This window comes from Convolutriloba macropyga, chromosome 14, assembly GCF_964194025.1.
Source record: "Convolutriloba macropyga chromosome 14, txConMacr16.3, whole genome shotgun sequence".
NCBI lineage: Eukaryota > Metazoa > Xenacoelomorpha > Acoela > Convolutidae > Convolutriloba > Convolutriloba macropyga.
In genome coordinates this window covers 42,741,084-42,862,979 of record NC_134481.1, presented here as the reverse complement: position 1 = coordinate 42,862,979, position 121,896 = coordinate 42,741,084, and the positions used below count along the sequence as shown (strand labels likewise).

The 121,896-nt window shown below is 34.5% G+C and overlaps 2 protein-coding genes across 6 annotated transcripts; both read right to left on the bottom strand.

Moving 5' to 3' along the window:
• Positions 1-7,681: 7,681 nt before the first annotated feature.
• LOC142352810 (uncharacterized) lies at positions 7,682-45,879 on the bottom strand. Of its 2 annotated transcripts, XM_075404944.1 has the most exons (9): positions 45,834-45,879; positions 44,972-45,150; positions 26,682-30,030; positions 26,047-26,283; positions 22,540-23,304; positions 20,488-21,435; positions 19,838-19,941; positions 8,796-8,990; positions 7,682-8,031 (listed from the first exon to the last, which is right to left on the bottom strand). In XM_075404944.1, the coding sequence occupies exons 3-9, from the start codon at positions 29,242-29,244 to the stop codon at positions 7,822-7,824; spliced, it is 5,022 nt and encodes a 1,673-aa protein (XP_075261059.1). In that variant the 5' UTR covers positions 29,245-30,030; positions 44,972-45,150; positions 45,834-45,879; the 3' UTR covers positions 7,682-7,821. The 2 variants fall into 2 exon arrangements, with proteins under 2 accessions (XP_075261059.1, XP_075261058.1); XM_075404943.1 differs by lacking the exon at positions 45,834-45,879 and having other exon boundaries at positions 44,972-45,475.
• Positions 45,880-48,012: 2,133 nt separating this feature from the next.
• Positions 48,013-64,499, bottom strand: LOC142353478 (trimethylamine monooxygenase-like). Of its 4 annotated transcripts, none has more exons than XM_075405733.1 (7): positions 64,140-64,499; positions 58,745-58,922; positions 55,712-56,169; positions 54,931-55,108; positions 49,026-49,267; positions 48,451-48,492; positions 48,245-48,375 (listed from the first exon to the last, which is right to left on the bottom strand). In XM_075405733.1, the coding sequence occupies exons 1-6, from the start codon at positions 64,231-64,233 to the stop codon at positions 48,473-48,475; spliced, it is 1,170 nt and encodes a 389-aa protein (XP_075261848.1). In that variant the 5' UTR covers positions 64,234-64,499; the 3' UTR covers positions 48,245-48,375; positions 48,451-48,472. The 4 variants fall into 4 exon arrangements, with proteins under 4 accessions (XP_075261846.1, XP_075261847.1, XP_075261848.1 ...); XM_075405730.1 differs by having other exon boundaries at positions 48,361-48,375; positions 48,446-48,492; XM_075405731.1 differs by lacking the exon at positions 48,451-48,492 and having other exon boundaries at positions 48,013-48,375; positions 64,140-64,497.
• Between the last annotated feature and the right edge of the window lie 57,397 nt (positions 64,500-121,896).

Here is a 121,896-nt window from a genome sequence, read left to right as displayed (position 1 = left end):
CTGGAGATAGCATTAGGCCTGGTGGATGTCATTGCGATCAGTATCCTGCAATCAGAGGAGTTATGATAGCTACAACTTGACGAAAGAAGATGCAAAATGTATGCAATGATTAATGGTATTTTTGCTATGAACTGTATTTATGCGGAAATCGGAAAAATTGCTTTCAAAAGGTTTGGCAACAAAAACTTTTTTTTGCTCACTTGACTTCATTGCTCAGGTTAAAGATGGAATATTATTGCCTTGGTTCTTGGATATTTTGCTAGCATTGATATTATCAATGATAAATTTTTAATTGCAATGGGATTCCATTTCTGTTCAGCAAATCAGGAGTTTTCGACCGGTTGCATGATTGCAATAACGCAGCCGATATACACCGCGTACTAATATTGGGATAATTACTGTTGAAAATGTAGTTCCATTAGTCAACGCTGGTATACTACAAGATTTCACCAACACTATGAAATAAAGATGGGTCTTTTCCAGTTGAGCTCAGTTGCTCTACATAGTAATGTGTTACACATAACTTTTAACAATATTCTATCTGAGTTTCAAGAGATAATGGTTCAAAGTGATTAACAACTGTAATAATCATTTTACAAGGACTTATAATAGTTGTTTCATAATGCAATTTTAGCGGATATCATTAGCTAGTAATAGCCTTTATTTGAGCTGCTCGAATGCGTGATATATCGTACCAGTTTCGTACCACAAATTGTAATTGTCCTTCATAAATTTTTACTGATCTTTAAGTTGAGCAATTTGAGGCCTTTGTACGTTTCCCATATACATTTCCGTGTTAGCACCTACTTTATCAGCATAATTACTTCACCAAGTACACAATTTCTCTTAACGGTATTTACAATTATTCATAACTATCCTCATCGAATTTAAAAAGGTAAATAAGGTTTTTGGGTACGTAATATTTTCATTAGTAATCTCTCATTCTGCGGCTGTTTTCAATAAACAAAAACAAATTGGGAGTCACAGTCCTACATGGAAATACGGACCAAATATGGTCCTGAGAACTATTTAATTACGAACCAAAATAAAGCAATTTAAGGATATTTAGGACTTTATTTAAGGAAAACATGACGTAACTATGAGGCACGAAGTAGGGGCGTGACATAATGCAATCTGACCACACGTAAACTTTTGTCAAAACTACTGCAAAGGCTCGGTAGATCTTCATTTTCAATCAGCAACTCATGTAATCTGCAGACCTTAGCATCTACCAAAGTCCTGAAATTGTTAGTAGTGATCGGGGTCAAATTAAGAATTATTGGGAATTTTAAAAAAACACGTCTGTCACGCATCGCGCAACGTGTTAGCTCAAAGGGCAGCTCAGACAATGACGAAAAGTTCAGGCGCGGAGTTTCAACCTCGACGTTTCATTTGGAGCACAGATAGTATCCTCAAGACTAGAGAAAAAGCATGTCGAGATGAAGAATGCGAGTATTTACTGTCGCAGATTTTAATTTATGCGAATCAAATGTATTGAAATATACAAAGCTTACAAAAGAGACAGCAAATCAAGTGTTTTTGTATGTCAGAAATTTGAGCGAAAACATTCTAAAGACTCGTTTACTTTTAGAAATACAAAACGTTTTTTAAACTTTATTAAATTTACAGGGAAAAATGCATTTTATTTACCAACGTTAACATTCAACGACTGCAGGTCAGATAGTTTTTCTATAGCGTTCCAGCTCACAAAAAAATTCTAAGCAAAACCAGAACCTCAGAAAACTTTACACAAGTTCATCTACACACTATCCATTCATCATGTTTGCCAATTTTCATTATTTAAACTAAGCTGCTAAGTTTTATTGTTGTCAAAAGAAAAAACGTGAGAATCATATTTGCACAAATGAAGGTTTAAATTCGGAAGATAAATTTTCAGCGTTTCGAATCATACATAAAAAATGGGCTCTTTTCTGTTATTGCCCCCCCCCCCCCCCGGCCTTATACACCCAGTCTATTTGCACCCTCCAAATATGTACTTTTTTGTCCTTAGAGATCCCTTATGTTAGTCATAATAAAATGCCGGTACCGGTAGACGAATATATAAATTTTTGTTTCCATTTGTCAAAAAAATTTGTGTCATTAAGCTATTTCCGTGAAAGAAAAGCGCAAAAACATTAAAAACACGCATTAATTTTTGTGCGCTTACATAATAAGCAAAGTTCAATTACCGTATACGTTTTAATTTCAAAACATCGCCGCATAATTAAATTTTAAATGCCGTTTGTGTATAATTGTATATGTAAGTGTATGAAATGCAACCAAAAAGCTATAACATGTATAAGTTGGGGGTGCAAATGGACGTGGGGGGGCAATAACAGAAAAGAGCCAAAAAATGAGATAGGAGCTGTTTTTTTTGCTTGTTACATGAAATCGATCGTCCCAATTCTCAACAGTTCACATAAGCCATATGAGCAAAACCCGCAAATTAAAACATTCTCGGCAGATTGCCGGAAAATAGCCGCCGTTTACTCCCATAACTCTATTGGGATTGAAAGAAAAGAAAATATCAACAAACATTGACTTTTGTATAAAAACAATTTTAAGTGCACTTTATTTTGATGTCATTTCGTAATTGAACATACTCCTGTCTCTCAGTGAGAGGCTACAGGGTCTAGTATCAACACTAATAAGCATTATAGATATTAACTAAAACTTATGAGAACAAAGTTAAAGTACCGGGCATCTAAAAATGGGCTTTATGGGTTTATCCCGTTTCTCTTTCTGATTTTGATATTTTTATACTGACTCTCTTCATTTTGAATTGCTTAGCGGAGCAGCTGCTGTTTAAAAGGACTTTGAGCAGGATGACAGAAGAGTGAAACTAGCCTAGAGAAGTCAAAAAGATTTCACGCAAAATGTCGAAAAAACGGCAAAATGGGTAAAAAAGTTCGACAAAAAAAAGTTCGACGAAGTAAAATACATAGCAGGACAAGTCCTGAAATACAATCCAAAGAACTGAAAGAAATACTGAGAACTAATAAGAACCTGACAAGCAGATCAATTTAACAATCCCAGCAAAAAGACAATCTCAAAGTTGAGAAACTAAAATAATCAAACAAATTAAATAAGAAAATAATCATGGATAAAACTCTTGAAGCTTTCATCATGAAGGCCAAATATGATACAATTCAATATACTCATTTACTCACGCACAAGACATGAAAGAGACTCCACTAAAGGTAGATAAACTCGAGAAATTTGACGAATGCTTCAAAAAAACTGACAAGTGCAAAAATTAAAGAAAGTTTCTAAATTTTGCGGCAATAAGATGTTAAAAACCATTTTTTGCTCTGTAGTGTCCTGCCAAATAACCCACCTGCAAGACCTAAAAAGTTTTGTTGGCCAGTAAAGATAGTTAAAATCAGAAATGGCAAAAAAAAATTTAGAATTAAAAAACAATTAAAAATTTTAACAAATTTTTTAATGCTAAAATTCGTAATATTAACATCTTCAGAACTGTTTCTTTTTCTCCAGAAACTATAAAGTATTTTTATTTCAAACCTTAAATAGTTTCACTGGCTCAAAAAGGTCAATAAATTTGGAACATAACATTTTTCAGAAATATTATAAAAAAAAAACAATTAATTTTTATCAAAATATTACAAAAACTCATGTTATTAAAAAATTGATAACCAATCCATTACCTCTAGAAAAATGTGCAGTTACCTGTTCATTACCACTAAAAACTATGCAGTAACCATTTATTAAACCGTAGAGGAAATTCCGTGGCCTTTGATGATTGAGAAACCTAAAAAATGACAAAAAATTTCAAAAAAACTTGCAAGTCTTATCAAAAAATTGCAAAAACTCGTGATGTGAAAATGTTCAAAAACCATTCCATTAACACTAGAAACCATGCAGTAACTTATTATCAAACCCTGAAGCAGGTTTCCTGAAACCTAGGGCTGAAAAGGCTCAAAAAATGACAAAAAAATTTAAAAAACTTATGAAACTTTTTAAATTGTAAAAATTAGTATAAAATTGCGTGTTTATATTTGGAGTACCAAAACATATAGCTCTTAAAACGTTCATACAAAATAATTATGTCTTGGAAAAGACCTTTATCAACTTTTACAAACCTCAATTTTAAACTGCTCCAACAAAAAATTCGAAAAATGGCGAAAAAACGCAAAAAATTGGAACATTTTGGGCTCTAAAACTCCTAAAAATTACTTTTTAACCTTGAATTACGGCCTCCCCAGTAGCTTCGCCACTCTAAAAAATTGAAGACTAATAAACGCGTCTAAGGGCTTCTAATGGAAGTTGATGCTCGCTGAGCTGTACCTGTTTATCCCGTTCTGAAAGCTCAAAGTCATGAAAAGTGTGAAAACATCTTACAAAAATAAAAAAAATAGCAGGACAAGTCCTGAAATACAATTCAAAGAATTGAATGAGAAACTCAGAGGTACTCTACCTGATCCGCAGATCAATTGAACGATACCAGCCAGAACACAAACAAAATCATCTCAAAAATTGAGAAACTAAAAGAATCAAAACTAAACAAAAATACACTCATTGCTAAAATTCACGAAGCTTTTAACCAAAAGGCAGAATATTTTCCCTTTAAAATTACCTATTTCAAAAATATGTTCAAAACTATTTTTTATTTCTGAAATCGGTCCATTATTATATTCGCAAGACCTGAAAAATACTCACTGGCCCTTAAAGATCGATTAACTCGAATATGAACAAAAAATTTAAAAAAAAAAGAAATCAATTGCAAACTATCAGAAAATGTTGCTAAAAATTGCAATCAAAATATCTCCAGAATCAATTCTGAGTCTCTAGAGGCTATACAGTAACCCAATTCCAAGCTTTAAAAAACTCATGGGCTCATAGATCGATAGGCAATAATTTTTAGAAAAAATTTCAAACTCCAAAAAAAAAAAGAAATTCATTCTATTATTATGTTGAAAGCCATTCAATTGCCCCCTAGCAACTATCTAATAACAAACTGTCAAACCCTGGATGAGATTACCTGGCTACTGAGGCAAGAAAAAAATGAATAAAATACAAATGTTTTGAAAAACACTTAAAAAATTGCAAATTTTATAGAAAAACTTCTAAGAATCGAAAGAATAAACTGTTGAAAACAAATTCACTGAACCTAAAAGTCCTGCCGTAACTTTTTATCAGAAAGTGGAATATGTTTTCTCGCACTTGAGAATGTACGAATATCATAAACTGACAAAAACTTTAGAAAGCCTCAAAAAAATTGCAGATTTTATCAGAAAAATGCTTAAATTCGAGACATTCAAATTTTCCATTGTTACTAGAAACTACGCAGTGCCCTATTAAAAAAAACGTCAAAGGAGATTGCCTGGTCCCTGAAGCTGAAAAAACTGAAAAAATGACAAAAATTTTCAAAAACCTGAAAAAAATGAGAATTTTGTCAAAAAATTGCTAAAATTTGTGATATTCAAAAGTTGAAACCTATTCCACGGCAACTAACAAATTTTCAGTAACTTAATATTCCAACCCTAATGAGATTTTCTGGCTCCTGGGACTCAAATAACTAGAAAAACGACAAAAAATAAAAAATACGAAAAAAATTGTAAAAAATGGTAAAATTCATGATGGCAAAAAGTTGAAAGCTATTCTGTTACCACTAGAAACTATGCAGAAATTTATCATCAAGCCCTTTATCAAACCCTAGAGGAGGTTTCTTGACAACTAGGACTAAAAAATTTCAAAAAATGACAAAAAATTCAAAAAACTTGAAAAAAAATGCAAAAGTTAGTCTCATTTTGCGTGTTTGTGTTTGTAGTACCAAAACATATAGCTCATAAAATGGTCATAACAAGCAATTTTGTCTTGCAGAAAGGCCTTTTTCAACTTTTAAAAACTTCAACCTAAGACTAATCAAAACAAAAAATCACAAAAAGCATGCAAAACTTACCTTTTTGAGACCAAAAACTCCTAAAATCGACCTTTTAACCTTAAATTAAGGCCATCCCAGCAGCTGCACCACTAGAAACACTTGAAGGACTACTGAAGCCCGCTTTGGGTCTCTAATGAAACTTGATGCCCACTGGGCTTTACCTGTTTATCCCGTTTTGAAAGACCAACGTCATTGAAAAATGTGTGGACTCATCTTAAAAAAAACACAGCAGGACAAGTCCTGACGTACAATTCAAAGAATTTTCAATGACTAAACAGAAAAACTAGACTTAGAATGGACTGAGAGTGAAATCAGAAAACCATTTTTTAAAAAAAAATCACGATGAAAAAATAAGAAAAAAAAACAGAAAATCAATGTCAAAATGCCGCATGTGAACAAAAAGCCACTACCGAGAAACCGAATTTTTGTTCAAACACAGTTTTCTCACTCTACTTTAAAATTAGAGCGAGGAGAAATCACCCCGCAAAACCACTCGCTTTTTCGCTTCATTTCCTGTTTCGGCGAGACCAAAAACACTAATCCAATTTGACTTCAAAAATCATGAAAATGTTTGAACAGATCTTAAAAAAAACGTAGCCGGAAGAATTCCGAAAACAACTCGAAGTGAAAATACATTTAACGCCATCCAAATACTCATCAAACAATACCTGCATTCACTAATTTATGATTATCTTGAAACAAAACCATGAAACAAAAAACCAAATCTGTTAAAATATGATAAAAAATTTGATCAAATTTTGTTATAAATTGAGATCCCGAAAAACTATCTCTGCCAAAATAACTTCATCAAAACAACTAGTACTTACAAAAACCACTTATGTGAATTTTGAAAAACTACTTTAGACTAGATTATGAAAAAAAGCTCTTAAAAACAACTTTCACTGAAAAACTGGAAAAAGTGACTAAATTTCTTAATATTTCAAAAGCATATAAATCCAAAGAAAAACCCCCTTCAGTCAATAGGGTATGCAAAACAATAGGCAAGTCATAATAGGCTAAGAAACTTTGCTAAAAACAGAAAAAAAGCGAAAAACTGCAAAAAATTAAGAAAAATATTTCCAATTTTCGCCATTTTTTGTCATATTTCTTAACAAAAAACTGATTCTTACCCACAAAACTGTAACCAATTGTTATCTTAAATTTGTTCAAGTAGAAGGGGTTTATTCAATACCCATTTGAGCCAGTAAAACAAAATAATCGTAAAAAAACGCAAAAATTAGCCTGAAAATCAGCAAAATACATTAAAAACCTCCGAACTATCATAAAATTCATATGAATTTCCAAATACCTTCAAACCACTACCGAAACCAGTCTAAAATTTTAAAAAAATCATAACGAAACCTCTTATTCAAAATGAATGAAAAAACTGCTTCAAAATGCCGCACGTGTACAAAAAAATTTCGCTCGCTTAGAGAAAATTTTTTCACGCATTAATTTCTCGCGCTCTCAAAAACAGCGGTATGAACACAAACCACTCTTTTTTCGCTCCGCTCTTCACTTTTATTCAGCACCAAAATCACACCAAATTTTTTCACGCGTTTCATTTCCCGCTTCAAAAATCACTCCAATAAAATTGATCAAAAAAAGGACTTCTCCAATACTCCTCTTCGAGTCGTTAAAAGACAGCGCCCCAATACAATTCAAATTCTTTCAATTGTAAAAAACACAGCGCACCAATGCAATTCAAATTCTTTGAATTGAAAAAAGACAGAGCACCAATACAATCCAATTCTTGGATTGTAAAAAAAATAGGTCCGCTATAATAGCCGGCTGAGATGAGGGCGGCTATTAATTAACACAATTTTTTTTCTTTAAATCAAAATCAGAACTAATTTATTTATGAATCCAACATTTAAATTCTTTAAATTTTTTGTTCAGTGGTTAAACTGCCTGTTAGGTTAGTGAAAAGTGAGAACAAGCTGTGCAGTGGTGTTGCTGCTGACATAGTACAACCCGTCGTAATGGACAGCGAATGGACAGTACTGTTGTTGGGTACTACTCTGAGCTGAATAGTGTTCGTTTATCATGTCCAGTACTGTTTGATCTCTGTCCAGTGCTGGTTCTATTTTCTCATACTCGATCAGCCCCGAACCAGCCAAACGCCAAGTCTAAAATGGAGTACAACTTGGTTTAAATACGATGCCGAATTAATTGCATTGTTGATTCATCAATTCATTAATCAAAAGTTATTGACGAGTTTTGTTGCATTGTTGCATCGGATTGATAAAATTTATTCAAACTTTATTTGTGCTTCAAGTTATTATCACAAATAAATTTTATGAAACAATGCAACAAAACTCAACAGCTTTCGATTAATTAATAAACAGACCTATTTTTGGAACTTTCTGTACTTTTGAGGTACAAAACGCGTAACAGAAAAATGCGACACGGAGACAAAAACATCACAATATTTTTAAGCAAGCCCTTTTTGATGACTAGATATGGAAAAGAGATGACCCATATTGTCAACTTCAGAACTTTTGGACCGATTTTCAGCAGAATGTTGGACCGGGAATGAAAGTTTGGTCAAAAATCTCCTGGCCAGGAAGCCTGCAAAACTTCTTGCTTAAACCTGCCTATGCGAGGTGCCAGACCGAAGTGACCTCTGATCAGATATCTTTGATCGCAAACCAGCCTGGACTGGTCTGGTCTGAAACTGGTCTTGCCAATGGTCACACGAAAGTCTGGAAAACGGTCTGGAACTTGTCTGACAAGAGGTCACATTGTTTTGGGACCTCAACCTGGGTTATATTGTGCGACCGTTTGCAGGAACATACGTTATTTTTTTAAAATATCACTTGTATTATCAATGCAAAATCCCCGCGGTTTTTCACAAATCAAAGCTACATTGCATTAATTTAGTTACACTGACCTTGGGTGAAATAGCACTCCAAAAGGCACCCTGGTCCTGGCTGGTGACGTAAGCAGTGCCTGATCTGGACACTCCATATAGGGTATTAGATGCATGTTGGTATGCAATCACATTGCGAACATTTGACAACTGTTTCCACGAAATGCCTTTTGAAGGGAAGTTTGAGTAGTCGCCTTTGTAACACGAATAAAACTCCTGGCAGAAAAAAATCTGGGTCAAATAGTTCTTGAACATGCAGCTCCGGATGGGGGTGGGGAGTGATTTCTTCATGATTTTTTTCGTTTTTTTTCAAGAGTCGCGGACATTTTTGGCTTAAATGTTAACCAAATCAGACAGACATAGGAAAAGGTCAAAACAGTAAAGAGTAGACCAGACTTTGTAATAAAAAACTTGATGTATTCTGAAAATAGGGCAGACATATATACCAGTATTGTTATTTTTTCTTTAACTAGAGAAGAACCAAATTTACACTGAGAATCAAATTTTACAATTAGATGAAAAAAGAAAGCAACATCAATGCAATTTCTCGAGCAGAAGAAAAACAATTTGGTCAAGTAAATACCTAATTTTGTCGCAAAATAAAACTGATATTCTGAATTCAACTTCAATCCCATTTTCAAAAGAAACTTCAATACTTAAGGTCTTCAAGAAACAGAACTTGATGACTATCCAGCTTGATTAAAACCTATTTTGTTAATTTAGTTTATGCACTCTCGAATAAAATTTATTAAGTATGCTTAAAAATAAATCAATCGATCAGGTAGAAAGACATACAACATGCGGCAACAAATGACATCAGAAAAGTAGCAGCAGAGTGTTAGAGTTCAGCGAAAAAAATCGATCTTTCAAATCTTGAGGAGCGATCTGATGGTAGTAAATAAAAATGTGGAAGAAAATTGATTAAAAATACATGCGAAAAATATCCATTTGAAAAATCCAAAAAGGAGAAGCTAATAGCCCGACTTCGAATAGAAAATAGAAACAGAAAAAAGCTCTCAGCAAAGGAAAATTCCATTATATTTCAAATACAATGATGTAAAAACTGTTAAATAAATCATATTATGTTGAGGCAATAATTAGGCGAAAAATATTAATTTTGCTCACAACCGGCGAAAAAAAATAAAAGGAACAAAAACGGACAGTTCTCAGACGATTTCGAAAATCTCTGAAGTCGTCGAAAAATATTGACCTAAAAGTTAAAACAGGCAATCACAATTCAAAATCAGTAACCACTTCACAGTATTCAGAATTTGAAAACGGCGAGAATTTAAAAACGGAAAAATTAAAGCAGTTAGCGACAAAGTGCCAAAAAATAACAAGGAAAAGAAACACAACAAAGGAAGGCAAGATTCAAAAAAATCACTAACATATATCACAAGTCTTAATCACTAAATTAAGCTAAAGAATAAAACCACTAAGTCGCTAAATTGCATTAAAAATCAGAGGAGACCTGTTATTATTTTAAACGAATGATTGTAGTTTTTGAAAAAATAGTTAGATCTCACCATTTTTGTGAAATTGCACGGCATAGCACTATTACTTTTCAATGCCCAGCAGTAATCACCTTTAATAAAAGCACTGGCCTTCATGACGCAATAATTTTTTCTTACTTTTAATTCTAATTCAGCTCAAAAATTGTCAATTAGCGACTTGCAGATTTGGTGTACTGTTTCTTGAGGTAGCCACTCAAAGCAGGCAGCGGTATAATTTTACTGCTCTATAAACAATTATTAGCAACTTCAACTAACATAAATTGTTGAACAAAAATCGAGCTACATCAAAGTACTTTTTGCAATGTGAAATAGTGTGTCAACGTAACTACAAAGACACTTAACTACCCACTTTAAGAAACAAAAAAAAATACAGACAGAACTAAAAAATTCAATCAGAAAAACTATATAAGTCAGAAAAATGAGATGAAAAATCATTTCACTAAGGCGAACCAGTTGATGTCAAGGTCCCCAGTTGATGTCAAGGTCCCTCCATTAATGAATTTAGTAAGAATACGACAAAACAACAAAAACATGCTGAACAACAAACAGGCAAAACAAAAATACTTTGTGTCGACAAACAATCTAATAATTATGGACTGAAAACATTTAAACAAATTTACTTCAATTTCATTAAAGAGCGCAACGGTAGCTATTATTACTGAGATCGGATGATGAAAAACAAAAAAGCGACTATTAGAAGCAAAAACCATAAATTACCAAATTTTAAAAAAATACACAGTTTCGTAGCCAAAACTAGAAACTGTTTACTAAAAACGCTAGAAATTTTCAATTATGCATATTTAGAGAGACCAATTGTCCCCTAAAATATTAGCCTTTAGATCTGACCCTAAGAAGAAAACTATAGTCAGAACTGAAAAAATTCAATGATTTTTCAGGGGATTTCAATGCCCAAATGTTAATAACAAATAAACTGTTCAAGGAAAACATTATATAAGTTCGCTCATGCTTTTCAAAACTGTCGTTGAAAAAACTGTCTTTAAAACCGTTTTGACAAATGACAACAAATAAGAGTAGGAAACGATATAGGGTCGCAGCCGTAAACATCATTCGCTGTTCATTGATCTATAATAACAGAAACAAACATGGGATATTAGAACACATGTATCAGCTTTTCAAGAATTTGCAAAATATCGAAGAGAAAAAAAACGGCCAACTCAGCGATCAAATTGCTCTACGTGGAACAAAAATTGCTGAAATACAGAGTTGATCAAACAGTTTGAAAAAATTGTACGCTTTGAAACTACCCATTTTTGGTTTTTTTACTATTCTAGCGTTACCGAAAACTCAGCTCAAATTTTGCAAAAACCTTTCCATTCGAAATAAATCCAGGAAAAGAAGAAACAGAAACCAGCGAGTATAACAACTAAAGTTCTCTTCTATAACACAAATATTGCTCAGACGTTTCGAATTTGCACTGCAAAAAAGAAACTAGAAAATAATTTATTCATAATGTGTTTGAAGATGCATAATAACATCGATCTCTAATAAATTTTAATAACGCATAATTAAAAAAATATTTACAGTTTAAGTGACATTATACAAAAAATAAGTCAAAAGAAAAAAATGAAATAGTTTCAGTTACTGCTAAGATAAAAAACAAAGCCAATGGTTATCTGCGACTTTAGTATGAGTGCATTTTGAATCCCTTTTTTTTGTTTCCACTATGAAATGCAGAAAAGGAAGGAAAAAATAGGAAACTTCTCTTCAAACTTTAAAGATGATCATCGGTTTGTCGTATGCGGCAAAACGTACATTTTGTTCAAGTGTAGCGAGTTCCATAAAGTTCAAATAAGGAAAAGTTCCAAAAACCACCTAACAGAGTTCAAATATCAAAGTTCAATTTCTATATATGCAGATAAGATCACATCAAATGGACTGTTGCCATTCAAATTACCACGATAATGCTTGTTTTGGAGTTTCTTAAACGTTCAATTATTTCCACTTTATGGGAACATATTTTTCACGACGGCCGAACTACAAATTATTTAACTCCAATCTCTTTACCCCCAACTCCACAACCCTACGTTATTCAACCCTGTCACTTATTGATACGAAAAAATTTCAACTCGTAATCAATTATCTACTTCGGCATCTTAATGAAAAGTTGACCGGACTGAAAAACATGAGCAATGCTGATCTCCTGTTTGTGGCTGCCGTACGTGAAGGATGTTAAAACACTCACGGTCACGTGCAAATCTTTAAAATGTCGAAAATCTGCAGTTCCAGCAGGTAAAATGCCAAAAGTTCCTATATACCTGGCCAGAAGTTTCACTTCCATGAACTTTCGTCATTTTAAATTGTGCACGTTTTCTGTTTTAAGTAATCGTTATGTGACTCTTCTTGAAGTTCCCGGGAACTTCTGGCTGGCATTTAAACTTCTGGCACTGCAGACTTTAGCTAATTTAAAAAAAATGCGTTTCATGAAAGCCGTTTGCTTAGGCTAATACTGTTGAATCTGTATTCGTTGCTACAGTTATTTTCCCCTTTTTCTCTTATCACGTGACTGTTATTGTGCCAGTTACTGTAACTAAAACTGGGACCGCTACGATGAATAATGAACAACTAATACAAAAGTTTTCCCTATCTAAGTTTTATGCTGATTTATTTTCCTACGCATGCTCTGAACGCTCAGCTTCAACATTGCCGGCACTGTTTTACTTGGTGAAAACATCTTTGTCGATTGATAGTACTAGAGCGGGCTTCATAACAAGCCTCCAGTAAACTCCGTCTTTCTCTAGAATCGTTAATGATCAAACTGCTCCGTCAGGCCCTAAGATGGTTTCTGTAACTCGACCAAGTTTGTTTTACCCTCGTATGGCACTAACTCCGGTCAACCAACCAAACAAGATTACCTTGGTCGAGTTTTCTGTCTGATTCGCATTTCCATTTTTTTCGAGTGTTCAAAGTTGGCATATACTTCTTTTGGAATCTGTCCCCAATGAGATTCGAATAAGTTTGAGTTTATCGAAAAAGTTTGATGATCGACGAATCCCTCTGACTACTTTTCGGAATGTCCTTTTCAACTTTGAAAGATTTCATCTCCTCAGCAAATTGTTCTTGCTGTAGTAAGATGATGATGGTTGCCTTGGCGTTTCTCTTTTCTTCAATGCCAATTATCTTAGCTGATGATTTTGTTTTGATCAATGCTCGCTGCACGTATGCCAATGTTTTTACTAGCCGGTTGCTAATTATTCCCCACTAAATCATGGTTTTCTTCTCTTTAGCGTGCGTTATGAAGGCTGAAGTGGGCATGTTCTCATTTTATGAGGCAAAAACAAGTTTGACTAGCAATGGCCATTTATTTTCTGGTCGCTTCAACCAGGCCAGCCCAGTAAGCCACTCGCTTCCCTTGAGTTCAACATTAATTTCTCTAGTGCCAAAATCTGCTGGGCTGTGAATACCACTCACAAGTTTCCACCGTGAATCAATTGTATCCAGTATCTCAACCATTCGATTGGCCACAAACATTTGTTAATTGCGATCCCTTGTACTACCGTACTTGAATCCCACCAGAAGCTGCAACTGTTTTTCTATCTCATGTTTCTTGACGATCTGATCCTTCAATCTTACTGCCATGACAGCTGATTGCAATTCCAACCTAGAGATTGAAAGATGCCACATCGGTGCCACTCTGCATTTTCCAATGACAAATGCTGAGTCGGCCGAGTATTCCTTTGGCTGAGAACGTACATAAGCCAATACACATAGTGTCTTCAGATGCGTCAGCAAGCAAGCAAAGTTCAACTTTTTCCTTCACTGTAAGGAAGTATCTTCTATCGATGCTGGTTTCAGCTACAATAGGTAACTGTTCCTTAGACTTTAAGAAATGTGCTACTTCACCGGGTTCTACTGCGTTGTCCAAATGTTTTGTCCATATTTTTGCCCAGATATTTTTTAGTAGTAGTCTCAAGTGAACGCTGAATGGAGCATATAATGCAATGGGATCAAACACTGAAAATACCAGAAACAAGATCTGCCTTTGAGTTATGGGAGCTTCAACTTCTTTGTTAGTACCTCTGCAAACCTGAAGACTATCGTCAGTAACATTCCATTGGAGCCCAAGTACAAATGATACCTCTGTATTTGGCTGGAAGTCAGCTTGCTTGGTTTTGCAGGTTGATTGTAAGTCTTGCAGAATCTTGGGTTCAATTTCTCGTTGTTGTTTAACCGTTTCTTCAACTCAAATTCGTGTTTCGAGAGAAGAGTTGGTAGCTGTTGAACAATTCGGTAGCTTCTTCAAGTGTTTCTACTGGTTTGATACAGTCATCCATGTAGAAGTTAATGTGGATTGCTTTTGCCGCTATAGGGAACTCACTAATTATTGGTGCCGACTCGTTTGAGGACGCATTCGCATGTTGGTGAACTTTTCGCACCAAAAAAGTGGCGTTGGTATATCTGCACCGGTTCATTAGTTTTTGTTCTCCACAGAAACGAGTTTCGAGAGAAGAGTTGGTAGCTGTTGAACACTTCGGTAGCTTCTTCAAGTGTTTCTACTGGTTTGATACAGTCATCCATGTAGAAGTTAATGTTGATTGCTTTTGCCGCTATAGGGAACTCACTAATTATTGGTGCCGACTCGTTTGAGGACGCATTCGCATGTTGGTGAACTTTTCGCACCAAAAAAGTGGCGTTGGTATATCTGCACCGGTTCATTAGTTTTTGTTCTCCACAGAACCTCAAGCAGCTCCTGTCTTGTTTAGAAACTTGCATTAGCAGGAACAATAATTGGATATTTGCTGTCAGGGTTATTGGTCCTTACAGAATCTGAAAATTGTTCTTGTCACTTCATGCAGTAAATCAGGTCCGGCTAGTAGTTTGTCATTCAGACATACTTCTTTATATTTTGATGCAGCATTGCAAACACGGCCGATTTTGCCAGTTGTTTTGGGCTCAACATTGAATTGTGAGGCAAATATTATTCTTTCTCAAAGATGCCTTTGACTTCTGGTTTATTCAATATTTTCAAGAATCCTTTGTTAACATCTGTATCTACTGACTGTGGTTACAAACTTTTAAGGTTTGGGTTTCTTGGATTCTTCGCTTCAATGACTAAAGCTGACCAAAGGCTGAGCTGTAAATGTTTGGTAGGTTAGGTTCACTCCACAGCACTCCCACTTCATACCACTCGCCTGTAAACTTGTCGTACTCTCCAACAAATTTCGTGCTTGTAGCTCTTTCTTTGACGTTGATTTTGAAAGACGTTGATTTTGAAGGCATCCGTTTCTATGTCCCCACCAGGATTGAACAATTTCTTTCTACCATTTTCACCTTTTCTATGCCGGCGAAATGACAAACTTTTTTCTTCCTTCGCCCTACATGGATCCACTGACTTCCCATCCTGATTCAATTAGGGCAGTAACAGGTTCACTTGAAGTTCCTATCTTGTAGTCTAATGCCTTTTGTAGTCCATAGGCAAATTGAACCAGAATGATGCCAACTTCCATCAAATTGAAATTGCGGTTTGGGACAACACTCAAGTGTTGGCAACTTTGCCTCAGTTTTTGTAGACACAGTTTTTGTTTCCCAAAGAAATTGAAGGGTCTGCAACTTCTTTATTATGCTTGGATCAATGAATGACACCGTTGAACCACTATCGAGAAAAGCAAATATAATTAGCCTTTTGCCAATGCTCTGTATTGAGACTGGAACTATCTGAAGAAAGCTCGTAACTTCGTCAATTTGATTTATCGTTGTTGCGCTTTCGTTGAGTGCATAATTTTCGTCGTCTATTTGGTTTTCTGAGTGTAGCAATCTGTTGTGTCTTTCGGTACACCCATTTATACCACATTGGTGGACTTTAAAGTCGTTGATTGCATGTTCTTTTCTCAGGCATCCATAACATAAGAGTTGCTTCCTCACTGCATTGCAATATATCGATCATTGATGTTCATGAAAAACGGGAAGTTCCAAATGCGACGGATGACATCAGCTAGCGGACATTGATCGATTTGCATTGGCTTCGTTTCTCATACGTTGGAAATGGCGCTGAATGATGTCTTCGAGAATCGTTTGTGTCCTCTTGTACTGCGCCTGTGTTCCTCTTTGCGTTCACCTTTAAACACTGAGAATCCTTCATGCACGAATGCCAATCTTGACAGCATTTTTCAAACATGATCAGATCAGGCCTGTCCTCGTCCTTGTCATCAACGGAGAGCCACCATTTCTCTTTGAGTATCTGTCGTAGCTTATCAACTACCATATGCAAAGTTGAACCTCATCAATTTTACTGTACTCCTTGAGCACGTTCACAAAGTTATTTACAATAACAGAAAACTGTATCAACCTTGTTGAGTAATGAGGCTTCACTTGATTTGCTTTTCGTAGACTTCCAAACTTTCTTTCTAGAATGCTCCAGGCAGCACTGTAAAACTGTCCAGAACATCAAATTGCCAAGATTGCGGATTTCGTTTTGCCTGTTAGTAGCGTCTAACAGTGGCTCATTCTCACATGCGTTTATCCACTGTTGCGACAAACACATTAAGCCATTCGGGCCACTCTAGCGGGTTTCTGTCAAAACTGTTAAATTTCAATTTTGTCAAACTGCTACTGCTTAAATGTCCAATTTTTGTCCGCATACCCACTTTGCAAAAAACATCTCTGCCTTCAACACTTGATGAACAACAATCCCGAAAGTTTAGATAGCGTGAATAATTCCTATCGTCGTTCTGTTCAAGGCTGACGTCAAAGCGAGTTTTTGGGAGTTTGTGTTTCGCTCATCGTATCGGCCGACTTCGAGACTTCTCTCTCTTTTGGGATCCAATTGAAAAGAGATTTGACACGAGCTTGATTAAGAAATTACATCATCCTTCTCGAATGCTGCAATCTGATATTTGCTCTCTAGCTATCAATCTCTATCCATCGAAGCTGATGCGGCATCGCCCATTCTTTCATCCGCATTTCCAGCTCCAGCTTTTTTAAATCAAATTGTGTGCATTCGAGTTGCAATTTTGTTTCGATTTCAATTTCTGAATCTTTCATTTTTTCCACAGTCTTTCGCTTGGCTGAGGTGATGTTACCGAAACGTTCTCTATATCTCAATTGTTTGTTTGTCCGGTTCATGTAACCATGTTTGCTGTTGCGTGGCTTGTGTTGACATTTCCTTCTGAGAGACAGCGCTTTTGATCTGTCGACAGTGAATCTATTACTAGCAGTTCTGCTTCAGACGCGAGAAGAGTTGAATGACTGTGTTGATTTGACATACTTTTCTGTCCGTTAAAATACAGTCCCCAAACGGCCTTTAAGTTGTTGAAGAATCTTCGCTGTTCTGCTTCATGATTGCAAAACAAATGCAAATCACTTTGGTTTTTACGGAGTTGTTGAAGTTGGTTGTCAATTGCTTGTATCTGTTGATAGGTTGTTTTGAGTTTGCGTTTTTGCAGCTTTAAATTTGCTGCTTTTTACAAAATGCTGCCACTCCGTGATCAAGTGACATGGTTCCGTAACTTAGTCAGCAGCTTGGTTCTTTACTGATAGTCACGGGACAAAGAGTTTAACTTTGTAATCTCTTCGATAAATTGGACAGCAGCTCGTATTCTACTGTCGGCCTCGGCGGACCAAATGTAACGCCTACTCTCCCAACGTGTTGCAATGAAGAAAGCTTTACACCGCGCAGTTCGTTTCAGCGGTTCAAGATCTTACCGTATATTTTGTTTTTGCAGTTCGCTTGGCAACTGTATATCTGACATATTCTTACCGTCGCGTTACATTTTCGACTGATAACTATTTGCTAATCTTAGTTTCTTCAGCACCAAATCGGACTGGATTGTTACAGTTCACAAAGACGTCATTTCTATGTATTCCAGTTCCGTCCGATAGGGAAACAATTCGAAGACAAACATATGTATAATACCTGTTTAAACAAAAATACTTAATTTTAGGTTAAGTTGTGTTTGTCTCTTGTACTCACGTGTTAAAATACCACAAGCTGGGGTTCTTAACAGTTGAAATGCAGCTCAGATATTTCGTGGATGTCGGACACCGTAACAAAAAATTTACTGCTCAAGAACAACTTTTAAAACAACATACAGTAACAATTTACTACTCTAGAATATTTACAACGCAAGACACAGTAACACGTTATTTAATGCTCAGGACAGTTTTTTTTGCAATATTTTGCTGAGTTATATGAGGAATGCCGTTTGCTAAGGCGAATACTCTTGAGTCTGTATATGTTGCTAGCTTTAATTCCCCCCTTTGTCTCATATCACGTGACTAATTGTACTAGTAACTCTAACTAAAACTGGGACTATTACGATGACTATAGAACAACTAGTTCAAAAGAGTTTTCGCCATCTCAGTTTTTATACTGATGTATTTTTTTCCTACGCTTGCTGTGAAATCTCAGCTTCAACAGACTGTTCAGTTTTTGTTTGTTTTCAATAATTTGGAGAAGTTGCCGGTCTTGGGTAGCAAAAAATCTCAGTTTTTTTTAGGTAACCATAAACTAAAAGTAATCAGATATCATGTTAACTAGAGAGGGGGAGAATTCTGTTTTCATTGAGAGAGGAAACATGTTATTGACCAGGTATCGACTAGTTTTTGTGAAATATCATAACAGACATTATTAACCCAATTAATTAACTGAGGAAAATTGTATGTCCTAAATTCAGTAGTTTAGAATTGGGGTTAAATGGCTGAGATTTTTGAAATTAATTATTTTTGGCTTCTTAATTATGCCTAATTTTGGTTGTTAATTGACCAGATTATGCTGATTATATTATCGGATGATGTCAGACAGGTTTAAAACAAAACAGTCCCAGAGAAAATAGTCCTAAATTGCAAATTAGTCCCATACAAAGTAGTACCCAAAAAAACAGACAAAACAGTTACAGAAAAAAGTCCCAAATTTTAAAGATTGTGACTCAATGCATTAAGTAACGAGTTTAAGAACAACGCTAAAAGCGATTGGAATATGTCGATCATGAGCTATCTTTCCATTTTCCCTTCTTTCACGACAACTCATGGCCGGGTTCTCCAGATTCTAGCACTTTTCCAATTTTTCAATCTGTTTTTTTTTCAATTTTCCTCAAGTTCCGATCTGATTTACTTTCAATTTTTGATGTTTGCATTTTTTTGCCCAGTGACCCCCGAACGTGCGTCCAGTGCATTAACCACAGCGACACGGTGATTTCGTAATTGCGGCTTCAAAGCTTGGGACTGTGTTGTCTGGGACTATTTTGCAATTTAGGGTGTTGTCTGGGACTATTTTGAAATTTAGAACTGTTTTGTCTGGGACTGTTTAACAACAAATATCGATAAGATGGCTCATTAAATCGAAATTGAAAAAGTTGAAAATCAATTTGAGTCCAATCGAAGCGATCATTATTGTTGTCCACAAAAATCACGTTTTGCGAAAAAAAAGTACGTTTTGTAGTGTAATGTCTTGTCCTACTATGATGTAGATATACAACAACAAATATATTTTTTATTAACTTCAAATAATCAATAAAACTTCCGAACCTCTGTAAACTGCTCCCGATATAACTCTCTTATCATGTACTTCAAAAAGGTGTGAAATAATTTGTTCACCTTGAGCGGGTCGACCCTGCAGACATAGAGGTGTTTGTTGTGGTAGTCACACAAAGTGGAGCCTAGAGTTGATTCCTTCATTATCCGCTTAGTGCCACAGATGTCTGAACAAATTCACAAAAGTTCTATAATTTTTAAGTTAAATTACAATTTAACAACATCAAATAGGCCAACTTAGGTTGATATAAGCAGAGTGGGCCGTTGATAACTTCTGCTGAATAAAATTCAAAAGGGTATTGTTTACACTGCTGTGAAATTCAAAACAATCGGACGCTTGCAAGCTTCTTTACTCTAACGTATTATCGAGATAAAATCAATTTTAGAGGTAAAGATATTGAGCAAAACTTTTTTCTGCAAGCAGCTGTTATAAAAATTAAGACTTTTGAATAGTCTCAATTGACACGCAATTCTTGAGGTACAATGTCCTGATAACAATAATAGGACTATTTAATTTCCATGAAATCAAACGGAGATCAAAGATACTTTCTTAGGTTTCATACAAGGATCTTACAAGATTTGCATGAGATCATAGAAGGTCCTTGTATGACTACAAAAATTTACAGTAAATACACAAAGGTTCTCTTCGCAGGACTTGAAAAATGGTTGAGAGTTTATGTGGGGAAAATATATTTCTAATTATCAACACAAACCTTCTAAATTGAAAGATTTCGATTCACCACAGGCCAAAAAATCAAGCCTCATTGTAACCGCATTCGCATCGCCAGTGTATTCAACCACATATACTCCGATATATCGTGTTTGCAGCTCCACGAACTGGAAATAATAAGCCGAGAACTCGCCGACTTGGACGATTTTTGATTGGTTGATACAGAAAACGGATTCGCCTTTTCGGTCTTGGTACAAAGTCCAAACTGACCCCTCGACACTATGTTTCACATAGAAGCAATTGACATTATCGTCAGTTCGGATCCGAAGTCCTGTTATTTTATACTCGGCATTCAGACCCACCCGAATGTACTGAACTCCTCCCCAGGAATTACTGAGCCATCCGGGTTGCTTGTTGGTGAAAAATGCGGTTTTGCCCGAACGTCCCGCAAGCATATCCGAGGACGTCGTGATCTGGCATTCCTCGTAAGTTGAGAGATCTATGACGTCACCGCATTCTTCGGGTGAACGACTGATTAGAAACGAGATCGATTCGCATTCGGAGTAAAAGCGATGATCGCTTGGGTAGTTTGACCGGACACTGGAATCGCTTCGGGTTAGTTGGTTAAACTCAAGGCAGTAAAGAGTTTCGGATAAGTACTCGCGTGACTGGACCGGCATGTTATCAGCTATCACTTCTAGCCGGAAGATCATTTTCATCTCATCTAGCAGATTGAAATCTCCGGTGCAGTTAACCGAAGCAGTGACGTTGTTCAATTGGCAGAAAGTTGCGTTAGGATCTGGTCTTGAATAGTCAAAATCAGGGAGGAGTTTTAGGTAGAACGGGATGATTAGTTGCATGCCGAAATCTTTGGCACCTGAACGGGAATCGGAACAGTGTTTGAGGTCTACTAGGAGGGTGACGTTTGCATCTTCAGCTACTGGATCCGTTTCAGATATCAATTTGGGTTCGGAACATATTTTTGGCGATGCTGAAATAATGAACGAATATCAAGTTGAATAAACAAAATCATAAAGTAACCTGTTCATTACCTTTATTGCAGCGCATTAATAAAAATGCGGTTATGTTCAAATCTTACATGAAAATGTTCAACTTATCGGCATTTAAAAAAAGCGTGGTTTAAAACGTTTGAGGACAACAAGGTTTAAATTTTGGATTGAAATATTATTCCCGGTTCATTTAAAAGTATAAAATATTTCTAAAATAGTCTTCAAAATATTTCTAATACAGGATAGTTAGGTAAATTCAGCTAGCGTCCCGTACTTAACGCCAAGTCAATATCAGTACTGGGCAAGTCTAATTGCAAGTCTAGGTATCAGTACTGATTCAGAGCTATGATCATAACACATTTAAGACTTGTCAGACTTGGCCAAGACTTGGCAAGTCTTAATCCAAGTCTTGGCCAAGACTTGGCAAGTCTTAATCCAAGTCTTGGCCAAGACTTGGCAAGTCTTAATCCAAGTCTTGGCCAAGACTTGGCAAGTCTTAATCCAAGTCTTGCCAAGTCTTAATCCAAGTCTTGGCCAAGTCTTGCCAAGTCTTAATCCAAGTCTTGGCCAAGACTTGGCAAGTCTTAATCCAAGTCTTGGCCAAGACTTGGCAAGTCTTAATCCAAGTCTTGGCCAAGACTTGGCAAGTCTTAATCCAAGTCTTTGCCAAGACTTGCCAAGTCTTAATCCAGTCTCAAATGGCCGAAAAAAAGGTCAAAAATAGCCGAAAAAAAGGTCAAAACTGATAGAAAAAACGTCAAAAATGGCCGAAAAAAAGGTCAAAAATAGCCGAAAAAAAGGTCAAAACTGATCGAAAAAACGTCAAAAATGGCCGAAAAAAAGGTCAAAAATAGCCGAAAAAAAGGTCAAAACTGATCGAAAAAACGTCAAAAATGGCCGAAAAAAAGGTCTGATATAGACTTGGAGTTCGGTACGGGGTATATTCAGTCAAAATTCGACCATTTTAAATCAAAGAATTCAATGCAATGATATTAGTCACTGCATCTCACAATAAATTCAAAAATGTAACAAGAACTTCCGAAGTTCAAAATACCCGTGCACTCAATGCTTGATTTTCCACTTACCCCACGGGTTAAATTCAAACCGAACACTCCCTTTTTCCTCTTTGAAAACCGAATCACCGACAAATTCGAGAGTGAAATTGTACTTTTGCCCGTTTTGCAGACCAGAATTGTCCATGAACTTAGCTGAAATTGTCAACTCAATTTCGTTTTCAACATCTGAACACATAAATGGTTTCCCACTGCAGTAAGCATTGGTGTTAAAAATGCCCCCGAAATCAATTTGCCCAACGTCTGGGGTTCGATCGTCGCCATGCGAAGCTGTGAATGTCACCGAGTCGTTTTTGGTCCGAACAAGATTCCTTCCAAATTTGGAAATGACGATTCTACTGATCATTAGAATGTTGGACGATTCGTGCAACGTTAACTGCGCAGTGAAATTTTTCACAAAGCAATTGGGTATTAGAATTGTTGTTTTTATATCAGAATTTTCGTTAATATAGCCCACTTTTTCAAGTTCGAGGGTGTTGATAGTAACATGGTCCGAATATTGCGGGCAAAGGTCAGACGCTTCATCATACGAGTTCAGGACATCAATCGACATTGATTTTGTAATTCCGGCAGCTGAAATTTCAAGTTGATGCGATCCGATTTGAGCAGAGTCCAGAATATACCAGACAGAATTTATGTCCAGTCTATTTGCGTCCAGCTGAAGGTCCAAATTTCCACTCGCAAAATTTGACACAATTTCCAGGTTTAATGTCAGGGTTTGAGTGGGTTCCTCGAAAAACTGATCGTTCACATCTTTTTCTATTGCGACGTGTCGACCTGGAAAAAAATTGATAAGATACTACTATTGCTATTGTGGCCGTTTTCTTCCCAATAAGTTGTGTAAAACCATCTATAACAACTATACAATGGAATAGTATACATTACACCTTTATTACACAAGGAAATACTGACTAGAAACTGTTGACTCTAACCCTGTTGAACAAAAGCTTCAGTGACGGGATAACTTTGAAGAACTGGAACAAATTTTCTGCAAAAGCGACGCAAAAAGTACAAGCGACTGCTTATCTCTTGTGCTACAATTTGATCAAATTCGCGCAAATTGCTTGACAGCTGCCCAAACAAGCTTAAAAAAAATCTTTTCCAAACAGTGTTTGTTTAAGCAAACAAAAGTTTCACTGGGAAACTTAATAAATTGTTGGAAATTTGAACAAAATTGACTCCAACGTTCTGTAATTGAATCAAGTTATCTGTATCAACATATCTTATAATACCAGCCGTCCAATAGACGTTTAAAACTCTCATAATGATACGTTACTGGTCAATTGATTTGACCTCATCGCAAACTTTTACTTAAATAGAGGTTCTTAGCAGCGCGCAAGCCGAAAAAAATAGCAGCTATAATCTAAAAAAGAATAGCAAGTTGAAAAACTTTTAAAAGCAGAAAATTTTTGTCTGTACACATTTATGAAAAACACGATAGCGCAGAGTGTGCAATTGAAAAGCGTTTTCAAAATTTTATCTTTCAAGAGGAGTTCTTGGGTTTTAAAATTTTGTGAACATTTTACTTTTCACACTGATTTCGTTCACATTTTTGGCATCTTTTTCAATATTTATTATTTTTTGTCCAATTATGTTACGATTCTCAGTATTTATGAGTTTAAGGAACCCTGAAGCGATATCGAGGCTAATTTTTGTCTCTTTGTGGTTCTTTAGAATTAAACAGATTTGGATTTGAATCTAGATTTTTCGTTTTGCAGCCCATTTTTTTTTATTTCATTTTTTGGGCCGATTCGACTAGTTTTGGATTTTTGTCGTGATTTTTTGGTGAAGTATATTAAATTCCGTACATTTGATTAATGGTGAATATATGTTGTTGTTGTCTGAAACGGTATGCGGGGAGCTAATGATTTTGTTGACTTTGATACTGAAAGTTTCCAATAAAATTCTGTAAATTTTGTCCAATTTTTGTTTGCCATGTTGTTTTGTTACTGAGTTTTACAGAGAGGTCTGACTGAAATTCAAACGATATCTGAAGGAATCGAAAGGATTTTCTCAGATTATAAATAATTTACGGCGTTGATTACTTTTAAACTAATTATTTTTTTTAACTTGTAGTAAACATTTAAGTTTTGACTATAGATGATTTTTCTGTAGTTTTCTCAGTGTAAGAGTAATGAACTGTCTCATTGACTTCAGTAGTCGAATTAAGGAAGCTTATCATTAGATTGAGTTCATAGCTACTGATTTTTAAGACTAGACACTAAGTGAGTTCAACATTATCATTGAAGTCATTTAGTGTCTAGTCACTTAGTTCTGACCATTCTCATTTTTGTTCTTGCTCTTTAATCTAATGTTTTAAAGCCGTCATAAGTCAAAAATGAGCCTTGTTTGAATGAACTTTTCGTTTTTAGTTGAAAGCTAGTCTTAGATAAAAAAATATTGTCCATTTTAATTTTGGGAAGAGTTTTGTCCTTTTGGTTTTCTCCCACCTGATTTTTTGGTAAAACTTTGTCCTTTTTTAGGAAAATATCAAAATTTAAATGGCAAAATATCAACTACTTCTTTAAAGGCAGTCGATCTCTTCGTCAATTGGCAGAGAATTCAAACAAGATTGTAGATCAGAGGGATGGGAACATTATGTGTCATAACAAATCAGCGAGCCTGCTTGTTCGACTCTATCGCTCCTTTTCAAAACCCTCGCTAAAGTTGGCAAAATTTCAGCTCAAAACCCCCAATAAAGTTCAGCTTTTCATTGTCAAAGGCTAGTTTCCATTTAAAAAAGTTTAAAAATCAAGCCCTTATTGTAGCCGATAACACCAAAAATGATCTAATACAGAAATTTTTATTGATGCTTACGTTATATGCAACAGATTTTGGTTGAATACGTAATACTTCCAAACCATAGCGGTGCTAGCTTTTAGTAAATGCATATTGCTAATTTATGATCACTGAGATTACTTAGCTTTAACAATATGTTTAAAAATTTATAAATGGGGGTGCCTAACTAAGCGGCGGCGGAAAGATTCCAGAAACAATTTAAAGATACAAATTCAATATTTTTGAGACTAAAAGAACTGCTGCTGCTGAAACCATAACACAATACAAAGCAACATTATACACCTAAAACAAAAACAACGTCGAACAACAAACACCCAAGCATACACACACATACACACACACACACACAAACACACACACACACACACACACACACACACACACACAAACACACACACACAAACACACACAAGAACGCCCAAGAAAACCATTTAAGCACACACAGAATGAGCAAAACGTCAATCTAAATTTGAAAGTTGAGGATTTGATTGGATGCGACCCAAAGTCCGATCTCGTCATATTTCGGTGGAGCACGGTCTTTGCACTTGTCAAATTTTGAACCTTCGTATTGTTTGTATTGAAGACACTTATACCGTTTTCTAATCTTGCCGTCAGACATTTGGTTAAAAAATGCTCGAAAAAACTGCTTCACGAAGAAGCCAAGCCCCTTTTTTTGAACTCATAAAATACATGCAAAAGAAAAAATAAACTTCTGTTCACCCATAGTGAAGTAAACAGCAACCGGATACACATCCTCAGTGCCCGTCAGCTCCAGGTCAATTTGCCCACTTTTCTGCGGAGGTACAAACAGCCTGGAGTTGATCGCGTGATATGACCCAGGTATATGGGGCAGGCTGGGGTTGATTTCCTCTGCAGCGGCCACAAGCTCAGGCGAGTGAGTGGGTGTGACGTCAGTGAGAACGAAGAGACGTCCCGAAGTCTCGTAGATAGTACTACCTGAACAAAACCAGAACCAAAGTAATAACTAGATGAAAAACATTTCTATGGGACAGTTTTAAACAAAATAAAACAAACTGGGAATAATGATTAACACTGCTCTGTCTTCATTGAAAATTTTGATATTGTGGAAAATTTTGGTTGCAAAACTGATAAATTAATTTGTCAGCTACATTTTTATCACCAGAAAACTTTCATTTTTTATTTTGGCACAAATTAAATTTTAACTGCAACGCCTAAGATCAACATCTATCCAAGATTTCTTTTAAAAACATACTTTTAGTCCATTAATAATCTAAGTGTTTTTTTTTGAAAAATCTTGAAGATGTGGATAGAATTTACGGATGTTTACAAGAACATCAATCGACAATTTGATTTAACCGAGGTTTTAACCTGACCTGCATTAAAGACGGAAAACAAAAGGTTGACAACTTCTCCGAGAACTCGAAACTCGTCCACACAAACAAACAGCCGAATAGATATCACATTATCAGAAATACTGGGAAACACATAAAATATTTCCCCAGTAAATACCACTGAAAAGTCGTACGTATTTGATTGGCTATGAAATGCCATACTATCAAACCAATCAGCGACCGAGTTATGATCCAATAGGTTTCGCCCAATGTGAGAAATTTCGGCCAATTTGAAATGGCAAATGTCGCAAGTTAAATTTGCCGAGAGCTGAAGAATTTCCGAAGGAGGTAAAAACACTCGGAGTTCGGTAGTCGCACAAGTTCCGGGCAAAAGCGATTCTTGGAACAGAATAAGTTGATTCATAGATTCAAAGTAATCATGATCGATTAAATTTTGAACATTTTCATTAGTTTCGAAAAGTATTGAAAGTTCTACAACATCGACCAATGTGTAATGACACGTTACGTATATATTCTCATTATTATTTGAGACAAATTGATCTCCGTAAGAATTATCCCAGATTAGTTCGATAGCAATGGACAATAACCAATTTGATTTTTGACCTAGTAATTCATAATCAAAAGGGTATAACCCGAACACAGACGAAATCGAAAATTGAGCAAATTTTCCGTCATCACTTACATAAAAGTCCATCAAATCGTCGGAAGCGGATATGAAATTTCCGATTTCGATTACGCTGATATTAGAGATTAGCATTGCCTCGTGGTTAAGATCTACATTGCAAGTTACTGGACCAAAACTTGCTTGACCAGAAAGATCCGAGTTCAAATACAAAACTTCCAAAATGACTGAAGTTATACTTTCGTCCGTCTTTAAAATGGTCACGTGATCATTTTCGTCATCGTTCTGAAGAGAAAGTGTCGGCCATGAAACGAGATCTTCGGACGTCGTGATATTAACATCTGAAATGACCTTCACGAAAGTTTGATCTTCAAAGTCCACAGTGACCGAAAGTCCTTCAAGTTCTGTCAGAATCATTTTCGCGCCCAGTACAATTCTTAAAGGTTCGAACGTTTTGGCATCTAGGTTCCAAACTTTCAAGCCCGAAGCACGAATCTCAAAAGAGTTTTCGGCTAAATTATCAATTTTCTCGATGACCGTTTCTGAAATACATTGAATTTGTTCAGAATAGGAAACAATTTTTGTGTAACTATATACAACTTCAGCGTCTAGTGTAACTTTAAGCAGAAGATCTTGCAACCGAATTCCTGATGTATAATCAGGACAAAGAATTTCGACAAAGGCCACCAAAACTTTTCCAGAACTTCCGAAATCGGCAGGATTGACTTTGAGTTCATAAGTGCAGCCTAAATCTGAAAGCGAGTAAAGACTCGCATCATTTCTCGGAATTTCGCCAATTTGCGCTGAAATTGATGCTATCGGCGCATCGTCTTCGTTCAAGGTTGCACGAAAATCGCTGAAATCGGACGAATACGCGTTTCTATCGGCGCTCACCAAAATTTTAAAACTTTCAGTTAAAGTTTTCTGACATAAAATTGAGAAATTACCCTCATTAGAGCAACTAGTATGCTCAACTTGATCAGATTCGGGGGAGTAATAAAAACATTGATCTTTCCCGATGGGCCCGCTTTCAAAGTATGACGTCACAAATCTCGTTGCGTCACAGCTAGGCATGAAATTTTGACCGTTCATACTTGTTTTGCCGCATATAATAACATTTTCAGTAATATTGTTCAAGAGATGCGATTTGAAGAATGTTAAATGATCTTCAAGATCAAGATCAACAGATTGGAAATGATCATTGCATGTTACGTTTCCGATTGGGACTGAGTTGAAATGGATCAATTGGTAGCATGTGGGTTTTTGGGTAACTGGATCGGCGTGAACAAACGAACCAGGTGTGTCACAATCCAAAACCATTTGATTGATTGTTTTGTGACCACTTTGGCAAACATAGTTGTCGAAAATTGGATCATTCAAAGATTTCAGGTCAAAACACAGATTGCTCATTTCATTTTCAAATACTAAAATAGTCGCGCCGTTTTTATAGTGTTCAAACATCTTTTCATTTATTTCCTCGGAACAGTTGAAAAATTCGTTCAAAGATGTCAGATCGACTGTTAAAATTGCTGGAGTTTTACCAGAGGCTAAAATTCCCAAAGCAGTTCGGTTTCCGTAAGAGTATTTCAAAATTGTTTCAATTTGGAGCTGATTTTCAGGCATCGCCAGCATAGCTCCTTTTTCTCTGCAAAACTCGTTTGCTTCCAGCCAAGAAATATTTACTGTCAGATTCGAAAAATAAAAGCAGGATTGTGATTGGTCCAGATCAGGAGCGCTGGTTGGTCCCGAAGCTGAACTCTCCGAATTTGATTGGTTTAAAGGTTCGAACAAATCGGCGCTCAAACAAGATTGCGAAACATTAACGTAAAAATTTTGAATGTCTTCAGATAACGAAACGTAGCTTTCATTGTCATTCGTGGCGTCATTTTGATGGAAAATTGTTTCGTTAACCGTCAGAACTTGCCGACAAAATCCGAGGAAAAAGCTTTCTTTCAAGTCCATTTCAAAAGTACCGGGGTCTTGCAAACAAAAAGTTTCCGAGGAATTGACGAAGTAAGAAAAGTCCGCAGTACGGAAATCTGCCAGTTCTATAAATTCCGACCAATTTGAGTCGTTTAAACAGCCAGAAGTTTCATTCAAATCCGAAGAAGTTTCATTGAAATCAGAGCAGTTGACCAAATTGCTAATATTAAACAATTCGCAATATAGAAAGTCTTGGAAAACAACTGAATAGTTGACGTAAGCTTCGATTTCGTCTTCTTGTTCTGTCGTGAAATTATACCACCCGAACCCCAATTCGGTCGGACACGTTTTCGAGGCAATTTGTTCGTTCACGTCTCGAAAAAATAAAGTAGACTCAATTTCAATCGAACGGGGCTGAAATTCACTAGGAATTTTGTCGCTCGAGGACCTGACAACGTCGAAAAAATTTCCCGTTTGATTCCAACTCGTTGGAAAAACATCTGTGATTGTTCTTATCGAGGTTAGGGAACAAGTTTTGGCTCCGTAAGCCGTGGGTTCTATGGTTAAGGCCGTTTTCTGACCGTATAAGGAAGTTTCGTCGAGTTCTATTACGTAATTGATCGATTGAATGTTCTGGTCGTAAGTGGGAGCGTGAATTGCCGATGATGTTGCATACTTAGGGTCACGTTCCTGGCAAAAAGTATCGAAAGAAACCTGATCAGAGAGAGTTTCAGTTTTGTTCACAAAAAAGTTTTTGATTGTAGCTTCTGCTCGAATTGTTGAAGTCAGATTCTGAGACGAAGTCGCCAAAACTCCACCAACAATCTAAACCAAAGACATCAAAAAGCAAATGGCTGAGTTCAAGTATGGCCGTTTTTATTTATTACCATATTCAAAATGAACTGGAAAATGACAACACATGCACTTTTATCTATATAATAGACAGGGAGGATCCGTAATGTGTGTCCACACAAAAATTTCTGACCCAGTACACGTAATAATTGAAAATCGAACGTAAAAGCTGCACACTCAAACGTTGAAATCATAGCCATTGACATTTGTCCTCGTTTAAATTTTAGTCATTAAAATAGCGGCCTGACTGTCATCGATAAAACGAGATATGAGCAATTAGTTTTTTCTTAAAAAAATTAAATTTGTCTTAATTTGGTCAAATCGATCTAGGAAAAACCTTTTTTTGTTCATTGATGTAGCCAACCAATGAAAACTTTTCTTGAAAGTGAATCAAGACGGCACGCGCGTATGTTCCAACTTGCGAGGTATGTTCAGGCATACCTCTCAAGTTCGCAATAACAACTTTTAAATTCTGCCAGGGAAACCATTGGGAGTATCCGAAAGCAACTTATATGCATTGGAGAAAAGTTACATGTACAAGACCAAAGAAGCCGTCTTTTTCCAAAGAAAACAAAATTTAGATAACTTAGAAAATGAAGAACAATCTGGGAGACCGAAAACTTATACAGACACACATCACACAAAAACAAACACCAATACACAAATACAAAAACCAACAACGAAAAAGAAACTTTTTAAATTTTCTTTTTGTCAATTTGTCACTACGCAAGGTTCGCCACAGTTCGTTAAGGTATTCTTTGTTTTTTTTCTAAAAAAACAAGGTGTGGACTTTTAGAGGCAGTTGTATCAGTAACTGTAATTGCGACACTAAACGTTGAAATGTAACATTTAAAATTTTTTTTAGATATTTTTTTTACAAATTTGATAATTTACGAGCACAACGGGACAATTAAATTTTCAACATCTGACAGAAGTGTTATCAGCAAGATTTAAAAACAGAGTTAGGGTATTGTACACTTTCGATGCGGCAATTTGCAGCAAATATCAAGTAGTTTCTCTAATTTTGATTTCTTTCTGACAATATTTGCAGTCTGCCTCTATTTGTGTCTAACATTTAAATGCACTATCTCTCTCACACTAACTTTCCCATTTTCTCTCTCACACACGCAAAACAACCACATAAAAACGTATACCCATAAGTAGGCCAACACAAGGGCGCGAACACACTAACACATACAAAGCCACCAACAATTTTCTTAAGAAATTTCCTTTTGGCATTTAATCATTACTAACAACTCGCCAGCGTTTTTATATAGCTTCATTGTTCTGTCTGGAAAACTAGGATTGGACCTCTTTAGACAGTAATATCGGTAGTAGTAAAATTGACAGTTAAACCTTAATGAACTTTTTGAAGGCTTTCGATTTTTGTTGGCATTTTTATCTTCCATGAGCTTAAGAGGTCATTTTTTTCAAAACTTTGCAGACGGGTTATCAGAGAGAACTAAAAACACACAGGTTAAACACTGAGCATATTTAAATCCACATTTTATAACAAATTTATTTTTCAATTTTTCATGATTTCAGCCAGTTTTTGCTCTCTATCTCTTTTTGTGTCTAACATGTGAAGGAAATATTTCGCTCAAAGTAACTCTCTCTTACACACCTACTACACATATTGAAAATACGCACACCCATACATACATCCAGAGAGGCGCTCACGCGCGCAAACACAAAAAAAACACACAAACCTCGTCATCAAAAAGAAACGAGAAAATTAAAATTTCAATTTTTAGCGCCTTATATTTACACTATGTTCGTCGCTATTCCTTTCTGTCTCGGTTGTTGTGTTATTCTGAAAAACTGGGTGAAACGGACAATAAAATGGGAAACAAGCTTTTCGATTTATTTCGAAATATTGTCATTTTTGATGTTTCATTAGCATAATCTGCATAATCGTTTTTTAAAATTATCGCAGACGTGTTAAAAGCCAGATATAATGTACAGTTTTCGTTTTGAATATTTTAAAAACTGCATTGTTTATCAAAACTTTCCAACTTAAGCAATTTTTCAATTTTCTAATGCTTTTGACAGGTTTTTCTCTCTGCATCTAATTGTTTTCAACATGCAAAGAAGCGTTGAAAGCTGTTCATAAAACCTCTTATACAGTAACTTTTAGGAACATTGTCTATCATTAAGTTTAATGCTTTGTCCTTTTCTCTTTTTTAAAAGAGTAATTTAGGAGAAGTAAAAAAAATGGATTATTTTTATAAGAACTCAAAACAAAGATATCTTCTTCTTTCAAAAGAAGTTTTTGTGTTTCATATGGAAAGTTTGGCAATCAATGAAAGACTAAGTTTTTCATTTTACAGGAACGCGCAGGGACTGGAAAAAATAAAAACCATTTGTTATTTTTTTCAACCTGACATTCCGTAAACTCTGTAAATTTCAAATTCATCTGCATTTCATTATACTAGAGAAGATTAGATCGAAGTATCTGCTCTGACATTATCAAGGATACAAAAAAGAAAGCAGCTTTCATTCCGTTTTTCAATAAGGAATTTGGTTGATTTGACGTTCGATTGATTTATAAAACTGTTTTTTGTTACGTTTACAAGGTTTTGAAAATACTCAAATGGTTAGTTCTGAATAAATGGGAATTTTTTTGCAAAACAACTCCAGAATTAGAAAAGAATATATTCTTCTGCTTTTAGTTTTACATTTTCGAAAATATTTTTATTTTATTTTGAGAGCTCTAAATTGCCTGAAGTCTCCAATTTCCCAAACAATTTGATAAAGAGAAAAAAATGCTGCGCGAAATAGTTTTTAACCAGCAGAAAAAAAACACAATTTTGAGAAAAAACGAAATTATTCATCTTTTGGAAATTTTCGGTCGCAAATTTTAATTTGTCATTTTTTAGGTTTGAAAGTGTAAAGCATCAATGAAAAACTTGCATTTAACCTAACTAAATTTACTACACAATTTTTTCTTTGTTTCTACCTTACATTTCAATGCCATTTGTCAACCCCCAGCCGCCCCACCCACGATCGATCGTTCTTTTTCCTTCGAAAATTCCAGAGTTCACCTTTTTGCCAAATTTCTGAATTTTTTTTTTAAAATGGAAAGGAGTTCCTAACGGCTACAAAATGGTGTCTTTCTTTTTTCGCTACGATGCGTAAACAAAAAGTAAAAATTTGACTAAAAAACAGAGCCAGCCTCGCATACATTTTCGCTCAATTTTGAAAAAAATGCTGGAACAATTATAGTAAATCTTCAATTTCTTCCAAATCTAAAAATTCCTCTAAATTTGAAAGAAAGGTTCTTTATAACCTTTAGCTACAGGCATTGAGTATGAACAATATGTTGTTAAGCAAAGAGTCAGACAATTACGTGCAAAGCATAGCTTTTAAGGAGAAAATGTCAGTTCAAAGCAGTCACTTGTGAAAAAGATACTAAAAATGGTGATACCACAAAAGGTTGATACTACTTACTTTCAAAAAATTGTTACAATCAGACAATTTACAACTATAAACGGTCTTTCTTAGAGATGCTCGATAGCTTATTTGATGTAAAAGTTAATCAAGTAGGAAAAAAATCAAATTCTTACTGCAATTTTTGAAAACCTCGTTCTTTATGCTATGTAAACAAGGTAATACTTTGGCAACCATCAGTTGCAGATGTTGATTGTGACAACTAAAATTCGAAAAATCAGCATATCAGCAGGAAAAACAGCCTTTATGGAAGCAAAACCCTTTTATTTAAAATGATTAATTGAGCTTTGGTCTCTTTCATTGAAAATCAAACAAATTAGAAATGATGTACTTTGTTGAAACATTAGAAAACCTTTTTTTTTTGAAAAACTTGATGCGCATTTTCTTAGCAGAGAGCTAAAATCGAAGCCAGTAATTTTCTGCAGAAGCTGTCGTAGTGCTCATAAACAGTACTGTCTTCATTTTCTGTTTATCTTTAAATCAAGTTCCAACGGCATAGGAAAACCATAGAAGTTGACAATAATCATAAGTTCTGCAGCTTTGTATTTTCACAAAAATTTTAGCGCCATTCTCTTAAAATGTTATTCTCGTTAGATCAGTTTTTGCTTTTGAGTAAAAACAAAATTTGACAGTTATTTCGAAAACTTTGAGCCTCCTTTTTTTCAATAAAATTTCAGTAAAATAAAATTGAAAATGTCTCTTTAACAATTCATTCAGCTTCCGATGGGATTTCTAACGGTGCTATATTTATCGCAAAAGATATCTATCGGCTAAAAATGGCTATTAAAAAAATTGGACTTGTATTAAGCTGCTAGCCCCCATTTTGACTCGAAAACGTAATAGTACAACCCTTCAATTGCAGTGTGTAATAATCACCGATTTCTTGACCGAATCACCTCGCAGAAGTTTATCAACAAGAACATTTTAAAAATATTATCGAAGTGTAAAATCAAACACAAATTAAAACAACAGAAAATGTCGGCATTACCGTATTTATAAAATTTTTAGCCAAAATGCTGCTTTCATATAACTATTTGGCTTTTGAGCTTGGCAAGCATCTATTGATACTTCTATCATTATCTACTTTTCGTAGATAATTGATTGTAATTTAAAAAACAAAAAACAGATTCATGTATGCTGTGCAAAACAAATGATCCCAGAACTATATACATCAACAGATAATGACATTTTAGTGACACCATAATACTGGTACTATATTATCAATACCAATCATGCTGAAATTTAAAATAGCCGAGTTAATTTTCACTTAAACAAAATATCAACATTGAGGTGAAACACGAATTTCACCAAAATAGTAACAAATAACATACGTATAAAGCCTCAAGAAAATAAAACCAAAAAATCTTATAAAACCAATCTCTTAAGGTTTTATTTCCTACTTTTTAACTATTGCTCTGTTACTATTGTTGCAAAGATAAGAACATGATACCTTTTTTGTAGGGAAAAAAGCCACATTTCTTACAGGGAGCTACCTTCTATAGAGCTACATGCCAACTGTTTCAGCAAAACAGAATTTCACATCATTTTTCTTAGATTCTACTTTTTTGTACCCTTCGAATAATTGTGTCAAAAAATTGTAGCTATTAAAAGAATACGAAAAACCAATGATTTAAACTTAATTTGAACTTAATTAATTCCTTGGTTAGTAAGGAAATCTTAATTAAACATAACCAGCACATTATCAGAAAAGAACAGAGCCAGCGTTGATTCCCTTGAACCCGATGAGGTCGTAACAAGGACAAAATTGATTGTTTTTACAAAAAGTGTTGGTAGTGCGTGGTATTTTGATTGGACTTTTTATTTATGCACACTACTTTGCCTTAATAAGATATACGGGTAGGCATCATGAGCAATTGGCATGAGACCTGATAATTAAGTCTAAACGATTTCGGGTAAAATGTCAAAAAGAGGTAAGACTAAATAGATCGAAACAAAATTTTGCTTCACAACGGCCACTGCGCACCCAATCTGCTCCCGTCAATTCCGATACTAATTAACCCTGCAATAACCCAAAATAGAGGCAATTTTTGGATGAAAGTCTTACGCCATGCTCAGAACGATTAAAAAAAATACAAAATAGAATCTTCACGCATACCTCCACTGGTCTTCTATCTTATTGAGTGAGAGAAAAATTAAACATGGCCGATAAATTTTGCCGAATTTTTAATTTGAAAGCAAATCAATTACAAAATTCCTAAATTACAAAACTCTTCAACTAAAAAAGTGGCTAGCTAGGAGCGTCGTTGAGTCTCAGATTTGCGACGACCGATATTGGTTGCACTAGTTAGTTGAACGCCAAAAAAATTTTGCTAATGTTTCCAACGCGATACGATTCCTACGCAATACTAAAAAGAATTTAACTTGCGCCATTTTGTCGAAAACGATGAATTTAATGACCGTAAATGCCTGGCTTGGTTAGGCAATAAAAATTTTAAAAAAATTTCTTTGACTTCGGTCAACTTTGACTTCTCAATACTGTTTATTTCTTGGAGTTGACAACTATGTGAAAACTTAGCTGATGCCTAAAAATATATTGAAAATTCATTTAAAAAATCACATGGTTCTTCGTGTGCCACAGAATGTTTGGTGCCCCACAGGAGACCAAGATAACCATGTTTCACCCCGTCTTTAAAGCAGGAAGGCTTCAGCCAAACAGCAAACACTTTAGTTTGACTATTAGCAATTTTGTAAGTACTTTTTTATATTCTCTAGACGTACATTACTCAATTGAAAGAAGGAATCATCACCGTCATCATAAAATACTTAACTATTCATAATGCCCAACTTGGTTGGATGAATTTTTCGTGCACATGAAAGATAAATTAAGACAGAGTTGCATCTAGTCTGTTTTTTTAATGAACTTCAGTTATCTCAAACCTCAGATACTAAATCAAATCACACTAAATAGTGTGAAATTAATTTTGTTCATGTTCACTACAATTTTGTGAAACTGTTCAGAACTACGGATTGTGAAGACTTGCGCATGCATATTGCTAGGGCCTGAAAAAGAAATTTTCCAAGTGTCAAAATTGGTCGCTACCATATTGCACTCAATATCAAGTACTGGCGACATATTGCTTAGTTTTGTTCATATCAACATTATCGAAGTTCTATAAATTGAAAATAAAATATTACTGCTTTGGAAGCTTACGATTTGAATGCAGTATGGCATCTCGAAATGTTATTACGATGGAAACTAGAATAGGATACCACAGCTGTTTCCATAGTTCAAGGCCATCTTTTCATTTAACCCTACTACAAACCTTTTTTTGATATCTATTTTCAGAGCTGGATAAATGCAACCACTACCAACTAACGTAGTATTGTCATTCTTGAAAGGAAGTTCTTTTTTTGCTTGTTAATGCATTCAATACATTCGAAAAAGTATTTTAAAATCAAACAATGAGGCTCGTTAATGTGCGTTCACACATTATGTTCCGACCCGAGCTCAGCTATATTTTTGACTTAATTGCCAACCAAATGAAGAGATAACAAAAATAGATGTTTGACTTTAAAACAATCGATACGCAACATATCTACTAATTGAATTACTTAATGCCATGCCTCATTAGAGCACCAATGACATCTGACATTAAAGAGACTACGAGACGGAAAAAAAAACAAACAACAAAATTAGCAAAAACAAAAATTTCTCGGCAAAAACTGAGCATCTAAACTTAAAAGCACATAGTTACAACGTCAAAATGCAGTCATAAAAAACCTTAACCACTCAAATTTAATTTCTAACTATACAGCGGATGGAAAGCTTTCTTAATGGGACTACGTAACAAGTCGACAAAGAGAACGAACAATGAGGCGAAAATCAAAATTTAATCAACATTTTTTAAACCAAGAAATTTCAAGTCTTAAAAATCATTAGCTTTTAACTAAATAATCCATGATAAACTATTATAAAGTTATTACAAAAGCAGAAGGACCTGTCTTTGGGTAGACAAAGCCATAGAAACGAACTAAAGAAAAACTTGAAAAATTACAAACGATTTCCGAAAACACAAACTATTGCTACCATTAGAATCATTAGCCATTATCTGAATATTATGTATTTTTAATTCAATTCTTATTTCTACTAATTCAGCTGATGGAATTGTACTGAGAGATTAAATACGTTTATTCGGGCCACATTTGAAAACCATTGGGATCTGTTACCACGCGATTGTTCTGAAAGAAGAGAAAAAGAAACGCAAAAATTGTCCACAAAAAAACGGTTATAAAAACGCATATTGTCCAAAAAACAAAGCATCGGTGACAAATAATATTAGTAGATACGTAATTTTTTTGAAGTGCAAGAAATTGGATGTGATCTCTCATTGAAGAAAAGAATTTACGAAAAGAACAACAAAAACTGAAAAGTTTGAAAAAAATTTGAAAATATATATCATAAACATTAAGATTAGTCGCTATAAACTGACTGCTTCGGGTAACATCATTAAATTAATTTTCAATTACAAGCTTAAGAGACCTGTCAGCAATTTACGGCTACCTAAAGAACAGAACAGGCAAAAACAGCAAATTCAAGAAAAATTGAGAGAAAAGTGTCGAAAGCACTAAAAAAAGAACTTTTCATTAAAAACTTTTCTATGTTCAATGAATTTTTAACAGCAATGGGATTCTTCTCTTTGATCAATATAACTTCAACAAACACATAAGAACCACGAAATTTTTGAGAAAAATCATTGTATCAACCCCTTGAAATTCATCAGCTTTCAAAGCAACCCACTCAAAACGCTAAATTACGCCTCGAAGAGACAACTGTTTGCCATTCATATTTCATCAATAAGACCTGACAACAAGTTATTGACGATGAAAACAACAACAAAGACAGGCAAGAACCAAAAATTCAGTATAAAAGTGCCAGAAGAAAAGGTCGAAGCAATTTAAATCATAAGCTCTTCTCTGAAAACTTTACCTATGATGTAAAGATGAACTATCAGTAATAGGATAAAGCGTTAAGATTTCAAAAGGATCCAAAAATAAAAAAAAAGTACCCGAAAATTTAAGAAAATGTATGAAAACTCGTGGCATTGAAGTTTTAATACTAATAGGTAGAAGATAAAACCGCTAACCAGATTAGATTTGCCTGCACCAGAAATGAAAAAGGATCCTGTAAGTAGAAAAATTGACTAACAGTTCACAAAAAAAGTTTAGTATTGGTTAATGTTCAAAAAAACTTCGAAAAACTATTTTTAAAGTCTTAACAGCCATTAAACTCAAAAACTTTCAACGGAGGTCAATAACTACGGTCAGAAAAAAAAACGATGGCAGGAAAAAGATGTTTTTCATGCATAGATAATTAATAAGACATCACAATAAGTCTTAAGATTATGAAAACGAAATCAAAAACAGGCGAAAACTAAAATTCAGTAGAAAAGTGCGAGAAGAATATGTCGAAGCCATTTAAACCATTAGCTTTTCTCGGAAAATTTTATCTGTGATCCGTTGAATGTCTTGTCTAAGCCAATGGGATTAGAATAATTTTTGGATATTGTGTACAATATTTGGATAATTGGATAAGAGTTCAAAAGTAACCAATAATACGAAAATATTCAAAATTAAAAAAATTTTCTATTCTTGTGTTATTGAAGTCATATAATCAAAAGTTAGAAGATAAAACTGCTAACCAGATTAATCTCAGTTGCAGTAGAAATCAAGTAGGTTTTTGTCAATACTAAGACTGACTAACAGTTTACGAAAATTTCAAGATTGGATAATGTTGGAAAAATTTTCAAAAAATTATCTTTGAATTCTTAACAGTCATTAAGTTCAATAAATTTCCATGGAGGTAAAAAAACGCTCAAATATGCCTCGGTGGGAGAATAGGGATGTTTGTAAAGCACAGGTGATCAATAAGACATCGCAACAAGTAAAGATAAACAACAACAAAATTAGGCGAAAACCAAAAAATTCAGTACAAAAGCGCGAGAAGAAAAGGTCGAAGCCATTTAAACCATAAGCTTTTCTCTGAAAACTTTATCTGTGAGCCACTGAACGTCTTCTTTAAGCCAATAGGAGCTGTCAGTTTCAGGATAATGTGATAAGATTTCAAAAGTAACCAATAATACGGAAATATCCAAAAAAAATTTTTTTTGAAATCTTGTGTCAATGAAGTCATATAACCACAAGTTAGAAGATAAAACCTCTCGCCCGATTAACTTTGTTCACAGTAGGACACGATAGGGTGCTGTCATCACAGAGAGTGACTTACAGTTCACGATAATAAGTTTATGATTCTTTAATCTTCAAAAAAAAATTTCGAAAAATTATTTTCAAAGTCCTAACAGCCATTAGCTGTGCACTCAAAGCACTAGATATGTTCACTTAAATCTCATTACGGAAAATATTGCACTGTTAGTCAATGAGTCCATGCCATAAGATTCCAAAAAATTAGTAAAATCTCATTTAAAATTACGAAAACTGAGAGTTGAAGCCAAAAAACCATGAGCAATTCCTTGAAAACGATTTTTTTGTTCAATTGACTGTAAAAGAGGTTTGTCGTTAACGGAAAGTTCTTCGATATGAAAAGTGACTTGTCTCAAGGTGACTTAAAAAGCAAAAAAAAGTAGATAAGTTTTTATAAAAAAGCTCTCAAATAGAAATTGAATTTTTTTATAGTGAACCTCCCTATCGGACCAGAAGTAGTCTTTTTTATCGCCTTTAGTTTATTAGGAACACAAAATTAGTTCATTTTTGGCGTGAAATTTAAATTTGAAATACTATTTTTACCGAAAATATCTTAAATTGATGAAAAATCACACTAAAAGAGAACAAATATCCCGTGCTCACACAAAACTTCAATCCTCGATAACTCCTCGAAAAAACGAAAATCAAAAAATCTTTTAAATTTTGAATTCTACTCTGGACCAGCTTTTTAATGATACCACTCACATTTCTCTGCGATGAATATATCGACCGGCCAAAATTGTCTGAACAAAAAAACCCATTTGAGTATATAGTTCCTCCCCCCAAGTGGGGTCGGAACAACAAGGAGAATCGACAATGTGCGTTTGCACAAAATTAAAAACCGTCAAATGTCAAAACATACCCAGCAGATTGCCGGAAAAAAGCCGCCGTTGATTCTCATAACTCTATTGGGATTGAAAGAAAAGAAAATATCAACAAAAATTGATTTTTGTTTAAAAACATTTTTAAGTGCGATTTATTTTGATGTCATTTCGTAATTGAACATACTCCTGTCTCTCAAGGAGAGGCTACAGGGTCTATTATCAATACTAATAAGCATTATAGATTGTAACTTAAACTTATGAGAACAAAGTTCAAGTACCGGGCATCTAAAAATGGCCTCTATGGGTTCATCCCCGTCTCTATTTCTGACTTTGATTTCTTATGCTGACTCTCTTCATTTTGAATTGCTTTGCTGAGCAGCTGCTGTTTAAAAGGACTTTGAGCAGAATGACAGACGAGTGAAACTAGCCTAGAGAAGTCAAAAAGAATTCACGCAAAATGTCGAAGCGGCAAAATGGGTAAAGCGAAAAAAAGTTCGACGAAGTAAAAAAACATAGCAGGACAAGTCCTGACGTACAATTCAAAAAATTTTCATTGACTAAACAGAAAACTAGACCTAGAAAGGACTATGAATGGATTGGGAAAACCATTTAGAAAAAAATCCTATCCAAAAAATTTAAAAAAAACAGTAAAAATCAAAGTGAAATTGCCGCATGTGAACAAAAAACCACTAGCGAGAAAGCGAATTTTTGTTCAAACACCGTTTTCTCACTCTACTTTAGATTTAGAGCGAAAAAATTTCACGCCGCAAAACCACTCGCTTTTTCGCTCCACTTCCTGTTTCGGCGTGACCAAAATCACTATTCCCATTTGACTTCAAAAATCATGAAAATGTGTGAACAGATCTTAAATAAACATAGCCGGAAGAATTCCGGAAACGACTCGAAGTGAAAATCCATTTGAACGCCATCCAACTACTCATCAAACAAAACCTGCCTTCACTAATTTATGATTATCTTGAAACAAAACCATGAAACAAAAACCCAAATCTGTTAAAATATGATAAAAAATTTGATCAAATTTTGTTACAAATTGAGATCCCGAAAAACTATCTCTGCCAAAATAACTTCATCAAAACAACTAGTACTTACAAAAACCACTTATGTGAATTTTGAAAAAATACTTTAAGCTAAAATTATGAAAAAAAAGCTCTTAAAAATAACTTTCACTGAAAAACTGGAAAAAGTTACTACATTTTTTAATATTTCAAAAACATATAAATCCAAAGAAAAATTTCCTTCAGCCAATCAGATAATCGCAAAACAATAGGCAAGTCATAATAGGCAAAGAGACTTAGCTAAAAACAGAAAAAAAACGAAAAACTGCAAAAAATTAAGAAAAATAGTTCCAATTTTCGCCATTTTTTGTCATATTTCTCAACAAAAAAATGATTCTTACCCACAAAACTGTAACCAATTGTTATCATAAAATTGCTCAAGTAGGAGGGGTTTCTTCAATACCCATTTGAGCCAGTAAAACCAAATAATCGTCAAAAAACGCAAAATTTAGCCCGAAAATCAGCAAAATACATTAAAAACCTCCGACTTATCATAAAAATCATATTAATTTCCAGAAACCTTCAAACCACTACTGAAAGCAGCCTAAAAACAAAACAAAATCATAACCAAACCTCTTAACCAAAATAAATGAAAAAAAACTGCTTTAAAATGCCGCATGTGAACAAAAAAATTTCGCTCGCTTTGAGAAATTTTTTTCACGCATTAACTTCTCGCTCTCTCATAAACAGCGGTATGAACACAAACCACTCTCTTTTCGCTCCGCTCTTCGCTTTTGTTCAGCACCAAAATCACTCCAAATTTTTTCACGCGTTTCATTTCCCGCTTCAAAAATCACTCCAATAAAATTGATTAAAAAAGGACTTCTCCAATACTCCTCTTCGAGTCGTAAAAAAAGACAGCGCCCCAATACAATTCAAATTCTTTGAATTGTAAAATTCTTTGAATTGTAAAAAAAACAAAATAGGAGCGCTATAATAGCCGGCTGAGAAGATGAGGGTGGCTATTAAAAATTAACAAAGTTTGAAATATATAGGTTTGACCGGGAATAAACTTTCCCTAAGATTACCTTTTTGGCACTACAAGAGCGTGTTGTCTAGTAGATATATTTCAATTTTTTCGTCATATCAATCGTTTATGATTAAAAAGTAGTATACTGATTTAAAAAAACTACTTCAGGGCACATAGATGACTTTTTAAATCAAACGTCTTTTCAATTCGCTTTCTAGTTTCAATTTGTTTTATCGAAATTTTCCTATCGAATTTCTATTATCTAGTTTGAATTTTATTCTCGAATTTTTATCGAAGCTTTCTAGTTTTGAATTTTTATTCAAAACTCACGTATAAACTCAATGAAATTTTCAGCATTGAATAACTGAAAATCTTACAACAGAATAGTCGAATGCATGGAATTTTGCGCGCCGCGGAATTTTCCCAAATTTCAATCTGACACCACACAAAGAAACACATCATTAAGAAAGCTATTCCAGAAGCTATTGCATCAAGTCAAAAACTTGAACAACCACCTGTTTTGAATTTTTATTAATTTGCATCAATGTTTACAGCCATTGTTCAACACAACGGGCAGCAAAATTGTTGTTAATTTACTGGCAACAACATTCGATAAAGTTGCAAACAATTTTCTGCAAAAAATCTTTTTTCCTGCGTTCAATTTTGACCGATTCACAGAACTTGAATAGCATCAAAGATTATTGTGAGGGTCTCTAAAAACTTATATAGTAGTTGAAATATCAAAGTTGACGTGCCTCCATGCAAAATGAAAACAAAAATGAGTTCTCTGGTTCTATAAAAGCTTTAAGCAAAAAATTTTTTGCCGGAATATGTAAGGTTGTCAGACAATTGCTGTCGGAATATGTAACAGAAAGCTGGCAGGTTGTCAGACAGTTACCGAATGCATGTTGATGTGCTCCATTGCAAAACTAACTAAAAAAGGACAATTCTCTGGTTCTATAAAAAAACGTTGTTAAGAAAAATGCGAACAATTTTTGATGTAATATACAAAAAGTCTATCAAATTCAGCCCTTTAAACGACGAACAGTAAGTTTAATAGCATCATCAGCTACCCTTTACTCTAATAAACTGTGCTCGATTTCCCTATTTCTGATTAAACAAAGTCTCAATGTTTTATCATTTTTCTCGATTTTTATTTCGTTATTTTGAACTCAAAACATATTCACCAAACTGCAAAAACAGCTCGAATTACTTGATGCAGTTGAAACAATGAGTGAAACGTAAGGTAGGTGGGGGTTTCTGAAAATAACCTTACGACGATTAACATTACCAGCAGTACCTAATCACTATGCATTAATAACTAAGCTACCGTTAAAGTCCTTTGTTCAAAAACAGAAGTCAACATTCTAATGCAGAAGCCAAAAGTACAAGTCTTGAACAACTTGCTTCGGCTAAAAAAATGGAGAAACCCAATACTCCTCTTTGAGTCGTAAACAGACCACCACGTTTACAATAATTGCATCAAACTTCGTTCGAGCGCAATTAAAAAGAGAAAAGCTCATGCACAGTTGATCAGTTTTATTTTGAAAATCCTAAATTACGGCACGCTGGACACGATTTTGGTATTTTTTAAAATGACCATGCAATTAAACGTTTCACCAAAAACGAACGTAGTAACAAAGCAAAAGTTACTCCTGACTCACACAGAAGTTGTCATTATCCAACTTTTATCCGTAGATAAAATAAAAATGCCACATTTCTCAAAATTTTTCAAGAACACAAAATTAACTTCAACATACTTTAAGATTATCAATTACACAGCTCCAAAGAGCGGTTGGTCATAAAATCTTCTATATAAAAAAAGCCAAGAAGTGAAAAAGCTTACCAGAAAAGTATTATCGAGGCGCTTCGATTCGCTACATTTCCAATATTTAACAAAAACTTTAAAATACGATTAAACAAATTCAAATACTAAACTGTTGAGAAAAAATTCTTAGCACCAAAATGATCAGTAAGTTATATTCCGCCATATATCGTTGTTGAAATGAATGGATCAAAAAAGACATTTGTCATTTTCTCAAAAACTGCCATCTGCTGACATTTAATTTAGTCTAAATTGTCCATTGCAGTTCCATTTGAACATTTCATCATCCTAAAGTCGGCTCGTTTAATCGCCATTCCCCAAGACACAGTGCTTTATGCCAGACAGTTTGCCCTACTTCTGATTACAGCCTAGCAGCCAGTTATAGAGGACTTATAGTTGCCTTAAAGTTTACTCAAGAAGCAGTCATATTTTGTCTAAACCTTGCGTAACATAGACCCACAGTGGCTGGATAATCACAGCAAACGTCGTTTGTTAACAATGATTAACAATTTGATTCTTACTGGTTCTGCTCCCTCGTAATATTTCTTACCTTTATTGAAATCACAGCATTGCTTCCGACAATAAAAGCCCCGAACGAATACACAACCGAGTTAAATCTGTTCACGGCTATACAAGGCGAATTCTCTGTGTTCACATACTCGGCTTTTGTAGTTGCGTAATTGAGCTGAGCTTTAGAATCATCCGTGGAAATTTCCAGCACCGCTCCATCTAACAAACAGGAATCCGAAAGCGAAGTTTTTATAATTAGCAAATTCTGAAATCCGTTAGGGACAAAAACTTGCGTTTCAGAAATGGTCGAGCAGCGCGTGAAAGAATGACTAAGTTCTGTGACTTTGATTTCGGGCAAAAAGTTTTCGAAGTCATTTGTAATTCCTAGATTTGGTCGTAGAAAGAAGTAGCAAGCAATCAAAATTTCACGCAACTTGGAGAAAAAATTGATCTTCATATCGTTACATTTGAGGCAGCAGATTCAACTGCAACTGATATACAATTATCTGGTTGAAATTTATCTGTATTTTGCCATATTCTTATTAATTATTAATTTTGTTCACCAATTCATTCACCTGGTTCGACATCCTGTTTTTACTTTTCACCTGCGTTGAATTGGGAATCAAATCTGATCAGAAATTCGTTACCGTCCACTAAATGAACAGTAACAGTGTCACGAAAGATATCAATTTCATTTGATGTTATTAATAAACCGGACAAATTTTCGTCAATAGTGACCATGCTTGTATTGAAAAATTCTAAAGTAAAAGCAACAGTTAAAATTGCAACAACCCACAATTAGAATTTTCGTAGATATATAATTTCAAATAACACCATCCCTGAGTGCTTCTTCACTAAAACTGACATGATGCGAGGAGAGGTTTACTCGTTCGAAAATTTACCCGTTTGACAAGATGATGACGCCCCAAAAATCACAACATAGTTACATCTGTTAACGGATTCAAGGAATTAAATTCCTTAATTTAGCATTTCAACATATTCTATTATTAAAGGACAGAAATTGCGTCTTTCCTAACACCATTGTTCGTTACGTTATAATGCACATTAAGCTTAAATGTCTGAAATCGAAAAAATCGAGATCTTAAAGGTTGTCACAGAATACAGAACATTTAGCTACAGTTAGATACTCTTAACTATTAACGAGGCTCGCGCATCTGTGCTTTCACCAGCTACCTTTGACCTTCCATTAATTAGAACCTATACATTGCCTTTCTTAAATCTGAAGCAAATTACACAGCAAACATAACCGACTAAGGTCGGGCGAATCGCTCTCAAAAGACTGGCGAGTGGTTTGCTCTGCTAATGGCTAGCTACGGTTGAGGGAGGTTAGCTTTAGCTTAATTGAAGGGACCTGGGGTGAGCGCGCTGGGTTACGGGCGGAAAAATGTGCAGAGGAGGGAATTGGGCCTGATAAGGAGTGAGAAGTGGTTGAGGGGTGGGGGGGGGGGGGGTTGGGTGGAAAAGGTGAAAGTGTAAGAACCGCACTTCACACCATGAAATTATTTCTCCAAAACAGTTTCCATTAATTTCATACTTAGAGTCTAGTAAGACGAAAAGCTCTAACAGAATTTAATGACCTCTGAGTGCTAAAACCGTTATAATTGATACAAGATTCGTTTGGAGGCAATTAAAAACAAACAAGCAAAATGTCAAGCAAAAACAAAGTAATATGTTTCTATAAAATGAACTTCTATAAAACAGCAACAAACGCATACAAACCAAAATGAAATTATTAAAAATCATTAGCTTTGGCACTGCCAGGAAACTGCGACTGCACTTCATCACAAAGATTATATAATTTCAAATAGCCTATGAAATAAAACAAACATAGCTGGCAGATTGCCAGAAAATAGCCGCAATAGATTCGTAGATCGGCAGTCTAAAAAAAATCGTCTTTTCATTGAAGGCTGATCTGTTATATTTTGATTAAAAATCTGTATAAGTTATTGCTGCCTCTATTAGCTGATCTCAAATAACCTTCATTTAGAGTGATACACACCCATTTGACCTTATCTCTTTGAATTAAAGTAAATAAAAGTCAATTTCAAAGTGAGGAAGTCATTTTTGAGAGTGAGGTAAGTCAAGTGTGACCAAAAATTTAATCACGCGCAGGAACAAAAAAACTCGCTCCACTAAGAGCAAAAAATGACGTCAGACATGCAATTCAGTTGAAATTGCATGAACGAATGAACAAAAAATGGCTGTGACGTCATATGGTCGTAACAAAAATCATGACGACGAAATAAAAAAAAACCAAGAGAAGGCCAATAATAGTCTCAGCTATCGCTGTGCGGCTATTAATCAAACAAAACTGGCGACACAACTAAAAAATCAAAATCATTCGGTTAGATAAGCGTCCTATAAATCATCAGAACTATAAGCTGCCCACTGCACTTTTCTTGCAACTCACGCTAACCTTAATTAGATAACGTATACAATCTGCCATCAAAATTAATCGAAAGGGTAAAACAAAAAAAATATACGGGCGAAAATCAAAACATTACAGTTCATTTCAGAAAATTGAAAATGGGCGGGGGGAGGGTTGTGAACAAAACTTAAAATTTTTATAATTTTGTGAACTAGACCTGCAATATTTCGTCAGCCCTTTTCACACGAGCCCTTTCTTACCTTTATTGAAATCACAGCATTGCTTCCGACAATAAAAGCCCCGAACGAATACAAAACCAAGTTAAATCTGTTCACGACATGTGTGCAAAAACATCAACCGAAAGTAGGGTTCGAACCCCGACCTCCTGAGTCCGATTCCGTAACCTCGACTGAGGTATTAACAACATGAAAATCAGGTCCTGATCATCGTCTCTATTACAATCAGTTTCGATTGCATTACAACTTTATTTCGAGGTGAGAGCAATGAAATCACTCGCAAATCAAGAAGTGCGTGAAAAAGTCACTTGAGAAGTTAAAGATTGTTCTAGAAAAAAAGCGCAAAAACAGTCTAGCTAAAAATCTGCATAAAAAAGACCCGTTTACAATAATTGGTTCTCATTCGAGAGCAATTAACCACAAGCTTATCTCTCACAGCTGGTAATTTAAAACATCTGCATTAAAATATATCCAATTTTTTTTAAAAAAAAATCAAAACTTTGCAGTTAAACTATCATTTAAATTTACAAAATTACTCAAAACTACCATAATTCGCGTTGATTTGTCTATCTCATCTGTATTTGGACTCGAAATGAATTTTCTCCTTATAATGAGCAATGTCTTCATTTCGGTCTTTTAGCCACTGTCGAATGAAATGCATTGAATCGACGCTAGGTTTGCCCAAAAGCTGCGACATCTCGTTTAAATACCCGCTTTGAAATTCGAGAGCTTCCAAAATACTTTTGTGCTTCGATCGCTTGTCCTCACCGGTTGCGATATCTTCCTTCATGACTTCCAACGAAGGCAGTTTCACATCACCTGAAGGGAAAATTTACAACTGATGATCAAAATTCAAGGGTAAGTTTAAAAATGAAAAGAAGATACGAAATAAACCGTGGAGACAAGCACAACCCGTTTATCCGTGAACAGACACACCTGAAATATTGAACGATATTTATAGATTAGCAGGCACATTTTTCTTTAAGAAAAGTCAGTCTTAACAACCATGATTTCACGAGAAGCAATCATAACAAGCAATAATTATCTCTTACCCATTACATCTCTGATATTTCAGTAACCCTCACATCTATTTCAACTTTTTACCAGGGTTCTAACTGTTATTTTGGGTTACCATAATACCCAAATAGTATAATGGGTGAGAACCCAACAAACATTTTTACCCAGCACAAACAGCATCATGCGATATAACTTAAAACAGTGCGATTAGTATCTATTTTTGTTAAACTGACGTTTTTTTGAAACTGTAATCATGAGCATAATAAACATTACAAGACTTGTGAACATCCAATTCCAAAATACGAAGCATAATGAAAAGATTTAATACCACAAGAGGGTTTAATAAACTTGCATATCATTTATCCCAAGAGCATGTAAATTTGTTTAACTTTGGGTTCATAATTTTTTGAAAAAAGCACTCTCAAGTCACAAAAAAAGTCGAAAGGTCTCACCATTAATAATCTGAGCACACAGATGTCCTTGTAACCAGAAGAGAGGGAATGTGTATGCTAGGTTCTGTACTCCAACATACATTAGTTTCGTGTTATTCGGATGGACCACTTGTCTGTACAGGGGCATCTGTTTTTTGTCAGTTATGCTAAGTCTAATACTTTTCTCCATGTAGGGATAGTCGTACAGGTATCCCGTGCAGTAGATTATTACATCATATTCACTCGAAGAGCCATCTCGGAACCTTAACAAATGTTTTTATATTAATATCACGAAATGGACTTTTCAGCATTCAGCTTCTCATGTATACAACGTTTACACCCCCTAACAATTGCTGGCCATAAACGACACTGGTTGTAAATGTGCCAGATATTGTACCCAAAATTTGTAGGAAAAGAAATTAAAATTCAACTTGTTCACACACCTGATTGAATTTAGTAATCATATCTTAAACTTTGAGGGCTAATGACAAAACGGTAACTAGCTCCAATCAACATCGTCTCCACCTGTGCCTTGAATAAGAAAATTAATAAATCATCTAAATCTAGTCGTTTCTGTCCCTTAGTGATCATCTCCGCCCCTTAACGATTCTAGAATCCTTTTTCAGCTAAATAGGCGACATTAAAAAGCATTCAATGTTACTTGGCGATATTAGAAAGCAATCGATTTTATTTAAACTTTCAGTTTATTTTTTCGAAGAAATTAAGCATAAAAATTTAAGCTCGCTTTTACTAATTTGAGGTCGAGTTAACTAATCTAATTAACTCAAGTACATAACTAAATAAATATTTTCAAAATTTTACATGAAATACTCTTATCGGTACATTGGGGTCTCAAAAACAAAAACCCCACGGAAAACCCCCGTTTATTTAAAATCAGAACAAACCTTGGAAATAAGCCATCACGAAAAAAGGCCTCAAATTGACCTTGAAGGAAAAATCTTGTGATTTGGATGAAAAACGTAAAAGCAGAAAAATAAAAGCGCATGCCTAAAAAACTTCAAGTGATTCAATATCAAATGTTCACGTTCTGTATTACACATTCTCGCCTTGATATCATAAATCATACATTTAAGTGACACCAATTCGACTTGATTCAATCAGTGTTCTTCAAAGATTTCAATTTGAGGGCTCTATAGAAGATTACCTTCATAGTAAAAAAAACTCGGGGATAAATGAAGTGGAACACATAGAAAAATATCCCAAACTAAATAAAAATCACTCAGAATAGTGACGTCCAAACCACATTTTTGCTCTTTTATATTTGCGCTTCCTAAGAGTGTTGAAACCCCATCCTCCGTGGTACCTAAACACAGTCATTTTTCTGTCTCTTGCCCCTACTGTGAGGGAGGGGAAAACCACCGTTCAGTTAAAAGGAAAAATTTTTCTGTTGCATATATAAGATACCAAAAATTTAAGACCATTTGTCTGGTTTTCAATCAAACTTTTGGCACGTATTGTATTAAATGCGTCTACATATAATCAAAAAGAAAAATATGGTTATCCTTATCCAAAAACATTTGATAGACTTGATAGCTCAAAAATTTGATACAAAGCCCATTTCTTAATTTAGCAAAACTTAAACCAACAAGTTCCAGCTATATAGATAACTCGCACTTTCACCAAAATTTGTTACAAAAAAACCAAGAAAGGAGTAACAAAGCCTATATATCACGGGTTTGCTTACAATAGAGAGAGAACTCGAAAATCCCACTAATTGTGAAAGAAAAATTAGAAAAAAAGCACACTGTAAAAACCCAATTTGGACACTTAATGACCAATTATTCGAAATAACAAACACGCACCCGATTCTATGCTAAATGAGTTTTACAAAATTAATAAACAAAGTAAAGATGACTCAATTATCCAAGAATTAGCAGCAACAACCCATTTTTGTCGAAAAATGTTTCAATAATCAGCGTAGAATCTGCCATTAAAAATGACTTCAATTTAGCACATCAATGACGTATCATCCACCATATTATACAACAAAAGGAATCTTGGCCGATTCCCCAAATCAATGCTAATTGAGGTTTACAAAATTAATAAACAAAGTAAAGACTCAATTGTCCAAGAATGTAAATCAACTCAACGCATTTTGTTGAAGAAAACTGTTCCAATAATCAGCGTAGAATGTGCAATTAAAATGACTTCAAGATAGCTTGAATTATGATAAAAAGTGTTTGAATTTGTGTGAAAAAGTTAGCTTGAAATTGTGTGAAGTTTTTTTTGGGTAAATCCCGTATCTTTTAATTTTTTCTCTCTCCCTCATATGTGAAGAGCCGCAAAAACCAAATGTAATTTAGGCTATTGTTATGTGTGCGGGGGATCGATTTGGCCTGTGTATCAGCATTTTATGAGAAAAAACTGATGTTCAACAGAGACACAAACGACGCTTGCGTTACAAATTCATTGATTTTGCTGCAAAACATGAGATCACTGCCGCGAAACTTTGACGAGTTTAATGTTTACTTGAATACCATGGAATTGAAACCTGACTTGATTTGCATTAGAAACTTGGCTTTCTGAACAGAATTCGTGTGAAATTTTTAAATTGGATGGTTACCATCCCCTTTTAGTAGCTTCAAGAAAAAAACGAGGGGGAGGCGTAGGTCTTTATGCGAAAGAAACCTTTTGTTACCGAGTGGAAAAGAAATTAACAACAAACAATCTGCAGATCATTAGTGTTTCGGTGCAACTGAAAAAATCGAAACTTTTAATTTCATCTGTATACATTCCACCTAACGCCACAACTTTTGAGACTTTCGAGATACTAGATCAATATCTCGATGAACTCGTTAATCAACCAGAAACTCATCAGATTATTTGTGGTGATTTTAATGTTAATATGATTCAAAATGGAATTAAGCAAAAGCGTTTGAGAAAACTAATGAACGGAAACAACTTAGATATTCCAAAACTTTTAACACCAACTAGGGAAACTGTTTCTTCAAACTCATGCCTGGACATCTTTTTTTCCAACATTCCATTGAAAATAAAAGTGGACCAATCGGATGTTTCAGATCATCACCCTGTACTAGCAACTTTTAACACAAATTTTAATGATAACTGCAAAGAATCAAATACTTTTACGAGAAATTGGAAAGCATTAGAGAATGAAAATGTGCTCAAAGAGGCCCAATATTTTTTAGGAGAAAAACTAAAAAGTCTCTGCAGCCCCATGAAAACAATTGATAAACAGATCTCTGAGCTTCACAGTAGTCTCATGATAACTCTAGACAAATTTTGTCCCTTGAAAAAAGTGAAACCTAGCAAAAGAAAAAACTGGATTGACAATGAAATAAAAAAAGAGACTACTAAAAAGAAACAACTAAGAAAAATGAAATAAATTCCGAAGAAAACAAACTTGCATACAAAAAACAAAGTAATCTTGTAAAAAACTTGGTAAGGAAAAAAAGATGGACTTTCTATCAAGAAAAATTACACGTGGAAAGTAGGCAAAATACGAGAGAATTTTTCAACATCTACAACGAATTGATGGGAAAATCACAAAAACCAGAACAAGATATTTTCACCCAAAACCAAGTTGAAAACTTCAATAACTTTTTCGCGAGTATTGGGAAAAAACTTTCGTCTGAAATTGAACCCAACAATAAAACTAAATTACCACCCAAAAACATCAACTTTCTTTTTTAGCAAAATTACCAAAAAAGAAATAGAAGAGGCACTGCATAAAATTCGACCTAAGTACTGCTTAGACTGCTATGGCCTAAATTACATATTTCTAAAGAAAATGTCTGATCCTCTAGCAAGTTGTTTGGAACGATTGTTTCATAGATGCATTATCAGAAGTTATTTTCCTGATGCTTTAAAGATTGCCAAAGTTGTACCCTTACACAAGGAGGGTGACAAACATAAGCCAACAAACTACAGGCCAATCTCCTTGCTACCGACAATCGGGAAGATTTTTGAGAAACTGATCTATAATAGGTTGGTACAGTTCCTCGATCGCTATCACATTCTGAGTGAAAAACAGTTCGGTTTTCGGAACAAACGGAGCACAGTTGATGCCATTGCTACATTGGTGGAAACAATTCGTCAATTATGGACAAACAGAACTAATGTTTCTTGCTGCACATTTCTCGATCTAAGGAAGGCGTTCGACACAGTTGATCACAAACTTTTGTTACAAAAATGTTTTTGTTATGGTTTTCGTAAGGAAACATATAAGCTTATTGAATCGTTCCTGAAGAACCGAGAGCAATACATTCAAATTGGAACAAAGAAATCTTCGTTGAAACTTGTAGAAACAGGTGTCCCCCAAGGGTCTATACTGGGACCAATTCTGTTCCTTATTTATATTAATGACATCAAATCAATGCAGAAAGAAACAGATCTAATACTGTATGCTGATGACACAGCAATTATAACAGGAAGTAGGAACATTGAACTACTGAACAATCATCAGTTAGCACTAAATGACACAAATGATTGGATAAAAGAAAACAAGCTGGTCCTCAACGCAAATAAAACAAAAAACGTGCTCCTTAATGGTCGACGGAAAATTCAGTTTGAAAAAGAATTTTCTTTCGGTAATGAAACGATTGAGTCAGTAAAGCAGTACAAATATTTAGGTGTGATTATTGATTGTCAATTAAGTTTCCAACATCATGTATCCTACATCGAAAAACGCCTTAAGTTTTGTGGCATTTTCTACAGGCTCAGAAAAGTCTTAACATCTCGTCAAATGATCCAAGTTTTTAGAACATACATCAAGCCAATATTGCAATATGGAGTTCTCATCTATGGCTCAACTTCCAAAAATGTGTTAAAAAATCTGGAAAAACTTACAAAACGGTTAATTAAAATTATCTTCTACAAAAGGAGTTTCGAATCGCTGGGCTCATTGAGAGAAGAACATAAACTCTTCACTGTTAGGGAACTTCACATATATGAACTTTTCAAAACTCTGATTAATATCCTTCGGGGCGAATGCAAAATTGCATCCTTGTCAAATTTGCTGAGTGGACAGGATCTAGAAAACCTTTCAGGCAGTCGGTCTAAAAGGATCTCAACTAGTAAGAACTCATGCGTGAAAAATTGTTTGTATACAAGGTTAAGAAGGTTATTAAACCTAGTTTTAATAATCGAACCAATGTTTGTAGACAAAGTAAAAAACCTGAAAAAAAAAACGAAATACGTAAACTTTCACACAATTTTTTAGACAATTTCATACTGGAAAATGAACAACTAACGGAAGCAATTTTTAGTTAACAAAAAAACAAAACTACGGATTATGGTATTTATTTTTTTGTCTCTTTTGTTTTCAATTTACTAAAAAGAAACAATTTGATTTACCCTTAGTGAATAGGTATTGACAGTGAATTATTTTCCGCTAGAGGCACTTGAAAACAGGTCAGTGAGACCTAATAGTGTGCTCTTGGTTGGTGCGATTTCTATTGATTTTACAAATAGTGTTCTGTTTTTGCAATCATTGTAAAATTAATGATAATTATCCTGTACCAACCATAAACAATTTATTATTATTATTAATAAATCTTGGTTCAAAATTCTCCAGATATCGTTGCAAGATTTTGAATCTCCGGATTTAGTTGATTATTTTGAGGAAGTATATCTCGGTCGCCTCAACAGGAATGGGATTAGGCGAAAACTCTTAATGTGAATGTGTATCATGGCACGATTGAACACCAACCGAGAACCAAGCATGCGATAAAGGTTTCCATAGAGGTTTTGAATCGATGCTTCAAATTAAAAACCCAGATCCCGATGCTTTGAAATTCTTGGAGGCCATACACAGACAGCAAGCGCCCTCTTTAACAATTGCATTTTATTTTTATTTGTATTGGAGGAAATTAACCATGTTTTTTATATACGACGTCCAACTTGTTCCAGCCTCTTTGTAATAAAGAGAAAAGTACATGCTCACCTGACTGTACTGCCTTCAATTTTAGTAAGGAGAGGTTTTTCGTCAACTCCAGGAGGGAATGTGAGGTTAGTTGGTGAGGATCTGTAACAAATAGTCACCTTCTGTGCTCCACCTGCGATTGACTTCACCGCTAAATCCTCAGCGGAGAAAGAAGACCCGACCAACAGGATTCTCTTTCCTAAAATGAAGAAGAGCTGTTCTCTTATCATTTCCGCATTATAAGCCTCAAATCAGACAAAATTGAAGAAATTTCATCTGAGAAACTAATTATTCTCACAAGCCCCGATTTTTTTGTTGACAAAAGAAATGAATCACCAAAACTAGCAAGAGACGATACTAGTTATTACAATTAATACATGCGATCATAACCTACTGTTTGACGCCGGTACGCTATGGGCATCAATAATTGTGTCATCAACTAATTTTCCGAACCTAATTGTTGAATCTAACTTAGTTTATAACTACTTATGAGGTCTTCAGGGGTTAAAACTCGATGAGATTTACTTGTGTTTGGGATTCTCACCAGACTGCACTTATCAATTTAATATTAAAAAATGCTGTCCATGGTTAATTCAAAAATCAAATTAATTGCGTAATTAAGTTTTTCATTTGTAAAATTTTGTTTGGCGGGATGGTAAAGATAAGGTTCCCAGATGGTTTCACTCTCAATTCATTCAATTGTTATTGTGGTAAAATAACAATTCAGTAATAATTTTTGCTCGGTAGGCGTTAAGATGGGAAGGTTCTCATTAAGGGAGGGAAAGGGGCGAACATCGCATACCTTTATAGCGTGATGCATCTAAGAAGAATTTCGCGTGCATTACAGTTCCAGGGAAGGTTTCTTCTCCCGGATAAGACACGTAATTTGGCTGGGTGAAATGCCCACTTGCATCAATGACATAATCGAAGTCTTCAACATATTTTCGCCTCACATCACTCCGAAGATCTCGAATTGTGACTTGGAACTTGTTGGTGCTTTCGTCAAACGTCACCCATTCGATCCAAGACTTGAATTTGATGCTGTCGGTCAAACTGAAATGGTTTGCAAAGTTAGTCAAATAATTCAGAACATGTCTGGAACTAGGATAACAAGAAGTTCCGGAATCATCACATTCGGTATCATCCTGGGGGAAGAGAAACTCCGGACACTCCATCCAATACTTGGGGTTGTTTGTGATGAGATTGTAGTACATTGAGGAATGAACCAGCATCCCGTCTTCGTCAACTCCCTCCAAACCTCTGCAACAAAAAATTAGAGCATATTTTGAGTTAGCTCTTCATTGCGACAAAAAAGGAAAACGCAACTCGGATCTGCTCTCTGTATCCCATTATCGTAATATTTTTTAACAATGCTACCCTCTGTATAACACCATTAACACCACTTTAAATTATAATCGGATCAAAGAAGGCGATGGAGCGGCGGCGCGCGGGGGGGGGCTGGATAGATCTCGTAGCTTCCTGAGATCTTCTAATCTTTTTGAACAAGATTGTAATTATGAAGGTCGGTAATAATTCCACAGCAAGATTTCATAAAGCCTTTCAACTTTTGTTTTATCAGCGGTTCACGTAACAACAAGACGGCTCCGACAGAAGTCTCAAGTTTATCAAAATCTGTTCATTGTTTTGAAACGAAAAGCTATTTTGATGATCAGTTTTAGAAGCACAAATTGAAGCATTTTCCAAACACACCGCCATTTGTAAAACAATCCGCTGCGATCAGTTTACAAACTAATGGCTTAAAACCGACGGAGAAATTCAAAAAATGAAATCACATTTATGAATAGAATTTCCCTTTTTCTACTTCTTTTGTTTAAAGTTCAAGATAAAATCCATAGCAATCACATTGAGTCAATCTCATTTTTAGTTTTTTGAGAGAGGAATTTATTATTTTGAATATCAAGTCTATGATAAACTATATTTACATAATTTTTGCAATTTAAAGAAAACCAAACGAAGAAAAATTTTCCGTCTTCTCAATTCTTACGTTAAAATCGATCACAAAAAGTATGAAGTTAAGGTTCTATATATTTTTTCCAACCAAACAACTGACGTTTTGTTCACCAATTAACCGAAGCCGGTGAATTCTGGTGCATGCAATTTCATCGCTCAATCGATTGTGGATGAATTGGAGAAAGTATGCTTAAAACTCAACAAAGCATCAGTTGAAAGAACAAAGAAATTTTTAAAAGATTTTTTTTCGTATTTCTTTAACAAGTTCTACTTTTCTGATGTCACAAAGCTTCCACATGTGAGCAGTTCAGGTAAGAGCCAAACATAGCCTTTTATTATATTGTGCAGAGTTCTGGCTAATTAATACTTTGCAAAAAAACTTTCTACTGGACTTAACTTCAATAAATTTTCAATTCAAGTGAAAGCATTGAAAGTATTTATATATAAAGCTTAAATGAGGCTGCTAATCAATATGTGATCAATTGTAATGTCCAAGAATTAACATCAAAGAAATTAAGTCTCTCAATTCAGAAAGTTAAACAAAAAACGTTTCGTTCTCTTCTCTGGTTATTTTTCTCTTGCCATGTTTTTGAAAGACCCCTACAAAGAACAAACTCAGCAATTTTATTGTGCAAAAAGACCAACTTTTTAAAAATTCTCTCTAAATAAAAATATAACGTTTTTATGATGAGTCTGTTGAAACTCTTCCACAATACAGAAACCTGAATTTCCACAAAATATAGTTTCTTCAGGAAGCCAGAGACATTCGATAAACGCTATTAGAAAGATAAAAGATGTTAAATTTTTTTGCCTTTTATCCTTGTCTTTAGAAAAATTGTTTCCAATAGTTTCATTGTACATCAGGAGTATCACAGGTTTCATTTGAATTCATTTGCGAGCTAAAAAATAATTAACTACAAGGTGCTAATTTTTTTTTTAAAAAAAGAGCAGTTTAAGAGTTACTACAAATTAAATTGTTTTCTTTTTTCTTTTGTTAACATTTAGCTTTTTGTTTAAATTTTATCAGTTCGCACGTTCCATGAATTTTTTGTCTTCGGTTGGATCGGAAACGCATTGGTTATCACTATAGTAATAAAAATTTGGGAAAATAATTAGAAGAAAAAGAAGTTATTTCGTAACAAATTGACAAAAATTTTCTTGTTCAAATAAGTTTAAAGCACCCTTAACCCCTTTAAATACTCCGTTTTTTCTGTTTTTTTCAGTTTTGTTTGAAAAACGTAGCTATTCAGTCCCCCCCCCCCGCGTGTTTTTTATGACCCCCAGTTACAAATTATATGTTGTTATATAGCACGTTACGATGTAAGAACAAAGTATGTGCGCCTGGGGTCATAAAAAATTAATGCTCACTAAGCTGGGGGGGGGGGGGGCAGAATAGATCCGAAAACTCCCCTTTTTCAACCTGCGATAAAAATTGGTATTATGTTTATGAAAATCAAAAACGGGAAAATTTGACTGAAGAAAAAGAAAATAGCCCGCCTCACACATATATTCCCCTATATTGAAAAAATGTTGGAACAATTATTATTATTATTAATGAATAGTTTTCAAATGACAATAGCGAAAGAATCCGTTGACTTCGAAGAAACCCAATGATTGGATTTTTTAGTTATTCAATCAATTTGCCCTCAACACAAAAACAACAACGATTTTTCTTGTGACGGCCTTCTATTACTTATTATTTTCCAGTCTTCATAGAGTTTTACACGAGCACTTTTTTGGTGTCTTAGATCCAGTTATTGAGCAATTTACAAGAATTGGATCTTTTGGTACTCAATGCTTTCATAAAAACAATCTCGAGCTCTATGACCACAATTTTGAATGTTAAGCTCCAAAAAACAGTAACCTGAAGTTCCACATTCCACCAATCGCATCATGGCGCTCATAGCAAACGATGTCGTATCTGCCACTGTCCAGACTCTGCAGGGCTCTTAAGGTCATCAGACCAGATGGGCCGCCCCCTATCACGCAGATGCGACATCTGTTTAAGGACTCGATACAGACAGATTCGATCTTCATCGCGTCTGAAATTTAGACAACCTTCAAGAACGTCAACTTTTGCAACTTGTAAACTAACTCTCACTTTCAAAAGACAGAAAATAGCGTTACTTATCAGCACTTATGGACAAACTAGACAAATTTGCTCGACTGAACAAATTGATAAAAACTTGAAACCTCTAGCCTGATAATGAGAGTTAAATTAGTTATGTAACAGGGGAGTAGATCCTGGGACTGTCAATACAGATTACTCACATAGCACTTGACTGTAAAGGAAATATAGATGAATTTCATATAGAGCAATGTTGTTTTAGCATGATGTTTGCTCATTAAACTCGCTGCACTCAAATATTGACATTGTTTGACACATTTGATTCAAAATAAATCGCATCAGCAACTAAGTTATCGATAATCCTAAAAGCCACTACGATTGTCTGATTAAACAGGATAATCGGCAAATCAGATCAGTTTGACGTTCACCTTGATCGATTTGTTTGATCTCACCGAGGTTTGAAAGGATTAAGATATTTTTGTCATCAAAGCAAATCCTCTACCACGAAATGATCGGATCATAAAGAGGATGAAGAAGTTCGCGTGAATATTTTAATATCAGGATATTTTAACTAACACGAGGTTGTGATGATAATATTAAGTATTCGTTCATGGTACCTCAAACACGGATAATGCCATCAGAATTCACCGTATCCCCTATTGCGGTATAAGGTTATTTGGCACTGGCTAAGGGACTTTACGTTCTGCCACCACTACCGAAGAAATTTTTTCATCTTTCCGTTTGCGCCCCCACAGCTTAGTGGGCGCATATTATTTGCAACCTCCAGACGCACGTGTAATATATTTACATAATGATTTACTGTGTAATGACACGTGCTCTGTAACTGGGGGTTGCATAACGTACCCTTTGCATTGCCTTAATTGTACTATAATCGGGGAGGAGGCTATACTTTTGTGAGTGTGTGTGTGTGTGTGTCTTGGGGGGGGGGGCTAAAATGTGAGACCTTAAAACTTGAAGCAAAAGAATAAACTAGGGTACTTAAAATATCAGCCTGCTGGAGCCCTCAAACGAGGAATTCAATAAAGGAAGTTTTTAAGAGGTAGTATGTAGGAGTACAGAGCATAATATTGAATAGGAGATTCTTGATACATGTCGCGGGGTTGAAAAACTAATGACAATAGAAGCGATCTACATCAAAAAGCTGAAACCGCAATTAAATACACGCGATAAGTACCGGGGGCGCGAATTGACATTGAAGTATTAGTTCAAATGCAACAAATTTGACATTTGAAATTCAAAAATTATTCTGGTACATGTTAATTCGAAATTCTGTCAAGTCCAACAAGTAAAAAATAAAAAAAAGATAGATAAGAATGAACGTAAAAATCCCTTTTCAGGTATAGAAAGCAATATAACCGGGATTTTCAAAAACTGCGGGAAAAAATTCAATTGATTTTAGTGTAATAAGTGTAAATAAAATGTTGTAAATGTGATTTTAACTGTAAATAGTTTCAAAAATTCGATATTATTTCAACTCATTTCTTAGAATTAGAGTCAAAGACAAGTTTATATACTTTGTAAATGATTTCATTTAATTCTTAAACCTGACGATGAACACAATGTTCGAAAACGTTCGTTTTCAAATCAATTTAGGTTTTAATTGACAATTACTTCTTCTCCTGTACAGACAATTTTCACCACTCGGAAATGTTGTAAATGTGATATTAACTAAAAATAGTTTCAAAAATTCGATATTATTTCAACTCATTTCTTAGAATTAGAGTCAAAGACAAGTTTATATACTTTGTAAATGATTTGATTTAATTCTTAAACCTGACGATGAACACAATGTTCGAAAACGTTCGTTTTTTAATCAATTTAGGTTTTAATTGACAATTACTTCTTCTCCTGTACAGACAATTTTCACCACTCGGAAATGTTGTAAATGTGATTTTAACTGTACATAGTTTCAAAAATTCGATATTATTTCAACTCATTTCTTAGAATTAGAGTCAAAGACAAGGTTATATACTTTGTAAATGATTTCATTTAATTCTTAAACCTGACGATGAACACAATGTTCGAAAACGTTCGTTTTTTAATCAATTTAGGTTTTAATTGACAATTACTTCTTCTCCAGTACAGACAATTTTCACCACTCGGAAACTTAAGAGCTGTTAACCTAGCCTTCTGTCTAGCTTTGATAAAGACCTCAAATCCCACCTGGTTTATGAACTCACCTGTAATGGATGCAAATCCATCCATGTAGGGCAGACATGCCGACATATTACCACGATGGTTGCAGAGCATGCCAAGGCGGACTCACCGATGGGAATACATGCAATTGAGTTCAACGCTGATAAAACAGCTTTCCAGTGGAAGATATTAGACCAGTGCGGAAATCAGTCTAAGTTAATTACACTAGAGGCGCTCTATATTAGAACACTGAAACCAGCCCTTAACACGCGCGACGATTATCGAACACGAGAATTGACACTGAAAGCTTAGTTTGGAGATGAAATTCCAACTTGAAAGAAAGACACGCTAAAAAACGAAAATTTCAACTGTACAATTGAACAAAACCAAAGTAAGTTTAGGGTAATTTATGTCTGTTTAAGCATCTGCTACATCAAATCGAATATATAGATTTGTTAAGATGTAAAAATTTTGTAGATACGACTGTAGATATGTAAAAATTCGTTTTATATTTCCTTGAGTGAATGACTTTAGTGATTTGAATTTTTTTCTGGCTTTTTTATAGTAATTTGTAATCTTTATAACCTGACGATGAACTCAGATTTCGAAAACGTTTATGAGAAAGTTTTAGATTGACAATCCTTTTTTAAACCTTCAACTATTTCAGTTAATCACCTATTACGGAAACACTTGGATTTTTTATAACAGACAACTAAGAGCTACAAAGAGAACTCGCAAGAACTAAGCAAAAGTTTTTGAACCTGGAAACGGATAATGAACATCAATCAGCTCCATAAGGGAAATTGTGGGAAATGGCAAAAAAATAGAAATGAAAAATTAATTTATACAGCTCTTAATTACGTTTATTATGAGTTTAGATACAGAATGATATAACTACTACCAGTTTGAACAACAATAAAACTAGTGGAGCATTAGGGTTTACCTTTAACCTGTTTATCAAAGGTAACAATTTTCCAACAGTTGTTAAGCATGAACATAAAACAATATTTCGCAAAAAAAGCCAGCAACTATTACGAAAAAGCACTATCTATTGCAGACTGATCCCACATGACAAATGTCCAGGCGTACGACCGATTGGGATAGGGAAGTTCTGCGCCAAATTGGGCGATGCATCTCAAGCTGTCTAGGTGGAGAGGCCCTGAAAATGGGAGGCAACAAGCCTTCCTTGGGCAGACCGCAGGAATCGACATGAAAATTTCAAACGCCTTAAATATCAAAAAAGAATTGTGGATATTGAACATGAATCCTTTTTACAGTGGTTTTTTGCCACCACAGGTGGAACAGTCCCATCACACAAGCTCATAAAACTCATTGTTTCCCTCATAGCCCAAAAATCAAACGAAAGATACCCAGCAGAAGTCATTTATTTTATCCGTACCCGTAATAGCTTAAGTCTTCTAAAGAGCACTATTTCAAGTATTCTTAGAGGTAAAGGTCAAAAGAACAAACGCCAGATGAACTCAGCATGGAAACTTTCAACACTGAGGGTCAGATCTTAATTATCTCAAATTTTTAATTAAATGAAACCATATGACCTCTGATGACAGACACAGTTTTTGCATTCAATGTCAAAATGACGAAGTCTAACTGACCTCTTGTTGACCTCCAGAGATACTGATCAATGTTTCTGGTTGTTTTTGTAGTTGTTTTTTTTTCAAAAAGACCAATCACAAAAAAGGCCAAATTAAAATCACATGAAAGCAAGCAAGAAAACGTTTTTAAATTTAAAGCTTTGATTGCTTTCATTGTCTTAATATTTTAATAACTCGGTGGTTTCGATAACTTATTTGTGAAATTTTGTGTTCTGTCCGTATTTGTTGTTTTCATTGCGTCTTGTAGTTTGGTCTCACTAAAAATAAGCAGAACGGGTTTCCAGTGCAGTTGAAAATTATTGTGTTTTTGTTTTAAGCTGACAGTTTATGGTTTGATTGATTATTTGAAATATTTTATAGAAATCAGTGGATTTTTGGACTTCGACATTTTTGCCACATATCTGTAAAATTTCTAGCTGTCTCTGAAACAACAGGTCGAATTCTTTTTCTAGTGCACTAAGATCCAGTTTTTACAATGGTTTTTCCAAAACTGTTGGTTTTTGGCTTTGGTACTTAAGCGTTTTCATAAAAATAATTAATTTTGGACAGTTGACCACTTCTGAGCTTTTTTGATAGTTTTTCTTTCATATTATCACAAAAATGGGTTAGCCTTGAGAAATATGAAATTCAAGAAATTTATGATTTTCCGAGAATAACCTATAGTTTTAACAGTCTCGGCTCAGCTTTTTTAAATTTTAAATACTTTTTATTGTTTCTCTTTTTAATTGTCCGCCATATTAAGGATAATACCAGGTCTCATTTGCCTCCGATGACGTATAATTTAACACTTTTGTTGAGCTGAGTTGATACGTATTCAATAAATTTGAAATTGGTTGTTTTCAAAAAATAGAAATGTATCTTGCTCTTTTTTGTCGGCCTGTTACAAAGTTTCATTATCGACAGGTCGCTGGTCTTATCCAATAAAGATAGGTTGAATTACAGATTAATTTGTTCAGTTCAAGGTTTATCTGCTTTTATTCTCTTTTTGTCATTAAGTGTTTTTTATATATGTACATGCAGTTTTGTTCGTAATTAATGTTTGCTATTATTTTATTTTTCTGTTTGTCTTGTCCATTCCAGTACTCTCATTAATGGCAACTTTCATCGGCCCTCTAATCCAGTATTATCGTTTCAACTTAGTAGTTTTTTAACGGATGGAACCATATATGATCTTAAATATGGTATCTAAGACGGGTCAGCCAGGGGAGTCGTTGTCAATACAAGTGGTCCTTTCATGGTTCAATTTATCAAACAAAATTATGTTTGTGGGACAAAACAGGTTGTTATCCATCGAGTTTTGACACGGGTTTTAGTTCATCACAAAGCGCTTATGTTTTGTGCAAACAGTGCTTCGACGAAACTTTGCATCAAGTTTTGCATATATACAAATAAGACAACAAACTAATTAAAGAGAAACCAACCTTTCAGATATTTGATATGTCCCTTGGCCTCGCTTTCCCCATAACTATTGTCTCTGTCAGTTTCATTCGCAGAGTTTAAAACGCCGTGTAACATTTATCTGATAGTTTTGCCTTCAAAAATTGTAACGGATTGTTTTTGACGTTTTTTTCTTTTTGTAACGTTTATTTTGTTGGACAACAACAGCTTGATAACCGCGCTCAAAATTGTACAATTGAGGCCATTGCTTTCGTTTTATGACCGCGTGGCTAGATTTGTTTGGCTTGTGTTTGGTTTAGTTGTGTTCAATTTTGCATCACCAGAGCAAAAACACTGAAATTTACCATTACGCCGCAAAACGTCAACTTTTTCTCGAGCAAATGATTCGAATTTGTAACTCTTTTTCAAAAATGCCATTTAAGCATAAATGAAAATAAGCCTAATTTGTAAAGGCTCTCACATTATTAACTGCAGATTACGAACACATATAGAGCAAATTAGTACACATATCGATATTCTCTTGTGAAAATTTTCGCTCTAAATTCAATTTTAAGTCGCTACCCAGGTTGGTAACAGACTCTGATCAGATCTTTCAGGTCATACACAAGGTATAGGGTGCGACCCAAATTACAGGGATGGGAATGGTAAAGGATTGCAGGATAGCTTGGTCTAGGGTCACACAAGGTCAAATCAGAGCCGAAAGTCTGACCACTGTCTGATCAGAAGCCGCACGAAAGTATAGGCAACTATTGCACAACAGTCTGGTCAACAGTGAAAGTCTGATCAGAGACCAAAATTTATGTAAAGTTTGATAATAAGTTTCTATATAAGCTGATCATAGGGCAATAAATGAATGTTTTCTGTTGACGTATCTTTTTTATTATACTATATTTGTTAGTAATTCATAGAGCCGCGATACGGTACCAATATGCACATTACTCTAGTTCCCTTTATATATCCACTACTCTATGTTCACTTCTTTTATATTTAAAATCTATCATTTCTCGTCTCACTTAGTGCAAACCACTAGTGCCGAGTTAAGCTGGTAATTAACCGTTATCAGACGGATAGTTTGGGTTCTATCCCCACTGACTTCAGTGGACGTCCCCAGATACTAGTATAAAACTTGTGAGACCGTGTAACAAGCACGTAAAACCAACTTGCGAAAACAACTTGAGTAAAAAACCAGCTTAACTCTGATATTTTATAAATTTTTAAATTTTTCTAATATTTGTATAAAAATTAGTTGTAAAATCTAAACTCACCGTTACAACTTTTAATACCTTTATCATCAAATGGATCAATAGCTATTTTATTTTATTCTTTTGTTTCTAAATGGTGTTTCTTACTATCAATAGTATAATTAGTTACATATTTAATTTTAGCGTTCTTATAGTGTTCAATCTTTGCGTTCTTATAGTGTTCAATCTTAGCGTTAATTTTAGTTCTTATAGTGCATCATATATAGCGTTTTTATAGTGTTCAATAGTAATTTGATTTTTAATAGTAGCTTTAGTTATTCCTTTTAACTTTTTCTCTTTTTCACCTTAACTGTATTATAAACAATATGCTTTAGCTTCAAGGAAGCAGGCTTCTATAATAGTATCATTAGGTAACTCATCCTTCATCTTTCCTAACTCATTATTATGTAATATATCTTTTATTTTATTCATTTCAGTTTCTATATCACTATCTAAAGGAACATTAATATTTATAAATATACTATCAGTATCTATGTAATGATAAATTCAATCTAACTCTTTCTCAAAGTAATCATATATAGCTTTATACATAAACAGTTTACCTTTTTCTAATATAACAAAACCAATATAATTTAAATTATCCAAATTGACATTACCTGTTGTTTCATGTACAGCTACTGATCATCATCAAACTCTACAGCATATTTAAAACTAATATTTTCCATTAACTTAATATATCTATCTACTTCATTAACTAACTCAACATCTTGTCTATTGTACACATTTTCTATTGCTTTTCCATAGAAGGCATTATTCAATAACTTAAAGAAAACATCACCCTTAATTTATCATCCTTAGCTTTAGCTTTTTTTTCTGAATATTAAACACAATATAAGGCTTTAGCCACTCACTTTTACTATACTCTAACTTTTGCTTAACTGTAATATCTTCCAAAATCAAACGACTTGCTAAATACCAATCTAGCATCTCCCCATCAATTACATAATCGTTTTTATCCGTTAACTTCAACATTAACTTCTCATTTGGTTTGTATCCTTTGTTTTTATTTTCATTTTGATAGTCTGTAAACTGATCAATGTTAGCCTTTCTTTTTTTCTGCAAACAATGGATATTTCTTTGTCTTTTGTTTCAACTCATCATTATACTTTACATCAATACATTAATAGCATAGATATAACCTTTCGTAGAGCTAGAGCTAGATAATCAAGAGTGTCACATACTTTGATCTCACCAGTAGGTAAAGCTTGAACAATAGCAGAAGCTTATAATGAGTTGAAGTCTAAGTATTTTAGATAATTCTCTTTCCCTGTATGCTCAGGATCTATTTCTTTATTTTTACAATTTACATGACAATCATCTAATACTGAAGCTAACCCACCTCTAATACCATGTTGTATTGTATCATAAATATTAACTGTATTTTCCTTATAATTTTTAAGTCTAACATTAGTATATTTCAATCCACATAACCAAGTTAATCCAGGAGTAGAATGAATGTGTGTAACAATCTCACCAGTAGGTAAAGCTTGAACCATAGCAGAAGCTTATAATGAGTTGAAGTCTAAGTATTTTAGATAATTCTCTTTCCCTGTATGCTCAGGATCTATTTCTTTATTTTTACAATTTACATGACAATCATCTAATACTGAAGCTAACCCACCTCTAATACCATGTTGTATTGTATCATAAATATTAACTGTATTTTCCTTATAATTTTTAAGTCTAACATTAGTATATTTCAATCCACATAACCAAGTTAATCCAGGAGTAGAATGAATGTGTGTAACAAGGATCTATTTTATAATATTCTAAACTCTTATATATTAACCTTTCAAATACATCTACCGATAATAATACATCTTTTTTAAGATATATCATATAGTCTTTTTTTGATATAAATCCAGTATTATTCCAACAATCTATTGCTTGCTTATATTCTTTATCTGTAATACCACTTTGTTTCAACATAGAGAAGAATGCTTCCTTAGGTGGTAATGTTGTTTCATGTAGTTTATCTATACTATCAAACCATTCATATGGGAATTTACCTTTGCGTCTCCATAACCCAAATTTGTTTAATGTTACACAATCTTTATCCCTCCATGTTTTACTTATAGCATCTAAGCTAAGTGGATGGAAGAACCTAAACATATCTAACGCTTTTGCATAACCCATATCAATACTAATATAATTCTTATCAGTTTTAGTTAATACTTTATGTCTAATCTTTTTTGCTAGTTTAATTATAAATAAGTGATTATCATAAATAGTAGAATTAAATGCATATATTTGTACGAATGAATTCTTAGCTTGGATGTTACATTTATTGTGAACATAACCTCTAAATTTACCATTTAGATGATCATGATCTCTAACAATGTCATTGCCCAAGTTCTCCCTACAAAAGAAACACTCAGTAGTAAGTGGAGTGATAGTATCTTCATTAAGTGGAATATTAATTTCAAATATATCTTTAAATAATTTATTATTATGTTCACTCTACTTATAAACCAATCAAATATATCTTCACCGGAATAACTTTCATACTTATCTTCTAATATATCAGGATAGTCACTTTTTTATATAAAACCACAAGCAATAGGAATGTGTTTTTTGTTTTTTATTATACATTCAAAATCATAATACATAGCAAATGGTACTCTGTTTTTATAATGGAACTTATCAAATTTTAGATATTCATCTTTACGGAATGTTCTCCTTCCCACATGTTTCTGTGTATTACAAAAACCCAAATGTTTATTTAATGCATGTTCAGTTAGAAATGATACACAACATTTTAGACATGGATAACATTTATGTTTAGATTATTTTCTTAATAAGAATGATACATCTTTGCATAGGAAGTAATGATTATCCCAGTATAATTTATTGCATCCTTTAGAATAATTATGATAGATTAAAACAGGATTAATAGTTTCAATTTTATTAGATTAAACACATTAAATAATATTTTAATCTTATAAGTTCTTGTATTTTCTTTAAGTGATAATAATCATATGGAGGTGGAAGCTTTGTTAATTTTATCTCATTAATATACTCTGTTTTATTATATTTACTAACTCTTTTTGGATCACGTTATACAGGATGTAGATAAGCAATTAAATATTGGTTATTGTTATATCTATTATTACATGTAATGCAATATCCTGAATTATCTTTAGATATCGTACTATCAGTGAAACTGCTTTGCAAATCTTCATTTATATCCTTATCTTTACCATCGGTGAAACTGCTTCGCGGATTAACATTATCCAGATGCATCTTTGTTTTCAAATGTTGATTCTCAATATATTGACTTAGAGTAGACTTGCATGTTACACATTCGAACTTACTCCCATTCTTTATTATTTCTCCATTAACTAATCTGACATTATTCCTATGTTTTAAAGTTTCTATATGTTTAGCATGTTCAGTATCATTATCCAGATACATATCACAACTATCACAATACTTTATTCCTCTAGTACAGGATACTGATTATCTATCTTTTGTTCTATGTCTTCATTAGTAACTTTTATTCCATCCTCATTAGCACTCTCAATAATTTTATTTCTATTATATAATCGCTCATTCTTTTTATGTTTAAGTGACTGATTATGCCTATAATAATTCTTTTGAGTTAACTCTTGATTGCAAGCTTCACATTTAAACTTATTTTTTTTAGGCTTTTGGACATAGACAAAATCATCAGATGAAGATGATTCTCTATCTGAATCTGAGTCTTTAGATTGATCTAAGTCTTTAGATGATTATCTATCATTAGTTTGATCTAAATCTGGATAATATTTTGATTCAACTTTTCGCAATGACTCACGCATATCTTCTTCTCGTTGTTTTAATTTTGCAACCTGTTTTTCATGCGAATCTTTTATTTCTTTATTTATTTGATTAAACCTTCTGATTGATTCTAATGATTTTTCTAATTCTACCTTTTGTCTTTCCTTATCTACTGGTTTGATTTCTTTCCTTGGTTTGTTTTTATTTTTTAACATTTAGACTGCCATGCTAGTAGAACTAGACTGAGCTTGTCCACCACCAAATTGGACTTTTCCACGAGATTGAGCTCGCTCATTTCCAGATTAGACTTGTTCATTCCCAGATTGAACATTTTCGTTAGGGCCTTGATAACTCATTTTTATAGTGCAAATTTTGAAATAATATACATATATATATATATATATATATATATATATATATATATATATATATATATTCACAATAAAAAAATGAGTACTAAGTGCAATAAATTTGAAGATAAAGCTTGGTGTTGAAGTTGTGATGAGTGTCAAAGTAAAACTTTATTTAGGTTTCATATGTAAAGAAACTATATCATATAGAGATAGTCACTCTCATATGAGTAAGCATTATAACGATCATAATCAATATTTAACATGTAGAATTTGCAAGATAAATAAACATATTTCATACTATAGATTTAAATGTTTTAGATGTAGATTATGTATCCATCTCCATAGATACAGATTTGGTCATACTAAAGAAAGACTTAGAGAACATGTAAAGAAATATAATGTCAAGGAAGCGGTTCAACGGAGTTGTTTTTCAAATTCACCTATAGTGAAACATGGGCGAAGCCCTATCTGCGAAGCAGTTCCCTCTGATTGAGGTCTAATCAGATCAGAATTTCATTCTGATGTTTACTAAAACAAAATGTTATTTTTATTTCTTGTATAATGATTTATCTATGGTAAACCAAGAAGTTTGGGAATGGGCTAAGCGTTTGTTTCACCAACCAAAGATTTCGTCTCCTCCCTGATTATTTAACTATCTAAAATGGCTAAGCTAGATAAACTTATAGAAATAAACAGTCTAGAAAAACAAAACAGAAGAAAGAGATTAGAAGATAAATTAAAACAACAAGAATAATATGGTGAAATAGAAGAGTTATTTGATTCTTTAACTAAAACACTAAATGCAAACAATGAACGCAACCTAGCATTATTTGTTAGTAATTCATAGAGCCGCGATACGGTACCAATATGCACATTACTCTAGTTCCCTTTATATATCCACTACTCTATGTTCACTTCTTTTATATTTAAAATCTATCATTTCTCGTCTCACTTAGTGCAAACCACTAGTGCCGAGTTAAGCTGGTAATTAACCGTTATCAGACGGATAGTTTGGGTTCTATCCCCACTGACTTCAGTGGACGTCCCCAGATACTAGTATAAAACTTGTGAGACCGTGTAACAAGCACGTAAAACCAACTTGCGAAAACAACTTGAGTAAAAAACCAGCTTAACTCTGATATTTTATAAATTTTTAAATTTTTCTAATATTTGTATAAAAATTAGTTGTAAAATCTAAACTCACCGTTACAACTTTTAATACCTTTATCATCAAATGGATCAATAGCTATTTTATATTATTCTTTTGTTTCTAAATGGTGTTTCTTACTATCAATAGTATAATTAGTTACATATTTAATTTTAGCGTTCTTATAGTGTTCAATTTTTGCGTTCTTATAGTGTTCAATCTTAGCGTTAATTTTCGCGTTTTTACAGTGCATCATATATAGCGTTTTTATAGTGTTCAATAGTAATTTGATTTTTAATAGTAGCTTTAGTTATTCCTTTTAACTTTTTCTCTTTTTCACCTTAACTGTATTATAACAAAATGCTTTAGCTTCAAGGAAGCAGGCTTCTATAATAGTATCATTAGGTAACTCATCCTTCATCTTTCCTAACTCATTATTATGTAATATATCTTTTATTTTATTCATTTCAGTTTCTATATCACTATCTAAAGGAACATTAATATTCATAAATATACTATCAGTATCTATGTAATGATAACTACAATCTAACTCTTTCTCAAAGTAATCATATATAGCTTTATACATAAACAGTTTAGCTTTTTCTAATATAACAAAACCAATATAATTTAACTTATCCAAATTGATATTACCTCTTGTTTCATGTACAGCTACTGATCATCATCAAACTCTACAGCATATTTAAAACTAATATTTTCCATTAATTTAATATATCTATCTACTTCATTAACTAACTCAACATCTTGTCTATTGTACACATTTTCTATTGTTTTTCCATAGAAGGCATTATTCATTAACTCAAAGAATACATCACCCTTAATTTATCATCCTTAGCTTGAGCTTTTTTTTCTGAATATTAAACTCAATATAAGGCTTTAGCCACTCACTTTTACTATACTCTAACTTTTGCTTAATTGTAATATCTTCCAACTTCAAACCACTTGCTAAATACCAATCTAGCATCGCACCATCAATTACATAATCGTTTTTATCCGTTAACTTCAACATTAACTTCTCATTTGGTTTGTATCCTTTCTTTTTATTTTCATTTTGATATTCTGTAAACTGATCAATGTTAGCCTTTGTCTTTTCTGGAAACAATGGATAATTCTTTGTCTTTTGTTTCAACTCATCATTATACTTTACATCAATACATCAATAGTATAGATATAACCTTTCGTAGAGCTAGAGCTAGTATAATCAAGAGTGTCACATACTTTGATCTCACCAGTAGGTAAAGCTTGGACCATAGCAGAAGCTTATAATGAGTTGAAGTCTAAGTATTTTAGATAATTCTCTTTCCCTGTATGCTCAGGATCTATTTCTTTATTTTTACAATTTACATGACAATCACCTAATACTGAAGCTAACCCACCTCAAATACCATGTTGTATTGTATCATAAATATTAACTGTATTTTCCTTATAATATTTAAGTCTAACATTAGTATATTTCAATCCACATAACCAAGTTAATCCAGGAGTAGAATGTGTGTAACAAAGATCTATTTTATAATATTCTAAACTCTTATATATTAACCTTTCAAATACATCTACCGATAATAATACATCTTTTTTAAGATATATCATATAGTCTTTTTTTTATTTAAATCCAGTATTATTCCAACAATCTGTTGCTTGCTTATATTCTTTATCTGTAATACCACTTTGTTTCAACTTAGAGAAGAATGCTTCCTTAGGTGGTAATGTTGTTTCATGTAGTTTATCTATACTATCGAACCATTCATATGGGAATTTACCTTTGCGTCTCCGTAACCCAAATTCGTTTAATGTTACAAACTCTTTATCACTCCATGTTTTACTTATAGCATCTAAGCTAAGTGGATGGAAGAACCTGAACATATCTAACGCTTTTGCATAATTCATATCAATACTAATATAATTCTCATCAGTTTTAGTTAATACTTTATGTCTAATCTTTTTTGCTAGTTTAATTATAAATAAGTGATTATCATAAATAGTAGAATTAAATGCATATATTGGTACGAATGTATTATTAGCTTGGATGTTACATTTATTGTGAGCATAACCTCTAAATTTACCATTTAGATGATCATGATCTCTAACAATGTCATTGCCCCAGTTCTCTCTACAAAAGAAACACTCAGTAGTAAGTGGAGTGGTAGTATCTTCATTAAGTGGAATATTAATTTCAAGTATATCTTTAAATAATTTATTATAATGATTCACTCTACTTATAAACCAATCAACTATATCTTCACCGGATTAACTTTCATACTTATCTTCTAATATATCAGGATAGTCACTTTTTTTATATAAAACCACAAGCAATAGGAATGTGTTTCTTGTTTTTTATTATACATTCAAAATCATAATACATAGCAAATGGTACTCTGTTTTTATAATGGAACTTATCAAACTTTAGATATTCATCTTTATGGAATGTTCTCCTTCCCACATGTTTCTGTGTATTACAAAAACCCAAATGTTTATTTAATGCATGTTCAGTTAGAAATGATACACAACATTTTAGACATGGATAACATTTATGTTTAGATGATTTTCTTAATAAGAATGATACATCTTTACATAGGAAGTAATGATTATCCCAGTATAATATATTACATCCTTTAGGATCATTATGATTGATTAAAACAGGATTAATAGTTTCATTTTTATTAGATTAAACCAATTAATTAATATTTTATCTTTATAAGTTCTTGTATTTTCTTTAAGTGATAATAATCATATGGAGGTGGAAGCTTTGTTAATTTTATCTCATTAATATACTCTGATTTATTATATTTACTAACTCTATTTGGATCACGTGATACAGGATGTAGATAAGCAATTAAATATTGGTTATTGTTATATCTATTATTACATGTATTGCAATATCCTGAATTATCTTTAGATACAGTACTATCAGTGAAACTGCTTTGCAAATCTTCAGTTATATCCTTATCTTTACCATCGTTGAAACTGCTTCGCGGATTGACATTATCCAGATGCATCTTTGTTTTCAAATGTTGATCCACACTATATTGACTTAGAGTAGACTTGCATGTTACCCATTCGAATTTACTCCCATTCTTCATTATTTCTCCATTAACTAATCTGACATTATTCCTATGTTTTAAAGTTTCTATATGTTTAGCATGTTCAGTATCATTATCCAGATACATATCACAACTATCACAATACTTTATTCCCTCTAGTTCAGGATACTGATTACCTATATTTTGTTCTATATCTTCATTAGTAACTTTTATTCCATCCTCATTAGCACTCTTAATAATTTTATTTCTATTATATAATCGCTCATTCTTTTTGTGTTTAAGTGACTGATTATGCCTATAATAATTCTTTTGAGATAACTCTTGATTGCAAGCTTCACATTTAAACTTATTTGTTTAAGGCTTTTGGACATAGACAAAATCATCAGATGAAGATGATTCTCTATCTGAATCTGAATCTTTAGATTGATCTAAGTCTTTAGATGATTATCTATCTTTAGTTTGATCTAAATCTGGATAATATTTTGATTCAACTTTTCGCAATGACTCATGCATATTTTCTTCTCGTTGTTTTAATTTTGCAACCTGTTTTTCATGCGAATCTTTCATTTCTTTCTTTATTTGATTAAACCTTCTGATTGATTCTAAAGATTTTTCTAATTCTACCTTTTGTCTTTCCTTATCTACTGGTTTGATTTCTTCCCTTGGTTTGTTTTTATTTTTTAACATTTAGACTGCCATGCTAGTAGAACTAGACTGAGCTTGTCCACCACCAAATTGGACTTGTCCATGAGATTGAGCTCGCTCACTTCCAGATTAGACTTGTTCATTCCCAGATCGAACATTTTCGTTAGGGCCTTGATAACTCATTTTTATTGTGCAAATTTGGAAATAATATACATATATATATATATATATATATATATATATATATATATGTATATATATATATATATATATATATATATATATATTTTCACAATAAAAAATTTAGTACTAAGTGCAATAAATTTGAAGATAAAGCTTGGTGTTGAAGTTGTGATGAGTGTCAAAGTAAACCTTATTTATGTTTCATATGTAATGAAACTATATCATATAGAGATAGTCACTCTCATATGAGTAAGCATTATAACGATCCCAATCAATATTTAACATGTAGAATGTGCAAGATAAATAAACATATTTCATACTATAGATTTAAATGTTTTAGATGTAGATTATGTATCCATCTCCATAGATACAGATTTGGTCATACTAAAGAAAGACTTAGAGAACATGTAAAGAAATATAATGTCAAGGAAGCGGTTCAACGGAGTTGTTTTTCAAATTCACCTATAGTGAAACATGGGCGAAGCCCTATCTGCGAAGCAGTTCCCTCTGATTGAGGTCTAATCAGATCAGAATTTCATTCTGATGTTTACTAAAACAAAATGTTATTTTTATTTCTTGTATAATGATTTATCTATGGTAAACCAAGAAGTTTGGGAATGGGCTAAGCGTTTGTTTCACCAACCAAAGATTTCGTCTCCTCCCTGATTATTTAACTATCTAAAATGGCTAAGCTAGATAAACTTATAGAAATAAACAGTCTAGAAAAACAAAACAGAAGAAAGAGATTAGAAGATAAATTAAAACAACAAGAATATTATGGTGAAATAGAAGAGTTATTTGATTCTTTAACTAAAACACTAATTGCAAACAATGAACACAACCTAGCATTAAGTGGACAAACATTCAGAGCAATAGATTGGCAAAATCAAGAGTTAGATAAGCAAACTAAGATGATCCAGCAAGCTGATTTCCAGATCGGTGAAAACACTTCGAAGATTAATGAAACGTTAAAGGGGACCATAAAAGAAACTCAAGATATAGCACCAGTTTTTGTTGATACATAGAAAGCCAATATTCTTCATTTAAAGGGGGGTCAAACCAATCCCCAATTAAAATTAAATCTTGTAGATTTGCCTACTAGAAAAAATAAAATGAATGATGTTGATACAACCCTAGAGCAGGGTGCATTTTTAGTTAAGGATAATATATATGAATTTTCAGTTGGATTTATTAACTTTCTTACTTGTTGTAACAAGTAACAATTGTAACGTATGATGATAATATTGATGAAAATGAAAACAAAACTAAAAGGTTTTTAAAGGATATTAGATATGATGTAGGAAAAGGGGATAAGAAAAGCGCCAGATATAGAACAATAAAACGTATAATGGGGCTAAAAGATGATGTATTTGGCAAGGGTTTAAACAGCAACCCTAATCCAAATAATTTAGTAGAAAGGCTAGAATTATTAATACTAGAAACAAAAGCTGGTCATGATGGATTATATGATGAAATGCTAGATATATCTAAGCAACTATTATCTATGAATATTATTAATCAAGAGCAACTAGAAAATTTTGTTTTTAACTATGGTAAAAAAAATGATGATGGAACAACAACAACAACAACAACAACAACAACTCTTAGCTAAAGAAGTATTCAGTCCTCAAATAACAAAGCTTAGAAGAGAAAGAATAATACCATTATGTAAAGATGAAACATGGTCAGCTGATTTAATTGATAAGTGATCTCTAAGTAAATATAATAATAATTATAAGTTTATATTAAATGTTATAGATATATTCACAAAATATGCATGGGCTATTCCATTTAAGAATAAATCTGGTTTATCTATAACTAATGGTTTTAAAATAGTATTAAGTGAACATAGAAAACCAGAAAAGTTATGGGTAGATAGGTGTAGTGAGTTTTACAATAAAACATTTGAATCTTTACTTAAAGAACATGAAACAAAAACTATATTCTACTTATAGCGATTTAAAGGCTGTGTTTATAGAGAGATTTAATAGAACATTATTACTCATAATTAATAAACCAATGTTCATCAATGGTGATAGTAATTGGGTAAATATACTAAATGATGCAGTCATAACATATAACAATAACATTCATTCAACAATTAATATGACACCAGTTGATGCTTCTAATAATCCTGATAAAGTTAGATATATTATATCTTCTTCTACTAAGATTGAACCAAAATTTGAAGTTGGTGATTATGTTAGAAATGCAGATAAACGTAATATCTTCTCTAAGGGATACACTTCTGATTGGAATAGAGAATTGTTTAAAGTTAATGAAGTTTTAAAAACACAACCAATAACAAATAAAATAGAAGATATTAATGGAGAGATGATAGAAGGTAAATATTACGAACAGAAATTATTAAAATCCGAGTTTGACTTTGAATCTAATAAAAAAGTTTTAGAATCATTAGACATATTTCTTACTGTAAACAAATACAAAGATGACAAGAAATAGATTTAAACAAGCGAAACATCAATTGGGGAACCCGTTTCTCGGATCAACATCAACAAACAATTTAACACTAAGTAAGGCTCGTGGGTTATTCCTAGAAGACATTGATAATATTGATATGAAGGATACCTATAAAATGTACATCCTCCGATAGATGAAAAAGAGTTTGTTAATAAAGAGTATTGTGACAATAACTTATTATCTTCTAATAATAAAATAGACATTTAAAGTAAAAACATAACCGAGCTAAGAAAAGGTGAATTTCATAAAGTCACAACTAAAACATTACAACTAAATGAAACACGAGTTACTGATGAATTAAATAATGAGTTTATTGAATCAGCAAATGAAGTCACAGATACCGTTAACTTTTGTAATAAAGTTGCTGCTGATACTATCTCTAAATATAATCAATTAAAACAAGAATTTGATAATAATAAGTTTAATCAAAATATTACTGACATACATTTAGAAGATATGTTTACTAACGGTCTAAGAGAAATGAAAGAATACAATAAATCTCTTAGAAAAGTTATAGTACCATATATAATTGCTATACTTTTACGAAGTACGTTAGTTGATAATGAAGAGAAAGCAAGACTTGAGATGCATTATGTTTTAAACAAGAAGATATAATGAAAGAAATAGAAAGAATTTTTACTAATGAAAATAAGCAGAATTATGACGGAGTCCATGACCAATCCAACAGCACCGAGTGAGAGATTACTATATCCAGACTTGTCATCAGTATCAGAACGACTAATAAATGAAAAGATTCAAGCCAATAATAATTTTATTAAAAATAATAACATTATAGAAGATATTAGAAATTATTACGAAACTGAAACTAATAACTATAATAGGAAGTTAAGTAGATATAAAAATTATATTAACGTAGCTGAGATAACAGAAATAGTATTATTATCAATAGAAACAACGGCAACAACAATATCAGTTGCATTAGCAGGTATAGGATTACCTTATTATATACCAACAGCTTTTGCTACAGCAACTGTTTGTGGTTCATTATCAAAAACAATTAATAATTAAATAAGAAGTAAAATTATAAAGTGTTCGCAACTGTATATTTTAAGTAAACAGTTTAGCGACAAGTTTAATAAAATATATACTAAATCAATGAAAGATAATAAAATAGATAATGATGAATATAATGAATTAGTCAAGGTATAGGAAGAATATAAGAAGAACAAGAAAAGTAAGTTAAGTTTTTTTTAGATTAAAGCTATTAGAATAAGAATAAGTAATAAGAATGTTTTTAGTAATAATAATATTAGTATTAATGTTTATCAGGGAACCTGCTTCGCAGATCGGTAAGATTAAAGCTATAATTGAAACTATAGTTTTAGTTTTAACCTTAGCCTTAGCCATAACTAAACTATCTTTTCTTTGTACCTAAGTATAAAACTCTTCCTTTTTGCACTACCTTTATACCTTCACCAGTAGTTGCAAATTTAATTAAATTGGGTGTGGCTGATAAATCAGCTTTAGGGTTTCTAGATCCAGCCGCACTTCCTATTTTACTTGCTATTTCTAATGCTCTTACTGGATTATTAGCAACTTTCTTTCCAAACTTAGCCGTAGCTTTACCAACACTTCTAAAGAAATCTTTCAATCCCTCAGCTTCTATTGTTGCTTCACTAACAGTCATTGACTCATTTCTCTTACATTTAACGCAATTACCTTTTAACATTTTAGTACCTTTTGAAGTAATAAAACCTCTTATGTTATTAGTACCACTATAATGTCTACCACCAACACAATATGAATTAGTTTTAAATTTCTGTAAAAGACTCATTTCTATATATAAAAAATAATGGAAGTTAAAAAGTATAATTTTTTGTTGTTAAACCTAACCCTAAGACTACGGGTTCCACCCGCGAGGGAAGCTCGAAGACTAAGCCTAAGACAAAGCTTGAAGCTAAGGGCCTATGGGGTAGCGTGGACGGAGTCCTATCCCAACAGAATGAATAGAAATTAGATTTTATTTATGCTAAGGGTTTTTTTAAGACATGTAAGAAATAGTTTAGAGCTGTGGGCCTTCGCACATCAGGGAAACTGCTTCGCAGATGTTTCACCATAACAGTGTCTATGGGGCTTCGCACATAATTCACCATAATTATAACAATGACTATCAGGAACTGTTCCGCAGATAACAATGACCATGACTATATCTAGGCCTAAGATATAATAGACCTTCGGTCATTAGTCTCTACGAGACTATATCAACCATCTTATTACCATCACTATTAACACTAATAACCTTTCTAGTTAAAATTAATACATGACATATAACATCGGCAACTGCAGCAGTAAATTTAAAATTAAGTTGTTTTGGTTGTGGATCTATATGATCACTTTGATATCTAGTATCAAATACAAATATTCTTTAACTACTTTTGAATATTCTATGATTTATATATGGTTTTATATTATGTGGTAACCAATTATAATCTTTATTAAAGCTAACAATCTCCTTAAAAGCCTCATTATAATTATTAGTACCATTATTGATATTCATTCTATCCTCAGGATAAAACTCACTACCAATCTTACAATAACATTCAAAAACATTCATTATATGAAATGTACTTGCATCATGAGTTTGTTTATTAACATAGTTATTTTCAAAACCAATTATTATATATTGTGGTCTTTCCATCCTACTTTCCATACAAAGATCAAACAAGAAGTTAGTAGCATTGGCTACATTCTTATAAAATGTTTTTCCTTCAAAATAACTAAAGTCTACATTATTCTTTTTACTTAAATTCTTTTGCACAATAATTCTATTGTCAATACTAGCATCAATACTGGGCACACACCATGATATGTCTCTAATATCTATATTACCATCATTACCAACTGCATCAGCACCAGCAGTAACTCTAATTAGAGCTCTATCGTTATTATTTCTTTTTAATATTAGTTTAAATCCTAAGCCATATATAATCTTTTCTAAATCATTTACGAAACCAAATAGATCACTCATCTTAATCATCATATACATATGACCTCGTTTTGCAGCAATATGGTCACCTTTAAGTTCACTATCTCTATTACCTTGATTTCTAACAAAACCACTCTCATATTGATCATTTGTACTAGTTAATAACTTATTCATCAATAGATTAGGATGCCAATGATCTATATATTCAATAGTCCTATCACCACTAGTTTCAAGCTTAACTGAACTAAACAATGCCATCATACCATAACTAAGTAATCTGATATTAGCATTATTAGCAAATACACCACCAGCATCATCTGATACAACAAACTCTATCTCTAGATATGAATCGAGCAAATTTAAATGATCCTCTTCTCTATTGAGAATGATATTAATATTAGTATTAACCGTATTCATTGTTGCTAGATTATTAGGTTTTCATTTTATAATCTTACTTTTGTGTATATCATTATTATAACCATAAGTTGTATCCAAATTAAAGTTCTTTTTTATAATCCAAAAATTTAACCTTAACTATAACTATAACTATAATTATAACTATAACTATGACTATAACCAAAGCTATATTTATAACTATAAATAGAATCTAAAATCTGAATATAAAAAATGACTGACAACTTAATTCTATATGAACTACAAAAGATACATGAAGCGCTAACTAAAACTAAAGAAGAGCATACACTTAACTTTAGAATGATAAAAGAAAAGTTTAACTTTAATTATCTTATTCCTAAAACAACAAAATTAGGTTTAATTAGATTATCTGTTTATAATTCAGTGTTTACTGTGAATAGAGGTAACAATCAATTCTTATATGATACCCAAGGTGAAACATGGTCAGATACCAGTATTTTAGCTGTTATACCAGGTGCATATGAATTAATCGAAGTAGCAGAATTATTAAAAGAAGAAACTAATGGTAATGTTACCATAGAACGGAACGTGATAAGAATACAATATAAAATTTAATGGAAATAAAACAAGGAGCACTCATCTTTGATGTAGAAAACTCAATAGCCCCATTACTTGGCTTTAGAAAAATAGTTTATACAAAAGGTAAATATACATCTCAGAAAATTGTTGATATTATGGGTTTTATTACTATTAACTTTCATTGTAATGTGATATCTGGTGTTAAAGATAATGAGAATAACACAGACATACTATATACTTTTACTCTAACAGAACCACCAGGTTACTTGATAAATTTAACACCAACTAATATCTTATACAAAAATGTAACTAAAGATAGAATAGAGTATATAGAGCTTAATATTAAAGATGAGTATGGGAGACCTATAGACTTTAATGGCGATGTATTAAGTTTTACTTTACATCTGACGTAGTCAGCTGACCAAAGGTCCATCTGGTGTAACCAGCAACTTCGTTGATCTAGTCTAGATATAAGCGTGAACTCAAACTAAACTACAAAACCCTCCGATCCCAATTATTTCCTAGTTAACCATTAATATTTTTATTTTTAGTTATATCAAATAAAATATAATTATAAGGCTCTTTCCATACCTTGTTACATATATTAGCAGAAACGTTATATCTAAGTTCAACATTATTAAAGAAATCTTGACTTATATGGGATAGATATGAGGACTTTACCTCTTTGTTCAAATAAAATAAATAGATTACAATTCTCTCTAACACTCTGTCTATCTATTGTGAATAGACTTTGATTAAGATAGATCATATTGCAATAATTATGTCTACCCCTACAAAAGTATTCATTAATGACCGGTTCTTTGGCTCTAACGTCATCGAATATCATTTGTTTCTTTAAATCTTTGGGTAGTTGATCGGGAGAGGGTAAATCTTTTATATCTTTAACAAACTCAACATCTGCTTTATCGCTTATTCTCTTTACACCTTCATATTGATCACCAGTAGGACCAATGTTATATAGTTTATCAAAGTATATTCTAGCCAGAATTAGTTTTTTTAATAAGAATGTCTTTCCGCATTCACTATGACCAGATATTATACATCTAAAATTCTCTGGGAGTGTAGCTTCTGTAATTATAATATCATCATTTAGCCTTGATTGTAAATCTTCATTTATCTTTACAGAGATATTGTTACTAGGATCAGTGTAACTGCTTTGCTTACCACAGACGGAGTCTGTTCGCGGATATTCTTTGTTGTTAGGTTTACCCCTTTGATGTTTTTATCATTATCATTAACATTATCATTATCATTAACATTATCATTATCATTATCATTATCATTAACATTATCATTAGCATTATCATTATCATTAACATTATCATTATCATTATCATTATTAGTAAAGCTACTTCGTAAATCAATATCTTTATCATTAACATTATCGTTAACACTATCATTATCTTTATCATTATCATTATCATTATCATTATCATCAACGTTATCATTAACATTCTCATTATCATTAACATTATCATTAACATTATCATCAATAGCAAAGCTACTTCGTAGATCTTTACTACAACCTAAACAAAAACTCTCATTATATGTTCCTGGATATTTAAATTGATTAACTAGAATATTCAAAGCATTGTTAATTCTAAATCCTCTATCAATAAAATAGATCATATATAAATAATAAGCCCCACAATAAGATTTATCTTATTGTTGTATTCTTTCATTAGAGCCTTGATCAACATATTCTTCTAAAAATAATGGTAGGGTCTCAACACCAAAACTATCAAAGTAATACACATGACCACCTTCTCTTCTTATAACTAAAACCCAATGTGTACCATCAGTTGGATGTAGATTGATAATAATGTTGAAGTTAGGTTCACTTCTGTTATCTTGAGTCTGATCTCTCATTACTATTTCAATTGGTGTTAGACTTATATCTTTTCCTATATCTTTTATTCTGATATCACTCATAGCATTATCATCAATATTAAATTTTTTATTGAATTCCTCAAAAGTTAGGATAAGCTTTTTTAATAGGTATAAAAATGGAGACAGGTAGCGCAGTTATAAGTTTTTCTTTCTTAATTGGAATTGGTTATATAATATATGATTAAATACCAAGTAAATATACAAAACTAGAAGAAAGCTTTTGTGGATTTATAAACAAGAGTCTAGTTAGATTTGAATATGAAAGTCACCATTACATGCTATTGTTTATGGTGGATCTGAGACAGGCAAAACATATTTTATTAGACAATACTAAAAGTTATTCTTAGATCTGCGAAGCGGTTACACCGATCAAAACCAAAACCAAGACCAAGCTAAAAAATATAACATAGTATATAAAGATGATAGAGATTGGATAGATCCTCAGACTGGTGAGTTTTATATTGGATTTCCTACATGCGATATAAATATGATCACATCAAAAAATAAGTCTAAATTAAAGATAGTGTAATTGTTCTTGATGATATGGGTGATAAGTTAAATAAGGATATGGCTTATTATTTCACAGGAGGAAGACATTATAATATTCAAATGATTGTAATGTGTCATAAACCAGCTCAAATAATTAATACAGCAAGAATGAGTTGTGATACTATTTATTTAACAACTTATAATGGACCTGACCTATTTAAAAATTTTAATGAAATATATAAATGTGAACATAACTTCAATAAAATAATTAGTGAGTTTAATAGTAACTATTATAATTGTACAGATGGAATGTCAGATGAACTTCGTTATGGTATAATTAAATATAATAGGAAAGAGAATACTTTTATTATGATTGATAAGAATAGAACTATGATATATGACTCGAGAGTTGGTTTCCTTGATTTAAAAGCTCTTAGCTTAAAAGATTAATTAAAAAGTGCAGACAAAAATAAACTTATTAAACCCCTCATGATAAATGCTACAGTAGAAATACTATTAATCATGATAATTATCAGTTCTATTTTAATAAATTTCATACATTAAAAAGTATCGAAACACAGAATGATGTTTTAACACAAGAAATGGTTAAAGCTGATGGTTTTAGGTTAGCAGCAACTATTTTAGGAATTATAGGTACATGTTTTATGATATATAATTATATGAGTCCTGATAAAACAGTAAAAACTGCTGGACATGTGGCAACGAGTGAAAGTAATATATTAAATAGAGCAAGTACATTGGTTAACTTTGGATGCGGAGAAAAAGAGCAGAGAAAACAGTTTATCGAAAAGCTACATGAAGAATATATAAATGAAGAGACTGGAATTTTAAATAAAGAGGGACGAAGGTATTTATACAGACTATATGGAAATAATGAAGAATTTAGAGAAGTAAAAATAAATTTTGTTAGAGATAAAACGGAATTAGACCTTGAAGTGATTTTAGATAAAAGATATAAAACTAATACTCTCAATACGACGTGGAAGAAATATTTAACAGAGTGTATCGCGTCTAAAGATAATACTAAAGATGTAATTGAAGATCTTGGCTAAATATGTTGGGTATAAATGAAAATTGACCAATTATAAATGGTTATAAAATGTTTAGAGTGTAAACATAATTGTGGACTCCCTTTTAATTTAGCTTTTCATTATTCAATATATCAAGAACATACAATTAGTAAATGTGCATGTGGTGATAAAACATTAAGTATTTGTAGGAAAACTGATTGTTCTTTTAAAGATGAATCTGGATATAACTCTAGCTCTTTTTTTAACTCTAAATCTAGCTCTAACTCTAACTTTAACTCTAGCTCTAACTCTAATTCTAGCAGTAACTCTAACTCTAGCAATAACTATAATTCTAACTCTAACTCTAACTCTACCATTAACTCTAACTCTAACTATAACTCTAACTCTAGCCTTAACTCTAACTCTAACTATAACTCTAACTCTAACTCTAGCATTTAATCTAACTCTAACTCTTACTCTAACTTTAACAGCAAAGCTACATCTAGAAGTTGTAATAAATGTAATTCTGTAAAACCAGTAACTGATTTTGATGAGAGTTGTAGAAATTGTACTTCAGCTAAAGTTAATTGTCTATATTGTCCTTCTGTTTTGAGATATGATGGAATAAGAGCTCATGTAAAGAAACAACATCCAGATGTAGAAATAACTAGAGGATTTAGTAGAAATTTAACTGAAAGATCAGCGAAGCTGGTTCCCAGATCAGTGGAAGTGGTTCCCGGATCTGGTATTACCCAAACTGGGGAAAGTTGTTCGTGTAAATAATATAAACTTGTATCATTTCTTATTAATAATGGAATAAATATAGAAAAAGTAAAAGAGAAAATAAATTTATTGAAGAGTATAGATAATTTAAAATAAAAAAATATAGAAAAATAAAAAAAATAAAAATTTATTAAAAAATTTAGATAGTTTTAAAAATTATTTAAAAAAGAGGGAAATCACTCTTTAAGCGTGATAAATAGTGATTTTTTACTGGGGCTTCACTCCGAATGGGGCGATTTAGCTCTTAAAGAGTGATTCGCAAAATATTAGAAAAATTTAAAAACTTATAAAAGAGTTAAGCTGTTTTTTTTATTCAGGTTATTTTTGTAAGTTGGTTTTACGTGCTTTTTACACGGTCTCACTAGTTGTATACTAGTATCTGGGGACGTCCACTGGAGTCGGTGGGGATAGAACTCAAACTATCCGTCTGATAACGGTTAGTTACCAGCTTAACTCGACACTAGTGGATTGCACTAAGTGAGACAAGAAATTATAGATTTTAAATAATAAAGAAGTGAATATAGAGTATTGGATATATAAAGGGAATAAGAGTAATGTGTATACTGGTGCCGTATCGCGGCTCTATGCTGCGGAGGTACCAATATACACATTACTTTTGTTGATTGGAACTTTTTTGTTTTTAGTTCTACTCAATTTGTTGACTGCAAAGACACGGATCGCACGAAAGTTGAACAAAAAATGAGTCAAATGAAGGTCTGAGCAGAATCAGTGTTCACTTCAGTCTGCTGTTTTGTACACATTTACAACTTTAGGGATATTTGACTCTACTTCTTTCAATGGTTTTTAAACATCTCTTAATTGCTCTAGTCTCCAAATTGCTAGTATTTTTCTTCAATGTCACACTTTTCTCATGAAAGTGGTAATTGATCCGAGGCAGCAAAGATAAATGTGTCAGCAAAATCCGTTTTGAAACGCTCTCAAGCATCGAACAGTATTTTAAAACGGGATTTCTTTAGAAAATTGAGTCAAATTACTTGCCTCTTAAATTTGCCAGTAACCACATTGCGTCGAAAAGTGATATTGGTCTGTCATTGTCTGATCAGCGACTGATGTGATCGCAAAATGGTTGCTTCATTTTGTGTACCGCATGATCAAAGATCACTTGCGTCTGGTACCTCGACTACCTAGATGGCAAGGAAATTTAACCAGGTAATGTTATAATTAACTTTAACTTTAACTTTTTAAAATTATACACTCTTTACATTTATGATAATGCTCAAAAGTGTGTACAGATAATTAACAATATAGCAGTCTGAAAAAATGCGTTTTCAGATTTTTCTTGAAAATGAGCAGGGAACAGCAGTTTTTCAATTCTAGAGGAAGGCTATTCCAAAGTTTGGGCCCACATGAAGAAATTGCTCGATCTCCATAGCTTTTCTTTGTTCATGGGGCTTCAAAATTGTTTCCAGTGACATTGCGACTTGATCGGCGCTGAGTTGGTCTGCGAAACATTTTTTTCATGTATATTAGCACCGCCATGTCTGTGGAAACTCTAAAAATAAAGGTTAAAATTTTGAATTTCACTCGATACTCAACTGGGAGCCAGTGTAACTCTTGCATGTAGACATAATTGGAGAAAATTCGAGGAACTTTGTAAATAAATTTGATGCAAGCAGTTTGCACTCTATCAAGTTTCGCAGCAAGGTTCTGAGGTAGATTAAAAAGTAAAGAATTACAGTAATCAAGACGAGATGTAACCATTGCCTGCACTAATGTTTTACACAAAGGGATTGAACAAAATTTCCTAATGGACCACAAACGTTTGAGCTCAGAATAACAATTGGCTGTAATATTATTCACGTGAGCTTCCATTGTAAGGTGACAGTCGAAAACAACTCCGAGGATTTTCAATTTATCAGATGTCTTTATTTCACTGTCCAGCAAAACTGTGGAATCAAGTACACTGATATTCGATTTCTTCGAACGGATAATCATGATTTCAGTTTTCTTGGGATTCAGTTTGAGAAACATCGAATTGAACCACTTTTTACACCATTCAATATAGTCGAAAGTTGTTCTAATGACTTGAGAATGTCACCATTGATTCGTACATAGATCTGTGTGTCGTCTGCATACACATGGTAATTGCAATTATATTGTTTCAGAACGGTCTTGAGAGGGAATAAATAAACACAAAAAAGTACCTGGGCAAGAACAGACCCTTGAGGGACTCCGTAAAACACTTCTTGATGTTCTGAATAACATTCGCTGATCATTACACATCGTTTGCGGCCAGAGAGATAAGATTCAACCCAAGAAAGCGCTGGCTTGTGGAAAGAAAGGAATTTTGATAAGATGTCTAACAGTCTACTTCTGTCAACAGTATCAAAAGCAGCTTGCATATCTAAACTTACAAACAAAACAGGACTTCCTCTATCCAGCCAAAGATAAACGTCATCCAGTATACACAACAATGCTGATTCCGTTGAGTGATAGGCTTTATAGCCCGATTGTCGTTCATCACTAAGGCCATGCTTGTCAATAAAAAGTTGCAACTGTGTAAGAAACACTTTTTCTAGCACTTTGGAGAGGAACATGATATTTGACACTGGGCGATAGTTGGATAAAACGTTTTTGTCCAGAGTAGGTTTTTTCTTCATTGGACGAATAACCGAAAACATCAAGGAATCTGGAAAAATACCAAATATCAGTGACTGATTGATAAAACGAACAATAAGGTTCAAATTAGCTAGAAAAACTATTTTCTGAACTTTTTTCGGAACGGGATCAATGGGGCTAGTACTTTCTGAGAGGTGGATGAGCACATCTGACAGCTGTTTTTCAGTCGTAACAGATAAGACAAAAGAATTCTTTGGCTGTACGTGTTCCAAGTTGAAAGAAGTTTCTTCGATTGCTCGTCGTATGTTTTCTGTCTTATAATTGAAGAAATCGTTGAAATCATCCGCCAGTTTTTTAGTATCAAGGTGATCAGGAAAATCATTGCAAATTTGCTGGCCAATAATATCTCTTAATGCCTTCCAACAATCTTTATTGTTAACGTTTGTTAATTTTTCAAAAATGAAACTCTTACGCTTTTCATTGAGCAAAGCATAAAGTTTATTTGATTCGCGTCTGAAATTTTGCTTGCTCTCAAGTGTAGGGTGCAGTCGATACTTTCGCTTTTCACGTCTTTTAATCCTCTTCTGTTTTCTCAACTCGTTGTCAAAAAACTTGCATTGATGCTCTGTCAACCATCTCGATTTTTCTGGGAAGTATAGTTCCTTCAAACTCTTTAATTTTTCAATTACCACATCAAAACCGGAGTGTTGACTGGTCTGTATGACCGAATCGTCAAAATCGAATAATGAAAACTCTTCTACAAACTCCTTTATTTTCTCGTGATTGTAACAGCGATATTTCAAAAGCTTTTTCTCCCGCGCCATCAGTTTATTCATTTCAATAACAATTGGAGTGTGATCACAAAGCGCTAATGGCAAGGGATAAGTGGAACGAATGAGATCTTCTGTGGAAATAACTAAATCTAAAATATTACCCTTAGAATGGGTTGGAAATTTTACAAATTGCTGGAAACCAAATTCCTGATGCAGAGAAACTGAATTTTTTGTGAATGAATCTTGGTTTTTATTATATTGCACATTGAAGTCACCCAAGACCAATAAAGGTTTCACGTTGCTCCATGCGTGAAAAACCTCGGTCAGTTTAGATAAAAAATATGTTGCTCGGCCAGTTGGTGGCCTGTAAAAAAGGAAAATATGAAAAGTGCTCGATCCAAGGCTTGCCCGCAGACCCATAAACTTGTAATCATCAGTGATATTTTTTTCAAGCACTTTAATCTCCATTGAGTTCATAAAAATAACCGCTAATCCACCTCCTCGACATTGGATTCTTGAACTACAAGTGTACCTTTAATTTTCGGGGCAGCACTGATGCATGAGATAAGCATCATTCCCATCTCCAAAAAGCCAAGTCTCCGTAATTAGGACCATTAAAAAATCGTTCGCTAAAAGCAACTCCTTTATTTGATGTGTTTTAATTTTGACTGATCTGGCATTGAATACTAGCATCGTGTTCTGACATAGTCATTTACAAGTTTGATCCTTGCTTGAACTCTGAGTTTGTTTGGGCAAACTTTTCAACCAACTTTTCGAATTTTCATTCAGACGGAATCGGCCTATGGTTACCCCATCAGGCCATGAGTCACCATTTTCGATAAACTTTTTATAGTCCATATCAAACACGGCATGAAATGACTGATAATCTGCACCGTCTCTTGTTATCTCACGTATATGCATGACTGGCACCTTTTTATTCCTGTAGTGACTTTGAATAATGGTCTCATCACTTTCTTTATTTACCCAGCCAATATACACATGCAAGCGAGCTTTGGGTCTTGCCACTCCGGAAAAATTTTCTTTCTGACTTTTGCCTTGAATTAAGAAATTTTCTTGTTTCTTTTTGTTTGCTTGTTCGCCCATATCCTCTGCTGTGCGCTTGGAACGTTTCGACGATGTTGAGAAACCACTGTTCTCGCTATCTAGCCTCTGCCTGCTAGATGTCACCAGCAGTTGAGGAAAACGCGTCGAGAATAATTTTTGGCTCATCGGAATTTTTGTGCTATTTTCGAGAAAAGATAAACGAGTTTTTACCTGGTCGAGTTCCCTTAATTTTGTTTCCATACTGTTTAACCTGTCCGCGATGCTGGTTGTCATCCCGCCTTTCTTCTCATCACATTGTTCGGAAATCCAGCTCAATTTCCCCCGTCTGATGTTGTTGGATAAGCCCAAACAGGAGAAATGTATGGCCATTTGTCCACATCCTTCGCAGTGCATCGACTCCGATATACATCCTTGGTTGCATTCACCACATGTAAATTAGTTGTCTATTGTAGGAATAAACAATAATATCTACAGAGGTTGAGATATTGTAAACGATCAATGTTTAAATAAAGAAATAACAGCAACAGCGACAAAAACGCTATGCAAAAGTTTGCATGCATGAAATTTTGTGGTGTTTCTTTTGCTGTACACACAACCAACCGTTCTCTAACGCAATATACTAACAATCAATAAATTTAATCGGAGAAACTGAAAACATTATCTTGAAAACTTGCTTTTTCAGTCTATGTGAAGAAAAAACATTTTATTAGACTGTACCGAATTCAGAAATCTTTCCAGCCTTTTCATTATCCGTATCACGTTAACATTATTCCCAAAATTGGGCAAACATGAAAAATTTGTTGGTAGCAATTATATCAGGTGTTTGTTTACTGTTGTTTACAAGCAGTTGAGGAGATATTAATGGCGTCTACATAATTGATGTAGTTCCACTTTTTTTCAAAAATTCTTCAAAATGTACGTTTTAAGAATTGGAAGCTCAAAAATAACCAATTGGTTTGTCACATGCAAATGTGGGATGTGCAACCCACGATCGAAAATCGATTAGAAATAGGACACGAAAACACCCCTGGGAAGACCCTAAAGCCTGAACTACTACTACACTACATACAAATACATTTAAATAGGATAAGTCCATCATAAGGTTTCAAATTAACCTAATGTTTGATTACATCCACTACAGGCCAAGCCTGATACTTTTGCGCCCGAGTAACAGAAATTGTTTCGATCGAAAGTTGTTCGGACCTGGACTATCATGAGTTTGACCAACAGTAGTTATCAAGTTGACACAAGCGCTATATCAAAAAATAAAGTACATTATAGTTTGGGTAAAGGTCCTTCGAATGCCCAAATGCCTTCGGATGGCGAGTGAGTATAACCAAGAATGCAAGTTCTTGAGCGATAAGAATCAATTTTGTGCGCAAATCGTTTTGATCACAAGAAAAATTTCGCACGCAAAAAGTTAACGTTCATCACAAATAAGCTTACCGTTATAGTCTGACCTCCTCCCAGGCTAGCCAGACCGGAAGTCGATAAGTCCAGACCAAAACGAACGCACAAAGGGGTGTCGTGCGTTCAAAAATACACGGTCTGGAAACACGAATAACTCACGATAGTCTGGATATAGGCAACTTTGAACGCACGATAACCTGGACATAGGTAAAATTGAACGCACAACTGTCTGGACATAAGCAACTTTGAACGCACGAAAGTCTGGTAAAGGCAACCTTGAACGCACGAAATTCTGAACATAGTGTAAAGGAAACCAATTTGTCAAATTAAAATTACTTCCAAAATTTAAAACAAACGTTTTCGAACTTTACGTTCATCGTCAGTTTAAAACTATTTTAAAAATTGTTAAAAGATAAAATGAATATGTACTTACATTTGTCTGAGACGACAATTAAAACAATTCTAGGAACTATTCTACAGAATCAATCGAAAAATTTTCCCTATATAGAATATTTAGCCTATTTACAACTAATTTTTACATCTGTTATCAATTTATTTAAAAACATTCCTATTGCGGATTTTTCGATTTTGGCCATGTTTTTGTATTTTTAGGATTATTCCGAACTTGCCCTAACCATAAGTATCCCTCTTGTGGAGGTTTCGCAAATTTCGTTTTGTCATGCACAAAATGGTTTTAGTCAAAATTATGATTTGAACTAATATTTTAGCGTGAGTTCCCTCCCCCTATATTCATCGCGTGAGTTTAGTGCCGGCTTCAGCTTGCTGATATACATAGCTTCGATAATCATTAGTTTTCTACTGTCCGACAGGCGTCCAGAATTTTCCATTCAATGTCATTCGTGACGCCACGACATTCAACCAGATGTTGACCCACCTGTGAATCCTTCTTTTGATGTTCTGTTATCCTTGTGGTAACATGCCGGCTTGTTTGCCCAACATAGATGGATCCGCATCCATTACATTTAATCTCATATACCACGTGGGATTTTAGGTCTCTATCGAAAGATGATTTCAGGGTGGGGAGGCACGATCTTAATTTCCGCGTTGTAGAAACTACTTGCAATTCGCATAGATTCTTCAGTTTGCTTGCAAAGTTTTGAGTAAGTTTGCCTCTGTATTGTAGAATAATAGTTGGCTTATCAATAGATTTAGTCTTGCTTTTTTGATGCCCTTTTGGTGTTGTTCTTAATTGGTCTTTACCGCCACTTATTATCTTTTCTAGAGTCTGATTTACTTTTTTTAAAGACCAATCCTCTGGATATTGATTTTTGGTCCAGCAAGTTTTGTTCTTTTCAAGAGCCTGATCGAAGGCCAACCAATTAGAGGTTGCATTAAAAACCCTGTGAACCGCCCCTTGAATCATATTTTTTTATGCTGAAGCTGTGCACAGCTGCAAAAGTTCAGTATTATTCCAGTGTCAGTTGGTTTTTGATACCAATGACAGGTGATATTATTTTTGCAGCTCACATTTACGTTAATGTCCAGAAAAACCAAATCCCCATCCATGTTCACTTTTTCTAAAAGAAATTGCAGGTTGTTGTGTAATGAGTTTGCAAATTTTAAATACTCATCCGGTCACCACGAACCGTGCAGATAATATCATCCACATACCTTTTAAACAGTTTCATCGCCTTACATACTCCTTACATCTCCTGAAAATAGTCACCCTGGAGCGCACGAAAAAGGATTTCGGCTTTGATAATAGTTAACGATGACTACAGATTGATTATTATTCTGGTTTTGGTTTATCTTTGGTTTGTTTTGTGAATCCTTTCAATGTGGATAGCCATTTCAAGAGCTTCAGCGGCTGTTAAATTTTTTTCTGAGGAGCTTTTTTGTGTTATAAAATCCAACACATTGAAAATTAATGTATCCCGAATCAGAGTAATATCTTCATCACCTAAACTACAATTTTCAGCCTGTTCTATTAATCGTCCATAAAAACTTTCCCATGATTCGCTTTCTTGTTTTTTGGAAAAAAATAGGACTAATCTATCATAGGTGATATTTCGTGTTTTAATGAAGGAATCCTCCATTGCTTTCCACAAGTTTTTCATAGTTTCTTTTTCGATCAAGAAGTGTGGTTGTGTACAGTTAAATGCGGCGTCCTTCAGTTCCCATACAGACGCATATGAGTGATGTTGCATTTTGGTCACAAAATACTCAAATTTTGTCGCCAAAAATAATTCCGATCTCCACAGCATTTGCAATTCGATTTTATCAGCTCACTTTTAGTTCTTCATTTCTTAATTTCCCGTGTTCTGCTGTTTGGATGTGGCGTTTAACAGCTTTTTCGTACGTTGGTTGTGGTGGGTAGTCAACTCCTAAGGGTGAGCCATTAAATAGAGTTTCTAAATGCATGCCTTCTTTTGCCAAGAGTGCAAGTTCCCACACTGTAGTCAATTTCTCTCACGATAAGGTTGAGGTGGCTGTTTATTATTTCCAGAAATGGCCAGCATCTAGTGGTGCTTTGCTGCATTTTTTTTGCTGACTGTGCAATATAATGCTGTGTGGTTACTTAGTTGATACTACTGCAACTGTGATATCCAAAACTTATGTGAGAATTTGAATTGCGTTCGCCTATTCTAGTTTTTTTTTTAAAAAAATCTGTTTCTTTACAGTTTTCATTGGATATTGGGTCGCAAATGACTACTTAGTATGTTATATACTGATTTGAAGAGTTTTGTGAAAAATTAAAATATCAATTGAGTTGCGAGAATGAAACTGAAAAGAACGAAAAGAAATACAAATTATTTCGAAATAGCAGTAATGTAATCACAAGTTGAGCAACCAGTACAACGCAAAATGAAAATGTTTAAAACGTAAGCAGAAAGTATCCTGTCTGTTTATATGAAAAAATTAAAATCAACATCAAAATACGATCTAAAACAATTGAAATTAAAAAAATAACAAAAACAAGAAAGGGGATATGGTCCAGACAACACATTCTTATGATATTTCCCGTTTTATGGTGAAACGTTTTTTGCACATATAATTTTTTTTGTGTTTTTAAATTGAATTATAATCATTGCATTGTTCTGCTTCATATAATGTCATTTCCATTTAAGTAGGGATATTAGGGTGCGGATCGCATGTCCATCGTTCATTCAAGTTCCGTGGGGAGCAGATACCAATGGAAGTTGGGTTCGTGTCCGGAATTAGATTATCATAGTCTTTCGTGTTATGCATGTTTTCATCGGTTGTTTGAGTTTGTTGGCTTTGCGACTTTAGGTCTCCGTTTTCCTTGTTCTGGCTTTTGCTTCCTCTTTTAACAGATGACGATTCCGAATCCGAAGTATCGCTAGTTGGGGCTGCTCGTTTATTTTTCCTCAAAAGTTTTGTTAACTGCATCGCGGATGACGATGAGGCTGTGGGCTCGGTATGTGGCTCTCCGATTGGTTGTTACGGGTTGAATGGAATATTTGAGCGAGATTGGGTCTATTTTAAAATGCCGAATCATACTTGTGGTTTGCTTTTCAGTTTCTCTTTTTCAGTGCTCTGGCAACATTACTGGAAGTTGATATTTTGGAGCGGGAAGCAACATCATCCGCTTGTTTGCGAGAACGTTGATTTTTCTTGCTACCCATATTTTTTCTGAGTCAGACTTTTTTGGTGTTTGGCTGTTTTCTGCTTTCGGATTTTTTTTATTGAATTATGGAGGACGTCGGTTTTCATATTGGGTTAGCGTTTTTGAGCAATCATCTTTTGTTTCGTTTTTTGCTTAATAGATATATCTGACACGTATCTGATACGCATCCCAATATGCAAGAACCTTGCAAGACAAACATCAATCTTGTAAGATACTTGCAAGATAAGCGTCGAACTGTTGCAAGATAAGTCCTGCAAGAATCTTCGGTCCTTGCTACTTATTAATGAGTTAAAGTAAAAGTACTTACGAAAACTCTCGTTTACAGAACAAAAAGTTGATTAAACAATATTTATCACAAGCTGCAACGCTCTGGATGCTTTTTTGAGACCTTTTTAGTGCTTAACAGGTGACTCACACTTGTTGTGAACAAAATGAGCCATTGAAACGATCATTAAACAAATTTTACTGAATGAGTTTTTCAAATTTGTTTTTGAAGTCAGAAGTGAGGAGTGTTTTGAACAGAGAGCTCCCTTCGACGTTCTGAACCCATAAGAGAATTTGATCTTTGAATTGATAGGGCTTTAAAATTTTAATTTTTTTCTTGAACTTTTTTCGACATCTGTCTTGCAAGATCTTGCAGGGTGCCTTCAAGATAGCCGTACGGATCTTGCATCTTGGAAGATAAGCGTCATTTGCAAGAATCTTGCAAGATAAGCGTCGGAGTCCGACTAGGATCAGTAACAAAACATCATGAGGAACAGAAAATGGACAAAATTAAAAGAACTTTAATGAAACGTTTCAGTAGCAATGTCAATAAAACCATTAGTAACCCACAGTCCAATTCAGAAAACAGCATATATTCACCATTTAAATAAATCAAAAAAAAATCTAGATTGAAATTCAAATCTGTTTAATTCTTAAGAACCACCAAGAGACAAAAATTAGCCTCGATGGTATTGCTGCAGTGTTACTTAAACCAATAAACGTTGAAAATCGTATTATAATTGAGCAAAAAACAATATTTTTTTAAAAAAAAAGATGCCACAACATATGAACAAAATCACTGTGAAAAGTGGACTGTTAACAAAACTTTAAACCCCAAAAGATCCTTGTAAAAATGAAATTTTAAAGCCTTTTTCATTGCACACTCTACGCTATCATGTTTTCATCTGTATACAGACTAAAATTTTCTGGCTTTGCTTGGCTTTTTCAACTTCCTACTTTTTGTAGATTACAGCTTCTAAAAATTTTTATCAGCTTGCGCGCCGTTAAGAACCTCTATTCGAGCAAAAGTTTCTGATGAGGTCAATTAATTTGATCAGAAACGTGTCATAATTAGCGTCTCAAACGTCTATTAGACGGCTCGTAAAATACGATATATTGATACAGATAACTTGATTAAATTACACAACATTTAAGTGAATTTTGTTCAATTTTCTAAACATTTATTAATTTTTCCCGGAAAGTTTTGAATGCGTAAACAAACACTGTTTCGAAAAACATTCATTAGCTCGCTTGAGTAGCTATCAAGCAATATGTGGGAATTTGATCAAGTTGTACCCGAAGAGATAAACTGTCGTTGTCAATTTTTGTGCCACTTTTGGAGAAAGTTTGTTCCACTTCTTCAAACTTATCCCGTCACCGAAGCATTTGTTCAAAGTCTCTTCAATATATGTCATGCCGTATTTCTGCAACTTGTATCGTAGCACTAAAATGAGAACAGAATCACTCTAATCCATTGTAATTCGGTTTTTGATTCATTTGGAACATCGTGTGTTCATTTATTTGGAATTTCAATTCTTTTTCAACGCATAGCCTAAACGTTTCTGTACATAGCGTTTGGTGCGATAAACAATGAGTACTTAGCGCAAATGTGGTCGTTATTTTTTAGTTGAATCAATTTCAAAGTCATATATCACACACAATTGCACATTAACCACCCACCTTTACATCAACAGCAGCTTCAGACGTGTTTTTTTTTGGAAAATTTAAGGTTTATAAAGTTTCTAATAACAAGAAAAAAATGATAGTTAAAGATTTAAAATTTTTTGCTTACAGTCTAAACACTTTTTCTGCTGCATACTGCATGAATCTGAGTGTCATGCCCCTCATATGCATTCGTGTCATGCTTAAATAATTTCTTACAATCCGTGCACGTGCATTTACCCCATTATTGGTAAAGCTTAGCTCATTCGCACGCCCATAAAAATCCGGGATTATAAAGATCAAAGTCTCTTCAAAGTCTCTTCAATATATGTCATGCCGTATTTCTGCAACTTGTATCGTAGCACTAAAATGAGAACAGAATCACTCTAATCCATTGTAATTCGGTTTTTGATTCATTTGGAACATCGTGTGTTCATTTATTTGGAATTTCAATTCTTTTTCAACGCATAGCCTAAACGTTTCTGTACATAGCGTTTGGTGCGATAAACAATGAGTACTTAGCGCAAATGTGGTCGTTATTTTTTAGTTGAATCAATTTCAAAGTCATATATCACACACAATTGCACATTAACCACCCACCTTTACATCAACAGCAGCTTCAGACGTGTTTTTTTTGGAAAATTTAAGGTTTATAAAGTTTCTAATAACAAGAAAAAAATGATAGTTAAAGATTTAAAATTTTTTGCTTACAGTCTAAACACTTTTTCTGCTGCATACTGCATGAATCTGAGTGTCATGCCCCTCATATGCATTCGTGTCATGCTTAAATAATTTCTTACAATCCGTGCACGTGCATTTACCCCATTATTGGTAAAGCTTAGCTCATTCGCACGCCCATAAAAATCCGGGATTATAAAGATTAAATAGTACGATGCTCTTACTTTATCTCATTCAAATAATTAACATAAAATGTTGTGCTCTAATTCAATTGCCACTCTCAGTAAAGAGATAACGATAGCTACAGATCAGTTGACTTAAGAATGGAACATTTTGCTGCACAAAACTTTTGTTTCTGGATATAGATTCAAAACTGCCAAAAGAACTCTTTCGAGCATCCTGACTTAAATTCCTTAAAACAAAAGCCTGAGAAACCCATTATAGTTAGCACCCTCAACAATGCTGTAAAAGATAGCTGACATATAGTGAAATGTCATATGAGTATAGCTAGGCCATCACTGACATGGTGACAGGAGTGTTTTGGCAATATTGAGTCATGAGATTTTTTCTCTTCAAACTAAAAATGACTATAAACGGAATTGATAATTAAATCGTAAAACTCTGCAATCTCTTGTTGTAAACTATGACGCAGTTGCAGCCTTCTCTCAATTTGACACCCTTTTTGGGATCAGAGAAAGATAACTTTTCTCAATTTGAACGACAATTTCAAAGTTGCAATGGATTGGCAGCAACTGGCGAGAATCAACAACATCGGTACTTGCATCTTCATCTTAAAGGTTATGCTATAGTTTTTTATAACCAGCTGACAGAGGCCATACGCGAGGAGTGGGATCAAACATTCAACGCACTGAGAAACGAGTATGTATATCCTGATAGAATAGAACTTTATAAACTCCAATTTCAAAGCAGCAAACTGAATCCATTGGAGTGGAAGCGCTTTCATAATTTTTTTACAGAATTACAACGTCTAGCTAGTCTCGCTTTCCCAAATATTGCTGAACTAGTGGCAAGCCAGTGGTTGCTGCTGAAGATTATTCTAATGAGCGGGTTAGAAGTGTAAATGAGAAATTTATAAATGGTTTACCAATGAAGTTTAAAAAGTATGTATCACTCTTCCCGACAGCACCACTGTGAAAGACTTATATGAACATGCATCTAGAGGGGCATTGTTTGAAAAGCAATACCCTCAAAAGGATGCTGGAACGCCGTTTAGTGATTTTTCAGCCTTACAAATGACTTCATTTATTCAGAGCATGACTAATTTAAACAAAAATCAAACAGTGCTGAAAGCAACAACAGACTAATTAGCGAAGCTACTGGAAGAGCATAAAGTTCAAAATACACCACCTAATGCTTTCGATAGTAATTTTAGACATCTGTTTAATTTCTATCGAGGCAGAGGTGGGTTTTACCCAAGACAGCGATACAATCCATCCTACCAGTTTAACAAAAACTGGCAGATACAACAACCCTTCCAACAACGAAGTTGATATCCAACTAGTCAGAGTTACAATGCTACAGGCTCTCAAAGACTGGGATACCCCACAACATGACATTAGGAGCCATTCTAACCGAATTATGGCTATCAGTCACAGGGCCAACAGTCAGCGACATCTGATGACGCTGGAATGCAAGCCCAAGGCTACCAAACATCAGGCTATCTAACATCTTACGCAGGACATTGTTCTAGTACAATGCCCTCGTAAACCAGAAGTATTGCCGCAATTGTGGAAAATACGGGCACACAGTGCAGTACTGCTGGTCCAAACCTCAACCTGAGCGAAATCAGCAATTGCCATTCAACCAGAAAAAAATTAGATCAGTCACATTTACAACAACCCCCTTTTCTAACTGCTGTCATAACTCCTTTTTCTTCAAAATTTTTTTATCCCCTTGACGTTTAAATCACTTTCCATAAAGTTCTTAGTTGACTCTGGTACTTTCTCTAGTGCTCTTACACCTGCCATGCTTGAAAAAATCCGATTTTCTGCACCGCTAAGTATTAAATACTTTGATAGAAACCCCTATCTCGTTGCAAAAGTGGCAAATAAAAGCTACCCATGCAAAAACCCTAAGTCAAGTTGAAATCAAAAGTACAGAAAATTCCAAAAAAGGTTTGTTTATTCATTAATCAAAGTTATTGACGAGTTTTGTTGCAAAATCAATTGGGGCTCGGATTGATTAAATGAATTCAAAATTGATTTTTTCTTCGAATTATGATCAATTTATTCGAGATCCCATTTAAACAATTTTGCACTCCATTTTAGTCTTGGCGTTTGGTTGGTTCAAGGCTGATCGAGTATGAGAAAATCAAACCACTTCTGGACAGAGATCAAACAGTACAGGACATGATAAACGAACACTTTTCAGCTCAGAGTAGCACACAACAGCAGTACTGTCCATTTGCTGTCCATTATGATGGAGTGTACTATGTCAGCAGCAACATCACTGCACAGCTGATCCTTAATTTTCACTAACTTAAGAGGCTGTTAAACTGCTGAACAAAAAATTCAACGGACATAACTTTGTATCAATAAATAAAGTAGTTCTGATTTTGATTTTAAGACAAAAAATTGGATGGCAACAATTTAATTTACGGTTTCTCTTCATGTGGCTTATGTGAACTATTAAAAATTGGGATGATCGATTTCATATAATGAAATTAAACAGCTACCTCTTTTTTTCTATGTATGATTCGAAACTCTTAGAATTTATCTTGCGAATAGAAACCTTTATTTGTTCAGTGATAAATCGCAGTGTTTTTCCTGTTTGAACAATATAACTTAACAGCTTAGCTTGAATAATGAAAGTTTAGAACATGCTGAATAGATAACGTGTAGATGAACTTGTGTATAAATTTTCTAAGGTTTTGCTTTTGCTTAGACATTTTTTTGTGAGCTGGAACTGTGCTATAAAAAAACTATCTGAGCTGCAGTCGATTAATTTTACATTAAATATGATATTGCCAGAATTAATTTGCATATTTTCCTCAAAATTAAAAAAAAATTCAACCAAGTGTTTCGTATATTTAAGAGAAAATGGGTATTTAGAAAGTTTCCGCTCGAACTTCCGGAATATAAAAGCAATTGATTCGCTTTCTGGTTTTTCTGTTTTGAAGCTGTGTCTATTCGAATACAACATCTGATTCGCATAAATTTAAATCTGCAACAGTTATTATTCGCACTCTCCATCGCGACAGGCGTTTATATCTAGTCTTGCGAATGTTATCTGTGGCGTCTGCGGAAATGCTTCAAAGGAAAAATCGACGTTGGGACTCCTCGCCTGAAATATCCTGCTTTACAGTCTCAACTGCCCTCTCAGCTATTACGTTGGCCTATGGATGATAGACAGGTGGTGTTTTTTTATTAATTCCTAATGATTCCTACAATTGATTTCGATAACTACTGACAATTTCAGGATCGTTGCGCAATTTCTTTCATGCGCTTGAATGTTTTGCGTGAGCTAAATTTTTATCTTGTTCACAATTTTCAGCAGCTGAACACCAGTGGCGACATTTCACTACTAAAAGTTAACTGAAAAGTTGGCCCAAATTGGTGCAATTTTTTCACTTTAAGTTTTATTATTGTTTAAAGTGGTATATAATAACCTCTAATGACGTCATTTGAAGCTCTCCTTAATGAATTTAGTTACTCCCCCTCCCGAGAAGCAGGTTGCAATAGATTTTAGCACTCATTAGTTGTTCAAGAGCAATTTTTCAGGCGTTAATCGGTTATGTTTCCTTAGTGCTTAGTGAAATCATGGAATATACCAGAGTTGACAAATGGAATCACGGTTCCACCGGCTTTTCTTCGACTGATGCTGGTACACGGTGAATATCGGCTGCCTTATTACAAGGAGCTGAGTGAAAACTCCTGACTTGCCGGGGAAATCAAATTCTATTACTATCTAAATCTTTTTTGATATGATCAAGGTCAATTAGGTACTCAAGAATCAAGATAATAACATTCCATTTTTAGCGTAATTAGGAACCAGGTCAATCGAGCAAAAGGTTTTGGTTGTTCTTCCACAAATACAGTTGAAATAAAAAATACTATGAATCATACAAGTAGTTACTTCAACATACTTATCACAGTGACCTCCATCAGACCTAATGTTCTCTCCAGTATCTTATTCCTGGAAAATTCCTCAGATTTAACATGTGTTCATCAACCTTCTACGAACCCCCCGTCCCCCGAGGACAAGAATATTTACAGAACCTGCAGGCTTTCCAGTCGGCGTCATTGACATAAGGGCACTCTGACGTTTTGAAACCGACGAAAACCGACGATTCTTACGTTTGAATACCGACGGAAACCGATCAAAACGACAAAAAACCCAAGGGCTTCGATCGGTTTTGGCGAAGTAAAACCGACGAAAACCGACAATTCTTATGTTTAAATCCGACGAAATTCTCAACGCGGGAACCCACCTATAGTCTGACCTCCCCTCCCCCCACACCTACGATTGTTGAGACGCTTTCCAGTCAAAGAAACCTATTGGTGGAACTTCTTTCGAGATGTGGTTTGCCCCAACCCGAATGAACCTAATTATATCCTGGACATTAGACTCGGACTTCAGCCCCAGCTGTCCCATTATATTTGTACTACAGAACCAACAAATAAACATCGAACACACTAAATAAAGTTCAGATAAATACACCTGAAAAACACCTTAACTTACTTGAAACGTTCAGGTACTTTTGCCTTACCTGAACTTGTTTTTAACTTACCTCAACTTTACCTGAAAATTACCTGAAAAATTAAAGGGACCACCTAAAATTTTAACTGAACATGCCTTAAGTTCACCTGAAAAACACCTTAAATTGTTGTGTCATGTTATTACAGGTTATAAATGACTGATCCATTTATAAACAGTCACTGTTTTATTGGTTATTTAATCAGTAACTGCGTTGTAGAATTAGCTTACGGCTGCACTAATTTTATATTTAACAAAAAACGCAAAAAATTTCGGACATGACCGCTTTGTAATGTATAAAAATGGTTTACAGTTTTTAACAAACTCTCAAAGACGTGTGATTAATTTTTCTTTCGTTTGTTGTTCTATAGCTTACTGCGCTTAACTGCAGTAATTGAGTGATTATCCGAGTACGACTGCAGTATATCTTCAACATAGCAACAAGCGTAATAACTTGTCCGACCATTTAATTTTTTACACGAAGGTCTGTCAACAGATTTTGCATTTTGCGATGAGAAGGTGCCACATAGTTAATTAAACCGCTGACTCAGAGCGATTATTACATTGTAAAATAAAATAAATACATTTAAAAACAAATTTGAAAAATAGACTGACTATTATCTTCAAAAAGTTAGACAATAAACAGAGTTGGTTATTTCGTAACCCCGTTGGTTCTGGAATTTTTTTCATCGTGTCGGTAAGATCGTACTGTTGATAAAAATATATTGATCATCATGTTCTGGTTGCATGTTTTTATCTTTAAGTAGTCGCTAGAACAAATAGAAAGTGATGCTACATTCACTAACCTATATTGAAAAAAGCTCAAAACCAACTAATTTTTTTTAAAAAAATCTTGTTGCTGTTGTGGAATTATATGTTAAGGATGATGTGAGTTCTTTGAAACGTTCAAGTTCTAAAGGAATTCCGCCATCCTTAACAAGAAATTCTTTTAGAGCGACGAAGTTTGGTCATTTCAAAACATCCCCAAAATAGCATGCCAAAGTTTAGAGTTACATTTGGCCAAGAGCAAGGATCCTCGAATTGCTGGAGAACTTGAAATTAGTTGTGTTTGCTTAGAAGATTGGTCCTGATAAAGCAGGATTCAGCGATTTAAAAATAAGTTAAAGCGAAAACGATTTAAATAAAAAGAAATGATCATACGATCCAGCATTTAATGCATATAAAAGCATTGAAACCCCTGGGACCATTGGTCAGACTTCTGGGAGAACAAATCCGGATAAGGATTTTTCCAAAAAACTCAAAAATGAAAAGAGAGCTACACAGTTTAAATTAGTGAGAAAGAGGAAAAGCAAAGATGCTCAGCCCATAGCACGAGACTGGAGGTATGGCAAAATTTTGGAAAAATCCAGAAACAGACCAGAAACTTATGGAGAGGGGCGAACAGACAAAAATTTGGGTTTTTGCCAGCTGCTATATTGCCTCTTCTTTACCCTATGACAACCAGAGAAAATTTTCTCGTAGTTCTGAAAACAGATTTAAAACGAAACTTGACGACAAAATGACACGATAATGCTGGCAACAAAGGCCTCTTCGCTCTACTTGGTGTCGTAATCTGGTTCTTTCTCGTTATGGCCCCACTCGAAGTTACAAATAACCCCATCATGGTGTTTGCCATGATTGAAGGGAGCATACCTTATCTCCCTACAAAAATGGCGAGATAATGATAAGACCTCGCGGCCCTTTAAAAGAGTTTTGCAGGATCTTACAATATAGAAAATCCGGTGAGAAAACTTATATATAAACAAAACAAAGAAAAAATTTTTTTAAGGGTCTACATAATGACAATGTCAATGATAACTATCAAACAAGAACAATGTTATATTCCATTTCATACAGTTAAATTGATTTTAAGGAGTCACCATTTAAATCCAGTTTTTAACCTTGAATGTACAACCTTGACTTGCTTAGCAATTAACACTCTAGTTGCACATTGTATATACCGTCTTGTGAAATGGACATTTTTCAGTCCACTGTCGAGTGTCTTTTCATTTTCTTACTCTTACAATTCGAGTTTAACTGCACAGTTAATTGTAAAATCTTGCTTCTCATGCTCAAGCTTAGAATGGAGTTTCTAATCGGTTTACGCCATTTTGAACTCAGAATTGACCTCTTTTCGGAAATTTTGACAACTGACTCTCCTTCTTTTGGACCAACGCAGAACAGAAATCGAGCTCGCTCTACGTACGAATGAGAACATTATTCAAGACACTCTACTTGGTCAACAACCTAAAAAAATGCAGTTGTCATTGGAGCCAATCTACGAAGAGACAGTTCTTCGTCTGCTGTTTCAGCATAATCAGAGAGAGAACAAAATGCACGAAAAAAGGAACAAAGAAAGAATTCGCAAGAAAAGCGAAAAACTTCTAAATCTCGTCCGTTAATTTGTGTCTGTTCTTTTAGCATATGACAACAGCAGAGGATTTTTTGTCCTCATATTTCTAAAAAAGAGCCGAAACTGAATTTGACAACAAAAGACACCATAATGCCGCCAATAAAATGTTATTCGCTCCAGTTGATGTCGTGACCTGGTTCTTTCTCGTTATAGCCCCACACGAAGTTACAAATACCCACATTATTGTGTTTGCCATGATTGAAGGCAGTATACTTTTTGTGACCACAAAAGTAGTGAGATAATGATAAGACCTCGCGGCTTTTTAAAAAAGTTTTGCAGGATCTTACTTTATAGGAAATCCGTTGAGACAACGTAAAAACAAAACAGATAAAAATATTTTTAGGGGAGCCTACATAATGACAAGGTCAGTGATAGCTATCAAACGAGACCCATACTATAGTTCATTTCGTGCAGTTAAATTGAAGTTAAATTGAATTGAGTCAACTTTTTGATCCAATATTTAACCCCTGAATGTAAAATTCCGACTTTCTTAAAAATTAGCATTCTAATTTCACCTTGTATTTCTCATCTTGCGAAATGAACATTGTTTCAGTTTTCTGTTCGAGCGTATTTTCATTCTCTTTCTCAATAAATTCGTGTACAACTGAACAGTTAATTGTAAAACCTTGCTTTCCATGCTCAAGTTTAGAATAGAGTTTCTAATCCGTTTGCGCCACTTTGGACTTAGAATTGACCTCATTTGGGAAAATATGACCGCTGATACTACTTCTTTGGGAGAGACCGAGACCAGAAATCGAGCGCGCTCTACGCACAAAAAAAGGAACAAAGAATGAATTCGCAAGAAAATTTCAAAAACATCTAAACTCTCACGTTAATTTGTTTCTTTTGATTACCTTATGAGATAACCTGAGGTTTTTTGTCCCCTTAATTCTGAAAAAAACCCATCTAAAATAAAACTTGAGGACAAAACGAAACCATAATGCTGCCAATGAACCATAATGCTGCGTCTTCCCATAATGCTGCCAATGAACCATAATGCTAACGAAACCATAATGCTGCGTCTTCGCTCTATTTGGTGTCGTGACCTGGTTCTTTCTCATTATAGCTCCACTCGAAATTACAAATACCCTCATGGTTTTTGCCATGATTAATGGGAATATACCTTATGGGCCCAACACAAAAGTTTTGAGATAATGATAAGACCTCGGGGCCTTAAAAAAGTCTTGCTAGATCTTATGCTATAGGAAATCCGCGCGAGAGAACACATAAATAAACAAATAGAGAAAATTTTTTAGAGGAGCTTAGATAATGACAATGTCAATGATACCTATCATACAAGATATATGTTAAAATTCAGTTCATGCAGTTAAATTGGTTTGAAGGAATCACCATTTTGATCCAGTTTTTAACCCCTGAATGTAAAATTGTGCTTAGCGCTTAGTAATTAACATTCTATTTTCACCTTGTATTTACCGTCTTGTGAATTGAACAAAATTTCAGTTTGCTGTTCTAGCGTATTTTCATTCTCTTACTCCTGCAATTGGTGTACAACTGCACAATTAATTGTTAAATCTTGCTTTTCAAGCTCACGCTTAGAAAAGAGCTTCTAATCGATTTAAGCTGCTTTGGACTTAAAAAGACTTAAGGATTGAAGCCGCTTTGCATATCTTTTGGGGAAAAATGACAGCTGATCCTCCTTCGTTAGAGGAAACGGAGAACAGAATTCGAGCTCACTCTACGAACGAAAAATAACATTATTCAAGAAATTCTACAGGGTCCACAACTTGCAGAATTTCCAGGGTCCTTGGAGACAATCTACGGAGAGACAATTCTTTGTTGTTCAGCATAACCAGAGAGAGAACAAAACGCACAGAGGGAACAAAGAATGAATTCGCAAGAAAAATTTGAAAAACCTCAAAATCTCGTCCGTTAATATGTTTTTTTCCTTTACTCTATGACATAGCCAGAGGAATTTTTGTCCTCAAAGTTCTGAAAAAGAGCCAATTTAAAACGACACGACAAAAAATGACATCATAATGCTGTCAGTAAAGGCTTCTTCGATCTACTTGGTGTCGTTACCTGGTTGTTTCTATTTATAGCCCCACTCGCTTTTACAAATACCCCTATTACGGTGTTTGACATGATTGCAGGTAGTATACGTTGTGTGCCCACACAAATTGTGTTACAGCTGTAAAGCGAAAACCATTTAAAACCATTTAAAAAATGGTCATTTGACCCAGCATTTAATACTTCGAAAAACAATGAATACCTCTTGAACTATTTGTCAGACGTCCAGGAGAACAGTTACGGATGAGAATTTTCCGAAAAGATGAAAATTGAAAGGAGAGCTTCACAGTTTAAATTGGTGGAAAAGAAGAAAAGCAAACAGATGCTGAACATAGACGCATGGAAAAGGCCTAGCAGGAATGTTCCAGTTTCATATCAAAGATATGACTAGGAAACAAACGGAGGACAAAAATTAAAATCACAAATTACGCAATACTACCAGTGCTGTTTCCTCAAACAACTGTAATAGAGTAGGCGCGATACTATTGCGCGCGCAAAAGCGTGGAATGTGCTTTTCAACCTGAAATTTCAACCAAAATTTTTCCCAATAAAAATGCACCTCGAGCGTTGCCTGCGGTTACTTTAATACCGTCATCGTCCAATCAACGCTTCAAAAAGTACCACCACAAAAACCAGATTATCGGCAAGCAGTGTTGGCGCCACTTCAAATCATAAGCAAGAGCCATCAGACCTCAAGAAATAACTTTTCAAACTAAAAAATTTAGAATTTGTCAATACTCAAAAAAGGTCAACACTTTTACAAGTTGCGACCGAAAGTTTGTACACGACCACAACTTTGTGAAGGGAAAACCTGAGAAACCCGAGGTTCTAGCACACGGTTAGGATAAACTCTAAGTTATCCAGGGATCCAACGATCATTATTACAACAGAAACAAAAGTGTCGCTATTCGCACTTATATGATGCAAAAGTTGCATTTTTTGTCATTTGTTGTTGAGTGTTTTAAAATGTTAATTCTGTGACAACTTTGGTGTTCAATAGTGGTCAAATGCCAAAATTTGAGCCATTTAGATCTACGTAATAACCATCCGTGCCTATGTCAACAGCAGCAAATATTGCAGTAATTTTACCTTCACTATCTAAGCTTTGCTTGAACCACTTTGTTTGATAAACCAATCATAAACAAGTAACAATGATGTTAAAGAAGACATTTATGCGATTAATTACTAAAACCAAATTGCTTGATTAGTGAAACCGTAATGTGTTTAGAACCATTCGAAGCTCCTACAACGAGAAGCTGGCTCCCAGAATAGACTATTAATTGATTATCATCAACTTTACACTTTTATACTAAGTTTTAATAGATCTTAAGGTCTTCCGAGTTCTATGTTAGTTGAGATTTCTTGACAAGAAGTTTGCAACAATACTAGCAGTTGTTTCGAGTTTAACGAACTTTAGCACGAGATTGAATACAGTTTATCACTAAGGATATTCTTTACTGCAATTAAAATTAAAGTTTTTTTCATTGAAAAATCCCAGCGACTAATAGTTTCTCAGAGATCAAAATACAATTAGATTCACTGAAGAACCAGGCCGGCAGAAGGCCCGAGAATCAGGTTTTGATGTTTCGTTTATGCTAAGATTCTTGAGCTGCCGCAGCATTTGTTTGGCCGACCCGAACTCCAACACGAACAGCGAAGAGTCGTCAATTCAATTTGGTGCCCCAGAACCAAATTTTTACGATAGCTGGAAAGAGCCCCGACAGACATTGGAAAAACTGCTGACTATAAGATGTCGGGCTGATTCAAGAGACTAGAAAGCTCACAAGCTGGGTTGCTGAAAACATTTGACAGACATCACCCTGATCTGGAAAGTCACTTGACCCAGAACAAAAGATTGTCTGCCAAAAAAGCGTATCGGAGTTGGAAGAAAACAGAAATCAACCGACAAAAGAAGCAATTCCTGAGGCCAAAAGATTTGGAGAGTTTCGATGCCAACACCGAATGAAAGTTGGGGGAAAAGAAAAGGCACTCAAATGGTTAGTTGAAAAAATACTAAAAAATGGAGAAGTTAAGGAATATGACAGCTACGCTCTCAAATGCTGGCAGGACACTTTGCTTTGCGACTCTAACGAAACCATAATGCTGCCAATGAAGGCGTTTTCGCTCTATTCGGTGTCGTGACCTGGTTGGTTCTCATTATAGCTCAACTCGAAGTTACAAATACCCTCATTATGGTTTTTGCCATGATTAAAGGGAGTATACCTTATGGGCCCAACACAAAAGTGTTGAGATAATGATAAGATCTCGGGGCCCTTTAGAAAGTCATACATGATCTTATGCTATGGGAAATCCGGCGAGAGAACATATAAATAAACAAATAGAGAAAAATTTTTAGAGGAGCTTACATAATGACAATGCCAATGATACCTATCATACGAGAATTATGTTAAAATTCAGTTCATGCAGTTAAATTGGTTTGAAGGAATCACCATTTTGATCCAGTCTTTAACCCCTGAATGTAAAATTGTGCTTAGTGCTTAGTAATTAACATTCTAGTTTCACCTTGTATTTACCGTCTTGTGAAATGAACAAAATTTCAGTTTGCTGTTCTAGCGTATTTTCATTCTCTTACTCCTGCAATTGGTGTACAACTGCAAAATTAATTGTTAAATCTTGCTTTTCAAGCTCACGCTTAGAAAAGAGCTTCTAATCGATTTAAGGTGCTTTGGACTTAAAAAGACTTAAGGATTGAAGCCGCTTTGCATATCTTTTGGGGAAAAATGACAGCTGATCTTCCTTCGTTAGTGGAAACGGAGAACAGAATTCGAGCTCACTCTACGAACGAAAAATAACATTATTCAAGAAAATCTACAACTTCAAAAAAGCAGATGTCGTTGGAGACAATCTACAAAGAGACAATTCCTTGTCTGCTGGTTCAGCATAACCAGAGAGAGAACAAAACGCACAGAGAGAACAAAGAATGAATTCGCAAGAAAAAATTGAAAAACCTCAAAGTCTCGTCCGTTAATATGTTTTTTTCCTTTACTCTATGACATCGCCAGAGGAACTTTGTCCTCAAAATTCTGAAAAAGAGCCAATTTAAAACGACACGACAAAAAATGACATCATAATGCTGTCAGTAAAGGCTTCTTCGATCTACTTGGTGTCGTTACCTGGTTGTTTCTATTTGTTGCCCAACTCGCTTTTACAGATACCCCTATTACGGTGTTTGACATGATTGCAGGTAGTATACGTTGTGTGCCCACACAAATTGTGTTACAGTTGTAAAGCGAAAACCATTTAAAACCATTTAAAAAATGGTCATTTGACCCAGCATTTAATACTTCGAAAAACAATGAATACCTCTTGAAGTATTTTTCAGACGTCCAGGAGAACAGTTACGGATGAGAATTTTCCGAAAAGATGAAAATTGAAAGGAGAGCTTCACAGTTTAAAAAGGTGGAAAAGAAGAAAAACAAACAGATGCTGAACCTAGACGCATGGAAAAGGCCTAGAGGGAGTGTTCCAGTTTCATATCAAAGATATGACTAGGAAACAAACGGAGGACAAAAATTAAAACACAAATTACGCAATACTACCAGTGCTGTTTCCTCAAACAACGGTAATAGAGTAGGCGCGATACTATTGCGCGCGCAAAAGCGTGGAATGTGCTTTTCAACCAGAAATTTCAACCAAAATTTTTCCCAATAAAAATGCACCTCGAGCGTTGCCTGCGGTTACTTTAATACCGTCATCGTCGTATCAACGCTTCAAAAAGTACCACCACAAAAACCAGATTATCGACAAGCAGTGTTGGCGCCACTTCAAATCATAAGCAAGAGCCATCAGACCTCAAGAAATAACTTTTCAAACTAAAAAATTTAGAATTTGTCAATACTCAAAAAAGGGCAACACTTTTACAAGTTGCGACCGAAGGTTTGTACACGACCACAACTTTGTGAAGGGAAAACCTGAGAAACCCGAGGTTATAGCACACGGTTAGGATAAACTCTAAGTTATCCAGGGATCCAACGATCATTATTACAACAGAAACAAAAGTGTCGCTATTCGCACTTATATGATGCAAAAGTTGCATTTTTTGTCATTTGTTGTTGAGTGTTTTAAAATGTTAATTCTGTGACAACTTTGGTGTTCAATAGTGGTCAAATGCCAAAATTTGAGCCATTTAGATCTACGTAATAACCATCCGTGCCTATGTCAACAGCAGCAAATATTGCAGTAATTTTACCTTCACTATCTAAGCTTTGCTTGAACCACTTTGTTTGATAAACCAATCATAAACAAGTAACAATGATGTTAAAGAAGACATTTATGCGATTAATTACTAAAACCAAATTGCTTGATTAGTGAAACCGTAATGTGTTTAGAACCATTCGAAGCTCCTACAACGAGAAGCTGGCTCCCAGAATAGACTATTAATTGATTATCATCAACTTTACACTTTTATACTAAGTTTTAATAGATCTTAAGGTCTTCCGAGTTCTATGTTAGTTGAGATTTCTTGACAAGAAGTTTGCAACAATACTAGCAGTTGTTTCGAGTTTAACGAACTTTAGCACGAGATTGAATACAGTTTATCACTAAGGATATTCTTTACTGCAATCAAAATTAAAGTTTTTTTCATTGAAAAATCCCAGCGACTAATAGTTTCTCAGAGATCAAAATACAATTAGATTCACTGAAGAACCAGGCCGGCAGAAGGCCCGAGAATCAGGTTTTGATGTTTCGTTTATGCTAAGATTCTTGAGCTGCCGCAGCATTTGTTTGGCCGACCCGAACTCCAACACGAACAGCGAAGAGTCGTCAATTCAATTTGGTGCCCCAGAACCAAATTTTTACGATAGCTGGAAAGAGCCCCGACAGACATTGGAAAAACTGCTGACTATAAGATGTCGGGCTGATTCAAGAGACTAGAAAGCTCACAAGCTGGGTTGCTGAAAACATTTGACAGACATCACCCTGATCTGGAAAGTCACTTGACCCAGAACAAAAGATTGTCTGCCAAAAAAGCGTATCGGAGTTGGAAGAAAACAGAAATTAACCGACAAAAGAAGCAATTCCTGAGGCCAAAGGATTTGGAGAGTTTCGATGCCAACACCGAATGAAAGTTGGGGGAAAAGAAAAGGCACTCAAATGGTTAGTTGAAAAAATACTAAAAAATGGAGAAGTTAAGGAATATGACAGCTACGCTCTCAAATGCTGGCAGGACACTTTGCGACTCTACAAAAAGATGGAAAAATTAATATCGTTTTATAGCCATGCGAAAAAAATAGGAAGAGGAGCTGGTATCAGAAAACATAGACGAATCCCGCAAGCGAGCTTTATGTGACAATGTGGAGTGGTTGCTAGCACAATTAGGTTCAAATCACACTGAACTTGCTACGTACAAATTGTGAAGTCAGATATTGCTCCGGATTGGTTGATGGCTTTAAGCGAGATTAAAGATTATCATTGAGGCGTGCCAAAAAATACCTGCAAACCACCGATAGTGGAAGTCAAGCATCGTTAATGTCATCCATATCAATTGGTGACATGGATCCAAACGAGACTTTTTGGAGACAGGTTATGGACAGACAGGAAATGTTGAAGAGAGTCTTGAGGTATCTTTCAAGTATACTGCTACACACCGAAGCAGAGAAGAACCCAGTATCGTCAATCCTCGTTCACTGACAAAGCAAGAGTTCGATGAAATAGAGCTCAAAATCCTAAGAGTTTGAGCTACAAAAGGAACTTGAAGAAAAAGAAACAAGTCGTTGAAATGAAGAACTACAACAACTAGAATTACGTCTAAGGCTGCAACACCAAGAAGACCAACTACGTCTGCGACAGCGTGGGCGAGACCTCGAAAACGAAAAACGAAAGAAAGAAAGCAGAGGCCGACGACGAGCAAATGCGCCCAAAACAGATTTAGAAGCCAGAGTCACAAACACAACTCTCGGAATTTATCGAAGGAGAGTCAAAACCAAACAACGGTGAGACAAACTACACCACAATTAGTTTATCAACCAGGTGGTGATCCAAGGGTGTTAACAAAACTCAAGTTAACAGAGTTCTCAGGAGACCGTTTGGATGGGTCTGATTGGACAGAAATTTTTGATGTCATTGTGCTTCAAAAGCGACTACGCGATATTGAGATGATGCAGTATCTGAAGATTAGCATCACTGATCAAGCAAAAGCAGTTTCTGGATTGGGTTTCTGCTCATTATGATGTTATCAAGTCTGGGATGTTTTCTGTAAAAACATTGGCAGATCTAGAGCCATAGTTGAAACTCAAATTAAGAAGAAATACAGTCACCCCCAGCTAGGCACGAAGACTCCGCTAGAATTGTTCGTTTGGCAAACGTAGTCACAAATACAGTTAACGTTTTGACGGGGTTTAGATTTCAGTCTGACCTGGAATCATAGGGATTTCTAAGTTCAGCAAACGTAATATTTCCACACAGAGAGCAGTGGCTACGATATCTACAGGACCATGATCCAATGGCTTCAAATTTGACTGTAATCAAAAAATTTTTAGAGTAAACAGCTTTCAAACAAGAAGACTTGTTAGGTCAGACAAACATTGCTTTTCAAAGCCTCAAAGCCCGTTTCAAAGTTTTAACGTATAATTTGCAGTCTGCTGATTTGTTGACGACAATACAAAAAACTTTTGCACAGTGACTTCTCAAGGAAGCTGGCTAGAACAAATGTCTCCGATACTAATACGGCAGCCGTAACGAACATCACGCAAGAAGGCCTCCCTGTGAAGCGCATTAAATTGGTGAATGGTGATCTAAACCTAAGCGTGCTAGCAGTGTGTGATACCGGCTCCTCAATTTCATTCGTAGACAAATTAACCGCTTCTGAACTGCACGTACAAGGGCAAAAAGCGTCCTTGTCAGTGGCCTGAATCAAAGGACCACAAGATGTCAAGACCGAAAAAGTGCCAATAACGGTTTCGGCCCACGATATGTCTCGACCACTGACAAGAGTACACTTCTATATGCACGAGAATTTGAAGTTGGGGAGCAGATTGTAGATCTGCAAGGATTAAAAGACCGTTACCCGCCTTTGAGGAGTTTGCTAAATAAGATCTACAGTCTATATGAAGTCAGGTAATTCATGGACGCGTCTGTTGTGAAATCCATCGCCCATCAGATTTCAAGAAGTCTAGAAGAGAAAACTGCACTTCGGTTTAACGATTTGCTTAAATTGCCCCCTATCATAGAAGCAAGCAGCAACTCTTGCCACAATAGCAATACCAAACATATGATAAATAGCAAACCAGTTGTGTAAGTGTGGGGACGTCAAATCCTACCCCCAAACAGTGATGTCAACGGTAATTAGAGACAACACTAGAGAGTAATCAAGACATTGGAGCAAGCAACTTGATTCACATGTGAGAAATATAAAGCCTTACTTTTGTTGCGGCAAGATCAAGTAAAGTTCCTAATTAACGTCTGCTAACCTATGTGGCAACTCAGGTCCCTAGAACGACGCCTACAGAGAAAGGATAGGCTATGAACGCGTTATTAGGAAATTTTTGACACGGACTTCAAGGCTCTCTATGTTCGATACCAGAGACAATGTTCAATGGTATTTCCCACATCATCCTGTCATCAACCCTCATAAGCCTAAAAAAGTCAAAAGAGTATGCAACGCAGCAGCAATGCATCAATGAGTGGCCCTCAATGATATTAATCTATCCGGAGCAGACCCGTTAAATGAGTCTGATGAACAATATATTTTGCTTTCTCAAGCACCAAATTGCACTTTCAGTCGACATAAATGCGATGTTTTTTCAAATTACTGTCACAGGCGATGACAGCTGATACTTACAAGTTATCTGACGAGAAGATTCAAAGCAGAAATTGGAAGTCTACAGGTATTCACGACACCTTCTTAGCGCAAAGAGCTAGAGGGCAAAGATGGGCACCGACTTGTGCAAATATCGCTTTTTATCATGTGGCTAAAGATAACGCAAAAAGACGACATAAGTTTTTGTCAAATTTTTCCAGCAAACATTTTACATGGACGATTTTCTAAAGTTGAAAACATCAAAGGTGGACTTGCTTTGACAACGGATAGCGAGAAGGACAAAGAAGTCAAGTCACAGATCTCATAAGCAGACAAATAAACAAAAATGTGAGATTTTTCCAAGCTTAATCAAAGTCAATCTCAGTCCTTGAACAAAACTGAAAGGTAGGCACAGACATTCTCGTTAAGCTCTCTAGGACCTTTCAGCGGAAGTAATTCGCAAAATTGTCCTATCCTTTGTCTCAACAGTGTTCGACCCACATGGGATAAGTTCGCCCTTTACTACAAGGATGCGGCTTTTACCTGAAAGCATTTGGAGAGCATTGAGACAAATTTGGGATAAGGAGTTATCTACCAAATTCTAAAACTGTTCCCTGATTGGTGCTGTGAGTTGAGAGAAATAAGGGTGATGTCGATAAATCAATTGTATATCGAAAAAGGATGTACATGTTTGAGACTCCCAATTTTCACTGACGCCTCAGAGGGAGCAATATGCATCATGGTATATATGCAAAATGAAGCGACAATAAAACTCACTTATCTGGTTGAAAAAAAAGCCTAGAACCTATCTGACGCACAACTATTCCAAAATTAAAACTTCAAATCGCAGTTTACGGAGTTCATCTCAGGAGGCATATTTCGAGAAAACATGTGAAAACTGACAAAATCTATCACTTGACAGAATTGTCAACGGTGTTAGAAAGTCAAAGGCATCACAAAGTCCGTATTTTTAGAATGGCTGGCATGGCTCCAGACAGATGAAGAACAGTTGCCAAAGGCGTGGTGCCAAGTAAAGAAAATTGAACTTAAGCAAGCCATCTGTACCATTGCAAGAGAAGCAAAAAAATCGATCAAACGTTTGACTGTAGACAATAAAACTGCTTCAAAAGAAATAAAAACTTTTCTGCCTATTGAAGGAGGTCCAAGACAAATGAGAAACGCCTCTCAAAATAGGTGAGATCCACCAAACAGAGCAAATTTTGTTTCGATTTGTTCAAAACGAAAGCTTCCGGAAAGTTTTGAAGTGAAATAAACGCTGTAGAGAAATTTCAAGAACATTAACATTGCCAAATTGTCACCCTTCTTTGGGGAAGAAGGACCAATTTGAATGAAGTGTCGACTGAAACGTTCAAATCTCGATTACAACACCAAGCATCCAATACTATTGTCAGCGAAACGCCCAGTTGTACAACTTCTGTGGAGAGAGCGCACCGGGATAACCAAGACGAAGGCACAGGGTACGTGAGCAAAGTTCTCCAGCAAAAGATCTGGATAATTGTTTCAGAAAAGCTTGAAAGGAAAATCAAGTCAAGATGTGTCAAATGTCGGCATAGAAACGCCAACCCATTTCATCCACCGATGGCAGACTTACCGCAAGTTCCGATTGACGAATATGTGCTCCCATTTACCCATATGGGGGCTTGTTGCTTCGGACCTTTTAAAGTTAGTTTCACAGGACGTTCACTGAAAAGATGTTGTTGTATTTTGGCTTGTCTAACAAACAGAGCAGTACACATCGAAGTAGCACAGTCACTAGACACCGAGTCATGTCTAGCAACAGTATCGCGACTCTTTGCGAGACGTGGCTGCCTAAACACAATCATCAGTTACAACGGAAGAGTTCGTTGGAGCAGCCAACTAGTTTAAAACATTCAGGGCGCGTGAGACACAAATAAGATTTAGAATGACAGAAAAAGATCGTTTGGAAATTCAACACACCTGGTGCGCCACAAATTGATGAAATCTGGGAGAGAGTGATTCAAAGTTGCAAGAAAGTAGTATTTGCAATCCTGGACCAACGAAGCGTCGTCGAAGAGCTACTCAGCAGTACAATGTGTCTTGTAGATGATCAAACTTTCAACGCAAGACCCTTGACCGCAGTAAGTGACGACACTGAAGATTTGACACCAGTTACACAAAATCACTTCCTGTTAGGACAACAGAAAGCGAGTGCACCATTTATGCCATCCAGTGAACACTACCATTACTTGAGGAAAGCTTTCAAAACGGCTCAATCAGATGCTGGCATGACCTGGAAAAGATGGACTCTCAAATACATTCCACGATGGAACCAGGAATCAAAATGGCCAAAGGAACATGTGCAGAACCTAAAAGAAGGCGAACTGGTGTGGCTAGTAAATGACTCTGTGAAACGCTGTGAGTACAAATTCAGACGAATCATTGAAATATTCACTGGCAACGAAGGTGTTTTTCAATCGGCAGAAATGGCACTTAGAGATGTGAACCGGTCGGTCGTGAAGTTAGCGCCAATTTTCTACGACGGTGTTTCCCCGACCGAAAACGGGGCCGGCGATGCTGTCGCCACTTCAAATCATAAGAAAGAGTCATCAGTAAAACGTAGCTTTTGTAACTTAAAAACTCAGCATTAGTCAAATCTCAAATAAGGTCGAAACTCAAAAATTTAAAAGTTTGAACCAAAAATTTGTACATGCCGCCCGATCTTGGGAAGGGGAAACCTTAGCAATCTGAGCTTATTGCGCACGGTTCTCTAAGCTATCCTCGGAGACATAAAACGTTAATGCACCAAACCCACAAGTGTGGCTTTTAGCACTTTTATGGCGCAAAATGTGCATTTTTGATTTTGAAACCATCAAAAGCTGTTATAAAGAACATTTGACTCTCCGAATGGACTCTAATTTGCTTCTTCATCAACTTTGGTCCTTCATGCTAAGTTTTGCGAGATCTTAGGATCTTCCCAGTCTTAAGTTAGTTGAGTTTTCTTGATAAGAAATTAGCAAAAATACTAGCAATTGGTTGGAGCCTCACAATCTCCAGCACGAGATTGAATATAGTTTATTTTTTAGGATATTCTTAACTTCAACCAAAATTAAAGTTACAGTCCTTTAAACGTCCGAGCGATTAATTGTTTCTACGAGATTATTAGACAACCGGATTCAGTGAAGACCCAGTTCGGCGTAAATCCCGAGAACCAGGCTGCGATATTTCGCCCCTGCTGAGACTCTTGAGCAGCCGCAGCAACCAGAGAAAAAAGTCCAAAACCCATATAGTAAGTGGACGGTCTCATAGTAGTCGAAGTTTCTACGCAATCATCCTCATCAGACTCAAATGCTTCAAACAAGTAACCGGCTAAGAAAAGTAAACGCCGAGCAGGAAATGTTGCAAATTATCAGCCCACAGCTGGAGATCAAAATCTGAAAGTCCATTTGATGAAAATATCAACCACAGCAAGCCAAATCCGCGACATCAATAGAGTTCTTTTCCCTATCATAGAACAGATTTACCTGGCAGACCGCGAATTATGATATATGAATGGTACAACACTCTCCTGATGAAATTGTGTCACAAACTGTTGATGATGCAAAAAACAAAAAAACACTAGTGGTGAGTGTAATTAAACAAAAACAACTATTACAAACTACTCTCACAAGCTATTCATAACAATAGATTTATTGTCATACCAATTTGACCGGTAAAATTTTCAAATTTGCAGTTTAATTTATCGTATTAAAAATCTTGCATTGAATTTTTGAATTTATTAGACGTGTAAATAAATTGGCGAAAAACTAGGGAAATGCCATACATGATAGATACACTAATTCATTTGATGCAGTAACATTTTTTCAGAAGACAGTATTTAATTCCAGTATTTAAACTCCTATTTCAGTTCGTCATTTGCTCGGCTTGTCATCATATTGTTTCACGTTGTATTTCTCTTCTTGTGAGTTACTTATTATTTCATTAGGGTGTTCCAACTCATTCTCGTTCTCTGATTTTTGTGCTTCGCATACAGCCGCAGAATTATTTGTTATTTCTCGTTCTAATTTTTAAGCTCCAAATAAAATAATTCATCGGTATTATGAACGCAGTTTACAGGTCAGAAAACGCTAAATCGTACTCGCATGGCAAAACGCTACCTTCCCTAGTCACAATCAAGGTCAAGTTTGCAAAAATTTGCAAATTGATTTACAAACTTTGTAAAATAATGTATTATATTTGCAAACATTTGCAAACAGGTTTTGCAAATTTGACATTGATTTACAAATTTTTGCAAATTCTCACGTTAATTTGCAAAGAATGTTATAGCCTTGACATTAATTTGCAACTCTCCCATTAATTTACAACTTTTTTTTACAAATTTGACCTCGGTTTTTCCATTTGAAAATTGGCCCACAAACTCTTTAAAAAAACGTCCCAAATCTAAGCTTAAGGCCTCTTATCTCTTCAAAAAAATGAAAGCGTCGCAAAACATGAATGTACAACTAAAGAAAGCAATAATAATAACATTAGCAAGCATCACCAACATATATATAAGAAATCAGAAAAGCGGTCCGGTCCTTCCTTCTATCTTCAATTTTTTTGTTTTTTGAAACTTTTCATATTTTGTCAACTTTTCTTGAAATTCTTGTCGAAGTCGTGGCCCTTGTCGAAAGTTGGAACCTCGCTGCCGACATTTGAAGCTGTCCTCTTTGAACAGGCATCGAATTGGCTGTAAGAAATAACAAACTAGAAGACTTTTTGAGAATTTTTTTGAAATGTAAAGAGAAGTTTCCTTTCACTTGACCCGACTATACCAAGACTCTGGTTCTTTTTGCCAAAAAAGACGTCTACAAGCAGTAGACGTGAGGTATTGATCATCAAGGGGCCAAATAAAAAGCAATTTAAAAATATATTTACAAAAAAGAGGCGGAATGTTTGAAGAAAAAGTAGACCGAGATCTTCTGACGACGAAAAACAAAAAGGCTAAACCACAGAGTAATTCACAAATATTAGTTGCTACACATATTGTACAACCGGGAATTAGCAACCAAAGATCAAAAATCAAAAATCGTTTCTCTAAGAGGCCGCAAAATTCTTTTCTCCAGAGACTTACAGCTTGGTGTTTATAATATCTTATAAGATTTATCTCTCTTGAAATAAGCCTTTTCACTGACCCGAGTCACATTGAAAACTGAAATGTGTTCAAGTACCACGAAAACAAATTGACAGTAGTTGAACTGCAGTTGAACTGGAGATAGACGTAAGGGAGGCAGAAAAGTAGGCATTACGTTTTGAGTAGCATTAAAACAAATGTTTTTGTTGATTAAATGTGTAAATGGCGAAAAACCGTAAGTGGTACTTTCGTTAGCCTTCCACTCCTTTTAAAAGCGTCCTTTTGCAGAACTGAACTTCTACATAGGGTAACACACAGCTAAAAATAAAAAAAAAATTGTTCCCATTTTTTTTGCTTTTAATCCATTTTTTTTCTCGGGCCTAAACAGAATGTTTCATATCAACTTTAACAATTGAGATGAGTTAAGTTGTTTTTTAAGGTAAAATTACCTGAGTTTTAATTAGAGAGTGTCATGACGTAGCGCTGGGTGCAGCAACGGGTTGTCTTGATCATTTTTTACGAATTTGCTAAAATTTGCAATTTTCGCCTCGGTTTGCAAAAATTTGCGAATTTGACATTCAGCAGTGAAAATTTGCCAATATTTGAAAATTTGACATTTGACATTAGTTCCCAAAAATTTGAAAGTATGCGCAAATTTGACATTACGTTTGGACTAGGGTATATAACCGGTGTCTGGCAATGACTACCGATAATGGCGAGAAAAAAATAGGATATACCAACATTTTTTGAGAGCCTCGAAAACCTGACCCAAGTTGAATTTGAAGTTCCAGAGGCACCTGTGTACTTTTAGCAGAGCCTATCTAAGCGGAACTTATAACTGAACAAAACGGCGTCGGTCAAATCTACAATGCTGACAAAAAAAACCAATGTTGACCATCCTAAGCTCAGGAAAAAATTGGTAAGACTGGCATTTGGCGCCATTTTTTTTCTGAAACAAATATCGATACGCGCAATAAATTATTTTTGATATGAAGACGATTTGATTTCGTCTAGCAATGTTTTTCTCTCTTTTCTTTTCTTTCAAATGGACTCCCTTAATGCATAACAAAATTATATTTTTCAAAACTGTCTTTTGAGCTTAATCAAGGATTATGCTTCCCCTTAAAAATAATTAGTTATTGATTTCGTAGAGCTTGCGGCACAAAATCTCTGCTTGGGAATCCTACGTCGCCATGAAATTGCTGATGAGACGTTCTTATAATAATTATGAAAATTTTCAAGCATTTTTTCAATATTTCAAGAAAACAACAGTTTTGTGATCGTACGCAAGAAACAATCTCAGGAGAAATTTTACTGTTGACAATGATCAAAGTACGTCTAATCCTACATGATCATTTCTTACACTTAAAAGACGACTTAAACGACGGAAACTAATGAAAACGAACAAAACGACGACAAAACGACGAAAACGACGACAAAACGACAAAAACTACGATTTCTTACAAAATATTGCCGTTTTTTCGTCGTTGTCTTCAACACGGGATCCGTTCTGCAAATAACTCTCAAATTCTGAATTATAAAAATTCCAGAATCACTGTGGCAATTGGCAAAAAAACAGACCCATTATCCTGATCAGAAATGGGAGGCAAAGGTTCCAAGGCTCTACAATCTGACCAAAGTCAGCAATGCGACATGGAAGCCGAAACAACGATTACAAGAGTAGAAAATGTTGGCGTAGAAAGTGGAGCTGAGATCGAAGAGCACGAGAGTACTGATGTGGGCACTCAGCGTACAAGGTCTGCGTCTTTCGGTTCTAGGCGGAGTTTTTCCATCGAGGAGAGTTCCATTCCCTTTGGAAGCCCTGCGCCCTCTTTCAATGATGGGGAGGATACCCGTACCGACCATTACTTAAATTCCTCAGGATTAGACCTCGACTTACATTACCTACTAGCCAGGTTTTTAGACGAGCATATATTTCGTTCGTAAGTTATACTTTATTGTTAATGAATAAAAAAACTAACAACAACTTTAGAGGACCGGGGGGGGGGGGGGGGGGTAGTCAATTTTGACTATAAAAAATGATCCAGGATCAAACACCGTTACTGAATCTTTTTCCGAGAGAATGAATGGAATTTTGGTTTTTTTTCTGTCCATAAGGCTTGGTGGACATACCGCTTTTACACGCTCCCCCCCCCCCCCCCCCTCAGGTGCCCGTGCTATTTTGCTATTTCTTACATTGTAACGTGCTATATAACAAATGTTTGCAAGGGGGTATAAAATAAGGGGGGACAGAATTGATCCGTAATTTTTCTCAGTACCTGTGTCACCGGACTGCTATAATACAACCAAAATTGATAGTCAAATTGACAATGAATTAATTGCGATAATGATTGTAATAATATTAATGATAATAATAATATTAACAGGACAAAGTCTCACAAACTCTTATATTAATGTTCCAGTGAGTCTTTTCATAGACATGCTGTTGGCTTTGAGTTAGTTATGTTGTTTTAATAAGTCGAGTTCTTAACCTGACTCATCGTCTTCTGCATCAGGATTTCTCGGCGATGATTCAAAAAGTCCCTTCTCCCTAGATGACAATAGTACTCAACGTACGAGAACTGATCGACCAAGTAGGATCCCAAATAAAGAGTTTGAACAAAGGGAATCGGCCCAATTCACCACTTCCACTCCAAACCAATCCTTCAACAGTACAAACACTCCAAAAGCAAAAAAGGGAACTCTTTCCTTTCCCAAAGTGAACA

Bases quoted from the DNA above. Each gene is read 5' to 3' on its own strand.
- LOC142352810 (XM_075404943.1), bottom strand. From the start codon at position 45,388: ATGAAGATCAATTTTTTCTCCAAGTTGCGTGAAATTTTGATTGCTTGC. The intron at 26,284-26,681 runs GTCAGGTTAAAA...GGTTTTGTTCAG, and splicing joins GTTTTCCGTCTTTAATGCAG to GTAGTACTATCTACGAGACT. The intron at 21,436-22,539 runs GTAAGTGGAAAA...TCATTATTTCAG, and splicing joins GTTTGAATTTAACCCGTGGG to CATCGCCAAAAATATGTTCC.
- LOC142353478 (XM_075405731.1), bottom strand. From the start codon at position 64,233: ATGTTACACGGCGTTTTAAACTCTGCGAATGAAACTGACAGAGACAAT. The intron at 49,268-54,930 runs GTGAGCATGTAC...ACATTTGTTAAG, and splicing joins ATTGAAGGCAGTACAGTCAG to GTTCCGAGATGGCTCTTCGA. The intron at 48,376-49,025 runs GTGAGACCTTTC...TTTTCCCTTCAG, and splicing joins GTGTGCTCAGATTATTAATG to GTGATGTGAAACTGCCTTCG.